The sequence below is a fragment of the Zosterops lateralis genome (assembly GCF_965231275.1).
Source record: "Zosterops lateralis genome assembly, chromosome: Z".
Taxonomy (NCBI): domain Eukaryota; kingdom Metazoa; phylum Chordata; class Aves; order Passeriformes; family Zosteropidae; genus Zosterops; species Zosterops lateralis.
Genome location: NC_139800.1, coordinates 1637426 through 1779766, shown reverse-complemented (window position 1 = coordinate 1779766; position 142341 = coordinate 1637426). Strand labels below are relative to the sequence as shown.

The window sequence follows — 142341 nt, the reverse complement described above, 5'->3', positions numbered from 1 at the left end:
GAGCAGGGTGAGAACATGTCAGAGGAACAACTCTGCAGGCACCAAGCTCAGGCCAAGAGGAGGGGCAGGAGCTGCTCCAGGTGCCAGAGCCCCTGGAGGGCACCAGGGATGCAGAGATGCATCTGCAGCCCCTGGAGGAGCCCACACCAGAGAGAGACTGTGATCCCGTGGGAAGCCCATGCTGGAGCGTGGTCCTGGCAGGGATATACTGATCTATGGAAACAGGAGCCCATGCTGGGGCAGGTGTCCTGATAGGACTTGTGACCCGCCATGGGGGATCCATGCTGGAGCAGCCTGTCCTTGAAGCACTGCACCCCACTGAAGAGTGATACATGTTGCAGCAGTTCCAGAATTGTTGCCCATGGGATGGACTCACACTGGAGAAGTTCATGTAAAACTGTCTCCTGTGGGAGGGACCCCACATTGGAGCAGGGGAAGGACTCTGACTTCTCTCCCTGAGCAGTGACAGGAACATTTTGTTCTGAGCTGATCATAACCCTCATTCCCATCTCCCTGCACCACTGGGGAAGGAGGCAGAGCTGGGAAGGAGGGAGGGGTGAGGGGAAGGTGTTTTTAAGATTTATTTTACTTTTCATTATCCTGCTCTGATTGTGTTGTCAATACATTCAATTAATATTGCAAATTCAAGTCTCTTTTGCCCACGATAGTACTTGCTCAGGGATCTCTCACAGCCCTTATCTCAACTCATGACCCTTTTGCTCTGTTTTGTCTCCTCTGTCCAGCTGTGGAGGAGAGTGAGAGAGCTGCTTTGGTGATTGCCTGGATTCCAGCCAGGGTCAACCCACTGCCATTGGCCCTAATACAAAAAAAAAAAAAAAAAAAAAAAAAGAAGCCAAAAAATAACTTGTTCCTCCCTCCAGAGCAGAGTCAGCTCTCTGGGACTGGTTTGTGCAGCCTGTTCCAGCCTGGAGAGGTTTCAGCACCACTGGAGCCTGCCTTGCACCAGAGCAGAAGCTGCTGGGAGACACAAAGAAGCCACCAGCTTACCTGCCCAGGCACCTGCAATGGGGAGCCATTAGCAGGGCTCATAATTAATTCTGAAAAATGCTTTTGAACTCGTGAGATCCTGGAGGAGCTGTGTTCCTTGGCTGGCATTCACCAGGACCTTGGGAGAAGCTGGTGTTCCCAACCAAGCTGTTTCCAGCTGTGTTGGGTGACTGCTGGCTTAGGACACGAATATTTGGGTTGGCATGGGAGGGATGGGTTGTGAGGCTGTGGCACAGGAGGGTGTCACACTGCAGCAGCCAAGGTCCTTGACATCAGATATGCCATGCCACATGTTGGGGATCACACCCCATGCACCCCAAAATTACTGTTGAGAGGGTCTGCTGCAAGGTCAAGCAGTGATAGGGCAAGGGGGAATGGCTTTAAGCTGAAAGATGGTAGATTTGGGTTGGATGTTAGGAGAAAATCCTTCTCTGTGAGGGTGGGGAGGCCCTGGCACAGGGTGCCCAGAGCAGCTGTGGCTGTCCCATCCCTGGAAGTGTCCCAGGCCAGGTTGGATGGAGCTTGGAGCAACCTGGGATAGTGGAAGGTGTCCCTGATCATGGCAGGCATTGGAACCAGATGGTTTTTAAGGTTCCTTCCAACGCAAACCATTCTGGGATTCTGTGCTACTATGAAATAAGCAGTTGTGACCCCAAGAGTTTCACATGATTTGATGAAATCTCACAAGTCTGTCTGTACTGCCACAGCACTTTAAGGCTGTAACAAAAATGCACTGCAGATGTTTGCAGATGGGTCTTGGCTGTCACCAGCTTTGGGCAACTCTCCTGTGAAGGCAAAGCTTTGTGAGTGACATGGAGCTGGTTTTGGGTGGAGCAGCCTTGGGTGAGATTTGGGCCGGGGCAGCTTTGCAGAGCTGGGCTCAGCTGTGGCTGTGAGCTGCTCCTTCTCCATGGGGATGTCATTTTGGGGCCACCAGCTTCTGAAGGATGCCAGTGTCTGCAGAAACACTCCTCAGTGTTTGTTGGTCAGGCATCTTGCAGGAGTTTACCTGGAGTGAATTTTAAAGGATTTTTTTCATCCTGCATAAAACTGTGCTCCAGTCACTGGCATGAGTATGGTGTAGTCTAAGTCTAGCCAGCCAACCCAGAGCAAATAATGGAATCAGAATCATTCAGGTTGGAAAATACTTCTGGGAGCACCAAATCCAATCATCAATCCAGTACCACCACCATGTTCACTACTAAACCGTGTCCTCAAGTGCCACGTGCACATGCTTTTTGAACACTTCCAGGAGCAGGGACTCCACCACTGCCCTGGGCAGTCTGTGCCAGTGCCTGACAACCCTTTCCATGGAGAACTTTTCCCCAGTACGCAATCCCAACTTTGCCTGATGCAGCCTGGGCCCGTTTCTTCTCATCTTGTCACTTTGTTACCTGGAAGAAGAGTCTGACCCCCCACCCGGCTGCACCCTCCTGTCAGGGAATTGTCAAGAGGGAGAAAGTCCCTTCTGAGCCTCTTTTTCTTCAGGCTAAAACCCTGGTTTGCTTTTAGTGTTGCATTTCCCTGTATTACCCATCCAGAAGCAAATCTCCCTGAGGCTGGAGGACTCCTGGGCGCCGTGTCCAAGTGCAGCGAAGCCAGGGAGCATTTTAATAACATGTCATCAAAAATACCACGTTGTGTGTCTGGGCAAGGGAAGAAAAGGAAGCAGGAAGGGTTGTGGTTGTGCTGTGATTGTCAGCTGGAGGTTAATAACAATGTTTTATGTTTGAGAAGGTGTTTGCTTTGCACAGTGAGAGGAGAGAGGAGTATATGCCTGAACCCACGGGAATTGTATTCCCTTAAATCAGAGCATATCGTTGATCCAAGGGATGTCTCTTCCCAGCCAGACGATCACCTTGGAGGCGTCTTTGATTGTATTTTTCCTTGGCTCAGGAAGCTGGGCTGGGGATCACGAAACTTGCAGCAGTAATTTTTTACAGCAGGAGGTTTTACGGGAGGATGTGGAGGCTCGGGGGGGTGCTTTGGGAAATGATTTCTGTATTTTTCTTGCCACGTGCGTGTTTCATCCTTGGGAGTGAGGAGATGAACCAGGTGAAGTTTTCAGAGTCCTGGCTGTGATGTCTGCAGAGGCCTCTAAATGAGGAGGAAGAGGCCACAGGTGTGGATGAAGGGCTGTGCTGAGGCAGTGGATGGTTTTCTCTCCCAGCTTTTCCCCCTTCTTTTGAGATCAGCAATTTCTCACACTCTGACAGCAGCTCTGCAGTGAAACACACACTTCTGGAAAGCTCTTATGGTGGATGCTGGGTTTTCCATCTCTCCCTGCATCCCTGCTCTGTCCATCCCTGTGCCAGCCAGGCACAGGCAGATGAGTGTGTTTCCTGCCTTTACAGGTGCTCGGGGCAGCATCAGTCTTGGGCAGGACATCACAGCCCTGTGGAGTGGTTGGTTGTCAGCAGAGCCGCAGCCTCCCTCCCTGCCAGGGTGCTTTTAGTGCCAAGATTCACCTCAGGCCACTGGTCCTCCCCCTGCTCCTGCATTTTGGAGCATCCGCAGAGCACACATTGTTTTTTCTCAAAATTGATTCTGAGAAAAGCACTTGCTTCACTCTTTTTTTCTTATATATTTTTGTCACATAGGGTGAAAGATTCATTTATTGACTGCAATCACTTTGAAGCTTCTCCCCTGTTTTTGTGCTTGCCTTTTTTTTCTTTTTATTTTCTTTTTCTTTTCTTTTTCTTTTTTTTTTCTTTTTTTTTTTTTCTTTTTTTTTTCTTTTTTTTTTTTTTTTTCGGTAAACAGAAATGAGGCTTATTCACTCAGACTGACTGTCACTTGCTATTCCTCCAGAACCTTTTTTAACCCAGGGACTAATACCAGCCAAATTTGACAGAGGAGGGCACATCTTGGAGATAAGAACTTACAGGCTGTAAGAAAGAGGGTGTAAAAAGGAAATGTAAATTCCTTCTTGTCTGCCAGGAGAGGCTGCATCAGTCGTGAGCTTAAATAATATCTGTCTGGGTGCAAGCAGGTCGGTTAATTCTTAAGTAAATTACCTGAGTAATTCACTACAATTTATTTAAGGAAATAACCCAAATAATTCTGAACACGGGGAAGGAGGATCTGGCTGTAGGGATGCTGCCAGAGAGGGTGTGTTGGGATGATGTTAGATAGCTTTAAAAGGTCCCTCCCTACCCAAGCCCTTTTCTCTTCTCCTCCTTCCCCTTCCCCTTCACCTCCTCTCTGCCCCTGCCCTTCTTTCTCCCAACACCCTTGTCCCCAGATTTTGTGCTTTTGTGTGACCACCGAACTTGCATCAAAAAGTTGGTGACTGATTTCTCTCCAGACTCTCTTGCCTGTACTGGTATCCTGCAGTTCAAAAGGGTTTTCCAGCCCTGATCTTAGCCCTTCCACATGTCTGCAGGGTTGGATAATCAGGTTATAACACTATGACTGCTCCTGATAGTGATGTTCCATGTGTTATCACCTACAAGCTCAGACAGAGTCCTTGCACACTGAGGTGTGGGTAAATTCTGTCCCCAAAATCTTGTTCAGACACTTCTCAGGCTCGACCAGGTTCCCATCAGGACTGAGGTCAGGGCTGGCAGCATCACCTGGAGAAGATGAGGCAGCACTGCAGTGGCTTTTCAGCATCAGCCATGGTCCATGAACCTGCCTTGGAGCTGGAGCTGCTGTAAAAAGTGATTAGTGAGTCTCCAGTTCCCAGAGGAGCCAGGGCTGCTGCTCTGCCCCTTTCTACTCTTGTTCCCTTTACAGCTGCAGCAGGAGGCTGCCTTTTCTGTCCCTTTCCCTTCTGCTGTCACTACGTGCACTTTGATATTTATATTTTTTTTAACTTTTTTTTTTTTTTTTTTTTTTTTTACACCGGGGATTCTCTTCCTTTTTTGTCATCTCGGAGAACGATTTTCCTTACACTCTTCCCTATTTAGGGCTGTGGGGGAGGAAGTGACTCAGCCTTTCCCCCCCTACTCTGATTTGCACTGTCATCTCTCGCTTGGCTTTGCCAGAGTTTTTCCTTGAGCACCTCCAGTTACGCTGGCTTCATTCAGCAGGAGCATTCCCTCTTCCTGGCTGCACGTTCCAGCAGGGAAGGGCATGGAGGGGAAGGAAGAGCCCTCTCAGCAGGATCTTTCCCTGTGCCAGGAGGAGAGGGAAACAACAAGCAGGCCATGCTGCCAGACCTGTGGCAGCTCCAGGTCTCCTGTCTGCTCCTTGCCCGTGCATCTGTTGAGGAAGGGCCAGCCAAATGAAATTTCGAGGGCTGGCCTGGTCATACTGTAAAAAAACCCAGTGGAATATGATGTCATGGGCTCTCCCAGGAAGAGAAGTGGCTCAGGTTGTGCTGTTGGCACTGCTGGAGGATGCCCTGCTCACCTGGATGATGGTGGGAGAGGTGGGTGTGGGTGATGGATGGATGGTGACACCAGCTCTGTGCCAGCCTGCCTTTCATGGCAGGGCTGAAACAGCTGCTGGATATCAGGGAGGACACCCTGCCTGCTCTGCTCTCCACTCCACAGGGCTTTCAGACACTGCTGCTCAGCAAGGAAGCCAATAAATCATCTGCCACTCTAAGTGGTATCAGGCATTTGGTGTCTCATGTTCTGTGTAAAAAACAAGTGCATTAGTTTTGGGTTAATTATTCTCCTGCCCTGGAAGGCAGCGTAGCTCTGCTTTTCTCTAAAGGAGAAAAGGGTAGATAAAAAGAAGATGAAACTCCCAAGCACCCTAGAATCTTTCCTCTCTGCTCTCAAATCAGGTAATCAAGCCCTAAAAGCAGTTTTGATCTGCTGAGGGAATTCCAACATGCATTGCTTACTGCTTTGCTTAGTGGCACGAGGAAGTTTGGCACCCAAAATGAGTATTTGTGTGGTGGTGAAGGGAGTGCTGGGAAGCACAAAGTTGCTCATCACCTAGAAATACTCCAGTGACCTCTCTTGGGTTTAGACTTGCTTATGTTCATCTTTTTTTCTTCTCTTTTAAGAAATCCAGCCACATTATGAACCTGTTCTGGCAGCTCTGAACAGGCCATATTAGCTGCCTTCTGAATATCTCTATTGATTAAGCATTAGGAGGAATGTCAGCTTGGAAGCAATGGGTTTGATGAGCCAATTATTTTAACAAAGAAAGAGGTGAACTTTGATTAAAAGGACAGAGGGAACTGTAGTCACTGTTTTTTAGTGTGCTGGAAGGGAGGTCAGAGCACATAACCAAATGAGGGCATTGATCAGGATGCTAATGAGGGGAGTTTGGAGCCTGAAGGTCGACACAGAGCATGACATCTTCTGTATGACCTAGGAATATGGAAAATGATTTGTGTGTATTTAATGCTGGGTTTTGGCTAGTGAACTGTAGTGGGTGTAGGAACTTCATGGTTGCATGAAGCACAGAGAAAACAGCTGAGTGTGTAGGATGTTAGTCTTGTGTGAAGGTTGGGTTTAACTTGGGTCAGTCAGTCAGTGGAGTAATTACATCCTGAAGTACTTAACGAATTCAGGGAATCATACAATCCTGGAATGGTTTAGGTGGGAAGGACCTTAATATCATCCAGTTCCACCCCCTGCCATGGGCAGGGACTCCTTCCCAGGTTGTTCCAAGCCCTGTCCAGCCTGGCCTTGGTCACTGCCAGGGATCCAGGGGCAGCCACAGCTGCTCTGGGCACCCTGTGCCAGGGCCTCCCCACCCTCACAGCCACCAATTCCTGCCCCACATCCCATCTGGCCCTGCCCTCTGGCCCTGGGAAGCCACTGCCTGTGTCCTGTCCCTGCAGGCCTTGTCCCCAGTGCCTGTGCAGCTCTCCTGGAGCCCCTTGAGGGCCTGGCAGGGGCTGTGAGCTCTGCCTGGAGCCTTCTCTTGTGCAGGTGAAGAGCCCCAGGTGTCCCAGGCTGGCTCCAGAGCAGAGGGGCTCCAGCCCTGGCAGCATCTCCGTGGCCTCCTCTGGCCTGGCTGCAGCAGCTCCACGTCCTTGTGCTGTTGGGGACTCCAGATCTGGAAGCAGTTCTGCAGGTGAGGACTCTCCTGAGCGGGGCAGAATTTGAATATTTTTCAGCTGGCAGATGGGAGAAGCTTACTGGTATCAACACAGCTGTGGACTGCAAGCAGGAGGCTTTGGAAAACCATCCTGTGCTGTTTGTTGTTGTTTGGGTTGTTCTGAGCATCTCTTGTGGGTTGTAAGGGCAGGTGGGAGTATTGAAGAGGTGTTCAGAAAGAGACAGCTTAGAAAACAGTGTGGAGGCTCCAGTGAGGGAGTGTCTGCCTTCTCTGTTAAGAAAATCTTTTGGAAGGTGGTGGTTTTGATTCAAATCAGTGCCAGGAGAGAGACCAGACAGCCCAAGCAACAGGTGACTGGTTTCAGTGTTCTGGGCTGGAGGTTGGGCCCCAGTAATAGATGGACAAGTCAGAGACAGGCACAGGTGGGGAGGAAGAGCCACAAGAGCAGGTCAGGGCAGGGAGCACATCCTCCTCTTTGGTCTGCCCTTCCTGTTTGTTTGATCTGGGGTCAAACATCTGGATGTGATCTCAGTCCAGCCTGCACTCTGGGCCTGCAGCTGTGGCTATTTCAAGTCCTTGAGCCCCGAGGCTGCCAGCATGGGCAGAGCTGATGGCAAACCATGCAGGAAGGAGGAGATGAGTAATAAAAAGCTTCTGTCTCCCTTTATGCAGGGAAAAGTGTGTGCATACCCCGTTCAGCACTCCCTGCATGGGACCATCCTCTGCCTCCCAGAGGAGGCAGCTTTGCTCAGTGGGATTGTCATGTACTTGAATTTCATGTCAGCCTCTTTCGTCTCCTAAAGGTCAGCCTGATTCCTTGCTGTGTTAAGAAGTTTCTTTTGGTTTTGATTAAGCTTGAAGTACATCTTTCTTGCTTTGTCCTGAACGTCTGGGCTCAGGGAAGGTAAGATCCTGGAGTTATTGTGGATTGAAGCTCTAGAAGTCATTGAGTCCAGCCCTCTGCTCAGTGCAGAGCCAGCTTCTACATCAGACCTGCTCAGGGCCTCCTCCAGCTGAGTCCTGCTGCTGTTTCCAAGCTGCACACCCAGATCTCACACTCGAGTTACACGTTGGCTGCTGAACCACGGCTCAAAGCGAAGCAACTTTCCAGTATCCCATCAGAGCTTCCCAAGCTTCATCCCCAGACCTGGAGCTGAGCAGCTGCAGCTGTTTGCTGCTGGAGAAGGCTTTCTGCTCCTGGTGTTTTCCATGCCCTTGGCATTCTGCTGCTGGGTTTCCCAGCTCCTGGAGGGGTGTCAGCACTCCCTGGGCGAGCATCAGCGTGTGTGTTCCTGTGTGTGTGTGTGTGTGCTGGGGAGGCTTATCGCCAACTGACCTAATTATTGTAATCTCTCAGCTCTTCCCCAGATAGTGCAGGTCTCCTTGGCTCTCAGGAGGCCTCACGGGTTTTTCCAAGCTGTTTCTTTGATTTATTGTCCGTCTCTTAATAATATTATTCTTTCACTCAGGCGAGGTGAAGGGTGGGAATAAAGGGTTGTAGCCAAGGGGGAGTGTAGTTCTTGTGAACTGCCTTTCCTGCTCCAGTGGGCATCCTGCTGGGTTTGGTGGTTCCAGCCTGCCAGACTTTCCAGCAGCCTCCCTGCAGGGATTTCTTTGCAGACATGCTCTTCATCACAGCTCCCTCCAAGTGCATCCTCTTACTGCAGAAATCCTCTGGCTGCCAAAGTTAACAGGTGAAAACTGCACGGTGCCACTTTCTGCCCAGCTCTTGGATGCAGAGTTGTTGCCTATCCCATTTTTTTTCTTTTCTGTCCCTTCTTTTATGTTGCCTATCCCATTTTTATGTCCCTTATCCCCCATTTTGTTTGTATTGTTCTTCCTGATCCCTTTTTTTTTTTCTTTGTTTTTGGTGCCTATCATGATTTTTTATTCTCTATCCCATTTTTTCTTCCTTTTGTCCTCCCCACTGTGGTTTCTCCCTTCTCTACCTGCCCCTTTTCCTGTTTATAATATGTTCATTTGGCTACAGGTATAGGCCAGGTGCATTTTAGAGGTACCAATTTATTTTTCTTCCCAGTAAAACAGGGATTTGCAATATGTTAACAAGGTTTAACATTAAAAAAATAAAGCCTAGGACAGAAAAAAAATTAATCCAGCCCAACAACCAAACATCACAACCTGGGATGAATTTCTCCCACTCATGCACCTAATTTTCTTCGTGAAAGCTGTGGCTGGGTTTTATCCCTGTGCTGTCTAAGAGCTCCATGGTGCTGTTCTGGCAGAGAATAACCCACGTAACACAGTGCCTCCTCACAGGAGCAGGGCTTACTGCTAAGCTTCCCAGTTAAACCACCTGATGGGATCAGCAGAGGTTACCAGCACCGCAGGGGCTGGGTGGCAGAGGGCTTGGAAAACAACAAGTCAGCAGCACTGCCCTGAAAACCTGTTTTGTTTGGGTTTTTTTTTATCCCCTCGCCCTGCGCGGGATCCGGTCGGACCTGAAAGGGAGTGGGAGTGAGGATGGAGCGGGGCATCACACAAGGCTTTTATCTGCACCAGGGTTTCTGCAGCCCTGGGTGTTATCTTGTGCAGTACCTGATAGTCTCTGGAGAGTAAATATTTTCTCCTGCGGCAGCGCAGTGGAGGAGCTGGGAAGGAGCCAAAGCGGAGGCATTGCTGGGAGGTTAAAGCCTGGAAGTGCTGGCGCTGGGCTTGTGCCTGGTGTTCCACCTTGCCAGCAGAATTAGGGCTCTACCAGTGCCCCTTCTTTTCAGGGTAATGTGAGTTCCCATTTTCCTTATTTCCCTCTTCTTTAGAAAAAAAAGATTTGTGTGAACTTCCCTGTGGTTCCTGACTTTCTAACTTTGGAGTGAATTGCAGTAACACTTTAAATTGCATCTTCTTTCCTGAGGCACTGCTGCGTCCTTTGGGTGGGTACCCTAAATTATCCTCAGATTCTCAGTCAATACTCTTCAACACCAGGCAATAAAACAAATAGTTAATGCTACTTCTGTTTTTTTCCCTTAATTAGCCTGTAGAAAAATCATAGTGCTAAGGATAGTTGAGTTGGAATAAATGTGTTTTCAGCTGGGTTCAATGAGAATAGATATTTTTATTTTGTTGAAACAGGAAACAAAATAATGTCAAGTCCCATTTCAATCCAAAATGAAATCTGGCTTAAATTATTTTGCACCATCATGGAGAGTTGTGGTAATTCAGTGCACATCACCACAAAATAAAAGAAAAAAAAATCCTTTGTTTAAAAAACACAAAACTCTACAAAAAAGTGAAACTATTTTTTCAGTGTTTTCCTCTCAGTTGTTTGGCTGCAGTGACTTGACCAAAACTATTTAAAATTCATCAAGCCAAATTTGGGCTGCTGGCAAACAAGTAATTTTAAAAACTGTTATAGTTATTACATGATAGGTTCAGACTTTTACTTTTTCAAGGGTGAATTGACAGAGGAGAAACATGACCCTTGTCCCACACTGGTAGAGGGGACATGGGTGGCTTGAGTACCAGGTGTCACACCTCTGGTTCCTGATGCTGGAAGGCCTTTGGATGTCATGGACATGTGGGAATGCTCACCAGCAGCAGGGTGTTCCCATGGACCAGGGTTCTCAGGAAGCACTGGCACAAAATTTTCCAGAGCAAGTATGGCTGTTCCACCTCTAGAAGTGTCCCAGGCCAGGTTGGGCAGGGCTTGGAGACACCTGGGATAGTGGAAGGTGTCCCTGCCCACAGCAGGGGGTGGCACTGGATGGGCTTTGGGAGTCCCATCCCACCCAAACCATTCCATGGATCTATGAAAGCTCCAGGAGGAGTGGGAAAAGCCTGCCCCAAGCTCCAGTTGTGTGTTTATCTTGGCATTCTTTACATCTTCTTCTGAAGCCTCCAAGTCCTGCATTACCTCAGCACTAGGAAGGAGGTTTATTTTCTTTATCATTCATACTGTATAATTTATTGCAGAAGTGCCTTTTCCAGTCCCGTGTTAAATTCTGCTGCTGAATTGGTGGGTCACAGAGACCCCTCAGATGGACATCCCTACCCAAGTGCTGGGAATGGTGAGGGTCTACCTTCAAGACCCTTTGATGTGAGACACTATCTGGGTCTATATCACTAAGCAGTTTCTTGATTAATCAAATTCTCCCTTACCTCCTCTCTTTCCTTTTTTTTCCCCTTTTTTTTTTCCCTTTTTTTTCCTTTTTTTTTTTCCTTTTTTTTTCCCTTTTTTTCCTTTTTTTTTCTTTTTTTTTCCCCTTTTTTCCCTTTTTTTTTCTTTTTTTTTCTTTTTTTCTTTTTTTCCTTTTTTCCCTTTTTTTCTTTTTTTTTCTTTTTTTTCTTTTTTCCTTTTTTCCTTTTTTTCCTTTTTTTCCTTTTTTTCCTTTTTTCCCTTTTTTTCCCTTTTTTTCCCCTTTTTTTTCCCTTTTTTTTCCCTTTTTTTTCCCTTTTTTTTCCCTTTTTTTCCTTTTTTTCCCTTTTTTTTTCCTTTTTTTTCCTTTTTTTCCTTTTTTTCCTTTTTTTCCTTTTTTTTTCTTTTTTTTCCTTTTTTTTTCTTTTTTTTCCTTTTTTTTCCTTTTTTCTTTTTTTCCTTTTTTTTTCTTTTTTTTCCTTTTTTTCCTTTTTTTTCCTTTTTTTTTTCCTTTTTTTCCCTTTTTTTTTTCCTTTTTTTTTTTTTTTTCTGCAAAGCAATATAGTTTGAGCTCTCTATTTAATCTCTGAAGTCAAAGGTAGATGAATAGCAGGTGTCCTGCTGTGATGTTTCTGCTGAAGCTGCTGATGCTGCCCCCACAGCCCTCCCCCCCCAATCCCATGGCACTGCTCCATCCTTTGGGTGGGTGCCCCAAGTTATCCTCAGGTACTGTGAATTGTCCTCAACAAATAATTACTGCTAACTCTAGCTTTTTTGTCTTAATTAGCCTGTAGAGAAATCATGGTGCCAAGGATAGTGGTGGGGGATAAGAGTATTTTTAGCTGGGTTCAGTGAGAACAGATATTCCGTTGAAACAAGAAACAAATTAATGTCAAGTCCCGTTTCAATCCCAAATGAAATGTCTTAAATTACTTTGCACTACAGTAGAGAACTGTGGAAATTTAGTGTAGCATGAAAGAAAAGAACAGGCTTTGTGTTTTACAAGAGAGGTGTTGGGAAACCAAGACAAGAGGGAAGTGAGGCAGGATGGAGGAGCTGGGGACACCCCAGTCACACCTGTAGTGCATGGCACATTTGTGTTCCATGGTGGATCCAACAACTGGACACACAAAGAGCAGCTCAAGAGTATTTTGGGATGAATTTTATGTTCTTGTCCCCAGTACACCAGCTGCAGCACTGGGACTCAACAAGGCTTTCTTGCATGAAGGGAGCCCACAGGGAAGATGGAGAGAGGGTATAAGATGCAGAGGGATGGCTTCAAACTGACTTAGATTTAGAGTAGATATTCGGGAAAAAAAAGTAGGTGGTGAGGCCCTGGCATAGGTTGCACAGGGAATTTGTGTCTGGCCCATCCCTGGAGTGTCCAAGGCCAGGTTGGATAAGATTTGGAGCAACCTGGGCTAGTGGAAGGTATGGCAGGGGGTGGGGCTGAAAGATTCCTTCCAACACAAAACATTTCTGTGATCTGAGCCCTGGGGTTGGCAGAAGGGAGGCCAAGGACACTGACAGCAGGGAAGATTAGAACAGAGGGTTGATGAATCTCAAAGCTGTCTTGATCAGGGCCAGTCCCAACTGTCCTTGCTGCTGGTGGAGGTAAATAGACACTCCCCAAGTTCATGTTCATTTCAAAACAGTTTACTTGTCATGTCCTGAAAGTACCTGTCTCTCTGTTTGCTTTGTAATAACAAACACCTGCCTGTCCTGCTCCTGCCTGCCGGGGTTCAGCCAGGTCCCCTGGGTGATAAATGTGGCTGTGCAAATGCTTGTAGCATCTTTACACCCTGGGGGTCAGCAGGCTCCTCCTCCCACACCCATTGCTGGCTTCTTGTCATCCCTCACTCACTGCAGTTTAGGGGGTAACAACCACAGATGGGGTGGGGCCACCTGGGAAGGGGATTTTTGGAGATTTGCAACAGCGTTGCTGGTGCTGAGCACCCAACAGAGTGATAGTCTGGGAGTGATTGCAAAAAAATGCACTCCAAGCCTCAAAAAGGAGGCTGGTGGCTGGCCAGTAGCTCCCAAAAATTCCTGTCTGGGGAGGTGCTTGGTATTTTTGGGCTGGTTCCCTAAGGCAGGCGTTTTCCTGGTGAATCGATTCAAGCTGCCTCATCAGCTGCTGGAAGGAGCTAAAAGCTGGGGATGGATTTGAGAGGAGGGTTGAGCTCGTGGGCTTGGTTCATGCTGGTTGTACAAAGCAAAACTTGGAGGGTCTGGTTTCCCCCTGTCCTAGGCTGGGCATTCCTGCTGCTGTGGCTTTTGTCAGTGTGGTGGGTTCACAGGGAGTCCATCCCTGCTACACGTCAGCATTCCTGGGCTTGGTGAGACCTTTGGTGCCTGTACTGCATCATTTTCCTTCCTGGGGCACCTGCTGGGAGCCCAGTGCAATACCTGAGTCCATCTGAGTATCACATTTGTTTTCCTGTGTGTAATGGGAAATTATGTGGGACAACATGGCATGAGATCCTTGTAGGGTGAAAAGTGGATTTAGGGTCTGCAAGTGCATTAGGAAGAAACTCTTTTCTGGAGAAATTCTTCCCTGTCATGGTAGGGAGGCCCTGCCAGAGAGTGGCTGCCACATCCCTGGAAGTGTCCAAGGCCAGGTTGGATGGGGCTTGGAGCACCCTGGGATAGTGGGAGATGTCCCTGCCCACGGCAGGAGGTGCAGTTTAAGATGAACTTAAACTGAGATGAAGTTCAAGGTCCCTTCCAACCCAAACAAATCTGTGATCCTGTGATCTTCTCAAGCTGTGAGAGCTGCCTTATTGATGCTCTTTGCCCACAGCAGTCACAGGGATCTCAGTTGAATTCAGGCGATCCCTCTGATTGAAGTGGGAGTCATTTTTCCACAATGCAGTCACTTTGCTGGATGTAAGGTGGCTGTCTTGACCACATCCAGTCCATGACACCAGGAGCAGGAGCTAAGGAGGGCACAGTGTCCATCCCCAGGTGAAGGTAAAGCTTTGGTGACTGGCTCAGTCTGGGGTCAGAAATAAGAGAGTCAAATATCTTGCTGGGGTGTCTGTCAGGCTGTGCCTTTCTCTGCCAAGCAGAGGCTTCCAAAAGTTGGGAAGAGGATGGGCAATGCTGGCTGTGACCCCTTTTGTCTGGTTCATGTGGTGTTGGAGACCCCCACAGGATTCCCTTTCTCTGTGTGCTCTTCCAGGCCTTTTGTTTGGTTTCCTATTCATTTATTGCTATTATTATTGTTATTATTATTAGCAGAACCAGTGTAAGAAAACATCTGCTTTTCCTTCTGCACATAGAGAATTGCAGAAGGAACTGTACTTTCCCCAAATTCTGTTCTTTTCCACTAGACTATTTAGAGTATCTCATCTCATGGCTACTGCCAGCATGGGAACTCCTCTAAGGTCAGTGAGTGATGGTCCCAGGGTGGCTGTGGTGTAAAAACCAATCTGCTGCTTCTTTTTAAACTTAAAAATTAGAATGTGGTGGAGTGGTGGGGGTCCAGAGGCAGGTTTGGGAAATTTTATTTGTTTGTGGGTGTAGTTGAGTGGGATTTTTTTAGGGTTTTTTGGGGTTTTTTTTAGAACTGAAGGTAATTAAAGATTCAGAAAATCTCTGAATATACTCATTTGTGCATGGAATTTTTCAGCTGAGCTTAACTAGCTCAGAGAGGACTTGGCGAGTTATTTTCCACTTTCCTCTGCATTGTGACACAGGTTTACTTGATGATTTCTCTTTTCAGTTCCAGCTGAGCAACTCATTTAGGTAGAACGCAGAGATCCCTGTGAGTGAGCCAGCCATGGGTCAGAGGGAATTGTCCCTCCTTCAAATATTCCTGATGTAACCCCATCCCAACCTGCAGCATCACCCAAGGCTGGGGAGGATTGTTCCCTTTGGTTTTAGCAGCAGGAGCCCACAGAAAATTTGCTTTTAATGGTGCAGAAGGTGACTGATGTTGCAAAAAGCTTCCTCATTCCTATCTCATTCTCCAGAAATGTTGAATTTGTGATGCACCAGAGGCTTTCCTGTCCCTACCCTTGCTGCACAGAAGAGCTTCATTTCCAAAAAAGGGGAAAGCTGTGATGGAGGGAAGCAGTTGGTGGGGGTGGAGGTGAGAATCCTTAAGGATGGGAACTTCCTGAGGTTTAGCAAGGCCAAGTACTGCAGCACCTGTGTCAGGGCAACCCTGGGATCAATCCAGGCTGGGGATGAGCAGAGGGAGAAGGACCTGGGGCTGCTGTGGGTGAGAGCTGGACCTGCCCCAGCCTGAACCCCCCGTGCCCTGGGCTGATCCCCAGCGTGGGCAGCAGGACAGGAGGGGGACTGTGCCCCTGTGCCCCTGTGCTCAGGTCAGAGCCCACCTGCAGAGCTGCCCCAGCCCTGCCTCCAACAGCACAAGGACGTGGAGCTGCTGCAGCCAGGCCAGAGGAGGCCACGGAGATGCTGCCAGGGCTGGAGCCCCTCTGCTCTGGAGCCAGCCTGGGACACCTGGGGCTCTTCACCTGCACAAGAGAAGGCTCCAGGCAGAGCTCACAGCCCCTGCCAGGGCCTCAAGGGCCTCCAGGAGAGCTGCACAGGCACTGGGGACAAGGCCTGCAGGGACAGGACACAGGCAGTGGCTTCCCAGGGCCAGAGGGCAGGGCCAGATGGGATGTGGGGCAGGAATTGGTGGCTGTGAGGGTGGGGAGGCCCTGGCACAGGGTGCCCAGAGCAGCTGTGGCTGCCCCTGGATCCCTGGCAGTGTTCATGGCAGGGGCTTGGACTGGATGACCTTTAAAGGTTTGTTCCAACCCAGACTGCTCGGTGATCCTACGATTCCCAGGAGGAGAGGACCAGCTGGTTCTTCCTAGCATAAAATCCATCTGGGAGTGGCAGCTCCAGCGTTTTGGCTGGTGGCCAAGATATGTTCCCTGAGTGCTGCTACAAGCTGGTTTGCAGGCACAAAAAATGCTTTTTGCCAGTGAGCCACGGGCACGATTTAATAGGGATTAAGCACCATCCACGCCTGCCCTGCTCCAGGCCGGGGTCTGCTGCTCCCGCCCCGTCCCTCCCATCAGCAGCCACCAGCACGATGGATTACTTCAGCAGGTTGACATCTCAACTTAGAGTTGGATGTGTCTTTTAGGATTACGGAGCTTTTCACAGCCCAAGTGCCCATTATGTTTGCCTGGGTGCCTGGAAAGAAAAGATTGCATCCCAACAATGGTTTCCCTTTGGTTATTTACAGAGGGTGATGCACGGCGGGGCTGGCACGTGTATGGATGAGCTGGTGGTTGTGGTGCTTTTATTTAGGTTGTGGGCTGTGCTCTCACTGCCTGCACAGGGAGTTTTGCACCCTGGCTGCTGCTTCCATGGGATTGTGGCTCATCCCTTGGGGTGCCAGAAAACTGGTGTTGGTTGCCTGAGGTGAATTGTAGAGGGGCACACACAGGTGCGTGATGCACCTGTGCAAGCTCACCTGGCAGGAAAATATCCTTGGTTCATGTCTTCCAGCAGGATCCCTGCAGCCATCACGTCCTGCCCAGCTGACCAGAGTGATGCTGTGGTGCTCTCCAAGGAGAAACAGTGCAGCAGAGGAGAGGAGAGTCTGTGTGAAATGCTGTTTCTTCAGATATTCATAATAGTTGTTCGATATCTTTACCTGGCAACATTTTCCTTGTAAAGGTGAAAAATAACAAGGGTAGGATGTAACATGGGCTCTCGTTCCGTTAGCTTATAGTAGAAGTAGGGGAATGTGGAAATTGATTATGTCTGGCTTAAGTCACAGTTTATAGCATGAACCAGTGTAAAACAGGTTATAAAACTCAGGCTGTTCACAATTCAGGGATTGGTGGTTGGGCGCTTTTTATGGCCTGTTTCAGATTTTATATCTAGAGATGCTGGTGCATTTGCATGTATTGAATTTGTATCAAAATCTGTCAGCATTCCTTGGTGTTGCTGCTGCAGCCAGAGTGATGCTGCAGCAGTCTCCGTGCCCTGACATCCCCTGCAGTGGAGCATCCTGCCACAGGTGAGCCCATAAACCCACCTCCACTCACCTGATCTTCAGAGAGTAGTCTTCTTAGTTGTGTACTGGTTTTTCCTTTCCTTTTTTGATAATATCTGTCACAAGCCAAAGATAATGTCTTCCCCCAGGCAAAGAAGCCCATCTGGTGGAAAACCACACCAAGCTCATGCACAGATTTGACACACTAAAAGACTTTATGTTTCTAAAGGTGATGTGGCTTTGGTTTTCTTTTAGGAGAAGAAAAGAAAAAAGATTCACTTTCCGATCACAAAGAGCTGCTTATTGCAGGGAAGCAAGCTACATAATAAATTATTGTCTGGGTGAGAATGATTTCTGGCTTTCTGGTTACTCCTCTCCCTTCCTTGCTGGATCGAGCTGGCTGTTTTGGGTTGAATTCTGCAGCACTTGTCTGTCGCTCTCTTTCCCCCCCCCCCATTTATTTCTGTGTTTGTTTTGATGGCTCTGTTTCAATGCACCGTGCTGTCTGCCTGCTGTGTTCCTTGCCAGGCTGGTGAGTGGCACTGCAACGTGGCAGCTGGTGGGCTCCTGTCCTGTCACTGGGGCTTTTCTGCATCACCAGGTACCACAAAACAGACATGAGACTGGATGATGAAATACGTTAAATGCTCAGCCAGCTGTGGGTGCATCAGTATCTGAAAAGCCCAAGGCTGGCTCCAGCAGTAAACACTCATGTGGTTTTCGAAGGTGTTTACATTTTAATTAGAAAAGAGTCAGATCTGGGCTATAATAATTTACATTTCTGTGCTTGATGTTTTGACGTCTGGAAAGGCAGCGGTTTTGGAGCAGCAAATACAAGAAAGACACATGATGTTTGTGGAGATGCAGCAGTACCTGGGTACAGGGAGTCATAGTTCACCTCTGTTGCTTTTATTTTCCATAGTAACTGTTCCTGCAGGGGGGCTGGGTAAGAGGAGCTGCCTGCCAGCAATAAACTGCTCGTCTCGTTCTCTGAGATGCTCTCACCGCTTGAGAAAGACACGTTGCTAATTACTTGTTGTTGGAAATGGGCTGGATGAGGAGAGGGAAAATATTGCTGCAGAAGGGGCTCATTAAAAGGAGGTGCTGGGAATGGAGCAGTGCTGATGGGCAGGAGTTCCAGCCCCAAGCACAGACAGTCCAAGGTCCTTGTGGCTGTGCTGCTGTCAGAGCGTGAGCTGGGGGGGTTGTTTGCAGAGTCGGGACACACAGAGGGTTTCACCTGACCCAAAGGTGCTGATAAGAGGCAGGTAAGAAGTAGAAGGTTTGTCCTGCACTATCTGCTCTCCCCTGGTCTGTGTGGTCAAAGCATCTCTCTTGTCTGGGGCTGCAGGGGCTTCCTCCTTCTGCATGTGCTTCAGCAGCAGCTTTGGGAAGCCTGGCTTGGTGTCTCAGAGAGCAGGAAATGTGAGGGAGGTGATGATGGAGGGTTTGACCATGAGCTGTTCCCTCCCTGCCCAGCCCCAGAGAGGCACTGAGCAGAAGAGGGTGTCACCTCAGCCTGGATATCCATTTCCACCTGCACAAGGTGATGTCTGTAGAGAGCAGAGATGGGAAAACAATGGGATGAGTTTTGGAGCCTGCACAAGGGATGTGAAGATTTTTGGTTGCTCATGAGAGAGGATGTGATGTTTGGGACTGAGCTGGGGCTTTTCCCTCTGTCTCCCTGGGGATCAATTTGGTTTGGTTTTACCATCATCCCATTGAGGCACAGACAAATCTGGGCTGCTGAGCTGTTCCTCAGTTCATGTCCCAGGTGTCTCAGAGCAGAAGGGACCTGCTGGATCACAGTGTTTTATAAACAGCCGAAGGAGAACAAACACAAGAGGGATGCTGGGTGTCCTATCACAGAACATTCTGGAAGCAGGTGACTGCATTGGTACGTGAAGAATTTGCACTGCAGCTGCCTTTTATAGGAAGCATCTCTTGTTCCTAGAAAACTCTGGGATGATAAATCCCATGTGGCAAGACAAAGGCTTTCAGGGATCTCTCAGGATAGCTCTGTAGCCTGTCACAGCCTGTCTCTGCAGCAGCTGGCCTGTGATGGCATTTCTGAGAAATAAATATTCTATGTGTAAAGGATGCTCTGCATTCCTCCTCACTTCACTGTGGAGTCACAGAGGAATGGAGGATTGGCCTGGGATTTTCTCAGTGTTCAACTGAAGGATAAGTAAGGGAGAGACATGAGTTTTCCAATTAAATGCCGTAAGTCAGTCAGTCAAGCCTAAACAGCTGAGGCCATGTTGTTGGGAAGATGGGCTGGGCACTTGTTCTTTATTGGGCTTTGGTGGTGATTACACTTTTCAATAATTGAATTTCAGTTCAGGTGAGAAGAAGCCCAATGCATGAAGTAGTTCTGCCTGAACTCTGTATTTTAGAGATCTTTTCTAATAACCTCACCTAAGCACTGGCATTGGGTATTAGCTCCTGGCTGTGTAGCTGTCAGGGAAATCCACTTCCAACTTTCACCATTTTGGCTGTGTGTGAGAGTGTGGTGTTCCTGTTTCTCTGGCCTTTGGAAGGCACAGCCTTCAAAGAAACTCAACATGTGTGCAAAAGCATTTTAAACTCTCAGCATCCATCCAGCAGAAGCAAAACACTGGGAAAAGCAATCTATTTTCTTTCCTTTGCTGGTGCTCAATCATATTAGACCTTGCAGAGGAGCAAGGTATGCTGTTGTTGTCCTAGTAGCAGGTCAGGATGTTTGTCTGGATGAATTGGAGCAAAAACTGGCTTGCTCTTGGATCATCCTAGTCTCCTAAAGCTCTAGTCTGGTGCAGAGGGGCTGGAAAGTTGGGAAAGGCCCTGGGGATGCTGATGCTGAGGCACCTCCAGTGCTGGGGACAGCTCTGGGCTCAGAGGAGGGGCAGGTTGGAAACTGGGGAGAATTCCTTCATGGAAAGGCTTATCCAGCCCTTGCAGAACTTCCCAGAGCAGTGGTGGAGTCCCCATACCTGGGGGATTTAAAAGCCACGTGGATGTGGCACCTGAGACATGGGTCAGTGGTGGTCTTGACTGTGCCAAGGGAATGGTTGGACTTGATGGTCTTGGAGAGCTTTCCAATCTAAACAATTCCACATTTCAGTGATTCTGTAAGAATTGTTTTAGGAGGATCTCTCTATGGGTAGCAGTTTTGGTGTAATGTTGCTGTGCCAACGTGTTTCTGCCCAGAAGCTTCTTTTGAGGGCTGGAGTCCCTTGATGTGGCTGGGACACAGGTGGATGTTATCCTGGGGGACAACCTGTGTGAAGTTGCCCTGCTGTATTGTTTTTGCACTGCCAGGCTGCTGCTGCAGTCCAGATTTTGGAAAGCTTTTGGTGTGGAGGGGAATGGCTGGAGCCTCCTCCATGGGGGAGGACGTGTGTGGGGTCCTCTCACCCAGCCCCCAGTGGGCTGATGGAAATGCATCACTGTCCTGTGGTCTTCTCATCACAGACTCACCACTTCTTAAATCATTTTGGTTGCAAGTTCCACTCTCCTGTTGCCTCTCCCAACCCAAAGTGGGTGTTTTCTGCATTACTGTTCTTTCTCTATCAAACTCACCACTTGTTCCCACAAGTTCAACAAGCCTGGAGCACCTTTGGGAGAAAGGGATTGAGCCTACAAGTGTCATAAAAAAATGCTTGTTCTTATTATTTGCTGATGAAGGATAGAACTGTATAATTGCCAAAAAAACCTGTGTAATCTTGCTAGAGCAAGAACCCCATTTATAGCACCCTTAATAATAGCTATTAATAATAATTATACATTTACAGTGATGTTGATAATTACTAAGTTATAATTAGCAGTTTGTACATCTATTGACTTTTTCTGCTGATGATTCCTTCTTTAATGGTCACAGAAATGAGCACAACAAGGGCTCTGTAAAATCACAGGATTCTACAATGATTTAAGTCAGAAGAGACCTTCAAGGTCCTCTAGTTCCATCCCCTTGCCATGGGCAGGGACATCTTCCACTGCACCAGGTTTCTCCAGGTCTCATCCAACCTGGCCTTGAACATTTTCAGAGATAAAATATTTGGAAGGCAGTTTTCAGACCCCCAAAACTTACAGACTTTGTGCTTTGACAAAGTAGAGGGGAGGGAAGGGAGAGGTGGGAAAAAAAAATACAAATTTGAGATTGATTTCTATTTGTTATAATTAAGGAATGTACCTGGGGTCTGGGAATCCTTTGTGGTAGGTGCTGAGCCAACGTAGAGCAGAGGGATCACTGACTGCTTCATCAAAAGTTCTCACCAACATTTGTTGGTTCAGTGTGGGAAGACATAAATGCTTTGATGCTCAAGTGTGGGTTTGGGTTTTTCTTTGAAAAGCTTTTTTTTGTACATGTTTTGAGGGCAAGGTGAGGTGAGAAACCAGCTCCAGGCACAGATCACCAGGAAGAGCAGGAGTTTTCTTCCTGTTGAGTGATGGTTTCCTTCAGAGAGAGGTGAAGGTACCAAGAGATGAATTGGTTTTAGAGTTTCTCACTAGAGAAACACAAATATCTCAGATATGTGGTTTGTGTTTGTTTGCTGGACCTGGTGACTCCTGACAAACTTGTTTCCTTTCAGTTTGCCATCTCTCCTGTCGCTGCTTGACAAAATGCTGGTTGTGCACTGTGGAGAGCCCCCCAAAAGTGAGGCATGGAGTGGTTCTTCCTCTACTTCACATTTTATCTTGAGTATTGAAGGGAGAGCATCCCCAGGGCAGTGCCTGGGTTTGATTTCCTCCAGTGCCACCCTCAAAAAACCCCAAAACAGGAAAAAAAAAATCATTGGGCTTGGATAATGTGTAGCCCAATGAGATGGAGGATAAACTCTGACCCTGCTCACTCCATCCTGATGATGCCACCTGTATCATTTGTCCCCTGCCTCGTGCCATCTGTCCATGCCATCACACCCCTCCCGGGCTCCTGGGAGCATCCTATCCTCCCAACTCTTTCTTTAGCACTTCCTGTTTGATAATTGGTGCATTCCGTTTGGTAATTGGCACTAATTAGTGAAAAGAGGAGAAGGATGCCCTCCTCCACCACTCTACACTTCGAGGCTCCTTCTTTTTTCTTTCTTGACATTCTTTTTTTTTTTTTTTTGCTTTGTCCTTTTTACTGCGGTATATGATTTTTGTTCAGGAGTTAGTGTGTGATATTAGTCTACATAATGAGCCTTTTTGACAGTCTGAGCACATTTGGGAATAATTCCTTGAGCAGATGAAGTCCTTAGGCCAGAACTGCTCATTCTCGGCAATTTCCAAATGAAGCCACAATTGTTCAGAAGTGACAGAGGAGAAAATAGTTCAGGAGCTGGAAACTACATGAGCTGGGAACGGATATTTTCCCCCTTCCCTTCTGGATGACATGTGACTCACTCCGAATTTGCTTAGCAATTTTATACTTGTCTCAAAGCAGACTGTAAATCCCCATTCCTGGTGAAGGAGAGGGTGAGGGGTGAAGCTGTTGTGTCCTGCAGTGTGCTGGCAGCTCCCATGTCCTCTCCCTCCCAGCTGCAGGGAGGGAGGAATATGAGATTTACCACAAGACACTGGGCCAAGGCCTAGTTCTTTCTAAACATGGAATTATAAAATATCCTGAGCTGGAAGGGACCCACCAGGATCATCCAGTCCAGCCCCTGGCCCTGCACAGACCCCCCAACAATCCCAGCCTGGGCACCCCTGGCAGAGCTGTCCAAACTCTCCTGGAGCTCTGGCAGCCTCGGGGCCGTGCCCATTCCCTGGGGAGCCTGGGCAGTGCCTGAACCCTCTGGGGGAAGAACTTTTCCCTAATATCCAACCTAAACCTCCCTGGCACAGCTCCAGCTGTTCTCTGGGTGCTGTCCCTGTCACAGGGAGCAGAGTTCAGTGCCATGCCCAGCCCAGATCCAGGGGCTGGTGGTTTCCTTCCTTTATGGTGTTACTGGCATTGAGCCCTGGAGAAGTAAAAAGGAGAAGAGAATTATAAATCCTGTGTGTCTTCTATAGAGGCAATTTTCTGCAGCAAGAGGTTTTGAAAGTGAATTCTGTTGTGATCTCTCTTTCACCTCCTCACTGGACTGTTTACAGTCGCGCCATTAGCTCAGCATTATTTACTGCCACTGCTCTAAAGAAGCTTTTCAGTTATCATCCTCTTCCTCACCCTTGTCCATTACCCCCACGTTCTCACCCATATCCAGCACAACTAGTGCTTCATATTTATTGAATTAAGCATTTTAGTGTGAGATTTTTTTTCTCTTGTGGATGTGTCCAGAGGTTTTCAATAGTTTGGGTTTCAAGCAAGAGGCCGGGAAATAATGTCTGTTGTCCTTAAATGCTGGAATATTACAGAACTGCCACTGCCCTAGAAAAGCTTTTCAGTTGTCATCCTCTTCCTCACCCTTGTCCATTACCTCCAGCTTCTCACCCACATCCAGCACAACTAGTGTTTTGGATTTATTAGATTAAGCATTTTAGCGTGAGATTTTTTTCTCTTGTACATGTGTCCGGACGTTTTCAGTAAGTTTGGGTTTCAAGCAAGAGGCCGGGAAATAATATCTGTTGTCCTTAAATGCAGGAATACTACAGAAATTGAACACTTCTTGCATGCCTGGAAGCCCTAAATGCAACAACCTAGGATTATCACAAATTGTAGTGGAAATGCAGAGGTACAGCAAAAAAAACATCCTGCGTGCAGCAACTGATAGGCTTTGTCTGCTAGGGTTTTTTTTTTTAAATCTGGGAAATAACTCCTCTCTGTGTTTTTTGCCCCACATCCTCAGGCCCCCCCGTGTTCCTGGCTTGTCCCCTGAAGGGATGGAGAGCTCCTCAGTGGCATCAGCCTCCTCGGAGGCGGGGAGCAGCCGCTCCCAGGAGATCGAGGAGCTGGAGCGGTTCATCGACAGCTACGTGCTGGAGTACCAGGTGCAGGGGCTGCTCACTGACAAGACCGAGGGCGACGGCGAGAGCGAGAAGACTCAGTCCCATGTCTCACAGGTGGGTGAAAGGCTCACTGTAGGGCAGGAGAGCATGCTGGTGGGTTGTAGGTTGGGTCAGGGGTGTGTGTTCTCAGCTGAAGGAGGTTTTTTAGGGTTTGGGGCAGCGCACTGGTTCGGGGATGTGTTTGAGGTCTCCTTGCTTGTAGCAAGGTAGCAGTCTTGTAGCTTGCTGGTAGCAGTCTGCTGGTGCTGGGTTTGGTTTTTTTATGGTCTCAAGGTACAGCACTAAGAGTGTTCCAGGCCAGGTTGGATGTGGCTTGGAGCAATCTGGGATAGTGGAAGGTGTCCCTGTCCACGGCAGGGGGATGGAATGAGATGGGGTTTAAGGTCCCTTCCAACCCAAACCATTCCATGATGTGAAGGATCCCATCTTTGTCTGGTATCAGCAGTGTTTGATCTGATCTCTGAGGTCTTTGATTTGATCTGAGCTCTGCAGGTTTGCTGGAGCTGAGGATCTGACCCAGAGCTCTAAACCTCTTTTATATAATCTCAATGTAAAGAAATTACCAAACAAAAGAACCTTTTTAAGAGCAGATTTTGGTGAAGAGGTCTTTCACAATTTGAGGATCAAAGCCCTTAGAAGTGGGAGAAAATATATTTAAAAATCTAGTGATACAAAGTGTATTTTTTTAACCCCAGGCTGGAAGATGTCTGCGTTTGAAGTGGTGCTTTGGAGAGGCTTCAGGTCAAACAGACAAGTTCTGCTTATTAATGTGTCAAGTTCAAAAGTAGTATTGAATTAGAAATAAATTAATAGACTAAGTTTTACAACCTCTCCCAGCCTGTTCACAGCTCTGCCAGTAAGCCCAGGCTCCCTCTGCATCTTAAGGACAAAAATTTCTAATTCTTGTGGCAGCCCTGTCAATTTTTTGCACCAAGATCCTTGATTGCAACAATCAAATCCATCTTCCAGTTTTGGAAACGGCATTGTAGCTTTCCTCCTTGGCCTGCCCTGGAAGAGAGAAGCTGCTGGGTTTTTAATGTCAGTTCTTAGAGTGTTCTCTTTCAAGATGCCTGGGTTTTATTTTTTAAAAGAAAAAATCATAGTAATGAAAGATCTGAACATTGAATCTTTTAATTAAACCACTTTTAGAGGCACATCAAATGAAGCAGCTAAATGAGGTTGTACCCGAGACCATTGATGCAGAAGTTTAATTAGGATTTGTTGTGAAACTCCACCAAAATGCATCATTTTGTATTTCTAGGGCTCTGTATTGGACAAAAAGTGAGGATGGGCTATTACTCTAGGTCAGTTGCATTTACAAAGCCATATCTTAATGAATGCACTAAGAAGGAATTATCTCTTATCTCACATAGGATTTTTTTTTTCATTTTTCCACCTTTAAGAAATAATCAGGAATTTTTATTTCTGATTTTCTCTTCCTGATCAGTTCTAAGCAAAGCAAGGAATAAACAGGCACATATCCTGCAGCTGACTGGAGTAATCCTGGGGGAAGCCAGCCTGATGGAAGGTGGCACATTCCCTCTTAATGTGAGCTGGAGGGAGAAAGATGGATATAAGGGAAAGGCATTCAGCTGAGACCAAGTAAATTTTTTTAACTGCAAGGTTCTGCCAGCAACTAAATCTTTAATGTTGGGCAAGTTACTTAATCTCTCTGCAGTTTGTTTCTTTATGGCTGTGTTGTTTTCCCTACCTGAGAGTGGATAAATCCATTCACCCATGTGTGAGTTGCTTGGATGGTACCACATCCCTGGACAATTGATCTCCTTGCTGGGGGAAGGAAGGAAAGGGAAGCTGAATCCATCACCACTTCAGAGAATCCCAAAATGTGGATGTTCCCATGATGGGGATGTCCCCAGCCTTGCTCCCCCCATGAAAAAAAGAGGGAAAATGGCAATTTTATTTTGCTGTGGAGATAATAGTGAGTGAGCTCGTACCTTGAAAGACCTTTCCAGGTGTATGGTTGTACTCAAAATTGTTAAAGGAGATAAGGATACATCTGGTAAAAGGCTCTCAAGAGTGATGTCATCATGAGCCTGTCCAGGGGGGGTCAGCAGAAGTGGCAGGAGAGTGATGGGCAGCTCTTTAATGAGGGGAGACTGGGATTCCCCCATCTGTGAGCTAAAACAGGCTCCTTGACAAGGGCAGAGATCATGGGCAGTTGTAGTCAAGACTCTTATTTTGTGGCCTCATCTATACCTGTCAGGGAGCCCCTCAGGTGGCTGTTTGTATGGAAATGACTTTTCTTTTTCTTGGCACATCATCCTTGGTGATGGTATCAAGCACTGAGTGACTCTGGAGCAACCAAGTGCTTCCAGCATGAAAAACCTCAGAAGTGGAGCTGGTCAGTGTCCACTTTGTTGAAGGAATGACAAAATGACTTCAGAATTAAGCAGCATCTTTCATGTTTGTCTAGTAAAAATTGTTGGGGTTTTTTGTGTGGGGTTTTTTTTTTCCACCAATATGATGCAGCCATACATTTCTTTAAGGGAAAAAAGAAAAAGGCAACAAATGTCACCAAATTTAGTTATTTTGGTGGAGGCACCTTGCTGCCCAACTTTGGGGCAAGGTGGCCTAAGAATCTGCTGATCCCCTATGGCCACATCTGGCAATGGTCACACCTACAGCCCCATGTTCATTTTCTGTTTTGTTTAAAATGGAAACATGGGATGTTGCTCTTTCAGGACACGTGTCTGTCCTTGAAGCAAACAGAGTTGGGAAAAGCAGAAATTTTTCCAACTTTCCATGGAAGAATTCCATAGATAAAGTCAAATCACCCTGGTGTGTATCGTCGCAAGAGGACACAAAAAGAATTTACACTCAGAAATCAGGATGTGAGATGAGAAAGAAGGGATGTTTATTTGAGGATCTTGACTTACATAGTCTTTAAAATTTGGTCAAAGATTGGGAGACGAAAGTAACACCTTTCTGGCCCTAGTGGTCAACTCAGAACTCCATCAATTTGTCTTTCCTCCTGGAAAAAAATGCATGTTTACAGAATATCAGTCTTTTTTTTTTTTTTTTTTTTTTTTTTTTTGTTACAATGTGTAAGAACTCTCCAGTCAACTCAGCAGTCCATCAATTTGTCTTTCCTCCTGAAAAAAAATGCATGTATACAAAATATCAGTCTTTGTTTTTGTTACAATGTGTTAGAACTCTCCAGTCCCAAGAATAAAAACATCAGAAGGCTGAAAAAATCAGCGCAACAGTGTATTACACACCTGTGATTCCAAACACTGTCAGAGTCAGCAAGGAGGCTTTGGTGCTGGATTTTATTGCAAAGCACCCTATCAAGTGCTTTCCTACAGCTGTTCCTGCACCTTCCCTCTACCCACTGTCAGCGGGTGGAGCATTTCCAAGCCAAATCCTTTGGGATCATCCTCAGAAAGGAGGGAGTGCCGCACACGTTCAGCGATGCCCGCGGCCGGACGGTGTTTTCTGTGCGCTCCAGACTGACGCAGCAGTTTTGCCCAGCCCAGCTATTATTTTACACAATCCCTTTTTTTAATCCCTTTTTTTTTTTTTTTTTTTTTTTTTTTTTTTTTTTTTTTTTTTGCAGTGGACGGCGGATTGTAGCGAGCAGCTTGATGGCAGCTGTTCCCCATCCCGAGGGAAGGGCTCGTCATCTCATGAACACAACCAGGTAGGGTTTGTGTTTAGTTCCTCCTGCCCAGAGCTTTGCCTTTGTTTCTTGCATTTCCTCTCCTGGGAGGCAGCTTTCCCTCTTGTGCAAGAGGAGGCCTGTCCCTTTGCTTGGCATCTGAAAGCTCATTCCTGCCCAAACCATGGGAGGTGGGCAACATCCTGATGTGTGTTTGGATGCTTTTCACCACGAGCTTAAAGGGGAAAAAATAAGGAGTGTCACATTTATTCCAGGAGACTTATTGCCACCTGTGCGAGGAAGCTGTTAGGAGCCTCAGAGCTGACTTGGAAGCATGAGATGTAGCTGGAGTGAGGGATCTTTGTGTGGCTGGGCTTCTCTGTTGTGTGTTGCAGCACAAGGATGGTGTTATAAGGAAAAACATTGAACAGCTGAGAGCGTGAGTTGTCAGAAGAAGTCAGAAAACTGCACGTGCTGAGAGCCTGTATTGGTCATGCAGTGACAGGAACCAGGTGTGAGTCAGTTTTGGTGCTTGGATGTGGTGTGAGCACAAGGGAGGAGTGTTTACCAAGCACAGCTGGAGGTGGCTGTCCCTCCTCATGTGAGTACCCCCACAGAAGAGGTTTGGGTAGGGTGGGGGCTTGTGTTTGATAATTGTCATCTGCTTGACAAGCTGCTGTGTCACCGTGAGACCATCAGCTCTGTGAGAGCAGCACTTGCCTGAGGAGATGTGAAACTGTGGCCTCTGAGGGAAGGGGAAACAGCATTTCCAGTTGCTGTGGCTGGTGGGTGTCTCACCCAGAGAAGTGGCCTCAAGTTGGTGGCTTTCATGCTGTTGCTCTGCTTGATGTCCTCCAGATTCAATCTCATATGTGGGGGTCCATGAGGGGGAATTTGGGAGCCCCTTGCAGGGTGTACAAAAGGCTGTGCCAGTCTGAGCAGGGCGTGTTGTCACAGCTCTGATTTTGGGCACAGCCTTCTCCCACATGGAGCCCTGCTGGAACTTCTTGGCTCAGGGGTGGGGGCTCATCCCCTCCCTGCCATGTCCCCAGGATGCTGGTACCACCTCTAGCATCACCTGCACCCAGCAAAGGCAGAGTGTTGTTGTGTAGGAGGGTGTGTGCTGCACAGAGGCACCGCTTTGGATGAACTCCTGGAGGTGCCAGACGGAACTGTGGATTTAATTTATTGCACCTTTGATCTGCTTCAAAATATTCAGCAGCAAAACCTCATCCAGGCTCACTCCCAGCTGCTGGATGTTCAGCTGGGAGGCTGGCCATTTCTTTGGGCTTTCCCTGGGGAAGAAGATCCCTGGCTCTTCACCCAAGGGCTCTGCTGACGTGGCAGTGGCTGGTGGGGACCACAGGAGGAAGCAGGAGTCATGCATAGGTGTTATTTCCTGACATCCTCCATCTGCCTGGTGCCATGCACTCTTTTATTTCAGCTTACATGAGGGTTTTTTTTGTTTTGTTTTCTTGCTGGCTTTTGTTGTTTTGTTTTTTTTTCTCTGGAAGTTAAATGTATTTGATCTCCTCCTACAGGGAGCTCCTTTCCTAAACACAAACACCATTCGCTGATGCCCAAGCTGCTTACCCTGTGTTTGGGCTCTCTCCCAGCCTGCAGCAGAGCTAGTAATTATCTCTCTCCATGTTTGGCTTCCTTTAGCTGTGACTAACAAATTTTCCTTGGCACCAAAGAGGAGCTGCAAGCTATTGTTCCTCTGTCCAGGCAAGCATTTCTCTCACTGTCACTGCTATATGAGTGAAATGCTCCTGGTGGGGACCAAGGACAGTTTATTACCATTTCTGGTTGTTTTCACTGTAATCTTTCAATATTTAAAAAAAAAAAAATCATAAATAAGATGTTTGTCTTGAATTAAAATTATCAATCACTTTTCAAACCTGCTAAGGAAGAAGCCAGCTAATTATTTCTCAATGAAGGAATGTGTTTGGTTTTAGGGGTGTCTTTTTTGGTTTGTTTGGGGTTTGTTTGGTTTCATTTGGTTTCTGGATTTTTGTTTTGGTTTGGTTTTTTTTTGGTTTGGTGGTTTTTTTTAATGAGTTTTTTTTTTTTGTTGCAGTTTTTTATGTATTTGAGGGGTTTGAGCAGAAAATGGAATTCCTAATTTTCCTATTGTGTTTCCAGCTGAGATCTCTGCATTGCCAGTCTTAGTTGAAAAATACTTGGATGTGAGATTTCTACTGGCTTCAGCTAATGTGAAAATGTGGGTTATGTATCAGTGACCATGGTATGCCTCACGTGGTTCTAACCTGGCCATCAGAAAGGGCATTTATATGGAAATCTAGGTTAGTGCTGGAAATGTATTCAGCATGTGGTTCATTTTCTGTTAAGAAGGAGCAGTTCAGGCTTGCTTTTTCAGATGTAATTGGCTTCCTAAAGGTTATAGGGAGGCCTAGAGAGAAGACTTTCCTATGCCTGAAAACCCCTCTATGCATCCTTGAGTACTTGATGCCTTTGAAATTCTGGGCTGTACAATCCAGCAAGGTCAAGAAAAATAAAAGAAAGATTTTGTGTGTGTGTTATGCATTTATATATATTATGTGTGTGTATAAGCATCTACTGGTTTTGTACAAATGTGGGGCTGAGAGGAATTTCTGAATAAAATACAATGTCAGGGTAAAAAATGAACTGTCTTGATGCAACCTGCAGTCCAGGATATTCCTAAATTTCTGGTTTCTGATGTTGCTGGCTGTCTCTGGAAAAGAGCACCCCATACTTGTCCTGCTCTTGCACTGCTTGGTGAGACGTGTATTAGCAGCTGTGTGAGGCTTAGATGGAGGTCAGTTCCCATAGGCTGGCAGATAAGAATCTTGTACAAAGCAGTGACTTAAAAACAGAGAAAATTCCCTCTGAAACCTCCTGGTCCTTCCAGTTCTGTGGGAGGGTGGCTGTAAGAAGATGGTCTGCTCATGGGGGAATCTCCTGAGATACATTTTGTGAAGTCATGTGCTGAGAAAATCCTGGTCTCAGCTCATCTGTAATTCTTACTTCCTCCTGAGATCTCTCTGTTTGGTGCATGGCATGGCCATGTTCCACTAAACCCCCTCCAGGAAGTTTGCCAGGTCTCACCACATGTGAGCCTCTGGAGCAAAGACCAGGTACTCAAAATACTATTTGAGCACCTTACTGCCTCTAAAAGATGAGGAAGGTATAGATAATGAAATAATTTTAAACCCTTTTATGTTTGGATTTTTTTTCCTTCCCCAAAAAGAGCCAGTGGGAAGTTTTTATATAATACTTTATTTGCATTCCCCTTGTGAGGCTGTGGCGAGTAGGAAGCTCTTTGATATATTTCTGAGAGCAATTCATTAAGTAAAATAATTCTGGTATGGTACATATTGAGGGAGCCAGCAGAGCTCTTGGTACATGAAAGGCCTGACAGGAACTCCATCCCAGGCTCCCCTTATGTAAAGGGCATTAACAAAAACCAGAACAACTCTGTGGGTTTGTGCCATTTCTCCAGGTGATGGGAGAGGGAGAGCTGAAAATCCTCCTTTCTGGCCAAGCCCCTCCCTTCCCTTATGGTGGCTGGCTGTCACCCATCCTCACCAACCAAAACCCTGTGTTGTTGGCAGTAAATAGGTCTTGCTTTCTTTCCACTGCTTGTGTCCATGCCCCTCCAGGTGCAGCAGGAACTTGGTGCAGGGTTTGGGACCTCAGAGGCTTCTGCAGCTGATAGACATATTGCTGATCTACTGAGCAGTGAAGGAGCAGGCAGGGGGTGTAGATCACACCTGATGATCCCCACACCTTGCTTGTAGCACCTTTGTCCTGCCCTCCCTGAGGAGCTGGTGGTAAAGGAGATGACTTGGTTTGCCCTCCTGTTAAATCAGCAGAAACAGCAGCTCATGTTGACAGGGTAGGTTTGCACTCTTGGGCTTTGGCTGGAGATCATAGTGCCTGGAGTAAAGAGCATCCCTAGCTGGCCTAATGGAACAGCTCTGACAAGGGCCTGGAGTGATAAGGGAGAATGGCTTCCCACTGGGAAGGACAGGGTTAGATGGGATATTAGGAAAGAAGTCCTGGCTGTGAGGGTGGGGAGGCCCTGGCACAGGGTGCCCAGAGCAGCTGTGGCTGCCCCTGGATCCCTAGAAGTGTTCCAGGCGAGGTTGGACAAGGCTTGGAGCAACCTGGGATAGAAGAAGGTGTCCCTGCCCATGGCAGGGGATGGAATGAGATGAGCTTTAAGGTCTTGTCATTCCATGTCCATGTCCTGTGGCCATGGCTGGAAAAGCTGCTATGTTGCCAAAGCAAAGGCAATAGAAGGTGTGGGGTAATGTGTGAAGGCTCTCTTGGGTAACAGCAGATTTCAACACATGGAGGAACTCAGTTTTAATGGAGAGTAAAAAAAAAATTAAATTATCTGTTGCATTTCCAGAAAATATTTCTTTGCAGGCATAGTGCTGCTTGACTTCCTGGGATCAACCACCAGGAGATCCTCCCTGGTGGCTGCTGCAGAAGCAAGTGGGAAAGGACAGGGGCATGTCACTGGGTTCAGATAACTGAAGTTAGCAGTGAAATTGTCCTGCTGGCTTAAGTCCAGTGGCATCAGCAGGCAGCATGTAATGCCCCAAATTCTTGGCTTAACCAGATAGGGCTGCAGAGACAGTGGATTGCAGGATCTCTTGACTAAATTCGTAATTCATTTTCCCTGTTCTGCTGGACAGCCTGTGTCTCACTTGAGTTGCCCATCCTTGGGTCCAGATGTGAAAGAAAACAAGAGGGATAGCTCTGGAAGGACTTTTAGAAATTACAGAATCTTAAGGGGTGGAATGGATCACCACCTTAAGCTTCTATAATCACCCACCTGCCATAGGCAGGGACACCTTCCACTAGAACAGGTTACTCTGGGCCTTATGTGCCATAAGGACTGCCAAGGCTGGGGCATCCACATCCCCCCTGGGCAACCTGGGCCAGTGCCTCACCACCCTCCCAGTACAAACATCCTTCCAAATATCCAGTCTAAATTTCTCCTCTTTCAATTTGTACCCATTACTCCCTGTCCTGTCACTATAGTTCTTGATGCAGAGTCCCTCTCCATCTTTTCTTTAGGCTCCTTTCAGATACTGGAAGGTGCTCTAAGGTCTCTTTCTCAGCCTGTCTTCACAGGTGCTCCAGTCCTTTTATCAACCCCATGGCCTCCTCTGGACTTGCTCCAACAGTTCCATGTTTGGGGAATATGTTTGGGGCTCCCCATCTCATTGTCCTGCTCGTGTTGTAGCCCAGGGTCAGTTTGTACACTGAATTTGGCTGAGGTTGTCCACCATGCTGAGGGTCTGTTGGGGCAGATGGGTGCTGGCTGATGCTGCAGACACTTTTTGTGTTTCCAAAAGAGAAAGAGAAAGCAAGAGACAGACTCTGGCTTTGCCAGTGGGTACATGTTGATGTGTGCCTGCCTGGCAGAGGAAGAAAGTAGAATTTTAAGTGGGGTGACCTGCCCATGACCAAAGAGCAGCTCTGAGAAAACCAGTCACTTTTCTACCTGTAATTACTGGATGTAAATGCTTCCTCATTTAGTGAATGCAGCCCTGCTCAGTTATGGTTGGAGAGGACTGCTGAGAAGGAAATCAAGTCCTTTAGCCAATGTACAGGTGTAACTTTCTCTGGGACTTCTGTTTGGGCTCGGCCTCATGAAGCAGCAGTGCCTCTTGTGGAGCAGACACCTGCTTGGGTGTCAGGAGGTCTGGGAGGGAGATGCTGCCCTGCTTTGCTGCCTGCTTTGGACAACTGTTGCTGCTTATTGAAAGTGGGGGAAGTGTTTTCTAGGCCTGGTGTCACCAGTGACTCACGTGAGAGGTCGCCTTGTCACCCTCATTTTCTATTTGGGTAGAGAACAGGTGATGCCTGTCTGCCCACTGCAGAGCTTCCCACACTCTCATTTTTGTGAGACTTGATTTGCTTTTGAGGTCTCCATCTTTCTGTGTTTGGATGAATAGGTCAGTCAGTGCTGAATCTCCAGGCAGGGATGACATGAGCCATATCCTCTGAGCCTGGGACAGGGCCTTGCTGTTGTGTTTCCATAACATGTCTGGACTTCTCAGGGGCTTTCTGAGTGCCCTCAGTGTCTCTCCTCTTCATCGTTGTGTGTAACAAGCTCCCTAGCACATCCTTGGCTAGCATGACTGTTGTACTGTTGTGCAAAAACCACAACCTTCACAGGCTTGGTCCTTTCCCAGGTAGTCCAGAAAGATCTTGTAAGTTTCCTTCTTCCAAGTCCATCAGGTGCTTTGCTCCTGTATTATGACACAAATGTTGATAAAACCTTACTTTCCCTGGTGGAAGAAGAGCTCAGAGTGATATTTGGTATCCCTTCTGCAGATTGGAGAGGGCTGGGGAAGCTGGACATAGACCTGGGAAGGGAAGGAACAGAGCCAAAGGGGTTGGGGTTTCTGCATGACATTTTTATAGCAGTTTCTGATGTTCTTGCAGCTTTATGTAATACTTTGAAGAAGAAGAAGCTAGAATGTTCACCCTCCTAAGATATTTAGAGTAATCTGATGGTTGGGTTTTTGTTAGGCTTTTTTTAAAGGTGTATTTTGAGTTGTTAAAATAATTAAGCCTTTGGTTTTCCTTATTAAAATTGGAGTGGTTTTTCTGGAATAGGTCTAGGGAGATACTTGGAGTGCACTGCAAAAATCCTGCGTAACAGGAAGATTTGGCAGCAGCACAAATTGGGTGTGTGAAAACCTCCACTGCAGAAAAAAGGGCCTTTTACACAATAGCTGATTTTTATTCTGACCAGGAATAAGATGCAAGTTGACAAATGATTTGAAGGGCATCCCACAACTTGATACAGGGATCTCCTGGGTGCAGATGTGAGACCCTTGTTATGCTGGGGAATATCTCAGAGGTTTTGGAGGGGCTGAGAAATCTGCCAGATTCCTGTTGTTCTTCCTCTGGCCCACCTATGAATGCTGTACATTGAATATTGAAACTTTTACATGTGATTGGGCATGAATCCCATCCAGAATCCAATGATATCTTCAGGACACTTAAAACTTGTGCTGCTGCCAGGGTTGATCTACATCTCTACCAGCACAGCCCACTTCACCCATACTTATCTTCACTGAGAGCAGCCACGTAAGTGATCACTGTGTTTCCATTTATGGCTTCTGCACTGGGGAAACTTATCCTCTTTTTTCTGCAAATAGGATTTTCAAACTTGCACTGAAGCAGCAGAAAATATTAACTCTTTGAGCTGGCAAAGGCAGCAGGATTAATTAGTTCATGCCTCAAAGAGCTCGCTGCAAAAGGTGAAAATTGCAGTGTAAGTGAAACATACGATTATTGCTAATTAAAATGCAAATGTTAGATTTGACATCTAGTTTCTGAAGGAGGGCTGCTGGCAGTGGTAATGTGCATGAGCCTGGCTGTTCCTGAGAAGGTGCAGAGCTTGGCCAGAAGGATTGGCATGGGTTTGAGCAGCTTCTGGGAATCAGCCTCTGGAGGGATGACGTTTTCCCTCCCAGTTTCAAAGTGTGGCTCAGAGGTCCCATCTCCTGCTGGTGAGACCACAAATGGTAGTTGGAGGAGCCCAAATAAGATCTGTGAGCAAGAGTTTAAGGTCTGTTCGGGGAATTGGGAGAAACTGGGAGATCCTTGGTTTTTTGAGGGGATGGCAGAGTAATAGGGCCAGGTGATGGGGAATCAGAGCAGCAAGAGGCAAGGGGCAGAGAACTTGTTTCTTCAGTGTTTGTCAGCTTTGGCAGTCAGTTCTGTTCCTGCAGCAGGGCGGGTTTGTTTAGCAGGAGCTGTGTGTGGTGCAGGATGGAGGAAGAGCAGTGCCACATCTCACCAGTGCCAAGCCGTGGCTTTCTGCTGGATTCCAGCTGCCTCTGGAGTCTGGGAATGGGATTTTATGGGCTTTGCAGTGATGCTGGTGAAGGAGTTTTGCTGCTTGTGTGTTTTTTAAGGAACAATCATTACCTGCATGCTCTCACTCACTCCTGGAGCATCACCCATGAGGTTGGTGTGAGCAGCCCAGCTCCCACAGGTCTGCAGAGAGCATCCATTTTAGCATGAAACAGCTTTATTACAGGACACAAATCCACCAGAAATGTCTGGGATTGTTCCTGGAGGTCGTATTTTTTTTCTGGAGATTTCAATCCCCCTCAGTAAGGTACCAATAAATAGTTGTTCATCTATTAGTCAGAAATTTGTGGAATACTAAGCTTGGCTGTGGTGGTGGGTTTAAATGTGAGTGTATTCAAGCCACACTCAGTTTGGACTGTTTGCATCTTCAACAGACATTTCAACAGTTTTTAGCGTAGCAATTTTATTTTAAAAACTATTTGATTTTCAATATTAGTATCAGTGCTTGATAAAGGTAAGCAAGGTCAACAGGCCAGGAGTTAGAGCCAGAAGACAAGCTGGTTTATTAAAATCACCTGTGATTGTGATCTGAGTGGTTTGTGCTGTATTCAGTGGCTTTTCTTGATGGACTTTGATTCATGGTGATACCAATATTCTCGTTTCTCAAAACAGTTTTGTTGTGGCCAGCTGCATTTCTGGAATTTGCAACATCTCAGATTGTCTGCAGAAAACCACACCTAAAAGATAGGTCTACTGAATATAAGTGAATATAAGTGAAGAGTTTTTATTTTCAGCGTGTCTTTTGAAGCAAAGGGTGCATGTGCTGACCTGGTCCCACTGGAGCATTTGGCACAGAAATTTTGTGTGTGAGTGTGGACAAGATATTCAGTGTATAGGACACAATTAATCCTTCAAACATCAAGCAGTGAAGGTACATTTCTTCAGCCACCTTTTCAGCTGGTGCACATTTCCCAAGTCAAAGGAGATATTTTTCACATCTCAGGATGCCTACAAGGGTGGCTCTTCCCCAGGGCTTCCTAAAGTGGCCTTTAGGAAAACATCCACCACGTTTTTTTTCCCCTTCATGCCAATTGGACAACTCCTTGTTCCATTTGGTATTTCTCAGCCATTGGGAGAGTTGGGTCAAGGTGTGATAAGAAGGGAAGAAGGTGCTTTAACTCTTAGTGGGAATAACCACAACCTTCCCAATTTCATTTATATACAACTTGAAAATCAGAAAAATCACCTCCTTTGAAGTCAATGCCACAATGTATTTGAACGTGCCTGAAACTTACTAAGTTGTAGAGTGGAGAATGTCCTGCTGGAGCAATGCAGAAACCAGCACTGGAGTGTTTTGCTTCCAATTCCTTGTGTTGGGTGAATACTTCCATGTTTCGTGTGCATCAGGGACAGTGCTGGACAGGGTAGCATGACCTTAGGTGGTTTAGGTTCTGCTGAGCAGTTGTCTTCCTGCCTCATCCAAGTCAGGTGGCAGTGGTGGAGCTGGGACCTGGTCTGTGTCCTGAAATTGGCAGCCTGGATTTGTCTGTTGTGTTCAAAAGCATTTTGGGTGGTGAATCCTTTTAGTTTTGAAGGCTGAGGTGGCCCTGCCCCTGCCTTAGCCCATGGCAGTGTCTGCAGAACCTCATGTAGCCCCATGAGAACACCTGAGACATGAGAAACCCTCTTGAAGTTGCCAGTTCTCATACCAGTCCTAAAACATAGATTTCCTTTTGTATTTCCCAGATTTTCAGAGTACTTGGAAGAGTTGAATATTCTACACTTTGTGATATCATGGGGTTTTAATCATTTTAGGTCACTTCAAAAGCCTTTCCCAAGGCTCTGAACAAAGCTTTTGGTGCAATTACCTTGACAATATCCACATTTCTCCCCAAGAACCTTGTGGGGTTTGGGTATAACTGGTCAGGTGTGTTATTCTGGTTTTCAGATGAGTCATCATGCCTTGAGGGCTGAACAAGAAACCTGCAGTTTGCTTGACAGCACAACAAGTGAGAGAATAAAGGAGAACATCAGGCACAGCTCCTTAAAAGACAAAAGTAGTTATTTGTGTAATGTGTCTCCTGGTGAATTACAAGAGTCCTCAGCCAAGTGAATAACTGGGCTCCAACAGTGGGGCTGAGCAGTGGGGAAACTGAGTGAGGAGTTTATTTGGGCCTGGGAGGGGAATGGAATGGAATGGAATGGAATGGAATGGAATGGAATGGAATGGAATGGAATGGAATGGAATGGAATGGAATGGAATGGAATGGAATGGAATGGAATGGAATGGAATGGAATGGAATGGAATATTTCAGCTGGAAGGTACCAACCATCATCCAGTCCAACTGCCTGCTCGACTCAGGGCTGACTAAAAGTTAAAGCATGTTATTAAGGGCATTGTCCAAATACCCTTCAACAGCTTTAGAGGATGTGGGGTTGATGAATATGCATAATTAATCCTCATGAAGCTAGGGAAGGTAAGTATTATTTTTCCCCATGCATACACTAGAGCACTAGGGCCAAATCTTATCTTCATCAGAGCCTCCCACAGTGTCATCCCTTTGCAGTGTGTAAATAGAACATGTTAAAGGACTCAGAGGAAGCCCCACAATCAGGATGCTGGTCATGGGCATGGTTTTGTAGGTGCAGGCATGAGTGGCCTGGAAGTGGAGCTCTCCTGTTCCAGTTTTGGAATGTGTGGGACAGAGTTGCCCTTGACTAAAGGAATCTGTTTGTTATTTCCAGGAAAAGTGGGATCGCAGCAGCAGTGGGAGCACAGGATCCCAGCCAGGGTTAGGCTCCAGGCAGGGGTCTGGATCCAGGTCTGGCACCCACAGGAGAAGCAGCCAGTTCAGGCAATTAGCCAAGGTATACCTGGTAGTGACCTGCTGAGGTTGTGTCCTGTGCTTGCTGCTTCCCCCCTCACGACATGTTTGTGGTGTGTGTCACACAGGTGTGGGTGCAGGTCAGCTGTGAAGGACACTGCAAAGACCTGTTTAATTCACTCATGATGTGTGACCTGCTGGGGTGTGCTGAATGCCTTAGCATTGGGAAAAAAATTCCTAGTCAGCTGGTCAAGTGCAAAGGAAATTGCAAGGAAATCAGGGTTTTTTTCTGTATTTGAAGTCTCGGAGTATTTCAGTTTTGGGAAATCAGGAGATGTCTGTAATTGTTCAGTGGCAGGTCTTCATTAGAAGTTGAAAGTTGAGTGAACAGCCCATAGATGGTGTTAAATAGTGACCTTGAGTCCAGCTGCTTTCTGTGTGAGCTGTCTCCAGGGCTAGATGGAGAGTTACCTTCATTCCCTGCAAAAGACTGTAAGAATTCACTTTTTGTGGGTTTACATTCATCCTTGAGCTCAGACTAAGGACCACTCCTTTTAGTTTCAGTCAGTCTGTGTCCTCCTGTCTTCTCTTGGAGTCACTCTCCTTTATGCACACGTGAACACCAGTTGTGCCAGAAGTGGATGGCAGACTCTGAGGTTTGGAACCAGTGGTCAAAGTCCTGGTCCATTCATCCATTTAATCCTCCTGAAGATCTTGAGGAAATAGCTTTTCCTTCTGTGCCCTGCTATGGTGGGAGAGGACCCACAGAACCAGGCTGTATTTAGAAAGTGATGGTCCTTTCTGGTGGGAATGAGATTCAACATACCCTTTCCTCTTTAAGCAGGGATAATAGTGTCTTCCTCAAAATTTTTATATTTTTATCTGTATTTTTCATATGAAAACTTGCAGTTTTTAAGAAGGAAGCACTGAATTGGAGCCTTTTCAGAGAGTTCAGTATCTATCTCATTTTTATTTTCTACCAAAGTGCAGCCAGGGGTTGTAGGCAGCTGAGAAGGAGGAAAAGTGGGGGAAGCTCCTCAAGCTCAGAACTGAAAAATGCTTAAAGTAATACATGGCACAGAGTGATCCCTTAATTTATAGCAGGGACCCAGGTGGCCACTTTATGTTGTTCTGTATGCAGTGATGATTTAACCTGGTTGCAGTTGTGCAACAAAGGGCATGATTTCATATTTGTTTTCTGGAGGATGGCAGTGAGGAGGGGCAAGAGGTGGACGCTGAGCTGGGCTTTGGAAAGCTGCTGCCTGCATGCAAATGCTGACTTTGTGGGGAATTCGCTGAAGCTGCATGCGTAGTAAACAGCCAGAATCCACGTGGGGCTGTCCCTGTTTGTGTGGGCAGCCCCAGGGGCTGGGCAGCAGTGGATGGAGGTCATTTGTGCTCACAGGGGCAGGAGGACAGAGGTTGTGGATGTGCATTTAAACCACACCGTTTGCAGGATCTGTTTTTACTGGATGTCTCATTTCTCAGAGCTACTCATGGTACTCTTGAAAGCGTCTCTCTCTCAATTATCATTCCGAGTGAATTAATTAATTTTCAGCAGTCCTAGCTCCTTCTCAGTGAAAAAGATTATCTAAAGCTGAGGGTTGGGTCACTGGGAGCTTCATGTTAAAATTGCTGATGGTTATAATTGCAGTCCTAGGAGGACTGACAGCAAGTCACTGCTTTTCTTAAATACATGCAATTTTTAATCTTTTTTTTTGTACCTGGATTTGAGAACTGGCTTTTTGAAGTCTTATTATTAAGTCCTGGCACCGTGCTGTGAGCATTTCAGTAAGCTCCCTGCAGCACAGGGCTGCAAGGCTGCTCCCTGTCCTGTGAGCTGACACAGAGTCTGGTTCTAAAGACAGGTCACAGAAGACCAAAAGGGTGTTTTGAAATAACAGTGACTCACGATTTAATGACAAGATGTGTTATCACTGGGTCCTGGTGACATCCTTGTGGAATCTGGCTGATGCTTGGAGTGTCTCCAAGAGGTTATGGGCACATCTTACAGGAGGACCAGGTTTGGGTGAGAGCATCCAGCTGCTGTCTTGGACCTGCCTGACCTCCTCTCCAGCTGGAATGAATTTGTCTGCAGGAAGAGGTTTCTCCTCTTTGTGTGGCAGCTGTGATAACCTGCACGTGTGTACTTCCATTATGCTGCATTTGGATGCTTGTAAGGATTTAAAAAAATAACTAATTCCTGTCCTCGGTGGGAGAAAATCGTGCTTACATTTGCCTAAAATAAAAACCATCTTTTGTAACTTATCACGGGAGTTATTATATATTTCTGGTAGTTTGTTTCTGAGTAGAGACCTGTCAACTTGCAGATCCCCAGGGGTTAAGATCATAATCCATAAACTCCTTGGAGGAGACTAAAAAGGCAGCAGTGTGCCTGTGTTTGGAGTTTCTGGTGTCTAAATTGGTTGTGCTGGAAATGACTGCAAAGTGTAACCATCTGTTTGCTGAGGACATGTGTCCCTGACATTGGTTGGGAAAGTGTTGCTCACTTTGTGAGCAGATTGAGCTCTGTGACTTCATTAAGAAATGGTCACATTTTTAATGAGTTTCTAATGTCTTGGTTAATATTAATAATCTCGAAAATGACAGAAGTTATTTGACAGGGAAGAGATGGAATCCACCTTCTCTAGCATGTGTTTTGCCAGAGTGGGACCATTTGGACTGAGATGCTTAAATAATCTGAATATGTGCAAGATTATGAGTAATCTGAATAAGAAATGTTGAGGGGAAAGTTGTTTAATATGGGACGCCCTATGTGCAGTGCATTCAATCCATCCAGACTGAGTCAAGTCTGATTTCTTGAATGGCAAAATCCAACCTGTTTTACTTCACCTGTAAAGGAGTGGAGAGGGCAGCTCTCTTTGTGCAGGGAGGACATGTGAGGGCTGATGACTGTGAAGGGGCTTTAAATAACATATGTGAGATCTTTCATTTAGATGCTCGTGCTTTGGTTGTCCATTTTGACAATAACACTGCACAGGAAAATTCAAGGTGTTTCACAGTTCACTGGAGGTTTCTTATAATGGCAGTGGGGACAGGCCATGGGGTGCTGGTGGCAGCAGCTGGACATGAGCCCAGGTGTGTCCAGGTGGGCAGTGGCCCCTGGGCTGTCCCAGCCATGGTGTGACACAGCCCCAGGGCAGGGCCTGTCCCCTGGGCTGGCACTGCTGAGTCACCTCCAGTGCTGGGGACAGCTCTGGGCCCCTCAGGACAGGAGAGACACCGAGGGGCTGGAGCGTGTCCACGACAGGGAACAGAGCTGGGGAAGGGTCTGGAGCCCCAGGAGAGGCTGAGGGAGCTGGGGAAGGGTCTGGAGCCCCAGGAGAGGCTGAGGGAGCTGGGGAAGGGTCTGGAGCCCCAGGAGAGGCTGCGGGAGCTGGGGAAGGGTCTGGAGCCCCAGGAGAGGCTGAGGGAGCTGGAAAGGGGCTGAGCCTGGAGAAAAGGAGGCTCAGGGGGGACCTTGTGGCTCTGCACAAGTCCCTGAGAGGAGGGGACAGCCGGGGGGGTCGGGCTGTGCTCCCAGGGAACAGGGACAGGAGGAGAGGGAACAGCCTCTGGCTGGGCCAGGGGAGGTTCAGATTGGACATCAGGAGGAATTTTGTCATGGAAAGGATTTTTAAGCATTGGAACAGGCTGCCCAGGGCGTTGGTGGAGTCCCCATCCTTGGAAGTGTTCAAGGAATGCTGGGATGTGGCATTCAGTGCTTGGGGCTGGGTGACAAAGGGGGATCATGCACAGGTTTGAGTCAATCTTGGAGATCTTTCTCAACCAAATGATTCTATGATTCTGTGAATCTCAGGCTGTCCCCCCTTCATGGGTCGAGGACATGGGGCAGGAGGACAGGTCTGGAGCTGAGCTTGTGCATTTTCTGCTCTGTGTTGTGCACAGCTCTGTGTCCCCAAGGCTGAAACTGTCATTCCTTGCCTTCACGGTGCACATTTGCAGCAGGTGAGAGGTCTCTGTATTGCATGGATTCACACAGGAGCACAGGATCCCTTGTGCAGAGCCAAGACACCTCCATGGCTGGAGGGAGAGGCTGTGCCCTGGTCAGGATAGCTCCATTGCTAGTAACCACCTTTCCATCTCTCCTAGAATGGCAACAAGGAGAGCAACCTTGACATGCTGGGCACAGACATCTGGGCTGCCAACACCTTTGACTCCTTCAGGTAAGCTGGCTTTAAAATATTTTGAGAGACAGAGGGATTCTTAAAATGGACTGTGCTTTGTCTTAGCCCCTGCCAGTGTGTCCATCCTGCTGGTATCCAGAGAGTATCCTGGTAGTACTGACATCACTGCTCCTCCTCCTCCCCATTCCCATTTAGCCAGTGGCACCAAGCACAATCTATTTAAAGCATCCTGTGTGCTTTGGAGAGGCCACTGGATGGGTTTGCAGTCCAAACACCTGAAACCAGTACCCAGTACAATTATTTGTAGTCACCCCAGAGCTGCACAGGCAAGGCTTGAGTCAGCTCTGAGCTGCTGCTCTGGGATTTTACTCTCCCATTAGTTGGCTTCTTAGCTGCTGGGAAGAACTCTTCAGCTGCTGTCTCAGAGTGGGGAAAGCAGTGAAATATCCTTTCTGTCCGGTTTTATGCATAATCTGCAGGTGTTGAGTCACTGGAGCAGACAGGTTGTGCAGGGCCAGAGAGAACATCATTTCATGGACCTGTTGCAATGCCCTCTTGGTACAGAGAGCAAGTATATCTTGCAGGGTGTCTTCTGTATCAAAATTAGAGGCTTAGATCAAGCTGCAAGAGCTCAGCATACCCAAAAAACAAGAATAAATGAAAAGAGATGCATCAGTGTGAAGGTTGGAGGCTCACATCCTCATGCTCTGCAGCAGGGAGTGGGGAGTGGAGCTCCAAGAAATGCCAGCTTTCCTTGTCTGCAGGCTCCCATGTGCCCTCTGGTCTTCAGTTCCGTGGTGTTTAATTAGCAGTGGACTTCCTTTCTCTGTTTTTTCCCTGTTTTTCTCTCCTAGTGGTGCAACGTGGGACTTGCAGCCTGAAAAACTAGATTTCACCCAGTTTCACAGAAAGCTGCGAAACACCTCCAAACACCCCTTGCCTCACATAGACAGAGAAGGGTGAGTGCTGTCTCTACCATTGTGTGATCTCCACGGAGGTTTCTAAATTCTCCCTTGCTCTAGGAACTCTGGCTTGGTGGCCACCTCACGTAGAGGACATGGGAAGAAGCACTGGACTATTTACAGAGTTTGAGAATGCCACGTTCAGTCTGTCTGGCTCCTCTGTCATCCAGTTCTGGGCTGGAGCAGAGTTGTTCTCTGTATTTTTGCATTGCCTGATAGGTCTCAGTGTTCAAATAACTCTGGATCTGAGTTTCCTAGATCCCAGTGTTCTAAATTTAAACATCTTTGGATACTGGAGGAGGAAAGATTCTGGCTTAGTCCTGACCTGGTTACAGATCCTGTGAATGACAGGGCTTCCACTGTTCTTCCCAGCAAGAGTTCAGGGAAGGAGAGAACATCAATGTGTTTTGTGAAACTGTGAAAACATTCTACAGCTCCTTTTGGTTGTGACGGCCTCCACAGGCTTCCCTGGTATTTCTGGATTCCTTACTGGCTGTTGGTTGGTCAAACCAAATAAATTTGAGCAAGTGGCTCACCAGTGTTGCTTAAATGGCTATCACCATTTCCCTGCAGATGGAGAAGCAATCACTCCCTGGCAGGAGGGTGCAGCCAGGTAGGGATCAGGCTCTTCTCCCCTCTAACAAATGACAGGATAAGGTGTAAAGGCCTCACATTGCATTAGGGGAGGGGTAGATTGGATATTAGGAACAGTTTCTTCACAGAAAGGGCTGTCCAGCCCTGGCAGAGCTGCCCAGGGTAGGGGCAGAGTCCCCATTCCTGGAGACATTAAAAAAACATGTGGATGTGACACTTGGGGACATGGGTCAGTGGTAACCTTGACAGGGATAGGGAAATGCTTGAACTTGATCATCTTAGAGTCTTTTCCAACCATAACAATTCCATGATTCTGTGGATTGGGTTTTCCTCATGGTATCACTCAGAGCATAGAGGAAGTAAAAAATCAGGTCTAAAAGATGGGGTTGCAGCTGATGTTCCATCACTGCCATGTTGTTTGCAGGGATGGATAAGTTCTCTTTGAGACACTTTTTCTGCTGATAATTTCGTTTTGGCAAAGTACTGGCCAGTGCCATATGCCTGGTCTGCACGTCTTTTTTAGAAGGCAAGTTTAGAATTGTTATTAGAACAGTTCATTGGAAACAATTAGAAACATGCAGCCAGGCCAGAAATCCCATACCAGCCAGGCTCAGCATCTGCAGTAGGCTCCTGTACCAGACAGGGACAGGAAGACTCAGACTGCATTTTTTTATTTTTTTTTCTGCTCTACAAGTAAGGTACACAGCAAGTTTATAAAGAGCAATTTTCAGAACATTTGGAACAGTGTAACACTAAATTTCTAAGTCACTAACTCTCTTAGTCAAGTTCAATCCCATTTTTTCAGATGATTTTGAAAAATGAGATGAAGAGACCCTCTGTAAAATAAGATACAATGTTCTTCCTGTCCTTAAAATAAGACATAATGTGCTCTATGGTTGATGGTATATGCCAGGTGATCCTGTCAGTGACTCCTGCTATGTGCAGGGAGGATGGAGCAGGGTTGGTGTTGTGGTTTTCCTCTGGTTCCTGCTGTATTGTGAATGCCCACATTGCAAACAGGTAAAGGAGGCAGCGTGGAGGTGAGATATTTAATCACTCCTAAATATTACAGCCAGAAAAGTGGAGTAAGATTTAGTGTATCTGCAAGAAAGTTTAAGGATTTGCTGTCAAAACAGTGGATGTCCCAAAATGCATGCCATGTAAGTAATCTGGCAGGAACAGTGGAAGCACAAAGAAAGACAAAATTGTTCTTATTTTTTAGCTTCTAAAGCTGACTGTGTTGTGCATTCATCAGCTCTCCGTGGTGAATCTGTGCTGAGATTCAGCTTGCTGAGCCTCCATGAATCTCCACCTGCTAGCTAGGCATTTTCCCCTCTTGCTTGAATGGGAAGCTTTTTTTAACAATCTAGCTGTGGAGTAAAAAAAAAAAAAAAAAAAAAAAAAAAAAAAGAAGAGTGTGCTGTTCAGTGTTGTGTTTTCAACACTAAAGGAACCATTTTATTCCTTAGTCTGATCAGTTGCCCAAGGCTGGCCATGTAGTTGCATCCAGTTGTGTGACCTCAAGTGACTTTTGGTTGGGTGAAGCTTTTCCTCCAGGAAGACATCTGCTTTTATTGGAAGATGGTGTTTGGTGGCATGCTGAATAATCAAAAGTGGAGCATTTAAGAAAAAGCAGGGAACTGTACCATGTTTCTGACCTGAATTCATCTGGCTTTTAATTTCCAGTGCTAGCTCTTGCTCTGCTTGTACTCTTCCAGATCAAACATCTTTTTGTAGCTGGTATTTTCTCTTTATTCCAGGTATCTCCCAAGCACATGTATCACTTGAGTTTTTTCAGGTACTCTAAGGAATTTCTCTACCACCTCTGAAATGCAGCTGCTGGCGCTGCCTGTGGTTCTGTAGCTGATGCTCAGCCATTCTGTCTCTAGAGGAAAGCTGCCTTCATCCCCCTAATCCCTGCCTCCTCTTCATCCCCTGCCTTTTTGCCACAGTTGAGAATTTCAGAATTTCAGAAATTCAGCCTGGGATGGTTCCCACCCTTTTCAGATGACCTTTTCCTTCAGTACATTTGTGTTCTGCACCTGCAGCTGGCATTATTTGTCCCCAGATATGTGACATGATTTTTTCTCATCTATATAAATACATATATGTAAATATATTTTCAGATGTGTGTTTCTGTACTTGTATACATACATACATATATACACATATATATATATATGCATACATACATATAGTGTGTATGTATATGCACACTATATTTTTACCTTGGTAAGTCAAAGTCAGAATTTCATCTGTGATGGAAAGTCAGTTGTTAAACACCTCTGATTTCCAGTAAATACAGAATCACAGAATGGTTTGGGTTGGAAGGAATATTCAAGGTCACCTACTCCAACCCCCCTGCCATGGGCAGGGACACCTTTTACTAAACCAGAGTGCTCAAGTTGATTAAGGTTAATTAAATTGCTTCCCTTCAGCTTGCTGGTTTTTGAGCCTGGTACTTTAGCACATGGCATTTTTCTCAATTTTTTCCTTCCATTTCCTTTAATTCCAAGATCTATTTTTCTCTGACTTCTAGGCACTGATTACCTGCATCTACTGCTACCAAAGTCTCTACTGCATCTTATTTAACAATATCTTACTTCTAACTGAGAAAAAAAAATACTTTATCATTCTTGCGTAATAAGAAAGATCATCTTTTGTTTAAGAACGTAGAATGATGATATTTATTGACCATTCTTTTCTTTTTCTGTATCATCACAAACTCTTTGTATCCAGCTAGTAATTATCTTTGGATTGGTTTTTCCCTTTCTTGTTCCAAGAAAGTCCTTCAGCTGCCAGTTCTGTGTATAGTGTGTGAGTGCCTGACTTCTCATCCCAATTTCTTTGTCTTTCAAATTGTCTGTTTATATTTATATCTATTGCTGCTTCCTGTCTGAGATGTGTTTACGCTGATTTTCTGCACCTTTCTCAGCAGGGGAGCTGGAGCTCCCCTGGAGGCCAGCAAATGAGCAGTGCTTCAAAGGAAACGTTTTTCATTATTGTTCTTGCACTCTCATTTCTGCTGTCCAGGTGGGCTCTGCTTTTTTCACTTGGTCTGGAAATCCAGTAACCCTGGGCTCAGGGCTGCCTTTTGGTTCTCTCACTGCTGCTACTACCAAAAGTGTTTGCAAGCTGTGGCAGATGGTGCAGGTGGAGAGGACTGAGCAAAGCATTTAATTTTGTATTAACAGCTTTACGCCCGCGTGGGAGTGTTTTGGAGGCACAGCACACTTGCTCCAGAGAGAGCCTCTTTGTTTCTATGAGAGGCCTTTGCAGCAGCAACTGATATTCCCCTTGTGCCATAATAGAAAATTAAATGTGTCTCCAGCAAGTTTTCACATGGTTTTGTTTTGTTTTGCTCTTGCCACAGGCTTGGAAAGGGGAAATACGAGGATGGTGACAGCATCAACTTGAACGACATAGAGAAAGTCCTTCCAGTGTGGCAGGTAGGTGATGAGGACTTCTGCCCCTGCCACAGTGGGGACCAGGAACAGCACCTTCCCTGCCTTGTGTTCCCTTAGGAAACCTCCTCAGGAGAGGGAAAGCTGCTGGGCTGTGGTCCTGTGGGGGCTGGGATGGAGATTTGTGCCTGTGGTTTCAGGTGTTGGTGCTGGGCAGGGGCAGTTACCACACAGGCTTTGCTGGGAGGTGATACACTGAGGGCAGTATATACCTATATATGTATGTATATATGTGGATGTACACAGGGCTCCTGTCTTGAAGAAAAGGAGATTCTGAAAAGCATCAACCCCTCCTGGCAGCTCCAGAATAAATTGCTGTCAGGAAGGCAGCAGTGCCTGTGTGTTGACCCAGGTATTGCCTGTTTGGGGTGGTGCCCACATTTATGCAGTGGTAATCCACGTGTGTGTTTTCTCCAGCCTGCTCTTTCCCCACATCTCTCTTTACAGTTTTGTCAGTTCTAGCTAAATGACCTCTGATGTTGGGGAGTCGCAGGATGAGACCCCACAGTTCAGAAGCCAGGTTGAATAAATCAATTTGTCAGCATCATGTAGTTCTCCATTTTACAGAGCCCTAACCCTCAAAGGAGCTGAATTCCCTGAGCTAGGCAAGTTTCTGAGGATGCTCAGTGTGTTTTTGCTGAAACCTCTTTGCCTCCAGAGGCAAGGATGAAAACATCTCATGTGCTGTGTTAGTGTTACCCTTTTCTGTGCTGAGCCAAGAGCTCACTGGGCTCCTTGCTCACACATCATGTGAGGAAAAGCTTTGCTCATCCTGCAGACCATGTGACAATCTGCCTTACTGTTTCTTTTGGGTGAGCTATTTGGCACTGAACACATGAAGGAGTGGGGAAGGGCAGCTGACTTTGGCAGGGAGGAGCACTGCCTGCAGCTGCTTCCTGCTCAGTCTCTTCCATGTTTGGTATGTCTGGACTTTAGGTCACAAGGAAAAAAAACATCAGGTTCAGCTGATGCAAACCCCATTAACTCTGCAAAATAAGGTTAGTTTGCCTGGGGAATAATTGGAAATGAAGAATCAAGCCATCTCTGGTGTGAGGAGCTGATTACCTTCAAGAGGGTTTTAATCAACAGCTGTTAAATAAGCCAGGTCCTCCTGGTCTGGTTATCATTTCATCAGGTCCTCAGACTGCATTGAATACCATGAATTAATTCCAATATATACATTAATATCTGGCTTAATTGTCAGTGTGACATCTCTAAGATGGAAGACCTAGTGGGAATGCTGGATGTGATGTTTTGTTTGTGCCTCGGGGCAGACTCGTGCAGTGCTGCATTAATTTGCAGACGTGCTTACCTTGGCATGTACAGCCAGTCAATATGTGTCTGTGGGAGCTAGGACCCAGGTGGCTCTGGGTGAGGGTTTATCTTGTTCAACATGGACAAGTGAAATACTTGCAGACAGCTGGTTTAATCCTGACATATCATTGTTAACTGGATTTGAATGCCACCGTGCAATGCTGACAGTGATTTTACTGCTCTTTATCCCACGTTTTAAATGGCTCTGTGGAGCAGTTGGGAGGGTGGGGGGGGCATAAGGGAAGTTATTCCCTTGTGTGAGCCTGGGAAAGGAAAATCCCTCACCCCATGGGGTTGTCCCACTCTGTTATGTTCGTGTTGCACCCTAAAGAAGAGGCTTTTCAGGTTGGTGATATATGAACTCCTGATCTGTCTGTTTTTGAGAGCTCATGGGTTGCTTACAACAGGTATGCAAAAAATGGAGGGGCCAATCTGATCATCCTCTGGCCCCACTGGGGTGATCTGACCATCCTCCAGTGTGACTGAACCAGTCCAAGCATCCTCCAGCACGACTGGGATGGTCCAAACATCCTCCAGCACAGCTCAGATGGAAATATTTCCCTGCTGGATGTGCTTCAGCAGCTATGGAAAGGTTAAAAGCACCACATTTGAGACAGGTAGGGCATCTTGCTTGCAGGCTCCTTGGAGATTTGAGTGCCTTTGGTGTTAAGGTGTGACAGACACAGGACATGAATCTAGAACCAATCCCCAGCATACATCCAGGTCTGTGCCAGTATCTACAGACAGATGCAGAGATGTCCCTAATTAGGCAGAATATTCTGGTAGTCTGTGGGTTGAGCAGACTGTTCTGGGTATCTGGGTGTTAATATCCCTATACTTGAGGTTTTTTGCTGGCATCTATTAATAGTATTTTAACAAAATATTGCAAGGAAAGCCTGTGACTATTTGGCAATTAAACGGCGGAAAAATAAACAAAACAAAATAAGCCCAAGTGACCTTTCCCCAGATCCTCTTTTGTTTGGAATTCCTGCATCCCAGTCCTTGGGGATGCTCTCACAGCACGGTGTGCTCTGCCATCTCGTGGACATGCACGGGCTTCACAACTCCTTCACCACAACTCGTATTTTGAAGCTTTCTCTTGCCCCGTCCTTTCAAAATCCATCTGAGGTGATTGTTTTTACTGGTGAATAGGTTTTTATTTTTGAAAGCTTCGTGGCTAGGAGCTCATGAGGTCGTTGCCTTGGCTCAGCTCATGAGCCATACATAACCTCTTCATCTCTCCTTACTCATGAGAGTCTGCAGCAGGATTTGGGCACTAATTCACCAAAGTGCTGCCAAAAATTACTCTTTTGAAGGTGAGTGCTCTCCATTCATAAGATCTGCTTTTTACTGCACACCAGGGAGCATCTGCTGCATAGGGAGGCACAGCTCAGGTACAGAAAGAGTCTTTATCATCCTCTCCATGTTCACATCAGCTGTTCTGTTGAAGGAGACCACATAACCACCTTGGCGTCATGAGGACGTCACAGGGAGGGCTGAGTCAGTGCCTTTTGCTTTTGCTCCCTTTGGCAAAGGCTTGGGAAGTCTCTCTCAGGCTTGGATGTGTCACATCCAAGTACTCTGGTCCCAGATTTAGTCTCCAGAGTCCTTGGCAAGCGAGCCCTTGGCAAAATCTACAGTTACCAGAGAAAATAACCCAAGAGGTCATGTTCTGCAAGATCACAGGATCATGGAATGGCTTGGGTTGGAAGAGACCTTAAGGCTGATCCCCTTCCAACCTCCTTCCATGGGCAGGGACACTTTCCACTATCCCAGGTTGCTCCAACCTGGCCTTGGACACTTTCCAGGAACAAGGCAGCCACAGTTTTTCTGGGCAAGATCCACCCTGCTCCTTCCTGTGGAACTGCTGTAATTCACAAAGGACACAGGAGGCTACATGTCACAGGGGTGTACTGTGAATGCTGCTAGACACAAACAGAGAGTTTTGGGATGCGTCCCAAGTGGTTTCTGGGCTTGTGTATTGCAGAGTTTGGCTTTCACTTTGCTGGACTTGTGCCTTTGGGATGGGTTTGTCCTCTATCAATGCTGGGAATGTGCCTTGTCTTGTGCTCCTGCTCCTTGTCTTGTGTTTTTAGGGGGTAGAAATGTGGCACTTCTGAAAGGCACATTGGGCTTTATTGTCGTAATGAGATAAACTTGGAAGATAGCATTGATATCATTTGGTTTGGCATCTTACTGCCTTCAGCTCATCTCCTTCCGTTTCCTTACTGATTCTTGACCCTTTTTGTCATATGCTTGCGGTTACAATAAACTGCTTGTTTCTCTTCTGGCTGCAGTCGTCATCCAGCTTCCTTGTTGGAAGAGAAACAAGGGAGAAGCTCCTTAGGAGAAAGGCAGACTCTCTAAGTTGCACACATTCCTCTTAGCACCACTTTGTTCCTGATTTTGTCCAAACAGGATTAGAAGCACCAGGATTCCTGATCTGGTTATAATTTAGCCTATAGGTACTTAGGCAAATAGATCTGTTATTTAAACTCTCTTCTTTTTTACACATGCCTGTGTTTGAAAGCAGAAGCAAGCAAGCTGCAGATTATTTTTTCAGCCTTGATGTTATACTGCTTTTCTTCTGGTGCTGGAGGACCACCTGAATGGAGGCACCTACAGACAGCTTTGCCCATTTTCCTTGGGACCCTTCCTCACTGAATTTTTAAGTCAGACCTTACAGTTCAGTGTGAATGAAGGTGGGACCTGTGCATGGGCTGGTCATTTGGAGTTTCTGCCCCAGCTGAGGTATGGACACACTGGGACATGGTTTGTTGCATCTCAGTGTAGAGAGCTAGGAGGGGCTGGATGATTCCCATCTGAGAATACCCTTGTCCTTTCCCTGTCAGCTCTGTAGGGTGCAGAGATGGACCAGTTAACGTGTGGATTTGGTCAGATATGGAAGGTTCCTGAAGAGAGATGAGCCAACCTCGGTTTCCAGGGGGAGAGGATAGATGATGGGTGAGCAACCACTCTGCTCTCACTCTCGAGGCAAGAGGGGAGATTGGTGGCTAGCACTGGTATGAGGGCTTGTTCCTGGACCCTGCAGATCCCTGATCCTTCCAGGGAGGTGGTAGCAGGAGAACAGGTCTCTTTGGAGCTCACAGACAGCTCTTTGGTGGTGTGAGGTTATTTACTATCACCATATGGTATTGTCACCTTGCCAGCTCCTCTCTTGGCTGCTCTTTCTACACTGCAAGGCTGGGCAGTCCTCATTTTACCCAGCACATTAGGCAGTCCTCCTCTTTCACAGCCTTGGCCATAGCAATGACCAATGACCCTCTCCTAGCAGGCTGGTGGATCTGGGGTGGGCTGATCCCTCTGCCTGGCATCCCCTCCCACTGGGAGTGGCCTGGTCGATGTGGTGTGTGCCCCCTGTGCTCTGTGTCACTGCTGTCACTCACGGGGTCTAACCCTGATGTCCTTTATGTGTCCACCACTTATGAAAAAGTTGGAGTGCCTCCCTAGGAGCCCCAAAATGAGGGGATTACTTCTTCCTGCCCCCACTTCGGGCTGGAGTCTGCCCAGAGTGTGTAGGCACAGCACTGCCTTCAGAGAAGGTTTCTTGCCTGACAAGCCCCATATCCCAAGGGTCTTTCCAATACAGTAACAGCTAAAACCACTGTGGAAAGTCCCTGTCAAAGAGCCAAGATTTACTTGGGTATAGATCACAACGTATTGGTAGTCAGAGCTCTGCTCCTGGGTAAAAAGCTTTTGGTTTGCCATGGCTGTTAGTGAAACACAGAGTTTCTGTGGCCCTTTTTTTGTTGCACTTATGCCAACTGACAGTGACCATCACTTGGGGCAGAGAGGGCAAACTGCTGTGGTCACCTGTAGCCCCTCCAGCATCACTCCCATGCCAGAGTTAAGGCCACCATTGCCAAGGAAGGTGGATAAGGCCATGGAGATCTCCAGAGCACTGGAGAGGTCTGGACCAAGACTGTCCCATGCAGGTCATCACCTCACAGGTTCCCATGGGCCTGGGCTCTGGTGGCAGAACAATCCCTGTGATCCCTGGAGGTTAAAAACCCCTGGGGGTATTATCAGATGTGCAGGAAAGGGAAGATCTTCTAGTGGGTTTTTCAGGTTGTGATGGTCTTTCATACCACAGAATCAGAGAAATTCTGTAGGTGGAAAAGACCCATAAGATCACTGAGTCCAGTCATTCCCCCAGCACTGCCAAGGCCACCACTAACCCATGCTCTCATCCACGTGGCATTTAAATGTGGATGTGCCACACCCAGATGGCATTTGAATCCCTCCAGGGATGGGAATTCCACTGCTGCCCTGGGCAGCCTGTGCCTGACAGGGTCTGACAGCCCTTTTCATTAAGAAATTTTTCCTAATATCCAATTTCCTAATACCATATGATAGCCCTATTCAGTGCATAAACGAAACACTGGAGATATGGCCAGGAACTTTGATGTTTCCATTATTGTATTTTTATTATCATTATTATTTTATCACTATCATAATTATCATTATTAAAACTGTTATTGTTGTTGTTATTATTACCATTATTATGGTTATTGTTGTTGTTGTTGTTATCATTATTATGGCTCAGAGCAGGTTTCTGATTGTGGAAAATGAGATGGGCTCTCCCTTCTCAGCGCTGGTGTTACTCTTTTGGCTGTCAGGCAGACGTTGCAATGCTGACTCATAATTCCTGGGGGTGTCTTCCCAAACTGGTGGGCTCAGAGATCCTGTTTCGTAGTGGCTCCTGGTGCTGCTGCTGATCAGCTGCTCAGAATGAGGGCCAGGCTGCTGTGCCTGCCAGGAGGCACTGGGATGTTCTCACACCCCAGCTGGATTGACTGGTCAGGGGTTCAGGTTTGGGATGAGCAGGGAGGGAAGGTGGAAGGGACAAGGGTGGTCTGTGCTGCAGCTCTGAAGTTTGCCAGTGTGTGGTGGCCGAGGGGACAGGGCTGGTGGCAGAGAGAGAAGCCTTGCAGCACTAGAGGGCACTGCGGCCTCACTGCATGGCCCTGGAACACGGCTCTGGGCGGAGGAAATGAGGCTTTTCCAAAGGCTTTTTCCAAGCAGAAACCCCGCTCTGCCGTGTCTCTCACCCTCCCGTGCCAGGTCAAGCAGCTCTCCATCCAGATGTGTCCACCCTGGGCTCAGAGTGTGTGTCCAGCATGGGGAAACCTGCAGGTGTTTCTCTGTTCCTGGGGCTGAACTTGGGTGTGAGCTGCATTTTGGCTCTGAGCAGAATGAGATTAAAACTGAAGGTGTCTGTGACCCCCTCAGTAACCAAAACCCTGAGAGGGGCTGGTTCTTAGGGGTTAGACATGTCCCATCTCACGACTCCCTGGAAATCCCACCTTTACCCCCAAAATCCTCAACTTCACATGTTTCCCACGGGATGGTCCAGCAGGGCTCAGTCTGGCACGATGCTCCTCGCACCAGAGCAGTTCCAGATGTGCTGAGGGGTTCTCCCTTCCTCTGGAGGTGCTGCTGCCCTGTCAGGGGTAGGATGTTCTCCTGAACCACTCACATTTCCACCTGTCCATGTCCCCCACCTACCTTGTTGTACCCACTCCAAGTTAAGGACATGCTGGTCTCAGGAGGAGGGAGATGGGCACCGTGGGTTGCCCACTGCTGGACCATCTCTGTTCCATAGACCCCAGTTTGCCAGACATAGGTTTGTACCAGAAAATAAGATTAATATTGGGATGTGGGTGGCTTTGCAGCTTTTCCTCAGGCAGGGATGACAAAGGGGGTGGACACAAAGAGATGTTGGGTCTAGGCTGGGTGTGCCAATAGGAGGTGTTGGGTTTTGGGTTCATGACCAGGGACCACAAAGAAATAGGAGTATGGGAGAGCTGTTCCTGGGAAGATGATGAAGAAAGATGCTCTCTCTGTTTTACTTTTAAGGAGTCCACAAGAAGTTTTAGTCCTGTGAGCTGCAGTTTTCTGGGTAATTAACTGGTTTGGGTAAGGGGAATTGTGCTGGGGTATAAATAACAGCTCAATAGGCATTTCAGGCTCAAAAATGTCACCACATTATGCTCTGGCTTAAACACACCAGGGAGCTACTTGGATTTTTCCCAGCTTTACAGCTGACTTCCCTTTCAGAAAGGTTTGCTTTTATTCAGCTATATAATATCCAAAACAAACCTGTTTTGGTTTTTCCTAGTCATTTCTATAGACTCCAAAACACACCCCTTAAATCCTGCCTGAATTTTAACTTCTCAATAATGTTACATTTTCTTCTCCCTTGTTTTCTCAGGGGATTCATTAGAAAACTGAGAGGGGTTTTGCTGCACTCCCTTGAATTTGCCCAATATTTTTCTGCGATGTGGAAGTAATATGGAGGAATTATTAAATTTTTAAAACATTATTAAAAGTAGCCGAGGAAAAAACAATCCAGATTTCCAAAGATCCCAAGTAAAAAAACTCAACATCGCTTTGGTCAAGGAGCTATTTCTGCTGGCTTGGCTATTTCCACATCCCCTTCCCCGCTCTCTGTAAATGAGATGAATTTTTAATAAAATGAATGGAAGGAAGGAATTTTCTCTCAAAAAAAAAGAAGTAGGCATACCACAGGACCAGAGAAGGGAGACGTGCATACATCCCCGTTGTTGGAGGGACCTGGAGAGCCTAGAAACACCTCGCTCTCTAAAAATCCTGCTAATGGGGGATGTCCTCGTCCTTGGTCCGACAAAATAGAAGGTTAATGTTTCCTGTCACATTTATAAATTTCTTCTTAACCACAAGATGCTCCCCCACCCTTTTCTTCTGCCTTTCCTCTGATGTGGTGGGAATAGAAAGTAATACAATAAATGAGACCAGAAGTTCTTAAAATGCGAATTTCCTGCCCGGAGGCAGCAGGTAAGTGAATCCCATTCAGGAGAGATGTATATATAGCTATGGATGTAAATATAGGTATTTAGTGGCAGAGTAAGTGTTTATTGCAATGCAGGGTGGTTTGGCCAAAGATTGTCATTTAAGTGGGAAATTTATTGCTGCACACGACGCCTGGATGTCTCTTCCATGGGCAAAATAAAGACTGTTTATGAAGGGATTAAATGATGTCCTCACTATGGTAGCAGACCAAGCTCTGTAACCCAGAGATCCTTTTAGTCCTACATTTGTATGATCCCTCTTTTTATGACTTTAAAAGTACTTTCGGGGGTTGGTTTTTTTTCAAGATCGTGAAATGGTTTGGGTTGGAAGGGACCTTAAAGATTGTATTGTTCCAACTCCTCTGCCATGGGCAGAGTCAACTTCCACTAGACCAGAGACCCATCCAGCTTGACCTTGGGACACTTCCAGAGATTAACTTTTCTGCTGGCTCTGGAAATGGCTCACATGTACACATGCTGGCATGGTCAGTGAAAGAAAACTCTGTGGCCTCCTCAAAAGGCCTTTGCTGGATGGTGGGCTTGAATGATTTCATTTGGGCTAAAAGGAAGAACGAGCAGAATGTGGTCTCCACACCTTTGGCCACACAACTGGCTGCCCCTGTGTCCATGTCTCCCAGAGTTATTCCTGTTTATCCTTCTCTTGTTCCTCCCGTTGTGGAGAAACTCCTCATTGTTGGCTTGCTTTCTTTTTCATTCTATTTTTTTTTAATAATTCTTGTAATGTATGAGCAGAGAAACCACTGGAGAATGATAAAGCTTCATTTCTTCCTGCTTTTGTGACCCGCTTCATTATTTCGTTTCTCATTGTATATTCTTCTGAGGCGCCCTGTCCAAACGGAAAGAAAATATGTGTGGTTATAGGAGCTGTTTGTTTCCCTTTGGCTGGGAAAAATAAGACCCTTTGACTGGGCAAAATAAGCAGATATCACAGAAGATGTGAATTGCTTCTGCTGGTTAGTTCTGGGGAAGGGACTGCTGATATTTGCTCCATCATGCATCTGTGAGCAACATTATTTCCTGAAACTGTTGGGCTGTATGTGTCTTCAGCTTGCCAGCCTTCCTCTGCACAAATAAAATATAAAAATACATATTCCTTAAATTTAAGTTGTTTCACATTTTCTAGATGAGAATGAGAAGATGTGGGGTCAGTAGCTACATGCGCATGATTTGGAGGAGCGGCAGGAGAGATGAGACACCCTGTCTTGTTGCTCCATGATTGTTCCACAACAATAATCCAGACCAAAGGCAGTTTTTAAGATTCAGGTGTGCAACACAGGTTTGCCAGTGTAATTCAAAAGAAAACATGAGTTCAGGATGATCTCCAGGTTTCCATCCTGATGGCACCATCTCACTGCTGCTGCTGGACACCCTGAGCACACCAGAGAATGACCACAGTGGCTGCTCTGCTCCAGGCATTGGGCCTGTGGTTAATGAAAATTCAATTTTCCAAAGTTTTCTTCTTGTTTGGGTTGTTCCTGTCCCTCTTGGCCATGGAGCTTGTTCAACCCTGTGTGCAAGATCTTAGAGCTGCTTGACAGGAGGGTGTTGCAGGGGAGAGTCAGTCTGCTCTCCCAAGCAACAGAACAAGAGGAAACAGCCTCAAGTTGCACCAAGAGAGGTTTAGTTGGATATTAGGGAAAAAAAATTCTTCATGGAAGGGGTTTTAAACATGGAAACGGGTTGACCAGTGCAGTGCTAGAGTCCCGATCCCTGGAGGGATTTAAAAGCCATGTGGATGTGGCACTTGGGGACATGAGTGATGGGCTGAACAGTGCTGGGGGAATGGTTGGGCTTGATGATCTTAGGGAGGTCTTTTCTGTCATTCTATGAGTCTGTCTCTGGTGTGGACAGTACTGGGAGATATCAGGGATGAAGAAGCTTCAGGATTGCCTGTGCTTGTAACAAGCAACTCAGCCTTAAGGTTATGGAGAACATAGGCAGTAGGCAGGTGGCTGTGGATGGTGGCTGGTCTCCTAGGCGCAACCAAAACTGCTAAAAAAATCATCTCCTTACATGCAGATTTCAATCTGGAAGCTCAGTGGTGTGTTTTGATACCTGGATTGTTGTGACAAGGTTTCCACTTGTGCTTTATTTTGCTGTCAGAGCAGAGCCAGCCCCATGTGCCTCAAGGCTTGGAGAGGCAGTGCAGTCCCTGCGCTCCCTGACCCAGCCGTGTCCCGGCACAACAGGTCACCACCCCGATAAGCACAAAGGCAAGGAGTCAGGCTCACACTGAAATGCTATTTCAGCCAGAAAGAGCAAAGGGGGTAAAAAAAGTATCCTGACCATCAGTATGTGAGTGGCCACCTTCGTGTTGTTGCGATCGCAATATCGTTTTTCTGTTTTATTTTTTTTTTATGATTGGCTTAACAATTAAAAGGCTACACTGCGCTTTGGTTTTTCCAGTCTGCTGCATCGTGTGACCCCAGTGACTCCGAGCTAAGCCTCGTTATATAATGGCGGGGTGTTTTTTTGGAAAACCTCCATTTAATCCTTTCAGAGCAGAATTTGCTGTTTTTGTTTTCTTTCATATCGTCGTCTTGTTTCCCCCCTCCGCCTACCCCTTCCCCGGCAGGCACACACTGGAGGCGTCAGTCTGGGAGCAGGGTCCTTTCTTCCCTTCTTTTTTTTTTTTTTTTTTCCTTTTTTTTTTTTTTTCAAATCTGCAGAGAAAGGAAAAAAAAAAAAAAAAAGGTTTATTTTCGTTTGCTTGGGTTATAGCGCCTTTCCCCACTGTCGGGGGGAAGGACTACGTGATGTGCAGCAGGTATTTTGTGAATGGAGCACAACCCTGTGACTCCCCGTCGCTTGACCGAAGGGGGAGGCAGGGGAAGGAGAAAAAAAAAAAAAAATAATAAAAACCACCACCCAGTGACTCCATCTGACTCGTTTTGGCTGGAAAACTTTTTCAGCGCCATGGTTCTTAAGCCAGGAGGAAGCTTTCTTCTGGCCCAAGAACAATAAAGGGGTCAGCAGCCTGATCCTCCCTCCTACACCCTCTTCCTTCCATTGTGAGGGGTCTGTGCAAATATCCCAGGCTGCTTCTGCTGGGGCCTGAGGGACCTGAGCCACACATGTGACATTAAAGAGAGACTCCGCGAACTCAGTAATCCTGCGAAAAGGGGAAAAAAAAAAAGAAGAAAGAGAAAACAAAATGAAGTCTCAGAGGAGCTCTATTTCTGGTGTAGTGTTATGCCTGGAGAAGTTACCAGTGGGTGTTTCTCATGGTGGGGGGAAATCCGTCCCCTCACCCTGCCTAGGTGCTCCAGCCCCAGCAGCATCTTCCCCACTTGCTCAACAAGTTCATCCCCAGATGAACACCCAGGGAAGGTGAACCTCATCTTCCACCAGCCCTGCACCTCCTCCATTTCTTGGTTTGTCCAAGAGGGGGGAATTTCTGCTGCTTCCATAGTGCAGGTGCAAAGCAGGTGCTGCAGGTGTGCAGTCTCCAGCAAGGATGGGGTTGAAGGAGACCTGTCTGTTTGACATGTTATGCTTGTTCCAGGGATTCACCACCACCTGGCAGCACTCGGTTTTTCCATCCAGCATTTTTAACAAGACTTACTCCTCATATGTATATCACAAACCATGAAGGTCTGAGCCATTAATCCCTAGGGTAAAAGGTCTTCAGGAGGTGCTGTGGGACCACTGCAATGTGCCCACCAGGTCTGTCATGGAAGCCAGCTGCATCTTCCAGGGAAGGAGGTCACACGCTGGTCAGAGGGCTGCTGTGGTTTCTATGATATGTCTTGTGAATCCAGAGGAGTCACAAAACTTGAAGCCCAGACTAGGTTCTGCCACCATGAGTGGTGATTCATTTTCCAGGTGATATCTGCCAAGCTAGATGGTATCTCCTCCCAAACAAGAAGGTGGGACCTGTGACCAGCAAAGTCGAAGTCGAGCTCAACTCAGGAAGCCACGTCATACACTGAAAACATGATGCATTTGCCAGAGGGAGAGCGAATCACTCTCATCAAGTCGTAAGAACCCACCTTTTGCTGGGTGGGTTTTCTTTGACACAATTAACCATGTAACACCATGTGTGACCTCTCCTGGCCACATCCCAGCTCGCTGGCCCTTGGCACCACGCTGGCCGTGGTGGCGATGTCACCGTAAGGCAGTTCCTGCCGTTATTATCTCCTCGCCGCGTCGATAACGCTTCACTGGCCATGGCCAGGATTTCCTCACACCGCAGCAGAGCTTTCCTGAGGATCAGCCCTGCGGAGGAAGCGGCCGCTGCGAGATCGTTCCCGGCTGCCGAGGGCGCCGTGGCCGACTTCAAACGTACGTGCGACCTGACATGATCCGAGGAGCGCCGCGCTGGCTCCCCTTTCCCCTCACCGGGGCGGGCGGGTGGAAACTCCTCTTCTCCTACAAGGGCTCCAAGAGCTGAAGCGACACCAAATATGGTTGTGAAAAGTCTGTCAGAGATGGGGGAGAGTTGTCCTATGTCTTGCCTGGAATTTTGAGGGAATGGTGAGGACGCCAGGTTGGCATTCAGGGTCCCACCTCCACCCCTCGCAGTGCAACAGAGTTGGGACTAGACATGCCACACACTTTCCTTCAGTTGAAGGGAAGGCCACTTGTAGTTCCATTTTTAAGTGCTTAGGCAAACAGATTTGTTATTTAAACTCTTGTCTTTTATTATGAATGCCCATGTTTGAAGGTAAAAGCTAGAAAGGTTCAGGTTCTTCTTTCAGCCTTTTCTCCTGATGCTGGAGTAGCTCTCTGATATCAGCACACAGAGTCTAGCTCCAGGATTTTGCTGGTGCTTCCAAGTGATAATTACATTGACTTTGTTGACCTTGGTGGAGGGCAGGTGAAGGGTGACAGAATTCTAAGATACAGTTCCTTTCCTTATATTCTGGAGAACCAGTGCCCAGCTGCCCATGGCCAGTGAGGCCACAAAATTAGAGTTAAAGTAGCTCCAAGGGTTGCAAGTGTACCTAAGGCTGGAAACCTGCTGAGTTAGAGGTGGAGTTCTGGGACTACTTGACCATCCTGACATTCCTGTCTGAAGGAGAAGAAAAACTGCTTTGTTTGGCTTCTACTTTGCTGCATCTTTTCCTGCCATGATTTGCATACAAGGCAGAACTTGAATTTATTCTACAAGTCCTCAACTTCTGAGAGTTGTTGGTTCAGGAAGGGCAAGGTTGTAGTGGAGCAGCTGGTGGCTGTGCTCTTCTGGGAGATCTAAGGTTAAGGTAATTTTCCTGACACAAGGTTGAATTAAAAGACAAAGTCTTTTAACAGCACAGAAGTCTTTGTGCATATGAAAAGTATTGATTTAATGGTCACCTGGAGTGATTTGCTGTTTGTATGGAGGAATCCAGGCATTGTTGACAGGCATCTTGCCTACCCAAAGGCTATTTGGTGCCTTTGCTGTGTTTAGCACAGGTAAATCAGAAGTTAAAGCCCTTGGTGGGAAGGACTGACTGTTCAGGAGCAGAGTAATGCAGCAGAGCATGGTTAGAAGTGAATTGTAGGGGGACAGGTAAAGGATGAGAGTGGAACTTGATGGTGGTCCCTTAGTCCACTGTCAAGTCCAGGCAAGTTGGTGCTCCTCAATGAGAGCAGTCCTGTTTGTGAAGAAATCCACAGAAAATCTCCATCTTCTCTGTCCAGGTTTCAAATCTTCTGCTTTTCTGTTCTGCCAAAGACTTGCCTGTGACACCTGCTTGGAGTGGCTGCCTGTTTACCAAGAGGGCTTTTCACTCTGCCAGACCCTCCCACCTACCCACAGCCACTGAGGTCCTCCCACGGCTAGATGAAAATGAAACAAAGTTTAAAAGTTCGTATAAAAGGGCCTTGAATGACAAAACATACCCCAGTCCTACAAGTGACCTCCAGCCCTTTGGGACCTATTTGGCATCTTGAAAAATGTCTTCACTGGGTGCTGACAGCTTGCTTTGGGATGACTTCATGGATTTTGTGTTGCCACATCCCTGCTCTTCCGCTGTGCGGTCACCAAATAGCTTTTGAGATCTTAACTCGTGCAGGAAGACACGTCCAGGGGACAGGTTCAGGGAGTATCCTGTCCTGGGAGGTGAGGGCTGAGGTAGCAGGGAGTTTCTGCTGGAGCTTTAAGGAGTCTCCCTGTGCTGGGAGCTGTGTACAGTAGGAGCAGTCATCAGCCTCATCTTACGTGCGCCTCGTCTCACTGGTTAGGATCACTTCCCCCGTGGAAACCATCAAGAATTTCCGTTATTTCCTTTCCTCAGGCTTTGTTTGGGTGGGGATTTCTGGAAGGTATTTCACAGGCAGGTATAATTAAAGAAAGACATGCTTGCCTGGAGGCTTGACAAGGTTTCTTTAAAGCCAGGCCGTTAGTGTGGTGGCAAAACAGAAACCGTTTGTTTCCCGGTCCAGTGGAGGGGAGGCTGGGGAAAAGGGGGAGCTAATCAGCTGGGAATCATCCCAGTTAAATGCTGCACACCAGGGTTAAGGCCCTTATCCAGCAAATCCTTGAAATATGTGCTTAATTTTAAGTCCCTCTGACTTCAATCTGTTTACTCTTGTGCTTAAGTTTAAGCATGTGCCTAAGTGCTCCTCTGGCTGCAGGCCAAGGCAAATAGTAGACTTAGGAGCAGAATCGCATAAAGTAAGTGCTTTGCTGGACTGAAGTTCCATGGGACAGCGGGTTCCCTGCAGGTCTGGGATGCTGGAAGGGGACAGTGCTGTGGATCCCAGCTCCACTAAGTTACTCCGTGTTGGGTACCAGAGACCTGAGGCTGTGCTCACCTTGCAGGGAGCATCCAAACAGTGTGGCTTCTAAACAGGTACCTGAATTTCAGCATCTGTTTCTCTGTTCTGAAGGCATCAGTCTCACCTGTAGCCTTCTGTATATCACAGTCTTGGAAAAGTATATAATTTATTTCCTCTCTGTTGAGAGAAAGGAGCATGTTAGTGGAGGAAAATATTCTTGATTTTATCATCAAAGAAGGAAGGAGAGTAGATTCTATGACCTGACTAATAAATCTTCATAGGAATTTGTGTGGCTGCATTAACACAACAAAAAGGACTCCTGTATTAGCGCAAGCTTTTATAATGGCTTTATCTTCTTCTTTCCTGTTCCAAGCTAATTCCTGAAAGCCTTCTTCTAATCCCCCGTTTTGCTCATCCAGCCTGGACTTCTTAGAATGGCAACGGTGGTTTTTTCCCTTCAGTTTTAATCTACAAATGACAGCACTTAAAGCTAATAACTGTAGCCGTGGCACGCACAAAAATGAAAAACCGCCATCAAGAAAACAAGATGTGTGTTTTCTGAAAACACCACTACCAGGGGTTAAGGGAAATCTGCAGCTGGAACAAATACAGCACTCGTCCAACTTCCTCAATAACTCTGCCGGGGGAGCGGGCAGTTGCCAGACTGAGGAAGCGTGGTTAGCCATCGAGTCTTTGAATGCAGCTCCGTTTCCCCCTCAAACCCATGGAATTTATATTAACCTCCAGCTTTTCTTAGCTGGTGGGAATTTTTTTTTTTTTTAATTTGCCTGAGTAAGAGCCTCACTTTTGTTGCGTTGGTTCACAGGAGGAGCGGCGGAGATGGTTCAGCTCCTCGCACCGCACTCTTGCTGGCGGAAAGCCAGGGATGTTAAATGAATAATTTCTGGCAGTGATAAGGAGAGAAAGGTTGAGGCTGCCAAGCACAGAGTCACAGATGTCTGATGACTTGGTTTTGGGAAGGGCAGGCTTGAGAGATCCTGGCTCGCTGGGTTGTCTCCAATCCCAGCAGAGATGCAGGCAGGAGGAAGGACCTCGTGTGCCTTTAGCATCTTGTACACAGGTGTAAATGAAGTGGGCAAAGAGCAGTATTACAGAATCATAGAATGGGTTGGATGGTAAGGGACTTTAGACACCTTCTCATTCCACCCCCTGCCATAGACAGGGGCACCTTCCACTAGCCCAGGTTGCTCCAAGTCCCATCGAACCTGACCTGGAACTCTTCCAGGGATGGGGCAGCCACAGCTTGTCTGGGCAAGCTGTGCCAGGGCCTCACCACCCAAACAAAGGAAGAAATCCTTCCTAATATCTTACCTAAGTCCACTCTTCTTTTAGCTCTGTGTGAATGCCAGTCAGACTGTCTAAAACCATGTTCATTGAGATACTTGTCTACCTAATTTAAGGCCACAGGAGGTTTCTTCAGGTGAGCATGGAGTGTAGCTTGGGAGACCTCGTGTTGCATCCTAGGGCTCCTTTGGGGTCCCTCTGTGATTTCAGAGCCAGTTTGGAGGCAGAGCATTTGTAGGATGCTTGTGGCTGTGGTGGTGATGGTGGTGGGCAGAAGTCCTGTGGGCAGAGAAAGGGAGCTGGCTGAATGGACATGGGGGATATGCTGGTCACCAAAATCACCATCTCTCTGGTGGCAAGCAGTTTGATGTCTCCTTTCAACTTTGTAATTACTAAGTGCATCTACAGTTTTCCTGTCATGCCCCATTCTGCCCATTGCCCATTCCAATCTTGGAGGCCACTATCTCAGACCCTTTCCAGCTTCTGGAGCTGAGCCCATCAAAAGCCCAATTCTGCCTGCTGTGAGGGCATCAAGGAGATTAGAAAGCAGCTAGAAAAACTGTAGTGAGGATGGGCAACATGACCCACAACATCTCAGTAAGCAGTGTCTTCTATTGGTTGGTCACTTGACATATAAAAACATCCAGGAGTTATGTGGCTACTTGAGTTTTGGTGCTGATTCTTACAGAATCATAGAATAGTTTAGGTTGGAAAAAACTCCTAAGATCATTGAGTCTAACCATTCCCCCAGCACTGCCAAGGCCATCACTGATCCATGTTCCCAAGTGCCACATCCACACAGCTTTTAAACCCCTCCAAGCATGAGGGATCCACCACTGACCTTGGCAACTCACTTCCATGTTTGACAACCCTTTCTTTCCATGAAGAAATTTTCCCTAATATTCAACCTCAGTCTAATGTTTTTTTCCCCACTTATCTAATGGTTTTTTCCCCACTTGGACCTGATGAAACACTTGAAGGTATGTCCTTGTGACCAATATGAAATTAACTGAAGAGGCTTCACCCAGCACTTGGTAGGCATCACAAAAGCAGCTGTAAGTTACACTTTCTCTAGCAGGAATGCTGATGTGTGAATGATGCCACATTCTTTGGAGATGTCATGTTTGAGATTTGGACTTTGCAAGACTCACAAGAATGAACATGGCCATCCTGCTGCCTGTCCTCTATCAACTTTGGATAGAAAATCATTTTTGAGGATTCTTTCCTTGGTGGAGATGCCAGATCCATTTCCAGTGTCACATTTGGACACTGCTGTAAAGCAGCTGCAAATGTGCTTTTCTTGCTCATCTCTGTTTTGCTGTTCAAAGTAGCCTGTGGCTCACAGAGCTCTGCAGAACATCCATGAAAAACCACCAGTGTAATTAAGACATGATGTGATATTAATGATACTCTGTGGCAAGTGCATCCATCATGTTTTCTGAGCTTTTCCCTGCATTAAAGCCCATTACAGCAGGAGGAGTCCTAGATCCTCAATGCATAACAGGAAAATCCTGGGAGAGATCAGACAGATGCTCAAGGAGCAGTTTCTTCTCCCCAGGTACAAACTGCCAGTAAACTGGCAAGGAGCAAGTCAGACCCTTGTGTTGCATAGCCCACACTCCCTGAAAGACTGGGACTTTTCAAGAGGAAGAGTAGGGCTTTTATAGGATTAAATTGTCATGGCACAGTGGTGCTGAGGTGTCTTTTTCTGCCTCGGCTAGCCCTGACACCTCAACAGTAAAGGGGGCATGGCTCGGTAACAGGGTGAACCTCACCGACCCCTGTGAGTTCTTGCTTGGTTGAAGGAGTGAAGCAACGACAGCAGGAAAAAAGAGGAGGCTGTTCTGGGTTAACTGCTGGCTTTATTCATCAGGGGATCTGCCCCAGCAGACACCCCTCAGCAGAAGCAGCAGGGGAAAAACGAGAGAAAAGGATCTCTCTGAACCCCCCCAATGCAACACCTTTTATTGGGGGGAGGAACTCAGGGATGGGTCTAACTGGGGACAAATCAGGGGCCAAAGCGGCACGGCTCTCTGGATAAATGACACACATAGTAACAAATGAATAACTCAGGTGGGGAGACAGCTGAAGTCTTGTCCAATCACTTGGGGTTTTTCATGGAACTTTCCAGACTTTTGGGAGAGACCCCAAAGTGACAGACAAGACCCAGGGGCTGGATAACTTCTGACTGACATATAACTGGGGTTGGGATGAAACCAATGATGGTGGAACATGGGTGACATGGGGCAAACCATTATAACTTACAAAAATGAACTTAATACAAGGAACAGATACATACATAAACTGATAAAAGCAAACCCACACCACTACACAGTGGGATATTTTCCAAGCAAGGGGACTGAGATGTGGGATCCTCACATGATCTCTGTAGGCTGAACTAGACTAAGCAGCAACTTCAGAGAGGAGAAGAGACATCTCTTGGTGGCACGGTCCTGAGGAAGGTGCATTGGCTCTGTCTTCAGCCACCTGCAGACAGGAACATCTGTTTTGTGAGAATGTTTCCAGCACAACACAAGGGACTTGGGAAAGGACCATGCTTCAGCCATGAAAGTCTGTGAGAAATGTCCACTGAGGGTCCAAGAGAGGCTGCCACCACCACAACCATATTCAAGTTGATGTCAAAATTCCCTTTTGCTTTGATAGTGCAGTATGTGTATCACAGGGATATGGATCATATTTAAAAACAAACAAACAAACAAAAACCCAACTTGTTGAATTCTAAACTATTGCTTGTCGGTGTTGAAAAACTTCATGCACTTGGAAAGTGTCCAGTGGGAAGTGCCAAGGACTGAGCACTGAGAAAGTTCTCCTGTTGCCTCTGGATCTACTCAAAGTGAAAGAAAAAAGAAGCCACCTGTTGTGTGTAAGGCTGTGAAGTGGCCACTTTGTATGTAAGGGGTTTCATAACTGTTGCACTGTCCCAAATCTTGAAGCTCCTTCATGCTGAAGCCCTGGTCTGTCCAAAAGAAGATGAGTGGAGGCCTGCTTCTGAGGGATTGCAGATGGACATGGAAAATACATCTTTTTTTAATAGTTATGGTGAAATGAAAATATTCTTGGATGTTGCCCTTATCACTTGGGAGCAGAACTGAGGTTCAAGCATACCTGGCCAGAGGAGGCTGTACCAACACTGGGCATAGCCCAGAAAGGTTCCAGCTTAGAGGTTGCTAAGCTCCCTGAGGCCTTACCAGGTGTGTTTATAAGTCACCTTAAGAATTTATTCCATTTCTGCCTGTAGGTCTCCCCCTTGTGACACCACCCACCACACTGGAACAGTGGAGAAGTGTTGAGGGACCTCCTGCCATCCCACCTCACTTCATCCCAGATGGAGAGCAGCATGCTGAGCTGCACAAATGGGAGTGGTGGGCTTTGAAGAGCACAAGGGACAGGAAAAACCAGACTAGGGAACATGACAAATATAGAGGAATATATATTTTAAAGAAAAGTGAGGTCCCAGAGGCACTGAAATAAATTATAAATATTCCAATAGCAACTTCATAACACTCTTAAGGCCCAGGTAAAGCTGTTCCTCCCTCATCCCTAAGCTGGTGCAAGCCCAAGAAAATGTAAGAAAAGCTTTTCAGGGTAGTGCAGCCCTTTCTCAGGAGGAGCATGAGCTACCTGGACAGACTGCAAACCAAACAGCATGTGTGGTGCCTCCTGGTCACAAGTGATGTGGGCAGTATTTATTCCCAGTATTAGCTGAAAAAGGCTTCTTTTTCCAGGGAAAAGCAAACCCAGGTCATCAGTGCAATTTATTTTAGTGATTCTTTAAATAATCTGCATTTAAGGACTCCAAGCAATGGCGTGGTTGTAACTATACTTACTGGATAAATGTATTTATTTATGGATGGGATGCTTTACTGCTGACAGCACAGTTTGTTTTTAATCCTGACCAGGGTAGAGGAAATACATACAAATAAACAATAAACCTAAACAACACTAAAATAACATCAGTTAAAACAATTAGAGTTACTTCCACTCGCAAAGTATTGTTCCCATTTTGCTACAACATGGGAAAAAGCTCCATTTCCTAAGTCAGCTTGTAACCGATTTGGGATTTGCGGATTCTGGTAACAAAAGGGGATTTCTTTTGTCTGTTATTTATACTCTTCCTATGGCACCGTGTGTCCGTGTCGGCGTGTCTGGAGCACCCTGTCTCAGTGCAAAGTGTCTCCAGCCTGTCCCCATCTCTCTGCCTGCCTGCGCTTCTCCTCCAGCTCATCCTGCTCGTGCTGCCCTGAACTTGTGTGTTTGCAGAGGCAGGTCCTCCTAGGAGACTTTGTCCCGGTTTTTAAAGTTTTATTATCTCTGAATTATGTGTAGTTCAGGAGCTCAGGGGCCAAGAGTTAAAAATAGACCCCGGAAAACGTGCTGTCAGTAATCAGCAGAAGGCGTCAAGGAAGGTTCAGGCCATGTTTTAATTGGGATGCTTTGCCTAATTATTCTAATGCTTTAATTGCATTTGCATCCTTCACCCCCCACAGGGAGTTTCGTGGTGGGTTGTTCTGCCGTTCTCTGTGTGTTTTGTGCCATCCCAGATTTGGCTGCAGAGGTGGGACAGCTGAGCTGCCACCAAGTATTTTGTGCCACCAAGTATTTTCAGTGCTGTCTTGCCTCTAGCTCTGTGTGTCTGCTCTCTGTCAGGAGCCAATAACAAACATCAAGGAGAGGTGATGGGAAAATAAGTGTCTGAATGACACTTCTTTGAGACTAGGACTGCATGTGTAGAGTCTGTGGTTCATGAAACACCCATCATCCCATGAGAAGTGCACACCAGAGCATTCACACTCAGCAAGTGGGAATCCAGGTGTTTGTGTGCTTCTGAATGACACTTCTTTGGGTCTAGGACTGTGTATGTAGGGTCTGTGGTTCATGAAAACATCCATTATTCTGTGAGAAGTGCACACCAGAGTATTCACACTCAGCAGGTGGGAATCCAGGTGTTTGTGTCTTTCTGAATGACACTTCTTTGGGTCTGAATGATACTTCTTTGGGTCTAGGACTGCATGTGTAGAGTCTGTGGTTCATGAAAACATCCATTATTCTGTGAGAAGTGCACACCAGAGCATTCACACTCACCAAGTGGAAATCCAGGAGTTTGTGTCCTTGTACCCCTACAAGGGAATACTGGAGGTGCTTTTAGTGGTAACTCAAGAGTGATGTTTAGCTGTTGCAGTTCTGATCACAGCCACAGCCATCTCACTCTTTTCTTTGGAAAAAGTCTCCTCCAGAGTGCTCATCACTGAGGCATGTGTGCTGCAGCCACACATTCAGCCTTTGCTGGCAATCTGTGGTTTATGGTGTACACCCCAAAGATGCAGTTAAACCAGGAAATCCTCCAGACTGGGACATCACTCATAGAATTACTTAGAATCACAGAACCACAGAATGACCTGAGTTGGAGGGGACTCAGAAACATCATTGAAGTCCAGCTCCTGTCCCTGCGCAGGACAAGTCTAAGAATCCCACCCTGTGTCTGACAAAGTTATCCAAATAATTCCTGGATCCCTCTCTGGGGCATGTTGCACTATGCCATGATTTATCAGGCCAGTACATCCTACTGGCAAGGTCCCACAGAGCATCTCTTCTCCATGACAGAACTTCTTAGATCAGTGGTGGCAAAACCCAGAGAGTTTTGCTCCTTTTTTGGCTCCTGGATGGCTGGAAATTAATTTCTTTGTCAGTCCTGTAGTTTAATTTAGACTTGGCTCCAGTCACTGAGGTTGAAGGTGTCCTTGGAGTGTGCTGTGTTGTGGGTGAGGAAGGATGGTAGAGCCACAACCATCAAGTATTTAGGGAGTATTTTGCAAAATTGTTGCACTTTCCATTCCTTAGATGTTGAACACCTACTGCTTGCTTAGTCAGAAGCAGCTCTTATTGTAAGCACCTTACAGGAAAATATGAATAGCTTGCAATTTAAAGGAACAGATTTATCACTTACATTTTAACAGAGAGGAAATAATTTCAGTGTGGCTTCCTGACAATGTTTGGTGTCCTTCCACGGCCTCTAGATCAGGTCAAGGCTTTGGTTTGTGCCTCAGGTCTCTCCTTCCAAGATGTAAAAAATTCCCCTTGTGGGTGGCAGACCAGAGCCATGGGAATTCCTGGAAGAGGAAGAGACAAGTGGCCTCTGAGGAGAGAGCTCTGCTGGAAATGCCCACAGGACTTACAGATATTCATGTATCACTGAATCATGGAGCCACAGGAGGATTTGGATTGGCAGGGACTATAAAGCTCATCTCATTCCAACCCCTGCCTTGGGCTGGGGCACCTTCCATTAAAATCCTCTCCAGCAGAAATGCCAGCCTTGGGTGGATAAAGGTCGTGGGAGTGCTACCTGTGCCACTTTTGTCATGTTTTCCACGTGCAAGAGGCTGGCTGGGATGGTTGTACTGAACATATATTGACACATTCAACCCTACAGGCACCATGATTATGTGACTGGCACAATAAAAGTTAAATATATCTGCAGCTCTGTGCTGTCCTGGACTTCCCTGCCTTGGACAATCCATCCTATAGGTAGATGAAAGTGCCTTGTTGCAGAGTGTTGCAATTCACTGGGTGGGTTTCTGCTGATAATTTCTGCAACCACAACATATTTATCTTTTCTGGCTCCCTCCAGCCTCGGTATTTCTGTTGTTCCCTTTGCACGGGCAGCTGGGGCGTCCTCGGTGATCCCAGCCCCACCTCACCCTTCCCACTCCCCCAGAAAATAAATCCCACCCTGAACTTTGGGTGCAATAAAACCCAGCGAAACTCCCAGCTCCTACCTCAGGCCTAATAACCTGTTTGTTCAGTTCAGGCCTTCTGCAACCATTTGTTTAAGATAAGCAAGGGCGGATGTTTCTTGGGGGCACAAAAGGCTCTTGAGATAAAGCTGTGGCTGGATCCTTTCCTTCTCTCATCCCCTGAGCCTTGTTTTTTTCCATCAGTCCAGTGCTTTTCTCAGCCTTCTGTTCACACTCAGGGTTTCAGTGTTGCTGTTTCCTATTCAGGTGTCTTCACCTGCTTGAGGCTGGGGTTGTTCCTGCTGCGTGGGGAACATCCATAAAAGAGGCTGAATAAGTTATGAGTGAAGGCAGTTGCTTTGTGGGCTGAGGTTTCACATCTGAAAGTCAGGCTCTAAAACCACATGGATGAGGCAATGATGCCAAACCCCTAGAAACCCCTCAAATCTTTGTGAAACACCCACCTCAGGCAACAGCTGCACTTGGGAATGCAGCAGTGGAGGAGAAGGAGGAAAAGGGAGGGTGCAGGTTGGTCCCAGATAGGACTATCCCTTTTGTAAGGCTGTTGTTTTCAGATGCCAAAGGAGTTGCTGTGATTTGCTGCCTCAGGGTGGTCATGGAAGAATCAGTGGCACTAAAAAGCTTTGCCTCATTCCTGCTTATTAAATTGTGACTTGGGAGCATTCATGGAAGAGAGGCTGGACCTGCCCCAGCCTGAACCCCCCCGTGCCCTGGGCTGATCCCCAGTGTGGGCAGCAGGACAGGAGGGGGATTGTGCCCCTGTGCCCCTGTGCTCAGGTCAGAGCCCACCTGCAGAGCTGCCCCAGCCCTGCCTCCAACAGCACAAGGACGTGGAGCTGCTGCAGCCAGGCCAGAGGAGGCCACGGAGATGCTGCCAGGGCTGGAGCCCCTCTGCTCTGGAGCCAGCCTGGGACACCTGGGGCTCTTCACCTGCACAAGAGAAGGCTCCAGGCAGAGCTCACAGCCCCTGCCAGGGCCTCAAGGGCCTCCAGGAGAGCTGCACAGGCACTGGGGACAAGGCCTGCAGGGACAGGACACAGGCAGTGGCTTCCCAGGGCCAGAGGGCAGGGCCAGATGGGATGTGGGGCAGGAATTGGTGGCTGTGAGGGCGGGGAGGCCCTGGCACAGGGTGCCCAGAGCAGCTGTGGCTGCCCCTGGGTCCCTGGCAGATGGGCGGAACTAGATGGTCTTTAAGGTCCCTTCCAACCCAAACCATTTTCAGATAATACTAATTTACCGTCCCAGTCAAACAGGCAAAGCTGGTGCCCTCCTCCAGCTTCTTAAGGTGATCCTGCTGCAAAAGAGGCATGAGAAAAATCATGGCAAAGTGTTTTTTGTAGCAGAGTAGCACTAAACCAAATAATTTCTGTCCTCTGTTACTGCCCCTCGTCCTCGTGTCCATCCCAAGCCAGTATCCTGCAGATTACTGGGCTGGGGTGTGGGGTGGGATCAGCAGAGGGATATTGCTGGGGAGGGGCAGGTATCAATGGGAAAAGAGGGGGACTTTCTTGAGTTGCTGCAGAATACCAGCAAGATATTGAAAGCTTTTTATTAGTTCCTTCATTAAGCTTTGATGTAAATGTGTCTGGGGAGCAGCATTTTGGGTTCCCACAGGCAGGTGGATAGGGATGAAGCTTGGACAGACACCTTCATTGGGAAGGTAAAGCACAAAAAGAGATCATGAGGCCTTCAAACATGCTGCCTGTGACCTCTGTTTGCAGGAATTCCAGCAGATGACAGATTTCCCTAGCTGGCCATACAACAGTCACCTGAGCTTGACAGACATCACCTTCTCCAAGAGCTGTTTTCCTCAAAAAATCTAAAAATGTCTATGCATGTCACAACACAGCTGATCTCTTGGGGACTGGCCCAGAGGGCAGACCATTCCTGAGCAACTCTTCATTTCCAGAGCTTTTGGCTCTTCTTGTTTAGTGCATGTATGTTTATGATTTAAATTGGAACATATGTGCATTAGAAGTCACATGGGCGTCTCAGGTTCTGCTCCAAGCTTCCCACCATGCAAACCACAGAGTGTTTAGCTCCAAAACTGAAAATTACCCCTATTAGCAATCCTTCCTGTGACCATGGGCTCCTTGTGCCTTGCTTTTTCCACACCCATCGCTTTCAGAACCAGCAGCACTGAAATACTGGTTTGTTACCTTCTCCAGCCACCTGTGAATAAATATCAAGATAAAATCCATGTGAGAAAAAACCAAATGTGATTTTTTGCTGCCCACCAAGGAGTTGCAAACCTGCCTATGAAAACCATGAGCACCTGAGATGGCGTGTCTGGCCAAAGCAGGAGAAAAACCCATCCCTCTTGTAGACCCACTGCAGAGCAGAGGGTGGGTCTTCTGCCTTGAGAGACGAGATCCTTTGGCTCTGTTCAGGGACTTTGACTTCAGAAGGAGTGTGTCTGCTGAAAGATGGAAGAGCAGCATTTCAGATCCACATTGTCCCCAGTGAGCTGGCCCTGCTGCAGGCACTTCATGGCTGTCCTACATGACCCATGGTGGGCAGCAGCCTCGAGACAGGAGGTGTGTTATCAAAACTCTGACCATGCCCTTGGGATTCTGTCCCCACCCACCCATCACCTTTGGTCTTCCCCAGCCTCTCCGCCCTACTTGCAATTTGCTGATATTTCATTTTACATCAGCTCTCTGCACAAAAAAAAAAAAAAAAAAAAAAAAAAAAAAAAAGGTCAACTTTTTTCCCTTCCAAATTTAGCTTTGTTTAGGCACCAAAATAGACAAGAGTAGGGATCGGTGACTGTTTTTTTCCAAAACATTGTCTCATGACGAGGACTGAGTAAGGGAACTGCTCAGCTGGAGAAAGGAGATGTTTGATTTTCATAAATGGGGACATGAAGTTCTCCTCTCTTCAAGCACAGGCAGTGTCCAGAAGTGCTCCTTGGATTAGGCACTTATTCCCATGTAATTAATTCACCTCTCGTCCTGTTGACGTCAGCTGCTGGTGGGTAGAGGTCTGAGGAAGCACAGGGATTCTCTGCAAGGAGGACATGCAAGAATGCACCACTGGACATATGATTTCTGGCTGGAAAGAGCAGAAAGGCAGCTCCTGAGGCTTTAATGAGGTCTTCACTAGAGGAAATTGGTCCTTGTGTGGAGCGGAGATAGTTTCATTTTTCCAAGGTAATTGTATTTGCACATGTGTCTGCAATGCAGCTTAAGTTCTTAAAAACACCCCAAGCAGCAGCCTGCTGTGGTAGTACAACATTTAGAAACAGCCTCACTAATTATTGTACTGTTTTTAGCCTCATTTCTTAAACTAGCTCTGCTGGTGGGATTGGACTGTGTGTCTCCTCCTTCCTCACCTTTTCTTATCCAGTTTGGTGTCTTTTGGCCAATTGCAAGTAATTTTCAAAGGAGCAGACTTTTCAGAGATATCAAGCTCCTCCTGTGCATTCAGTGAAAATAAGTGGTTGGGAAAGTGAGTGATGGGGAACACTCAAACCACAGCCCTCAGCTGTGAAGAAGTTTCAGTATGGGCACCCTGGTCTGGGGGAAGGTCCCTGCCTGGGGCAGGTGAGTTGGAACTGGATGATCTTTAAGGTTCCTTCCAACCCCAACCATTCTGGGTTTCTGTGATTCTAAGCTGTTACAGAATCATGGAATTCTAGAATATTCTGAGTTGGAAGCAGTCACCAGGATCATCCAGTCCAGCCCCTGGCCCTGCACAGACACCGCAACAATCCCAGCCTGGGCACCCCTGGCAGAGCTGTCCAAGCTCTCCTGGAGCTCTGGCAGCTTCGGGGCCGTGCCCATTCCCTGGGGAGCCTGGGCAGTGCCTGAACCCTCTGGGGGAAGAGCCTTTCCCTGATATCCAACCTAACCCTCCCTGGCACAACTCCAGCTGTTCCCTGGATGCTGTCCCTGTCACAGGGAGCAGAGATTGGAGCTGTCCCTTGGGAGGAGCTGCAGATCCCAGTGGGGTCTGGCCTCAGTCTCCTCTTCTTGAGGCTGAACAAGCACAGTGACCTCAGACACTTTCTCCGGACCCCTCACCATCAATGTAGCTCTCCTTTGGACCTTTGCTAATAGATTTATATTTTGGCTCAGTGAATTCCTTATGGCTTGCAGTCTGGAGGAGCAAAGCTCTCCGAATAGGAAGGCTCCAGCTGTCCTGGGAGCTGTGGGGTTGCTGCTGCAGCAGTTTCTCCAGGCTTTTTGCAGTGATCAGGATTGATGGTCGCAATAAACCCAGTCTGTCCTCAACTTGGTGGTGTCTTCTCTGGCCTAAATTCATCATCATCCCCAGGACCCTTTCTCCTTTATTACATTTTCCACCAGAGAAGCTCAAAATACTGTTACCTCCGTGACTGCTACTGAAATCAACTGCCACTTCCAAAGTCTCTTCACGCAAAGAGAGAAGGATTTTTTTCTGAAGTCAGTGTGTTAAGTTGTCATGCCAGTGTCACAAAGCTGCTGCTGGATGAGGCACATCCCCACCCAGCCCTTGCCTGTGCCCAGGCTGCTCCCTCATGGCCCCTCTCACATGGTGATTCCCAGAAGTAGCTGGAGCTCCAGGCTGAGATAGATGGTGATGGAAATAAAAGGAGCAACTTTTACAGGGCTTTTATTGCCAGCTAGGGAAGGACAATACTGCATAAATAAAATTCATTATGGTTATGACAGCTCCGTGGTCCCTGGAAAATAAATAATACTTTGCACTTACGTAGGGCCTTTCATCCAGGAACCTCAGAGCTCTGTGTGAGCTTTAACAAAGCCTCATCATGCCCATAGTAGGATGGTAAATACTGCAGCCCCCTTATCAGATGAACAGACCACGTCAGAGTCAGCACCTTCAGTGGAAAGAGGACACTGGAGAGGCAGCAGCTGGAGTTACACACAGCTCTGCCACTGCCCTGTCTTGGAATCATTGAATCCTTGATTGGTTTGGGTTGGAAGGGACTTCAAGATCATCTCATTCCAACCCCCTGGCACGGGCAGGGACACCTTCCACTGTCCCAGGTGACTCCAAGCCCTGTCCAGCCTGGCCTTGAATTCTTCCAGGGATCCAGGGGCAGCCACAGCTGCTCTGAGAAACCTGTGCCAGGGCCTCTCCACCCTCACAGTAAAGACTTTCTGCCTAATTACTAGTAAAAGTTTCTTCCTAGTATCTCATCTAAATCTACCCTCCTTCATCTTGGGCTTGGGCACATGATTTACCATCCTCGTCACCTCAGTTTGCTGTGAGGTGGATCCCACCTGTCCTTGCTGCAGGGCTGACTCATTTGTGGTGGGCAGGCTCAGTGAGGTGCTCCTGATGCGGTTGTTCCCTTCCTACTGGGGTGAGGACACAGCCCCTGCAGACCTACCAGCTGTGGCCCCTGTTGGTTTCCCCAAGCATCCTCAAAATGGTGCTGAGCATCTTTCTTTACAGACATTTTTTCAGCTGGGTTTTGGATAAATACACAAGGGAAGCAGCCCAGGGAAATTGGATGGCTTAGGTACACCAGTGTGTCAAGGGTGTAAAGTGGGTGAATTCTTTGTCTGTTGTGTGATTGGGATTTATACATACATGATCCAGCCCTGTGTGGTTTCTTCCATACAGAAATTGCAGATAACTTCATTCCCTGCTCCTTACAACAGCCCTGAGAGGGCACAACATATCTGTGGATTATCAGACCTGCTCTTGTAGGGTCTGGGATGTTGTGAGGATGTTTGGGGGGAAGCTGTTTCTTTTACCATGCTCATGTGCTGGGTGTACAGCTCTATGTCTCTCTCATTCTTTCCCTGTTGGTGCCTCCTGGAGCTGATGGCTGCTTTTCCCTCTGTTTTTCAGGGTTACCATCCGTTGCCTCATGAAGCTGAAATCGCACACACCAAAAAACTGTTCAGAAGGAGGAGAAACGACCGGAGGTAGGTGAAACCTCTTCAATGTTTGGGGTTTTTTTTAAATCTTCTCTTCTTCGTTGCACATCTTCCTCAACTGCCTCTTGGTGAGTCTTTGGACAGTGCTGCTGTTCAGCAGTGTTAATGCATAAACTCTTATTTCAGCACTAACACCCTGAAAATATTCTGAGATGTGTCCTGCATTGACCCAGGAGTACCTTAAGGACCTTCTCTTCCCCTTGTACTTATTCCTGCACAGTCAGATCCCCCTGCTTGTATTCGAAGAGACAGCTGGCAAGCTGTTGTCTGTAAAAGCTCGAGTCCTTGGGATTTGCTTCCTTTTTTTCTATTGAAAAGCAAAATTTGCTGAGTTTCAGGGTTGCCTGGAAAAGCGGGTACGGTTTGGTTAAGAGGGGGTCACAGCCAGCCTCAGGTGTCTGTGGGAAGGAGGGGATGTGCTGTGCAGGCAGCTGAATTCCTGTGGCATTGGTGATTTCAATCCATTGAGTTAATTTAATCAAGTCAATTGGATATTTAATTGTGTAAAATGCATATTCAATTATATGAGGGCATCTAAAGTCCTTGATGGGAATCGTGACTATGGTTAAATGTGAAAAGAAGTGAGGAATAAGGGAATTAGTTGTACATGCAGCTTTATTTCTGCTGACTTGTTCTGCTCCAGCTGAGACAACACACCCAGGGCAATAAAGCAGTTCTAAAACCATGACTTTTAAAGATTATTGAACAGGAGAAAAAGTGGCCAGTGCTTTCTCCTGGAATAAAGTGTACTCTGTGCCTGAGCTGTCATGGGGGGCATTTTTGGTGAAGTCCTGCAGATACCTTTGTGTCCTTCAAATCTTGCCATTGCTTCTTGTCTCATGAACACCTATGATGTAGTCAACTCTGCATGGTTTGATTTTCCTAAGCTTCACCAAGGGGGCAAAAAAAGAGCTAAAAAGAGTTTCCTCAAGCAACCTAGAAACATTCTGTGGCAGCAAACTCTCATTTCCTCTCCTTTTGGGGACTCCCTCCTTTTTAGCTGTACACAATTCAAAACCCAGTTTAGTCTTGTGATTTGGGGTGGGTGGCAAAAAGTCTTATTTCAGCTGGGTTGCACCCCTGTGGTCACCAAAACATGGTTATAACCAGGTCTGCTGTGTTGCAAGACTCAGCTGGGTGGGCTTAATTTGAGCCCTGGGCTGGCTCCTATGAATGGAGTTTAGGGAGTTCTGCTCCCATCTCTGGTTTTCCTCTGCCATACAAAGAGTGCTTGATGCTTTAGGAGAGGACACTCTGAGGGCCAAGAGGTCTCCTGCCTGAAGCCCCATGCCCAAGGCTGTGGTGAACCATGGAGGTGTGTGTTGGCTCTTCCCTCTCATCCGACAAAACCTGCCAGTTGGAAGGATGGGAGGGAACACACCAGATGTGCATTTCTGTTTCTTTTTTCTTTCTGGTCCCTTCAGATAAGCCATCAGCAGACAGAAGCATTCAGCCCCCCAGGGCATCCCTGCCTCCTGCACAGATGGCAAGGGGAGATAGCAAAACAAACTGCCTTGGGCTGGGGTTGGGAGATCAAGGGGTGAGATACAGCCCTGGCCAAGGAGCACTGGGATAATGTCCTAGGAGAAGAGAAAAAAGCCTTAAAATCCAATTGATCCAGCATCATTCCGGAGGAGACATGGGGTCATTTAAGCCCTAAGCAGTCACAAATGAAATAAAATGGAAAGAGCAGAGGGAATGCACTTCTGCCCAAGTCCTCCACAGTGCTGTCAAAGCTTAGCCAGAAAATCACATTTATTTCAATTTCAAAAAGCTAAGAAGCCTGAGCAGAGTGAGCTGGACTGAAAAACACAGTTTTTTAAGTAATTATTTAAAAGGAAAAGGCATGGTTCCCATCCCCTTCCTTCACCTTGAAACCTCATCAGCCCCTGTCTCCCCATGGCACTTGTTTTGCTGCTGGAGGTTTTCAGCATCCCCTTGTCTCTGTGGTGCATTTGGGACTAGGAGGGGAGGTTTAGTCCTTTTAGTGTCACTTGAGTTGCTCCAAGAGAGCACTTGTTCTTTAAAATTGATTTCTAGCAGTGAGTTAGCTCTCAGAATGTTTATTTTATGCAGAAAGCATGACAGAAGTAGGGGAAGAAAAGGGCAGGAATGGGGGGGGGCTGGAAAAAGGGAATAGGAAAAAGACCCAGATTGTATCAGAACACAGACTACAAAGCTGTTTACACTTTATTGCAGTGCTATTATCTTAATGTCCCAGGCATCATTCTGGGGCAGAAAAGCTCCATTCCGGAGCTGGTGGAGCCACACAGGTGATATAAAAATTCCTCAGGGTGGGGTTTTACATTAGGCAAAACAGCTGGGAGTAATGAGCTTTTTGTTTAAAACCTCATCTGGATACGGAGAGAGTCAAAATTGCAAGAGTGTGGATGGGACATCAGAGGCAGTGAGGTTTAGGAGAAGCCTGGCAGGACCATTTGGGGATGCAAGGATTGGGAAGGGGCTGGAAAGCAGTTCTGGATGCCTGGACCCAAGGAAGGAAGGTCTGGTTTCCTAGAAAGGGATTGGCAGCAGCCAAGGATGGGAGTAGGGCTGGCATGCAGCGGGTTTGCAAGGAGAGAAGTTGTCCTGGTAAGTTGGTTGGAAGCAGAAGAGGCCCCAAAGTCCTGGGCACACCTGGGCCTGGTTTTCATGGGGTAGCTTTTCCTCTTCTGAAGTCGATGGGTCCTGAAGCAGCACCCTGGGCCCCACAGTAATGCCTGTGTGAGGTGCAGGGGTTCTCCCTGCCCAGCACTTGCCTCATCCAAGACTGGCAAATCTCTGGTGACCATGGTGGCATCCTCCTGCCACGTGCAGGAGTCACCCTCACAAGTGGCCATCCAGTTTGGGTCGAGGTGTCAACCCTCAGTTTGACCTCTGCTCAGTGCACAGGTCTAGCTGGCCCTGCCTGGTTGTAGGTGACCTTTGGGTTGGCTGAAGCTTTATATAACACAGCTATTACCAAAAAAAAAAAAGCTGAAAAGCACATTGATACCCAGGAAATCTGCCTTTTTCTTTTTCCAGCTGGTCTTACAAGTGGTACTGATTCCCTCCCAGAGGGTGTGTGGGCTTCTGTGGCCTCCCTGACAGTGACATTCCGATGGGGACACGTGTTGGGCTAGTGAGGCACCTTTTGTCTCACATGCAGAACGACCCTGGTGTCCAGCCCTGCTATAAATAGCGCCTGTCCCTGCTTCCTTCCCGTCACCTTTCCTCGGGAAATGCTGTCCCTGTGTTCTGGAGCAGCACAGCTCACCTACCCTGAGGTCTCTGCCACACACCTTACACTCCCTTCAGGAGAAGCTATCCCAAGGGAGTGACCCACAGCTCTCTCCTGGCATATTGTGCCATGTTTTTTGTGTTCACCAAGTCTTTTCCGTTTTTGTGGATGCCTGATCCTTCAAAGTGTTCAAGGCAAGGTTGGATCAGGCTCTGAATAACCTGGCCTAGTGGAAGATGTCCCTTCTTCTGGAGCTGAATGGTTCTCAAAGTCCCTTCCAAACCAAATCATTCAGGGATCCTATGATTTTCCATGGATGCATGCTTCATTTGTTGCATAAGATAGGTATGAAGGGCAAATTAGATGTCACTAAAAAAACTGAGCACATTTTCCATTAACAGCAGTCATCATCAGAGCCACATCTGCTGGAGGATTTGGTTGCACGGGTTGCTGTAAAAGCTCACAGGAGTGGTGAGGTCCTTCCAGCAAAGAACTTGTGATCAGAGCAGCAGAGATACCAACCTCCCCACCTCTCCTGGCAGAAATCCTGCAGTTGGTGTCTTCTCTGCTGGCTTAGAGTCAGGAGGTGTGACTGCCACCTCCTGATGGGGATGGTGGAAGGCATCACTGTTGCTAGGGTGATGGAAGGAGAGCAGCACAGGCAGCTGTTTTCACGCCATGTCCAAAGGCACCAAAGCCTCCTTAGTTTGACCTCCCAAAAGCAACTTTTTCCAGGGAAGGAGGAAGTTTTCTTGGGTGGTGGCAGGACCTCTCCTGCAAGAAAAAAAATACTGTGGGATGTGGAGCACAAAAGACTCATTTCTCAAGCCCTCTCCTCTGACCTTTCCCATCCCAGTGCCCCTCTGCTAGTAGAGCACAGGCTGTGCTGGGATGCGATCTCCTTGGGCACGGGGACTCTGAGTTTGGCCCCTTGTTTTCAGAAAGTCCCCAAAACCCCTATTTTTTGAAGCATTGCAGGCTGACTTCATGTTGCACAGGGTTTCTCCAATTCCCGTGGCCTCCTGGTGTGATGAGTTTGGGATGGAGAGTCCATTGGCCTGGAAATGTGTGTAAATACATGGACAGAGGCTTGCCCCAGCCTTGTAGGAATGATAAAAAACATTGCATGTTCAGATAGGCTTTAGAGAGGATATATGGAGTTGCAATATATGGAGTTGCAATAACACAGGTAGGGTTGTATCTGCTTCTTGGTCTTCTGGTTAACAGTACTGAGATGGTTCTGTGTCACTTGAGGAAGGGGACAGTTTTCCTGATGACCAGGAAAGGGTTGCTGGGGAAGTCTTTAAAGGTTTGTACCATCAAAATCACATTGATCCAGCATCTTGTTGGATTCAAAAGACAAATCAGGCTGAATACCCTACCAAAAGCAAATCCTTGGGTGTGCACAGATGCTGGCTGGTACCTCATGGCTCTTCTGGTGGTCCTTGTCTGGGGACAAGAGCAGGAAAGGATGGCAGAGGGAAGAGCAGCCCCATGTCCTGGAGAGGATGGAGTAAAAGCCTAAGACTTAATCAATCCCCTTTTGCAAAAGGCCTCTGAATCCCTCTTTTCAGGAGAAAAAGTGGGAATCTCTTGTGCTTCTTCAGTGCAGCTGGTGTGTCTTCAGGCTTTAAGGTGACCAAAGCTGTGAGGGGCTGCCCTGCCTGTCCCAGCCAGGATTGTAAGGGATCACAGCCAGCCTCAGGTGAAAGACAGTCACCTTAAGCTGTGACTGAGCTTTGTGTCACCTCTCCCTTCTCCTGTTGGATGAGATTTTAAGAGGGGTGTTTCTGCACCTGGGAAGTCCATCCTATAAAAAGCCCTTGTGTGGGGAGCTGCAGCAGAAGGTCCTCCTGGCTCATATGTGGAGGGAAGGGTTGGGAGCTAAGAGGCTCAGGAGCCCTCCCCATCTCCTTTAGCACGCCCCAAATACCTAAAGATTTTACAAACAGAATTACAGAAATGTCCTCAAGTTTTCTCCAGCATTGTCTGACTATTTACTTCCTAGCATTAACTTGGCTTTGCACTTAATGATCAGGAAAAAACAGTCTGGATTATTTTTTATGTGTGTTGTGTGCGTTTTCTGGACTTAATTAGATTCAGAGCTGGGGCAGGCAGAAATATCCTCCTTCCCTGGAGAGCCCTGGGTGGCTGTCAGGGACGGTTTCCTCTTCCTGAAGCAGGAGGGTTGTGTAAGCACCACTGACCCTCCCGCTGGCACCCACGCCGCGCCCTGGGTTAACTGGGGTGAGGGCACAGAGTGGGCATCCCTGTCCCAACTCCTCAGTCAGAGCCTACGATGCTGAGAAACCTCCTGGGGCTCATCCCAGCCCAGCCATGTGGGCCTTTCAAGGAGGTGGTTCTGCCTAGGGACAGCCCAAAGGATGGTCAGGGTGGGCTCAGGGCCAGGCAGGGAGCGTCCCATATCCGCTGGCGGCTCCACTGAGGAGCGTAGGCAAGCTGTGATATATTTCTTTTCCCATTATATTTAATTTTACAGACCCTCGGGGACACTCAACCACCTACAGTGATTAGTTCGACTGATTAAGCTGCTTTTCCTCTTGTGACAAACTCCTTTTGTGAAGGGTTTTCAATAGCCACGCTGCTCGGGACATTGTTCCTGTACAATTTCCTTTCAAAACACCATAAAGGGCACTCTACCGCTTCACCCTGTCATAAAACACCACAGGAATCAGCTTGGCCCAGCTTGCTCCTTCAAGGGCAAGATCTCCTCATTCAGGGACAAGATACAGGGTCAGGTGGGAGTTGCAGGACCCTGTCATGCTGGAATGAGATGGAGCCATGAGCAAGAGGATTTTAAGATGAGATAAGATGGAAAGCAAAAGTTTTCTGCCCTTTTTTTTTTTTCCTTCTGTTTGTTAATAAGAGTAGCCAGGGTCACCCAGGGAAGTGAAGGATAAATAAACTTGAGAGCACAGAGAAGGAAATGCTTCTTCACACATGTCAGCTGGTTCAGCTTTCCCTAGCAGAGGCTGGGGGCAGATGCAGGTGCTCTTGAGATACCTAGGGGTAAAAGAGGAGAAGGGCAGGTTCTGCTGAATAAACACACTGCTGTGAACAGCAAGAGGTTAAAACTGGCCATTTAATTAATACTGGAAGTCAGAGGAAGGTCTGATTGACACCAAGGGAGTAACAGATAAAGGGAACTGGAGGGAATTACAGTGGCACAAAGTCATTCCTCCCTGTGTTTGTAGTTACTCCCATGCCTTCTCACGAGGCTGTTGGGTAGGACCTGTTGTCATTTGGATCTGGTTGGCCCAGCAGCTGCTCTCTAGGCAAGGTGATGGTGGAGCTGGGCAGAGATGAAGGGAAGGAAAAGGTCAAGCAGGAGCCCTTTTGACCTGCACAGCTGTGCTGGCCAGACACGGTGGCATCACCCTGTCCCACTGCCTTTTTCCTTTCAGGAGCTGAGGAGAAGGCTCTGACAGGGGTCACAGCACAGAGGCTCCACTCCTGGGAGAGGAGGTTGTTGAGAACAAAGCCTGTGCCAGGCTCCCCATTGAAGGAGCAGTCCTCAAATGATCTAAAAAGTCACCTCCTGACACCCAATGGACATGCAGCTAGTGTGACTCAGCCATGGGTGGAGCTGCTGGGCAGCACTGCAGCTTCTTGTCAGGAGGCAGCACTTGGAAGTGAGGTCTGGAGGTTCTTTGGCTCCATCAACACCTTTTGCTGCCTTTCACCATGGCTCAGTGAGCAGGACACAGCATGGCAAAGAAGAGTGATTTTAAACTGCCACAGGGGAGGATCAGATTAGGTATTGAGAAGGAGTTATTGACTCTGAGGGTGGAGAGGCCCTGGCACAGGGTGCCCAGAGCAGCTGTGGCTGCCCCTGGATCCCTGGCAGTGTCCAAGGCCAGGCTGGACAGGGCTTGGAGCAGCCTGGGACAGTGGAAGGTGTCTCTGCCCATGGCAGAGGTGGAGCAGGATGAGCTTTAAGGCCCCTTCCAACTGGACCCATTATACGATTCTGCGATATGCCTGTGCAGTAATCTGAGCCTACAGGGCACAGATGATTCAACAGCTCTGCAGAAGCCACCTGAAGTTCAGCCAAAATCATATCTAGCATCAGCCCTGGGCCAGCTTATCTAAGAGCAAGTCACCGGCCCCAGCACCATCCCTTGAGCTGCACACGTGGGGTCCTCCCATCATCCTGTGAAAACCGGGAGCAGTGAGGTGGAGCAGCTGGTGTTTAGCATCCATAGGAGAATTTGTTTTGCCTGTCACCCTTGTCTCAAGCTGTGGCAGGCTGAGTAGGGGTTCTCCACCCAGCTGCTCTTATTTCTGGTGTTGTGGGCAGCCCTGAGGCCTCACATGCCTGGGGGTGTCAGTGGAAATATGCCCAGCCAAGGGCAGGTGGTGTGGCCACGGTCCTGCTGGCAGAGCACCCCACACCATGCTCACACATCCTTTCCTGATGCTGGCAACAGTAAAAAGGAGTCTGCATTTTATGCATGTGCAAGGATAAAGGACTTCTGTAAAAGTTGGAGAGCTCTGTGGGCTCAATGCAAGAGGAAGATAAACCTTTGTGGGTTCAACAGGACGTGGTCCTCATGAGCAGGACGTCAGGGGATGTGTGTCCATTGCTGTTCTCCATATCTGCTCCATCCTCCTTGTGTGCCTAGCTAAAGACCCACGCAGAAGGGCTGAAAGATACTCATCTAAGCAAATTTAATCCTTTCCTTTCATTGTTCCTTTTTTTTCTAATGCCAGGAGGCAGTGGCAGGGGCAGACCGGGTGCATTTCCCAGCTGCAGGGTTGCCACCTCTCAATTGAGAGTGGCTTTGTCATTACATAAAAACTCTAAAACACAAGACCTTTTATATCCTTTTTTTTCTGCACAGTCTTAGTGACTGAAGTGACCCCTGTCCTGCAGATTAAATTTAACCCAAATAGCCAAGCCACCAGTAGACTTTATAGCATCAGGAGGCTTTTGCAGGTTGTTTTTGTTCATCTTTGCCACTGATTGAAAGACTTTATGTACCATCAGCAAAGCATGTTACTATTATGAAACCTCAATAGAAATGTATGGCCTGATGGATAGGCTCAGGCTCTTATGATGTCACTTCGCCAAAAGCAAAATAAATGCTCCAGCAAAAAAAAAAAAAAAAAAAAAAAAATCCAGAACTTCAGCATGTGGCTGTTCTGGGGGCTATGGTAGAGGTGGTTTTTAAGAAAACTCAGTATTTTCTGGGTATCTTTTTACTGTGTGGTATCAGGGGCTGGTGTGAAGGTCAGTGAGTTGTTGTCACTGGTGGCTCTTCATGAGTGTTCCAGGCCAGGCTTGGAGACCCTGGTCTGGTGGAAGGTGTTCTTGCCCAAGGCAGGGGTGGAAGAATGGGATCTTGAAAGTCCCTTCCAACCCAAACCACTATTGGTGATTCTGTAATTTTTGTGGGCATTTTGGCACAGCAGCTCATGGTGGCTCTACAGCTGTGGGGCGGGTTAGGAGAGCAGCCACTCTTTAAGTCCAAGGTTTTGAGGGGAACATGAGAGAACTCATTGAGTTCTCACCTTTATCAGGGACTGCTGGGCTTCACCTTCATGGTCACAGGGGCTGTTTCAGGTGCCTTAGGTTGTCTCAAACTCCATGCAAGGAGCTGTCAGACACCAGACCTTATGATACCAGCGCCCAAAATGTCTGGAAGCCAAACAAGATGCTGTAAGGCATCTCCAGTGTCACTCCCCTCTGGATCCCAGTGTCCATAACTACATTGACCAGATGTGAACTGGAGGCCCAACTTTCCATTATGCCCAGAGTGGATGTGTTCAGTGAAGTTTGGAGGATGCTTCACCCCCACGTAAGAAAAGTTAGCCTGTTCATCTTACAGAGAACAGATTTCCTTGCTTTATTTTGCCTTCCCATGTTGACCAGAACCAAGGAAGTCTGAAAAACAAAGAGATGTGGGAGGAGTTGAGCCAAAACACCTCACACTGGAGGGAGTGCTGGGACAAGGATTTCTTTCTGGGCTCTCTTCAGCAAGAGCAGACACTTCAGACTGGGCAGCCCAGTCTCAGTTGGGATTGAGACTTTCATTAGAAGGGCATGTAGTGGTAGAACAAAGAGGAATGAGTTCACATTGGCAGAGGGCAGGGTTGGATGGGCTTTTGGGAGGGAGTTGTTTCCAGTGAGGGTGTTGAGCTCCTGGTAAAGGCTGCTATTCCTGTCCAAGGCCAGGTTGGATGGGGCTTGGAGCACCCTGGGATAGTGGAAGGTGTCCCTGCACATGGTGGGGGGTGGAATGAGATGATCTATAAGATCCCTTCCAACCCAAGCCCTAAGGTAAAGTACCTGCACCTTTGTTCTTTTTCTTTCCTCTTTTGAAACCAAATATAACTCAACACATCAATCACAAATCATACAGTGAATTAAAAAGAGGTGAGATAGGAGAGGAGCAACGGTGACACTTCTGAGGTCCACCAGGCAAAGTGGTTTGGTGCTGCTGACAAACAGGATTCAACACCAGTCACTGGTCTCTCAGCAGCCTGTGTGAGGTGTGTGTTGGCCTTTTATTGCCCTTGTTTTTTTCATAAACAGGTGCCAGCAGAACTGTTGCCATCACAGGTGGAAGGATTTAGCCCTGAGCCCCTTAAAGGCTACAACCCATAGCTCATTGTCACATCAATTGCCAATTTGCATCTTCTTCCAGAACTTTTCTTCAGGTAGAGGTCTGATGGGTGGATGTCCAATTGATTCATCTGATGTCTTAAGGTATAAACAGGCTTAACTGGAGGAGTCTGAGGAGACCCCTGGAGTGGTTATCAGGAGTGCATGGCTGGGGTGCTTTTTGCACATTTCAGCAGAATGTGAGTCTACCCAAGCCTTTGGAGTTGAGTGGGGTTTGGGGAAATTGGTTGATGATCTGTGTCTAAGCTGTGTTGTGCATGTTTATGTGTTCCCTTACATTTGGACCTAAGTGTAAGGACAAAATAAATGTGTGTTCTGACATGTGTTATGGATACGTGAAATCATGGGAGGGTTGGTAACTGGCCCTCAAGCAGTGTGATTTGTAGTCCTATTTAAAGGACTTATTTTAAAGCTATTTTTCTAGCTGGTGTTTGAAGGACATTATTAATTTATTTTATGTGTAAACCTACTCCTCTGCATCCATTATTACCTAATTCTGTGTTCTCAGGCATCATCTTCTTTTCTGCTGTTTCATTTCTTGTAAAAAATGGCTTTCCCTTTTTTTCCTTTCCTTAATCTTGCACTGAGTGTTTAAAGATACACATAGCCAAGCTGTCCCAGCATTTTGTCTCACAAGACTTTTGTTCTCAATGGATCTTCACCAAAAGAAATCTCCTGGCTTCTTCCCACAAACATCCCATTGGCAAGTCAAGAGTTTGGGATGCATCCTCTTCAGGCCAGGTAGTTCTTGTACTGGAAGTTTTAAAGGACTCCCAGCCATCACTCAGGAGTGTGACATGCAAGGTATTTGTTTGAAAACTCTTCACAGTCAGCTGACAGCTCATATCCATGCAGTTTTCATGCTGTCTTGAAGGGGTTGCACTATTTCCAGAGCCAATCCATTCATGGCCAGCACTAAGGCTCCTCTCACAAATAAAAATAGTCAGAGGAGTGGCTCTCACCCTGGGTTTGGAGATTGCAAGTTATATTTATTGGGTGAAGGCAAAGGTGAATATGTTTTACGGCGGGCACGAATGTGTCAGCTTTAAGGCTGTGAAATTTTGGAAGAGCCTTAGAAACCCATTCCCAGAGGTCAGCAGGACAAAGCTCTCCTGCTGAGCGAGTGAATAGAAATGAGTTCATAATTACAGAGTATAGTAGCTTTTTCACCGTTTTAATTGAGGTTTTTCAGAAAGGAAGAGAACTTAAAACAATACAGAAATGTCTTTTGTTCTTTCAGGGCCATTTGCTGAGGGCTTTTCAGTGAGAGGAGAGGATGTTTATTAAAAACAACAATATCAAGATGTTATTTTAGGGCCGAAGGGCCATTCCTAGCTGGGACAAAATGAAATGTTTGAGATGGACTAGGCACTCACTGAAAATTAGCACTGAGCTAAATGGTTTGCAGCACATTGCTGAACTTCTGTTGGAACAGAGGAGAGAGGAAGGGAAGGACTTGAAGAAGTCGAAACACTCCTTTTCTTCTCAGTAGGATTTCCAAATCAAATTAATTAGATTTAACAGCACATGGGTCTGAACCCTTGAAAGCAGCATCTGGAAGTCAGGGGTTTATCCTCATCCTTATGCTCCTGTCTTCTCCATGCCATCCTGGGAGCTGATGAGGCTTACTGGAGAGGATTTTGGGGGTGCGGAGGGAACACCCAAACCCAGCAGAGGTATCACAGCCATCCTTGCTGAGCAGGCTGTGGGGAAGTTGAGCCAGCATAGTGGTGGCTGTGAAAAACTGCCTCTTCTCCAAGAGAAACAAATGCAGGACCTATATATATTTTTTTTCTTTTTTCTTCTTAAGGAAAAAAGTGAGTCTGCTGGTGTACTTGCCTGCAGTGCAAAATAGCAATACTAGCATCTCAATAAATCACAGTGTTTAGAACGTAACGACGCAAGAAACCCTTCTAAGCAGCTGAAAGCACCTAAGCAGAGATGTTAAAATAATAGGTGCAGTTCTGCTTAATATTTAAAAACTTTGAACCAGTGATGAAGGACAGGTCATGTTTTCAGGAACAGCTGCAATAAGGGTGCATCTCCAAAAGGAATTGTAGAATAGTTTGGGTTGGAAGGAATCTTGATAATCACCTCATTCCAACCTCCTGCCATGTGCAGGGACACCTTCCACTATCCCAGGTTGCTCCAAGCCCCATCCAACCTGGCCTTGGGCACTTCCAGGGTTGGAGCAGCCACAGCTGCTCTGGGCATCCTGTGCCAGGGCCTTGTAGGGTCATATTTACAGGAAAATGGACACATATTAAATGAACCAGCCTAATCTTCTGGAACTAACGAACAAAGTCATCTTTGTAAATAAAAAAGCTGATTTTTTTAGAAGAAAGAAGAAGTAGCAAAGTTGCTGACAGACATAGGGATGTCAACCTGAGTAAAATGATGGTTAGAGTATCAACCAATTAGATTAAGAAGATGCATGCTTGCCTCATGGACAAGGTAGAGCTACCAATCAAATAATGCATGACTGTGTAAACCAAGATAAGAAGTAAATATAAACAACATTTAGAAGCACAATAAACAGCTTTTGCTAGATTCATATTGAATCATGCAGAGTCCTTTGTCTTCTTTCCTCACAGTCTCACAGTCAATAATTTCTTCCTGATATCTAATTTAAAATCTTCTCCTTGAGTTTAAAACCATTCCTCCTTGTCCTAATCATAGAATATGTTAAAGTGGAAGGACCCCATCAGGGTCATCAAGTCCAACTCCCTGCTTATCAGGGTCCTACCTAAAACTAAACCACATGACTAAGAAATCTGTGCCACCTGAAGCTGAGCCTCCTCGAGAACATGATGAAGAGGTCCTTATTGCAGTGCTGGTCCTTCATGATGAGACTTCTCAAGGACTGAAGTGTTCATAGTCAAGGCAGTCCCAGTTCACCCCAAGGCAGTGGGTGCTTGCCCTGCCTGCCCGAGCAGAGCTGGTGTTGGCAGAAGGCAGTTTAGAGACACATCATCATTTTGGTTGGATTTTCAGCAAAATCACTGGGAGTTGCTACACTGAATTAATTCTCCAGGCTACAGGTCCCCAGAGGACAAGACCAACCCAGCAGTTTGTTCCTAGCAGGGCTCAGCTGGGTGATTGTGTTAGCACAGGCTGATGAATTACAGCGTGTGAGTGGGGCGGGCAAAACTGTCCCCGTGTGCCACTGGCTGTGCCTGCCACCCTCTCTCAGCTGGAGCATCACTCTCCTTATCTTGTGGTTGCCATGCCACCCTGCATCAGCAGAGTTTGTAACTTGCAGTTAGATGGGCTGGTGGTGTGCTGGAGCTGGAGTGGAAGGCCATAAGAGCAAGAGGAGAGAGAGGTGTGATGAGTCATATAAGGCCACCTTGCTTGATGACCACCCATGGGCAGCAGGAGGAGGGTGAGAGGAGCAGTGTATGCATACAATGCTGCTTCTCAGCAGTCCTCTCCCCTTCTTAATTGTTGGACTAGATGATCTTAAGGTTTCTTTCTCCTCTAAGTACTGAAAGGCTGCAATAAAGTCTCTGCAGAGCCTTCCCCAGGCTGAACAACAACTCTCTCAGCTTTTCCTCATAGGAGAGATGCTTCAGACCCCTCTAAGCAATTTTTGGTCCTCCTCCTGGGACACCTTGGTCATCTTCACAGAATCCTAGAATGTTTTGGTTTGGGAGGGACTTAAAAGATCATCCTGTTCCACCCCACTACCATGGGCAGGCACACCTTCCACTATCCCAGGTTGCTCCAAGCTCCATCCAGCCTAGGCCTGGACACTTCCAGGGATCCAGGGGCAGCCACAGCTTCTCTGGACAACCTGTGCCAGGGCCTCCCCATCCTCACAGGAAGAACTTCTTTCTAATATCTAATCTAAACCTCCCCTTTTCAAGTTTAAAACCATTCCTCCTTGTCCCATCCCTACCTGCCTGTATAAATGTCACTCTCTCTTGTTTTTATAAGCACTCTTAAGTACTGGAAGGCAGCAGTGAGGTCTCCCAGGAGCCTCTTTTCTACAGGTGAACATCCCCAGTTTCCTCAACCTGTCTTCAGAGCAGGGGGCTCCAGCCCTCAGAGCATCTCCATGGCCTCTTCTGGACTCAGTCCAGCAGGTCCATGTCTTTGGTATTGCTTGTATTGGTGTTGCTTTGGTAGCTGATGATTTATTTATTTTTAATCTTCATTGTGTGTGCAGGCGTGGGGTGCTGTTGGGTCAGTGGGGTGTAGGATGGGTCACAAGAAAAGAAGGCAAGGGCCATCCCCAGGGCAGGCAGCCAGAGAAAAGCCAGAACAACAAAACACCTCATCAGTGTTTCACCAGCCTCAGGGTGCCTTTTGGCAGAGGACTGCTCTCAGCATCTCCCCTTTAGCTGTGAGGAGACTGAGGAGGAAAGGAGGAAAAAATCTGTGACTGGACCTGCCACCCATGAGCCTGCCCTGCAGGGCTTCTCTCTCAGTGTCACACAGTGCAAAACAGGGCTGACTACGTGATGCTATTTCAGCCAGCCAGAATTGAGGGAAGGAAATATAGCAGCAGGTTCCTCTGCACTAGGAAACCGATCTGTTATTGAAATGGCTTTCTCTTTGGTGGAGTGTTTCCGGCATGGCTCCTCAGCACTGGAAATGGCTTTATCCATCTACACCTTGTTTTCCAGCATGACTTCATGGAGGTGTTGCCAGCAGTTGGTTGCTGGAGTGAATGTGAAGTGAAATAACCTGTTTCTTTCTGGTGCTTTCTGTCCTCAGATATAAATGTGCTGCTGCTTTGGAGTGGGAGCCCAGGGTTTCCTGCTGCCAAACTATCTGGCAGCTGAGCTCAGAGATAAGGGCAAGCACAGGTTGATATTTTCAATGAGTGTAAATAAAAGGCCTCATGGCACCTGCTGTCTCATATGATGCCATTCAATGAAACTTGCCCATTTGAAGAAGCCCAGCAGCACTTGAGTGGTGTGGTTGCATGGTTTGGGTGGTGACTTCCAGTTTTTGGCCATGGCAAGTAGCCACCCTCTCAGCAAAAGAGCATCTTCCACCCACTCCTTCTCCCTGCAAGCCCAAGCTGGGGACGTTGGCCCCAGGGACCTGGGAGGGAGCAACAAGCTGAAGCTCTGCAGGGCCTCCTGGCATGGTTAGTGTGTGAAGAAGTTGCCAGCTTAAGTTGTTTGGGCTCTTGTTGCAGAAACAATATTTCTGTCTGACCCCAGTTAGCAACTGATGTTTGCAAAATAAAGAAGTCAAGGCACTGGAAATACTTTCCATTCCAGCTCTTGTCTCAGCCCAAAATATTAGTATTAAAAATATTGCATCTATTATATGCAGCTAATATCTCTGCTGGCACATAAATCACCCAGGGATTTTTCATCTCCGTATTAAAAAAAAAAAAAAAAAAAAAAAAAAAGTTAACTGTGCTCTATTTTTGGGTATTTGTTAACTGTTTTGTTTCCATTTATTCCTACTACAGCCACAGCAGTCTGTCTCCAAGGGACCATCTGTGGGAAAGAAAGTTCCTAGATTGATTCAGGAGGTGTCGGGGTCATTGACAGGCATGAAGGCGCTGAGTCTCTGCTCTTTCTCTGATAATGTCTTTATTTAGCGTGACAGCCTCCAGGGCACGAGTGGACAACAGGCCTCTTTCTTTCCTTTAAACTAACATTGCTCCAGCCATTCCCGGCATTGTGCAGATGCTATGGATCTTCCTGATTTCCTGATTAAAGCTGGGGGTGTGGGTCCCCAAGCAGCCAGGGCCAAACAGCTATGTGACATCAGAGCTGCTGAAGGTGGCCCAGATCTGTGCCTCCCCCCCAGGCAGTGTGTTCCCATCCAAACTGACAAGTGAAAGCTCATCCAAGAGAAATTAAATTTTGGGAGTGAATCAGACCCTGGCACAGCTTAGCAATTCTGTGGGAGTGTTAGGGGTAACATGAAAGAGGAGGCAGGAGTGGGGGCAGGAGCAGAGAACTCCTCTTGTTGAAGGTGACCCTGCTCATTGCAGAGGGGCTTGGCTTAAATGACCTGTAAAAGGCCCCTTCCAACCCAAACCATCTATAATTCTATGAACTCTTCTGTTGACAGTGGGACAGAGTTAAGTAAACATTCAGGAAACAGTTTAGGATTGTCACTGGGTTGCAATAAATCAATTTCCAGATCAATCCTGGCTCCCAGATCTCTACATTAAATGCTATAGGCTGCTGCATCTTGTTTAAATAATTCAGTTTAATGTGTTTGATAAAGGATTCTGGCACACCTAAGCCCAAAGCATCTCTGCAGCTTGGGTTGATGTTTTACTGGATCCCTGTGTCGGAAGTAATTGCTTGCCATTGAGTTTGGGTCATCTCATATGTCTGGACAGCTGTCAGGAGATCCTGTCAAATCTTGCCTTAGCTCCTACAGGAAAGACATTTATTTCTTCACTAGAAAGCACTGGTATAAATAGGATATGGAAAAAAAAAAAAAAAAACACCCTAGGATGTCTCCTTGCTGCAGGTCAAAGAGGCACAGGGGTCTAAAGGAAGACAGCTGAACACAAAGGCAGCAGGTGGGGGCTCATTGTACTATTTAGGATGTGTCTTGGGGCACAGGACCACAGAGGGATGGTGGTGGGCTGTGTCTGTGCATCTTGGCATGGGTTTAAAGTTTATATCTCTTGGAGGATTATCAGATCTCGGGTTAACTGATCAGCCTGGGTGTATTTTTAAAGGAGGCAGCCTGGAGTCTGAAGTATAAGCTCTTTTATTGCAAAGTAGTAAAAGTTGATTCCATATTCATTCAAGCCACATTCTTACCAGTAGTCCAGGATCCGTTTGTGTTTGGGAAACATTGTGTACTGTGGTCGTGTCTTAATTTAAACTGTTTTGTCTAAACTGGACTCAGTTCCTTGTCACTGTGTTTTCCGATGGTTTTTATGTAATTCTTGCAATCTTGTTTACAGTATGCTGAGAATCCAACAACGTAATTCCAAGTAACGTAGTTTACAAAGAGAACCATTTCCAAAGAATTTCTACATGAAATCACAGCAGTGATTTCTACATCAGTCCAGGCAGTCAGCCTTGAGGTCCAGGAGGTGCCTTCCTTGCCTGTTGCCTGCTCTGTGCAACAAGGGCCTCTATCTCAACATCCCTCATGATTTGTGGCAGATCCAGCAAAGCATTAAAAGAGCTGTTTCGGAGCTATCTCACATGCCATCTGTACTTGGGATGTCTTTCCCAAGCTGGTGTTGCAAAACAGCTCCTTAAATTCCTCCTGAAGATTCATTTCCATGAAGCTTGGAAGAAAATAGCTGACTCAGGCAGCCTGTGCGGCCAAGCATTGCAGAGTGTGAGGGCTGTCCCTGGGCTCCAGCAGTACTGAGGTTTGCTTTTTTGGTGCTTTTCAGTCCATCCCAAGGGGTGTTGTGCCATGTCCCTTCAGCCCAGCTGTGCTGTCTCTGCTCCTGCAGACCAGTCTGTGCTGGTGATCCTGTGAATGGGGTTGGGAGAGGTTCATCATCCATCCATTTGCTTGTGAGTCAGTGGGAGTGTTGGATGTAAAGATACAAAATCACACTAACACAATAGTTCAGGTTCAAAGAGACCTTGAAAGCTCATCCAGTCCCATCCCCTGATATGGTTAGGGGCATCTTGCACTAGACCATGGTTGCTCAGAGCCCTATCTAACCTGGCCTTGAATGTTTCTTGGAGTAGGGCATCCAACACCTCTCTGAGCAACCTGTGCTGGTGTTTTACAACCATCACTGTGAAAATCAGTGCTGCCATGTTGGTTTATAGTGAGTCTCGTTGTGCTCTAGAGGACCAAACAAAATCATCTCTAGCAAACAAAGGCAAATGTGGTGTCCAGACCCAAAGGAAGAGTTGTCAGCAGTGATTGTACCTCAGGTGGTGACAAAGAACATTGTGCCCATGTAGGCAACTGACATGAGGGTTTCATAATGCTTTTCCCAGCAGCCAGAGACTCTGAGCCTCATCACAAACATCTCTCCCCTCACAGAGTTGTTTTGGTTGGCTGTGCTTGTCTTCTGGCGTTCACTGTGTGTTTGTAAAGATGCATACATGTAAGACTTAAAGCATGCACTTCATCTCAGCTGTTCAAAGATGGTTTTAAATCTTGATCACCACCATTTTGACAGGTGGACTTTCAAGATGCCATGTCTGTCCAGATGACGTGGGCTCAGTCTAGCAGTTGGGGTGGTCTCTACCCCTGGTGACAGAAAGGCATGAAAGAAGTGTGAATAATTTCATTTTTGTTTTCAGGAGTGAACATGACATCTTGTTCCCTTCTCATCTGAGAAAAATGCAAACAAAAATGAAACTGGAGCCAAGTGAAACCAGTTTGAGAGAGGAAGCCAAAGGGAAAACACAACACAAATCCTGTGTTCTTCATCCTTGGAGCTGGTGGTTATTGCTTTCTGTGGGGTTTTGAGGTTTTTTGATTAAATTGTGTGGAACTGTCAAGCTTATTTGAGTGTTTCCCATTCTCAGCCATAGCAAGGATAGAAAATGACCAGAGCTGGGCTGTGATGCTGCCTGCATCAAAGCAGTACTGAGTTATCATCATCCATGCATGTGCAGCATCAGAGTGTCTTTGATGGAAGTAGTCTTGCTGAAGAACACCTCTGGGTGAAGTTAGGCTACTAGAATAGAAATTCAGATCTTCTTCCTCGTTATATTAGTAACAATATTCCCCAGACATCTTGGGACCAGTTTTAGATGCTGTAAAATTCCACCAGGTTCTAACTGGGATCCTTAAGTCCCTCCAGTTTAGACCATAACATCTTTTAAATGCTCAGAGGCAGTGATGATGGGTTTTTTGGACCACAGCAGTACTGCCATGCCCAAACTCCTCCAGCAGTACCTGCTTCAGGGTACCAGTCCAGTTGTTTGTGTTCTGGCTGGAATATGCTTACTTGAGAAAGACAGGGCCTGGAGACATGAGTTTGTTCAGGGGATGTTTCAGAGGATTTGCTTCTTCCTGCCATTTCCCTCTTCAGGCTGACTTTCCTGGGCAGCTAGTTAGTGCAGCCAGGAAAAACCGACATGTTAAATTGAGAATTTTACTCTTTTGGTGATGACTCTAAGAGGGTTCCTTCTTAACTTCCCTCCCTCAATGGAAAGTTGTGTTGAGATTTTCAGAAAGAAGGTGAGAGAGGTGTCCTGACATCCCACAGAGTGAGCCCCACCAGTCTACTTGCAAGAGCAGCTGCTGAGTTCTGTGGGGATGCTCTGCTTCCCCAGCCCTGAGGGGTGTCATGAACAGGAGACATCTGGGGTTATCATGGAAATGGAAGGTCCCACAGAGTCCATTCCTACAGCAGATCCTGGGAGTGTCCCAGGCCAGGTTGTATGGGACTTGGAGCACCCTGATGTAGTGGAAGGTGTCCCTGCCCATGGCAGGGAGGTGGAACTGAATGATCTTTAAGGTCCCTTCCGAAACAAACCGTTCTGTGATTCTGTGATCTTAATCCGTCCCTTGCAACAACAGTTACTAATTAGTTGCAGACATGTTAATAGCAAAGCTGATGATGAGATACTCCCTAGACTTAGCTTTATATTCCTGATCCTCACACAGAGATCAGACCCTGCCCAAGCAAACAAAAGGGTGTAGAGAAACTTACTCTGTCAAATGCAGTGAGAAATTCATTCATGCACTAGAAGGATGCAAGAGATGGAGAAGGTTTGACCTTGGTTCTTCATTCTCAACCTCTTGCCTGAGTGTCCGCAAGTCCATATTAGTTGTTAAGTTACTGGGTAGCCCTGGCAATGCCCACCAGGTATTCTGCTCTGCACAAAAGCAGGACTAAATCAGAATTTCTGATTTGCAAGGAGCTTATGGTATCTTGGAGGGTTTGTGCCGTAGGGAAGTTGGCTGAGATTGAGGGCAGGTATCCAGTCAGGTTCTCCAAAGGCAGGAACCAGCATGTGCAGAGGTCTGGTCTCTCAGTCTCAGGATGGGATTTCAGTCTGTTTGGCCATACAAGGTGCTCTGCATCATGGGGTAATTGTCTTAAGTGCCACTTTAAATGTATACAATCTGAGAATTGTTTAGGTGGGGAAAGACCTCTTAGACCTTCGAGTCTAACCTTTCTCCCAGCACTGCCAAGATGGCCACTGAGCCATGTCCCCAGATGCCACAAATCTCTCCAGGGATGGGGACTCCACTGCTGCCCTGAGCAGCTGTGCCAGGGCAAGACATCCCTTTCAATTAAGGAATTTTCCCAATATCCAATCTAAGCCTCACGTGGCACAGCTGGAGGTCATTTCCTTTATCGTGTCCCTTGTTCCCTGAGAAAAGAGCCCGACACCTACCTGGCTGCATCCTCCTGTCAGAGCCAGTAGGTCCCTTCTGAGCCTCCTTTGGTTCAGGCTGAGCCCCTTTCCCAGCTCCCTCAGCTTCCCCTCATGGCACCAGTGCTCTGATGTAACTCCTCACCTCTCAGTGTTTGTAGGAATTGCTCACCCAGATTTCTGTGCAGCCACCAGGAGAATACAGCCCTGCATTGTCCTCCAGCTCCCCACATACCAGACAAATGGTGGGGGCTCTCAAAAGACTCATCTGGCTGGTGGGGATATGGGCAAGGCTGACAGGACAGAGCAACTGTGTTTTAGACCACAGCTGTCCACGTGTCTAGAGTTATTTTCCCCAGACTTGTGCCTTCCTGCTCCTTTCCTTGGGAGCAAGCGATGTAGTAAAAACTTGCAGGAATCATGTACTTCTAAGCACGTAGGCTGGTAATCACCAAGACAGCTGAAGCCTTAGATTTGTTTGCGTAGGCTTCTCCAACAGAACAGACATTTGTCAGATCTAAATTCTGTTGAAAGGTATCTCATTTAGTTAATTAAATAAAAAAAAATGGGTGGAGAAACAATAGCAGAAGCAATACCATCCTATTTCCAGCTTGGCAACCCAGACTGTCTCCCCTTGGTTTTTTAGTACTTTTGCAATTTCTTTGTGACTCTTAATGTCTCTTTAATTTCCATGTTGTCTGATGGCCAAATCCCACTGAAGTCAGGGGGAGTTTTGAACGGAATTGGAATTTGGCCTTTGAAGTGAAAATAGTTATTTAATGTTAAATGGAGTCAAGAGATAAGAAACCATTGTACTGTCCAGATGCTTTTTCTTGTAGCTGAATTACAGTTCCCTGCAAGGCACTGCATCCTTATGGCTAAGGATGAGCAGAGGGGGACAGAGGAGGATTTCCCAGTAACTTTTTCCCAGCAGCATTTTTCTGGGGTGAATTCTTGCTGTTCTTTGAGGTGTCACTGTGTGAGTCAAGCTTCAGCTGTGCTTCCCTTCAGCATCCCAACCCTAAAAGCCTGGGTTGGGATGTGCATTTGGGTGCTTCCCCAGCCTGGTTCCCTGGGCTTGGCATGTCACCCCAAGGCACCATCTTGGGACATCACCTTAAGCTGCCATCTGAGCACCTTCAGTGCTGCCCTTGAACAAGCACAAAGTTGTTTCTAACAACCCACAGTGGGAGTGTTGAAGGACATCCAGTTCCCCATTTTTGTCCTTTCCTGGGGCTCTCTGCGTCCCAGCACCTTCCTTGGTCACACCTAAGATCAAACGTGGATCGTCCCAACCTCCCAGGCTTTGAGATGCTGTGCAGTCAAGAAAGTTTTAAGATCTGAGCCCTGTTCTCCCTGCTTTGGCTCTTCTTCCCTGCAGATCCTATTTCTTCTTGGCTTTTCTTCTTCGCTGGGGTGTTGGGAAGATAAAAGCACACAACGAGTCTTTGCCTGAATGCTGGATGATTGTCTAGACCCCTGACTGCTGCCAAGTCACAGACATTGCTCCTTGTTTGCCATTCCCCTTCCTTTGCCTTTTATTTCTTGCGATTTTTTTCCCCAAAAACTTTTTTAACTCTGGAGTTTTCCACCCTTTGGCTAGTGACTGCAGAGCTTTGGTCTGTGTTTGCTCTGCCCCTTGCCATGGGGACATCATCTTGTAGCTGTGTTGTGGAGGGGCAGGGCTGCCTGTTCTCTCCCCATCCTGTTGCAACAGCCTCAAAATGAACAATCTTGCACATTCCACATTGGCTTAACTAGGTGGTTTTTTAGTCTTAAACCTTTTTTCATTCATAGCCCTTAAACACAAAGAGTTTGCTTTATAATATCATCACCTCTTTAGAAAAAAACTGTCCCTGCATGCATTTCTTCCAGGAATTTATGGCCAAGTTTGGTTCCCTGTTCATTTCTAGGCATTTTCCCTTGCTTCTGAAATTATAGCCGTGTCTTTGTGCAACTGCTGTAATTCCTGTGCAATATTTACAAATTAAATAAAGTAGCAGGCTGGCTTATAAGCCAAGACTTGAAGTGCAACCAAACAGTTAAACTCGGATGTCTGAGAGAAGAGCAAAACCACAGAAAGTAAAACTCTTGTACACTTGGGCCTGTGAGGGCTTAGAACCAGATAAGGTTTTTAACTAACTTTTATTTTGACATTCCCCTTTTAATAAGCATTGCTTTTTACAAAGCGGTTTGTGTGATTGCATTACTGAGAGGAAACAAAGAAATGCCAGGAAAACTTGATGTGGAGAATCTGTACTCATAAAATGCTTGTAGGCTCCAACAAACAGGAAAGCTTTTCCCATCTCCTTTTTCTTTTTTTTTTTTTTTTTTAATTCCCTGCCATTCAGTTTGCAAGGGGAAAAAAAAAAAGAAAAAAAAAAAAAACACCACACACTGAATATCTCAGAAAAACGGATCTGGTGGTCTGAGAGTAAACAGAAATTCCTTCCAGTGCTGTGAACAAGCCTCTTCGTCCCACGTTTGTTAAACATGAGTCCTCACTCTTTATGGTTAAAAGCCAGTTGGCCTCAGAAAATAGGTTTTGACTCCTGGGAATGCCAAGGAATACAGATTCTGTGGCAGATGGCTTTGGCAGGCAGGGTTGGAGGCTGCTGACCATTGAAATGTATTTGTGAATGGCTGCTTCCTTCGTCCCAGCGCCCTTAGCTGAGCAGTGCCAGTGATGAAAATAAAACTAATTGCTGTGGGATGGGTTTAAAGTAAACACTGCCATTTATCCAGATTGGGGTGGGGGTTTGGGATGAGGGATGAGGCTGACCAGGGGTTTTATCATGACTACAAAACCAGTATGGAGGCAAACCACTGTGGTCATCACAGCGCTCAGAGTTGTGTCCTTGTTTTTGGGGGGTGATACTGGGGACGTGTCCTCTGTCACCCTCCAGCACTGCTCCCAGCAGCCTTGTAAAAGAGCTGGGCATTAAAACATCCCACGGGCTCTCAGAGCCAAGACTAGTATCAAAGAGGCAGCAGGCAGGGGATGCCAGCATGCTTAGGGTAACCCTGGTGAAGAGCCAGCCCTGGTGAAGGCAGCCAGTGCCAGGACCATCTCCATCTTAGGTGCATACTGGATGATGGCATTCCAGCTCTGCCTTCCCTGCTGGGGACAGCCACGCTGCAGCCTGTTTGGAAATCTGAGATGCCTGAGACTGCCAAAGCATTTCTTCCATTCAACTCTTGTTTTTTTGGGGATTTGCCATCTCGACTACCGGTTATGGCCAGCACTCAGGGGCTTGCTCACTCTTTCTGAGAAGTTGTAGTCTCTTGAGAAAACCCTTTGGGGGCAATTCCTCCTCTTTGTGGCTGTTGGATTTCCACATTATCCCTTTGGAGCTCTGTGCTCATAGGCCTCTCCCTGGAGGTTGTGGTCCTGGATGCCGTGCCCTCCATGCTGCCAGAGCCAAGTATGGTCCTCTTTTCATCTGTGTGTCCTATCCAGTGCTGCAGGAAATGTCTAAAATAAGACCAAACGAAACCATTTGGTGTGGGCAGATGACCAGTTTACTTAGTGTCTTGCTTTTTAGTTAATTTTTTTCCACTTAGAAATTCCTGGTACACTTAAAATCGCTCACTGCAAACCCATGCAGCAGTGTGCCATGTCAGCAGGCAAGAGGAGAAAGTGATGCTGTAGGTCAGGTGTATCAGGAGCTCTAAAGCCTTCAGAAAAAAAAAAAAATCTCCTGGTATTTCTTGCCTACCTGGCTTGCTGCTGCTGTTTTTCCTGGTTAGTGTGGAAGTAACACAGAAACCTTGGAGAATTTAACCCAGAAACCTGGAAGAATTTTTCCTGGGAACCAAAGTCAGGTTGTCAAACTTCACAAAAACTTTCAGCTGCAATATGACTGTCACTGAAAGAAATTTAGAGGCATGAGTTGTTAGATGGCAATAAAATTCCCTCCCTTTTTGTGGTCCCCTGCCAAGGGCCAAGCTGTTTGGTGGGATAAATATGTTGACCCAACAGAACCACGAAGGCAGCCTCATCTTTTCCTGCTGCACTCATTTAAACAAGAAAATGCAAAATGATGGTGGGAAGTGGCTTTGGTGGTTCCTGGGAGCAGAGGAACTACAGGACACTTGAGGAGTGAGGAATGAGGCTTGAGAATTAGTTCAGGTCCCTGTCCTACAGCTTCCCAGGCCTGATACTGATGCAGAACTTTCTTCGATTCTCTTCCACTTCTTTTTTTTAATTCCCTGCCATTCAATTCGCAAAATAAAAAAACAAACAAACAAACCAAAAAACCTGTTTGGTTTCCACCCAATAGGAGTTAAAACCTATTTTTTGAGGCTGATTATCCTTTCAGCGAATTTTCCTTTACTTTTCCAGGCGACAGCAGAGGCTTCCCAGCGGGAACAAGTCTCAGCAGCACACGGATCATCAGCAGGGTGGCACCAAGCATAACAGGGACCACCAGAAACTCTACCAAGGGGGCCAAGCCCCTCACTCCTCGGGCAGGACGGGCCACCACGGCTACAGCCAGAACCGGCGATGGCACCACAACCAGAAGCACTCTCCCAACGACAAGGAGACGCACAGGAACGCCAAAGAGACTGAGAACCTGAAAATCGAGGACAGCTCGGCGTGCACGGCGCACGTTCCCCCCGAGGCGCCGCGCGGCCCCGAGGCCCCCGAGAAGCCGTGCCAGCAGTACGGCCCCGAGCCCGAGACCAAGAGGAAAGACAGCACCCACGACAGGCCCAAGATCAACTTGCTTCAGTCTTCTAAAGACAGGCTGAGGAGGAGGCTAAAAGAAAAGGTATCATTTCTGGAGTTGCTCTTTTTCTGGTAGACTGGCCGTCGGTTGTTCTCTATGCAAAGGGTGGGGTGGGCTCAAGGGATCTTTCCATCAGTGCTCCCAACTTGCCTTAATCCCCCAGTGTCAGCTCTTCTCTTAAGGTGTTTTTATGCTTCTTCAAGAGGCCTTTTATTGAAAGGATTGAGGCTCTGAGCTTGACCTCTTGGTTGAGGTTGCTACCAGCTTGAGTTCTCCAAAACTCTCCCCTTTTCCATGGGAGAAGGCTGAGCTCCCTCCTGGTCTGAACAGATGAGCTTCCTCCTGGTCTGAAGAGCTCAGTCACTTTGCAAAAAAAAAATATCTAAAAAAGGCAATTTGTCTCTGCAACTACAGAGCTAAATCCCAAACTTTGACTCTTGACTGCTGAATAGTTGGACTCCGCTGCTTTAAAGCTGATATCCATTTATCTCTGCAATGAATTGAAATGCCCTTATCTTCCCCCTTCCTTCCAACAACCCAACAATAACAAAAGTATTGCATGCAAGTGACGGAGGAGAAATCCTTTTTGGAAACAATATTCAGCCACAGATTTCTGAGGAATTTGGAGATTATATCTCCATTTGCCCCCTGTGAAACTCAGATTCTTTCTCTTGAGATTCTTTTGTCAGACTGTGAAAAGCATCCATGGGGTTATCTCTAATGAGATTTCCAAAATACAGAGCAAAAATAACCTGAACATATACAATTCCATGGGAGTGCATGTTGGAAATGTATACCTTTGAATGCATGAGCATTTACTATTTCTGGATGTGGCATGAGGGGGAGTAAGAGATTTTGTTAGTTATTTTTATGTTCTTTAAAGCAATGGGAGTATAGTAGAGACTTTCAGGGTATTCATTTTAAAGTACTTCTCAGAAATTTAGAGTCTTGTAAGAATGAAAATCTCATCAGCACCCACTCTTGGGTGGGTGTTGTCAATGCAACCTGATGGGAGGTTTGGACAACTCCCTTGGGGATTGGGTTTGTCCAGAAAATTGCTAGAGGGTTGTAATGTATAAGATTGAGCTGGAGGGGTAGAGGAGAGCAGATCAGAACCAGCAGGATGCATGCCTGACACTGGGGAAAAAGGAACAAATGCTCAATAAAATGTTGAAAAGAAGCAATAATTTCTGTGGTAATGGTGGGAAGCGAAAAATGTAACAGCCAAGAGATGGAAAAGTCTTTAGAATGCTGGGATCATGTGACATCTTTGATCTCAATTTACGTCATTCAGTATGTATTAAAAATATATTTATAATCATATATATATTATATGTGTTTATATTTATGTATTTTATATTGAAATATATATAAAATATATTTTGTGGGATTGTTGTCGGAAGATTTTGCAAACATCAGGACACTTTCTAAAGAGAAGCAAAAAAATGTCCATTATCATGATGTCACAGACACCAGAAACTGGCCCAAGATGCCAAAGGTGGTCAGACTTTGGCATCCTGGCTCAGGACCCTCAAGGACATCTCCTCCTTGAGCTGGGGGATAGGACTTTGGGATTGAGTGGTGTGGGAATGGAGAAAGGGGACATTTTTGGGGTAGCATGCATGTGCTTGTGCTTTCTAATGCTGAGATTATATCACTGTGCCACTAAAAGATGCTTTGTCTTTTCTCTCTCTCTGTTTGTCCTCCCAATCCCCTTCCCCCTTTGCTCTTTGTGCAAGGACATGGGCTGATATATCTGTTTTTTCCTTGTGTAACAGACGCCTTGTCTTTCCCTTTTCACGGACCAGGACGAAGTCACGGTGGAAACCACCGACCCTGAAAAGAATAAAATGGACAAATTAATTGAAATTCTCAACAGCATGAGGAACAACAGCAGTGACGTTGACTCCAAGCTCACCACCTTCATGGAGGAGGCCCAGAACTCCACCAACTCTGAGGAGATGCTGGGGGAGATAGTCAAGACTATCTACCAGAAAGCGGTGACAGACCGCAGCTTTGCTTCCACAGCAGCCAAGCTCTGTGACAAAATGGCCCTCTTCATGGTGGAAGGAACCAAATTCCGGAGTCTGCTCCTCAACATGTTGCAGGTAATGAGATGAAGTCAGTTGTTCAGGCGCCTGTAGCATCATCTCAGCTGGTCTTACCATTTCTTTGGAGCTGAGCTGTTACCAAATTCCTTTTGAACCCCATCAATGAGTTCAGGTTGCATCTGTTGCTTTGCCTGTACACATCTTTAATGGTTACTATAGATAATGTGACACTGAGGGCATTTTCAAGGTACTCCTCATGTTCATTTCATGAACTCTACATGGAATTGTGGCATCTCACACTAGGGCCTGTCTGAGTAATGAGTTCAGTTGCTTGAGGCAGCATCTCCATGGCACAAAAAGAAATGAACTGAGAGGGTCTCTGAGTGAAAGCTGTTAGAGTGGAGGGTCCATCTCAGCACCAGCAACACCAAGACAAGTCCCTGATGGTCTTAGACACCAGGATGGTCCCTGAGTGGGCTTTTGCTTGCATCAGCTGGCTGAAGGGCTTGATTCTGGTTTCTGATTGCAAACAAAACTGAAATAATTGCATATTTCCTCACTACTCTGGGTGACTTGTTTATTGGTATGTGGAGAACTGGTTGGTTGTTCTGCTCCAAAACCATCAGTGTCAGCAAAGTTGCAGAGGGGAAGAAAAGGCAGTGGCTCTGATAACTAGTCTGTGAGGTTAATGGTTGGACTTGCTGGTCTTGGAGATCTTTTCCAGCCTGGATGATTTTATAATAATGTTGGATGATGAGAAAAAAGGGCTCTACTCAATGGCTCATGGTCTGCTGAGAGGAGTGTGTTTTACTGCAGTGCCACCATCAGAGGCTGTTTTCTGGGAGGGTGTCACGTGCACCTCCAATTTTCTGCCTCTAGAGATGGAGTTGAGACCACAAATTTCCATCCTTAATTTAAGGTGCATTTCCGTGTGGCTGTTCCCTCACACACACATCTCATCTGTGGGACATACAGAGTTCACATTTTGTTTCTCTGCTCTCCACGCAAGTCTGTTGCTCAGCATCACTCCAGTTTTTGACTCATCTTCTTGTTCTTCTTGTTGGAGGTGCTCTCTTGGATGCTGTGCCTGGCTGCCCGTATTTTTAGCTGGCTTTGGGACAACAGAGCAAGCAGGGAAATAAAGAGTAAAATAAAACAGTGAAAATCAATATCAGATAATTCTGCACAGTGACTGGTCCAACCTTGTTTCTCTCATTGCTGTATGTGGATGTCAAACACAACATCTCTCCCCGTGCCCACTCCCCCCTGCAAAGCTCTTGGTCAGCATACACATCTGCCCATTACCTGTGCCAGGTGATGGGTTTTTTTCCAGATGAGTATTTCCAAAGGGATTATCAATCAGAATGAGGGAAATTGCAGACAGAATCAGTCCCAGAATTAGCAGCAAGGGGCTGGAGGGAGCTCTAAACCTGCTGCACATCCCATTCTTCCCATACCGGATCACTCTTGGATCTTTCCCTGTTAGGCTGAACAATCTAAGAATAAAGTCCAGGGATGATGGCCAGGGAGCAGCAGGGTGTTAGCCCAAAATTGATGGCAGTCCTGGGAGGAACTCTTCCAGTTTGCTTTATTCTCTTCCCCCAGCAGCTCCACCCATGCGAACAGACCCAGTAAACTGATTTATACTGCAGCATCCTGTGCAAGACTGAGTGGCTTCCCATTCAGCTCTTCACAGCATGAATGTAGGATAAATAATATATCTCCTATCTCCAGAGAGACTCAAAGTGCTTCCCAGGAACATGCAGCCAGACACAGTGTGATGGGAGGGTTGTGGAGAGCTGGGGAGGAATGAAGTGCAGAGAGGGAGCGGGGTGTGCCGATGACCGAGTTCATGTGCTGAGGCACAGAGAAATATGCAAAAGGGATTTTTGTTCAGCCCCTAACTGCACATCTTTTATAAATGTCTTGATGGGGCAGAAGGTAACAGATCACTAGAGGTCAGAAGCAAAGTGCTGTGTGAAATTAAATAATTTAACATTTCCTTTCTGGTAGTAAATGGTTTTGACGTTCTCCGAGCACTGTTTCGTTTTCTAAACAAAACAATCAGATGCACTCAAACTGATTCATAAATACTTTGGTCAAGCCCTAAACCAGGAATATTTTGAGGTATTTGGGTCTGATAGCCCTGGCTGGAGACAGAGCCAGGTATGAGGCACCAAAGAGCCACTGCAGCTGCCTTGGTGTGAAATAAAGAGGTTGATTATCAATATCAGTATGGTATGTTGGAACTGATACAATATATTATCAGTATTAATAAGGCATCTGGATATTATGTCATGTTACAGAGTAATATGAAAATCCTATTGACGTATGATATATTAATACATTGATATCAATTATTGTAACAGACACCATATGTATACATATATATATACACACACATATATGTATCCATATAAATCCATGTATTATAATCGTATTTTTATATGACTGATGATAGAACATTTACCAGCTACAGTCCTGGCCTTTCCACCATCAGATACTTTCCACCAGCCATTTTTAGATAATTTCCCGTTAATTAAAAAAGAAAAAAAACAAACCTTTAATAAAACGCTTGCTGCAGAGCAGGATTTGTGTCTCTCTAGCACCTTTCAGACTAATCTGATCCCCGGGCATAAGGAGCTCGGCTTGCTGGGCCCCGGCGAGCTGGGGAATTACTGTGCCGGGGTGTGATAAATCGGGATCAGCGTGATCCCTCCCTGTGCTGCTGGCGCCTAGGGCTGCTCCACTCACCCCACATCTGCTCCCGGCAGATGCTCCTGTTTTGTAGGGCCTTGTTTGTCCCTTTCCCTCAGCACTGCAATGTCCCTGTCCCTCAGCAACAGCTCACCCCCACCAGGGGAGTTCAGGAATTGGTGCATGAACCTGTTGAGGTGCCCTCTCAGCGTGGTTGTACCTATAGACAGCATCCCTTTACCTGTAGACAGCATCCTTTAAGGTCCTGCTGGACCTTAAAACAAGCAGCAAGGGTTTGTTGGGGTTTTTTTCTCCCTGGAAAACAGGCAGTAAACTGTCTTTTTAATCTGGCTCCTCTTCTATTTTCAGCTGTTGACAAGGTGCTCATGCTCAAGGGTTGCATATGTTCACAGCTTATCTTAGGGCACTTGGTTTGATCCCAAAAGAGATGCCAGTGCTGCAGCATGAGGGTGTTGTCACATCATCCCCCTCCCTGCCAGCAGCTCCTCTGAAGATCTTCCCTACAGCCAGCATGGTCCACTTCATCCTCTAAGAGGATCCATCAAGAAAACTTTGGTGTGAATTTATCCTTTACTCTGTGTTTTGGTCTAGAACCTTGGCTAAGTCTTGAATTTGGGTGCTGCCTACCTCTCAGGAAAAGAGATGTGAAAAGGGGAGCCACAGGGTGGACAGCTGATAGAGCTGCCCTGTGGGAGCTTGGCACTGGAGGGATCATTTGACATCTGGGTTGTCCAGCCCTGGCACAGGCTGCCCAAACAAGTTGTGGAGGCACCACTCCTGCGGGGATTTAAAATCTGCTTGGATGTGGCACCAGGGAACATGAGTCAGTGGTGGCCTTGGCAGTGCTGAGGGAATAGGTGGACTTGATGGATCTTAGAAGGCTTTTCCAACCTAAACAAGTCTGTAGTTCTGTATTCGAGTTTGATTTTCTCACTGAGTTTGGTTTGGTGTTTTGGTAGCAAGAGTGATTTTGAGCTGTGTGAGCCCTTGGATTCGGCCTAGGTGAGCTGTGCCTGGAGAGCTTGGATGGCTGGGGACATGAAAGAACATCATAGTGGACATATAGACAATTTCTTCATGCCTCTAGAAATACCTTCTTAATTAATACTTTGAAAGTAATTCTCCTGCAAGAGGTTTTTGCTTGTCATAGTCATAGTTTCACTCACTGGCATGTCCAGGCTATTTTTTTTTTTTTTTTTTTTTTTCCCCCTGGTTTTGGTTTGTTGTTTTTTTTTTTCCTTTTTCCAGTCAGGGAGTGTTAAGCAATATGCCACAAACCCTTCACATGTAACATAAGTTGGAGTACTCCTCTGCTGGAACAACCGTGCTCTTTATAGCAGAGCTGTGTCTGCATCTGAGCTATGCAGAGCCAAGTGTATTATTAGAGTGGACATCACTGGGGCTGTAATTGTACACTGCTCCCCTTGGCAACCACAGCCAACAGCACATCAAACAGAAGGCTGATAGCTTCTTTTAATAATAATAATAATAAAAAAAAACCCTCAAAAATCACGCAATGAACATCCCGACACAGAGCAGCAGAGCCCGCTGGCCTGCAGCCAGAGCCAGTGCCTGGTGCATCCCTGCAACATGGAACTGCCTTGGTGCCAGAGGAGAAGGGCTGGTTCTGCTGGATGCCCTGTGGCTTACCCTGCTGTGTGCTCCTTTGGATACCCTGTGGCATACCCTAATGTATACCCCATTTCACACCCTAATGCGTACCCTAAGGCACATTGCGTTGGATGCCTCATAGGATACTCTGTGGCAAACCCTATAGCACACCCTGATGGATCCCAAAATTTATACCCTAATGCATACTTAGTGGTGTGCCCTAGTGCATATCCTGTTGGATTGCCCGTGGCATTCCCTGATCTTGTGGTCAGCCTAATGAACTTCCCATGGCGTATCCTATGGTACATCCTAATGTATGCCCTGTTGCATACCCTAATGCACTTCCCATAGCATATTTTACAGTATATCCTAATGCACACACTATTCCATACCCTAATGCACTTCCCATGGCATATCCTATGGTATATCTTAGTGCATACCCTATGGTATGTGCTAAAGCATTCCTCATGGTGTATCCTAATGCACATCCTATTGCACACCCTGTGGCATACCCTAATGAATACCCTGTTGCACATCCTAATGCCTCCCCTTTTGCACACCCAAATGCATACCCTATGGCTTGCCTTATTGCCTACCCTATTGCACCCCTATTGCACGCCCTGTTGCACATCCTGATACATTCCCAATGGCAAATGAAGTTGCACACCCACATGTTGGAAGAAACCCAATCAGGGTTTCTTCATCATCTTACTGCAACCTCTTGATGCCCCAGAAATGGCCCTTCCTTGGTTCAGTGCTGTGTTTGGCTCTGGGTGTAGAAACTTCATAGAAACACAGAACATCCTGAGCTGGAAGGGAGCCACAAGGATCATGAAATCCAAGCCCTGACCCTGCACAGACACCCCAACAAAAGAGGATTGTCCAAATGCTCCTGGAGCTCTGGCAGCTTTGGGGCCGTGCCCCAGCACCCTCTGGGGGAAGAGCCTTTTCCTGATATCCATCCTAACCCTCCCTGGCACAGTTCCAGCCATTCCCTGGGTTCTGTCCCTGGGTCACACAGAGCAGAGATCAGTGCCTGACTGACCCTTCTTTACACATTACAAGGAAGTTGTAACTATGATTAATCTCCCCTCAATCTCTTCTCGAGGCTGAACAAACCAAGTGCCCTCATCCCTTCCTTGTATGGCTTCCCCTCCAGACCCTTCCCCTCCAGACCCTTGAGATCAATAGTGTGGGTTTTGGCAGAGGTTTCACTTCAGTCTCAGTGGCCTTGCTTGAGTCTGAGAGGATTGGTGTGACCATTTATAGAGGGGCTCAACCAGAAAGGTGGCCAAAAATCCATTGCTGTCATCCCAGGTGGGGGATGGAAGAGAAGGACTTAGGTTGACACATTTCTTGGGATGTAGACATTGTGGTGTGAGATACTGAAGAACTGGTTGATTCCCTTTAGTAAATGTGAGTGCAGTGTGAAGTCTTTGCTAAGCTGAGTGTGAAGATTTGGAATTAATGTTCTTCCTCTGAAGTTCTTGCTCTCCTGTAGCCTTTTTAGTCTGAGGAAACAACCTCCCAGTGATAACAGCTCTTTCAGCATTGTAGGACTCTAAGTTGTAATGATAGACACTGGGTGGATACTGTTGGGAAATGGGACATGGAAGTTGTTTGGACTCAATGATCTGAGAAGTCTTTCCCAACCCTAAGGATTCTGTGATGTTCTGTGTTATTCTAAGTAATACATTCATGGTTAATACTGAAAGGGAGATTTTTTTTTCCCCTTCTCAACATGATTATTAGTGAGGAACAGTTTGTGGTTTGGCAGAAGTGGAGGCAGGAGGATCCAAGTGTGGCTGGAGAGTATCTGACCTGTACACCATGTCCAGGACTGACTGCAAAAACCCATCAGTCCTCTTTCTGGGGCTGTTTTTAATACAGTTTAATTACAGATGGTCCCATCTGTGCACATAAAACAGAGTGGTACCACTTGTCTCTGAAAGGGCATTGCCCAGCAGACATCAGAGAGGTTGCTTCACTGAGAGGTGGGGGAAAAAAATGGTCCCAGTGCCCCTGCAGTAGATCCTAGAGCCATACAAGTGTGTCACAGTGGTGAGCTCAGCTCCACAGAGCAGCACTACATCCATCTTTAAGCATGAGTCAATACAGATGTACTTTGGTTTCTCCTCCAGAGGAGCTGGATGAGCTCTCCCCCAGTGAGGTGGAGATTCAATGGGGAAAGAGCTCAGTTGGCTTGAGCTCTCCATGGCTGTATGTGTAGATGAGGAACATCTTGGTGGTGAACCTCAGAATGGCTGCCAGCTCCTCAAGAGCCCAACACAAGGCCAGAAAAAATAGCGAATGATGCTGCCCTTGTGTAGACATCCTCATTTAGGGGTTTGCAAAAACTTGTGGAACTTGGAAACATTTCTTCCCTTACATTTCTGATATTGATAAACATCAAACCTGCTTTTGTAAATCACTGAGGGACTCCCCCAGCAAAAACTTTGTGTAGCTTTGAAGAGATTTATTTTCTATACGCCCAGGCAATTCAAAGGCAACTCTAAATTCATGCACACTCGTATATCTATGTAGTGCTTGAAGGGGCACGGGGAATGCAGCCCTGTGGGTGGCTCCAAGGAGCATCTCCAGCTGCTGCATCCTCCTGCTCCCAAGCATGGAGAAAAATAGTGAAAAGGAGACACATTCCCTGGTTTTTTGCCTGCACTTGTGCCTCTGGAGATATTCTCCAATTTTTTTACAGTGTATTTATTATTTTACTTTTATTATTTCTTACCGTATTATTTTTACCTTTTGATTCTTGTATTCGGTTACTTCTTATTTTGCTCACGTGTTAATATATATACTTATTGCATGTGTTAATTATACATATATATAATATTTATATATATATATAGATTTGCTAATGACATGTATTATCATTATATAAATATTATAATATTATATATAATACATATAATATATTGTATTACATATCATATATAATGCATTATATTATATATCATATATATAATATATGTGTGATTTATAATAATATATATAATATATAAGTATTAACATGTTAGTAATTTTTTTAAAATTCTTACTATGGGGTTGGTTCTTTTTCCCCCTTCTTTTGCATAGTCATCTGGGGCCAAACACACCCCGTGCAAGTGTCGGCAGCGGGCAGGAGAGGGAGCCCGGGGAGCAGGCTGGCAGCCTGCCTGCACCAGCAGGTGAAGGGCAGGGCTGGGCATCAATTCGAGCTGGCCCAGCTCTTCCCCGAGCCCGGCCAAGCCGTGTCTGCCTGCCCAGAGTGTAACAACGCTGGGCTTGGCCACGGGAGGCTCCAGGAGCCCCGTGCGGGGCTGGGAGGTACTGGAGGGACCTGGATTAAATGTCCGGCTGCCTGCCTTGAACTTGCCACTTCTCCCAAACAGAACGGTGGCTGTAGGAACCACCCGGCTCCTCTGCAGCCCTCCCGTGGCCAGGGAATGTGGTGGGGGCCAGGCAGCACCTCCCTGGAGGGTGGTGGTAAGGTGAGGGAGGGATTAACAGAGCCCAGGATGTCAGGTTGTAACAGAGAGTGGAAAAAGGGCAGTTTTGCAGATAGGAAGGAGTAGATGGGGGCCGGAGCTGTGCCACACAAGCACTAGGAGCTGGGAATAGTTAAGCCTAAATTAAAGAAGCAGTGGGTTTGCACTGCACATCACTCCTCAGTCTAAACCCAGGGATGGGTTTTGGGGATCATGTTGAGCTGCAGCTGGAGGTGGCCACAGGGCATCACAGGGGATGCCAAGGGGATTGTCCCCACTGCTGTGCAGGTCTCTGGGGTCTGGGGTCTGCCCAATGCAGCCACACTCATGGCTCTGCAGAGGAAAGGTGTTTTGTTTAGACTAGCAGTGCATGGTGCAGTGGAGAGTTTGATGGGAAGCAGGACTAATTTTCTAGAAAAAAATCCCTTCCAGTTTAAAGATTGACATATTTGATTTTAATTCTATGTGCTGGTGAGGTTTTATACATTATACTTTGCAATGCTCATATGTGTTGTGCAAAAATAGCCATTGCCTTTAGTCCATAAATTTATGTGTGGTTTCTTCTGGCTTCTTTTCCCCTTGGAGGGGCTGAGATTTCAAAGCCACAGTGGGGACCAGCCCTTGCTCCAGCACATGGTGGCACCACAGGGATGGTACTTGGTGTCTCATTGTCTCTCCAGGCAGTGGATGCCCTGGGCATCTCCCAGTGATGGTGGGACCCAGCAGAGGCTCCATCCTCTTCTTGTGCATGTTGGTGGTGAAGAGTGTCAGGAGCACCCCTGGCCAAGCCGCTGCTGCCTGCTAAAAACACAGCTGAGTTCAGAGCAGGGAGTTGGAGTGGTGGGACACCCTGTGCATGGGCTCAAGCAGGGAGCAGAGGCTGTTCTGGGCTCTAGGTGGAGACTGCAGACTGCTCAGCCTGCCTGCATCCTACTTGCATCCTGCAGGATGCCCTGTGTGCTCCTGGGACAGAGCCAGGCAGCAGCCTCCTGCTGGGGTGGGCCCCTGGCTGCCCCCAGCCATTGCTGGTGGGTAAGGATGCTGGGGGTCCCGGTAGAAAAAGCAGAAATAAATTTTAAAAAAGCCTCAAAACCCATTTATCCATTGATGAGAGGTGATGAAAGGCAGGGGGACACTTTAGTGTTGAGACCTCTCCAGATCGGGCTGAACCAGCACCAGCTCCTCTCTTGTGTGCTGCGAAAGGCTCAAACCCACAGGATGTGGGAGTATGTTCCTGTCAGCCCAGGGGCTCAGCTGGCTCAAGGCACCCTGCTCACAGACCATCTGCTCCTGCCTCCTCCAGCCCAAATCCAGCTCAGGCTGCTGCAGCTACCCCAAGGTGGGGAATTTGGGATGCTGCGGGGTTGGACGATCCCTGTTCCCCAAACCCGCAGACACCCTGCTGTGCCCAGCCCTCCTCTCAGCTGGTGCCCTTCGCCTCACCTTGAGACAGGAGTTTTGGAGGCTCACTGGGACCCTGTGTTGCATCACCCTGCCAGGGACTCATCCCACAAACCCCACACTCCCCAGTCATTTTGTCAGGGAATGAAGCTGACACAGGACAGCTGTGAATCCTGCTGTGAATCCTGCTGACACAGGAGCACCCTGGAGAAGCAAATGCCAGGAACATCACCTCCTGTGCCAAGGCCAGGGCAGATGGATGTGCCAGCATTAGCCCAAAGATGGGATTTGGGTAGAAGGATGTTGGAGAGGGAAACATCTCTGTTTCTCCCTGGGAAAGGGGGAAAATGAGGTAACACGTGCTTTGCCCATCCCTGGCTTTACTTGGGCACAGGCCCATAGCATACAGAGGATGTTCTTGTGCTCACCAGCAGGAAATACCTTGTTTTAAAGTTTTCTAGCTGAGTCACAAGTTTCTGTACCAGGTTCAGATTCCAGCAGAGTGAACCTGACTGCTGTGGTGGCACCCAGAGGGATGGTCCTGTGGGACCAACAGTTTGGGCACCCTCAGCATCCCCCATTCATGCTTAGGCTCAGGGTTTTTTCATTGCTGAGTATTTTGGTGTATAGCTATCTGTCAGAAGCTGGATTTGGAGAATGAATGCTTCCAACAAAGTCCACCTCTCCTTTGCCTCCTCTGTGGTGTTTGTTTTGTACAGCCTCATCTTTTCCTGCTGCATACGTTTAGACAAGAAAATGTAAAATGATGATGGGAAGTGGTTTTGGTGGTTCCTGGGAGCAGAGGAACTACAGGACACTTGAGGGGTGAGGAATGAGGCTTGAGAATTATTTCAGGTCCCTGTCCTACAGCTCACCAGGCCTGATACTGATGCAAAACACTGCATCCAAGTCTTGGGGACAGCAGCAAGCAATGCTTGGCTGGAAGATGTTGCCCTACTTTGACACATCCTCTGGTCTCATCAGCAGTGCTGCCAACCATGGGGTGTTCCCCCATGCTCCTCCCCTCATTGAGCATCCCAAAATAGTGCTTCCTTTTCCTCTCCCAGTGATAAGTTCCTCCACTTCTCTTGCTTCCTTTTTTTAAAATTACTGTTGCTCTAAATATTAATTTTTTATTAAACGTGATAAAACAAGCATCTCTGGCCATGCTGGGAATCCAAACTCAGTGATAAAGCCAGGCTGGACAGGGTTTGGAGCAGCCTGGTCTAGTGGAAGGTGTCTCTGGCCATGGCAGGGAGATTGGACAAGATGGTCTTAAGGGTCCTTTCCAAACCAAACTATTCTGTGATAACACTTCCAGTCCAGGAGCAGCAGGAACTGAAAGTGAGGACAGCAAGAGCAACGTGTCTTCCATCTAAGGAGACAGTTTCAGGCTGGAGAAACAAAACTTTACAATTTCTGCTCTGTTCATGAGAATAAGGTGTGTTTCCTTCCTCTAATATTCCAGCCCATGCCATCCAGTGGTCTTATACAATGATGCTCAAAGTCTGCCAACATGTGGCAAAATACATCATGGTAATCATGGGCATCCCTTTAGAGATACAAAGGTTGGAGGAATTGAGGGCTTTTGCAAGTTGATGTTGTTTTCTGCATCACTTTTCTGTAATCTTAGTTTTCCCAGCTTGGATAGGCAAATTCAGAGGTGTTCTAAGGTGCTCCATACCTGTATGCTTCATGGGATTAACAAAAAATATTAATGCATCTTTCACATCCATTAAAAAATATATAAAAACCAGCCAAATACAACATTTCTTACAGCAAAAGCTCCCTGGCTACATAGAATTTGTAAATATTAGCCTCTGAAAAAGATTTTCTGAGCTCCTTTGTGTAAATAGCATTTTTTTTTTTAGTAGACTGGCACTTCACCTCCAGGTCTCGATTTTCAAGTGGCCTCTTCTCCCCCCATCCCAGAGCTGCATTTCCAGCAGGGAGATCCAGCACTTGGCACACGCTGCCTGTGGGGTGCCTGGTGGTGGGAGAGACATGGGGAAAAGCAGACAGAGTAGATAAGAGGGGTGACAGCCCCTTTGCTCTCCAGCCTGTTTGCTCAGCAATGCCGAGTGCTGGGCCAGAGCCACCACCTCCCTGCAGACTAAACAGTTGCAGTGTTTTCTCTCCCATGACCAAAAGAATTTAGTAAAGGGTCCCGGTATGAAACTTTACACGAACTCTGGGTGCCACGAATATCTCTGGCTGGGAGTCTGTTAACTCCTCCAGTTCCTTGATCACCCATGCAGTTCAGTCCCAGGGCAGATGAAAGGAAGACCCATCCCACGATGGATCTGGGCCAGCTGCCCGCAGGACCCCCCGTGCTCACCCACCCACCAAGTTTTTCTGCCTCCATCTTTCTGGGGTGGTTGTTTTTTTACTTTCTTTTAAAGGAGAGAGCCAAGAACTCTGGCCATAATGGAGCTCTGAGTCCTCCAGTTCAGGAAAGAAATGGACCTGTTCGAGCAGGTCAGAGGGAGGATTCTCACAGGGCTGGAGCCCCTCTGCTCTGGAGCCAGCCTGGGACACCTGGGGCTCTTCACCTGCACAAGAGAAGGCTCCAGGCAGAGCTCAGAGCCCCTGCCAGGGCCTCAAGGGGCTCCAGGAGAGCTGCACAGGCACTGGGGACAAGGCCTGCAGGGACAGGACACAGGCAGTGGCTTCCCAGGGCCAGAGGGCAGGGCCAGATGGGATGTGGGGCAGGAATTGGTGGCTGTGAGGGTGGGGAGGCCCTGGCACAGGGTGCCCAGAGCAGCTGTGGCTGCCCCTGGATCCCTGGCAGTATTCCAGGCCAGGTTGGACAGGGCTTGGAACAACCTGGGATAGTAGAAGGTGGCAGGTGGGTTGGAACTAGATTACCTTTAAAAGTCCTTTCTAGCCCTGATTCTATAATATCTCATGCCTCTTGGACCTCTTTGGAGCCACCTGTGTTAACCAATGTCCATCCAAAGGTTGTCCACTTCCTATGCTACCCAGCTCAGGGACTTCCACTTCAGGGAGAGGTTTTGGGAATGGGAGAATCCCCTGAGGCCTCATTCATCCTGTGGTCCAGGCTTGCAGAGAAGCAGAGGCCAAGCCTCAGTGTCTTGCCCAGCTCAGTAGATGGGTGGCCCCAATCCCACCTCATAGTGAACATCCCCAAGAGGGCACTTCCTTAGGAGAGTCTTAGCATCCCACAGGAGAACATCCTGCTGCCAGGATGAAAATCCCTCTGTGGAGTGAACTGATGTGAGCCAGGAGTGCCTGTGCAGTAAAGCTCCTGATGTCAAACAGGATTAGCTGCCTGCCTTTCCCTGCCCAGTTTCATTCATTCACGGGGAAGCTGGCCTTTCAATGGATGCAGCTTCATTTCCAGTGCAAGTGGAATTCCTCCAGCCCTGGTGCCTGGACAAAGGAGCACCTTCCTCCACAGTCAGTTTTCCTCATCTTATATCCCTCTTTCTAAATTTGGCCTGTCCCCATAAATCCCTCGTCACCTCCACCTTATAAAGACGACACACTGCACGTGCAGAATTTGAAACAGGAATGCATCCTGCTGGCAAAATCCAGCTGGTCCCTGCTGTATCCTCCTGGGCTGCAAGGCTGGACATCTCCAGACATGGCATTTGCAATCAGGATCCATCTATCAGCCCCAGTTGGGGTTCCAGTCGTCACCTCAGCCTGGTGTCGGGAGCAGGATGAGCATTTTCTCAGGTGCAGAAATGGCCTCTGAGCAGATTTGGGGATGGTGCTGGGGCTCAGACCCTGCTGTATTGTAGAGAAGGGTTAGCAAACTGCCCACCATACAATCCCCACCCATATGAAGTAGCCCAAAAATAGGATTTTGTGAGATTTCTTGAAACCATTCTGCTTTTACACTGAGCTTGTGCTATGGGAAATGCAGCCCAGGGGTGGGAGATTTATACTGATAAGTTTTTCCATGATGTGGGGTTATCAGCACTGCTGTGGGTGAGCAGGGATTCACTGTGATTGATCCTCTCTCTTCCAACCACCTCCATTCCCAAGGAGGGAATTGCTGGCCTAGGAGTGGGGTGCTCCAGACGACATGGATTCTTTGTCTCCATTTCAGGGGGAGGACTCTCAGTGTCTCCTAAATTCCCAAGGTAGCCCAATATTTCCTGTGCACATTCACAAAGGCAAAGGGCACATCGCTGCCTCAAGATTCCCACAGTGCTGGGACATGCAGGAATAAAATGAATATAACAGGGAACTCCTGCACTGCTGCAGAAGAGCAAGGCTGCCGAGGGGGAACTGTTTCCTCTGGGCATTTCATGGGGTTCATGCAGGGCTGGGACAAACAGGGGTCCCAGCTGCTCTGACAGCAACACAGCAGGGAAATTAATTTCTGTTTCTTTGTGGCCCCTTGTCTCCATTCCAGTCCCTCTCTGTGGGGCTGAGAGATTGGCTTGTGATTCTCAGACAGGTGATTCATTCCCCTTGTCTGTGTGTCCTGCAGATGGCAGGTCTGTCCCTTGCTTGCTCCAAGGTCTGGCCGAGGCTGGTAGTGATGTTTTTCTCTGTCTGGGTTTGTGGGATAACAGGTCTTGAAGATGATGATAAACTGCTGTTACCCAGCTGAGCTGACACCCTGGCACGTGTTTGGGAACCCAGAAAGGTGTGAGATAGGAAAGACAGCAATAAAAATTAAGTGATGAGGAAGACAACTCTGTCACCTGAGTAGTGCTGGCAGAGGCACTGGCAAACATCCAGGACAATATGGGGGTTGCTGTTGTTTGCCTGCAAACCAGGCTACTGAATTCACCCTCCTGGTCATCCCAGAGTTTCCACCCAGACAGTGCACCAAGATCTCCAGCAACTACGAGGCTGACAGCAAAACTTTTGTTTGCACTTCCATCATTATGCTCCCACCAGGGTGATTTCAAGCTCAGCTAAATCAATAATTAACTGTTCACACCTCTGCAGCCCCTCAAGGACCTCGCAGACATCACTGGCTGAAACTATGGGACACCCACGTTGGGTGGGTAATTGCTGCTGATGCCAGATTTGGAGCCAGACTGAGAGGTCAGGGTGAGACCAGGGGGCAGGAGGTTCAAGTGACCACTTGCCTGGTCACCTCCAGGTGTTTGTAGTCAGGAGAAATATCCACAGCTACTCTTGGCTCTGGTAATCACCTGTCTCAGTTACCCAAACCTGGGAATATAAAATTGGTTATGTTTCTTCTCCTGGGAGTTTGCCTAGTCTCTGCTTTAGAAACACCAGTTTTCTGACCTTATTTTCCCCTTCATGCCCAAATTCTTCTGATTGGCATAAGCACTGTGTGTCTGCCTGATAGCTGGAGAATCTTTGAGTTGTTCTTCCTGAATTGGAAGAATTCCATATCCCTGGAATTGTTCAAGGCAGATTGGACAGGGCTAGGAGCAACCTAGCCTAGTGGAAGGTGTCTTTACAAACAGGTGTTTGTGAAGAGATGACTTGTAAAGCCTCTTCCAAACCAAAACATCCTGTGATTATGTCAATTGGTCAGTGACATCTAATGCAAACTACAAATAATCCAGATTTGGTCAGATGATGTGTGGTGGTGTCTGTAGGGTGGTGGTCACTGTCCTGGACCTTCACCATGTGGTGCATTTCAGAGCCCTCTGTGATTAAAACCACAGAGCTGTGGCCATCATGAAGTCAGGTCCACACTGAAGGTCACTGGTAGGATTTCCTGCTTTTCCCAAAATGCCCAGGACATCCTGAGAAGATGTTGAAATGGTGCATGTTCAAATGGTGCAGATCCAGCCTGGAGGAAGCGACGTGATGAAAGCCTGTGGGAGTGAAATGCCTCATGGCTGGGTGAAGCCAGGACCTCTGCGAGTCTGGGCACAAGGTGTCATCTGTAATTTAAAAGCTTTATCTGCTTTAAATGTCAATAGCTCCTTTGTTGGAGTCATAATAATTGCCATGATTCGCATGTCTCAGTCACACACCCCAAAGCGCTTCGCAAAGGAAGATGAGCAAATCATTCCCGTTTGTTGCCGGATGGGAAATCAGGGTACAAAGGTGATTGTAGCCCACACACGGCTGGAAATAAACCTCAATCTCCTGTGCTGCTGTTCTCCAGGTTTCTGCATGGAAGCTGTAGGCTCAAAGCAGGTTTTCTGTCATCACCTCTGCTCTGTCTTGTCTCCGTGCTGGCAGTAGCGTGGGCAGAGATGGTGTGAGGGGATCTCAGTGAGGTTCTGTCCTTGGGTGCAGGCAGAAAGGCCAGGAGTGGGTGGCTGGAGGAAGAGCGGAGTCCGTAGAAGAGCTGATGATCCCATTTCATGTCCCACCACCTCCAGCAGAGGAGATTTTGTAGTGGTGTCCATGAAGTGAGACTTTGCCAATGAAGCTGTGGGTGGTACAGAGGATCTCAGTGAGACCCCACAAATCCATGGGCAGAGGTGTTTGATCACTCCCTGGTGCTGTCACAGGATTCTACAGCTCCTTCCAAATGCCAGTGCTCCAAACCACTCATCTCAGTGGTTTATACTCCTCAGGAAGCAGAGCTGCACACCAGAATCTCCTCCAAGCCAGGACCTAAACACACACAGTATTTAAATTCTAAGCAGGGAATAATGCAGTGATGTTAATTGTGCAAAATGTAATTTATGGAGCCCTTTCTAGGAAGGTCTGGGAAGGGAGCAGGCAGAGGCTGTGCATCTCCAGGACAGCAATAAGGGACAGAAACTATCTAACCTCTATCACCAGTTCCCTCCTCCAACTTATTGGATTTGTCTCAGCCCTTTCCAAAGAGCCATTTTAGGGCTCCAGCATTTTGCAGAGCATTGCCAGTAAGATCAACTATTTAGCACAGCCTATCTCAGCTTTTTATATAGCTCTTAGCACGGATATCTAAGCATCATATATTTCTTTTTGTGCAGTATTTCTGATTCAGTATTTCCTGCCTCCTTGACAATGACTGAGTAAACAGCCTGAGCTGCCAAAGGAAGAGCCCTGTGTTTACAGAGCAACAAGCCCAAATGTGCTTTATTTTTTTTTTCCATCAGAAAGTGGCAATGCTTAAATTAACCCTCATTTTTATCCCTCACTAAACTTTTGCCCTCTTAAGTTGCTGCTGCCAGAGTCAGCCATGGGTTGGTGGGCCCAGATCTGGGGAAAAGTTATTTGGAACGTATCTTTAAGAAAGTGTGGCAAACTCCCAAGGGAAGAATTTTCGGCTGCAGCTGTCTGAGCTGGAGTGAGGGCATAGATCTGATGGCAAAATGCTGCTTCTCATCCTACCTGGCTCTGCTGCCCACCAAAAATGTTAGAGGATGGATTAGCCTCCTCTCCCAGAGTGTGGGTCATTCCTCTAGGCTCTTCTAGCTTGGTCCTACTCTTGGGAAGGTCCCATGTCCACTGTCACAAGCCAGTGTTGCATGAACTGGATCTCTACTGGGATGAGGAGTGGGCTTTCATTTGGCTGCAAGAGTGAATGTCTCCAGGAAAAAGGCACTTTGAATTTCCATTGCTGGCAGGAGCCTCAGCCAAGCTTACAAAGGATCCAGCCGGGGATGTCAGAGGTTTTGCTGAGCCCTGGGCCACCTCTCTGATGTGTGTGAGCACAGGCCACCCTGACCTACCCATGGAGAGGCCCAACAGGATGAGCATGCTTAGCCTTCAGATTTATGCCCCAAACTTGTCCTGTATGAGAGCTCTTTAGAGGTCCCTTTGGCATCCCCCCACTTGCCACATGGTTTCCCAGTGAATTCTTCTCCCAAACCAGGCAGAGAAGGAAGGCCAAACCTACCTGGTATAAATACATTTTATTTTAAACTATAGGCACTAAAGGAAGGTCATCCAGTAAACACACCCAGATTATCTACAGGCCAGAGCACCCCCAAATTAGTAATACAATTTGTGTTTAAAAATACAGCCAAACTGATGAAAGATAATTTGCTTACTGCCCTGACATCACCACCTAAGCATGGGGCAAGCCAATCCACAGGTTATTTTTATATAACTCCGTGAGGCATTTCCAGAGCAAATAAAGTTCAATGGGCAGGGCAGTGACCCGGCTGTCTGGTTCCAGAGCTTTTCAGCCCCCTCAAGGCTCATAATCAGCGTGTGGAGGTCTGTGGATCAGGGCACGGCTCCATCGGATGTGCCCCAGGCACACAGGACGTGGGGTTTGTTCTCTGCCGGCCAGTTCCTCACCTCTCCCACGTCTGGCTCATCCCTTGGGGTTGCACAGCCTTTGGACCTGCTCTCAAAGGGTCACAGGGCCTGCTGTGGGCATGGCTGACTTGCAGCAGGTGAGTCACACGTGTAACTGCATTAATCAAACAGCCTCAGTGACAGCAGTGGTCTCCTCAGACACCCCAAGGCAGATGGGACACCTCTGCATGGATGACACTCACCATGGTACAGGTAAAACCTGCTGTCTGAAGGCCAAATTTAAGGACAGAGCTCCCTGCTGCATGCTGAGACACTGGAGTAACACCACCCTGAGGCAGATGGGTTTCTCAGGATGCTTCAGGATACTCCTGGCACTGCAAGTCCAGCTGCCGTGGAGGCTCCTGCCAAGCCCAACTCTGGCCTGCAGGCAAGTGTGGTCCAAAAAAATGCCTCCCACTGGCAAGATGCTCTTCCTACTTTGTCAGAGGAATCAGTATCACTCGCCTGTTTTTGCAGGATATGTGCAAATCACCTCCTCTTACAAAGTTTGGCCCAGCCTGAGTCTGCAAATGGAGCAAAATTATTCCCACCGTGGCATCACATTCTGGGTGGAAATGTTCACAGAGCCTTCTGCATCCATTCCACGTTCCATCTCCCTCTCCCATCCTTCATGGGGGTCCCTCAAAGTCTGCACAAGATTTTCTGTGCTTGGAGGAGGGGGGACCACAGACCCTTTTCTTTTACAAGGATCTTGTTCAGCTGCAAAGGTGGGGCATTGTGGCACCACTGGGTGCCACAGGATGAAAAAAGGAGGGTGATGTGTGGTGGAATCCTTTCCTCCCCAGCTCCTATCCCAGGCCTGATTAGTTTGGTTTACTGGTTGATTTATGGAATTTCCAGAGGGTTGATGGTTTGGGGTTTTTGACAGAAAATATAATTCTTAAAAGAAAGTTGAAGAGTCAGTTTTCTTTCTCGCAAAGATGCAGAGCAGGGCATAACTGCAGCAGCAGGAGCAGGAGCGAGCAGAGATTCCTGCAGTGGTTTTTTTATTCTTTCCCAGTAATCTGGGACTGCAGAGCCCGTGCAGTTATCCCAAGCTGCTAGGAATTTCACAGCATGCCCCAGGGATCCCAAAATACAGCACAGCTCCCCAGGTACATGAGTGTGGAGCCTCCAGGCCCAAGCAGGACAGGAGGTGCTGGAGGGCATCCAGGCTCAGGGAGGTAGGATGGGTTGGGGGCTGGAACTGGCTGGGATGCTGCGTGAGATGCAGGAGACAGTGCCAGGGCATGGAGAGGAATCAAGGAAAAGCTCCTTGAAGGAAACTTTTTTTGCACTATATGGGTGGAGGGGCAGATGAGGGGTATGGGATATTCTTGACTGGCTTTTTAATTTCTCATTAATCAAGATATCATGTCTCTTTGACTTTTTTTTTTCCTTTTTTTTTTTGCATTAAAATTCAATTGAAAACTCCAGAACAAGTAATTGGGTAACCTTGGGGTGATAACCTGAGCTGGCAAATAACTCCTCCATCACTGCCCAGAGACGGGCTGGTTAATGAAAGGATGAACTCTGCAAACTCCCCCGGAGAGTCTGGGGAGACCCAACAGGATTTGGCTGCAGGTTGACTTAGAAGTCACAGACACAGTTGGGCAACTGACTTATGGAAATGGGTGTAGAGAGGAATTAGTCATCACTGTTTGGTTAATAAGTGCCTCGGCTATTTTACAAGTCTTTTTTTCCTGCTTATGCAAATACATATTTTATTTTCCCTTTTGTAATGAAACATATAAATAGCTCCTGCCTTGGATCTTCTGTGCATACAGTTGTGTCATGAAAATAATCATCATGCTTTTGCCTGGCTTTCTTTAGCAGCTGCTTCACTTAGCTTTGTTCTAAAAGGAAGATCTCCTGTGTGTTGTCCAGGGCATGAGAGAGCAAACTTTGGTGTGGTGGCTTTTATATCTCCCCAGCTTTGCAGAGAGCAGCTGCAAGTATTTGCAGCAGCAAAGCCCTTTGTCTCAGGCAGTAGGAATAAACTGAGATGAAAAAGATAGAAGGTAATTTATTTAGTTGCTGGATTTCAAAGGTTGTGCAACCTGCGCTGGAAGCACGTGGTGTGGAGAACGAACTTGTCCTCTTCTTCAGTATTTCCCTGCTTAGTGTCTACTAAATTTTAGTACCAAGGAAAGGTCACTATGGAGACAGACAAGCAAAGTCGCGTGAGATGTCATGCAAGAACCTCTGCAGCATCTCTTAGAGCCCAGGAAAACCTTCTTGACTCTGAGCACGATGCACTCCCTTGTGCCATCCTCTAGAAGGGTTTTTATTTGCTTTTCTGTGTTGCCTTGTGCTCTTTGCCATGTGTTTCCAGCACACACATCCCTTTTCATACCCTGCCTTTGGACAAACCCCTTCCTTCTCCCTGGCTGGAGGTCTGATGGAGAGGCAGCTATCTCCCAGTGCCCTTCCTCCTGATGCTGATCCATAAATCACGTCACTTGGATAATCCTTAGTCATAGCAACCATCGGCTCAGGCGCAGGGTGACCTTTTAATGCCAAGCCCAGGCTGCCCTGATCTTCTGGTCAGGCGTGGAGCCAGTCTCTGCCATTATTTTGTGAGACACCAGAGAGCAGCCAGACCATTAGGATACTCCTGGCCAGACACTGGGTCTGCTGAAGATACTGGAATGAATGGGCTGGGTAGGTCAGCCTGGACCACCGAGCCCAGCATGGGCACCAGCATTTCCCCTGCATTTTATTTAACCACTCTGTTGCTCTTTTTATTCAGTCCTGGTGGTGGTGATGGCTTCTTCCCTCCTCACTAAAAAATCAAGCCATCCAAACTCAGCACAGGACAGGATATGGAAAAGTGACCCCATGTCTGTCGAGGGGGGACAGTGGGGTGCACAGGACAGGCACCACCTCTGGTGCAAGCTGTGGCAGTTATTGCAGGACATGGTGATATTTCCTCAGTACCTGCTTTCTGGTGGCTGCGCTCTGTTGAAATTGCAGCCACTCCGAGCGCATTGAGTAATCTCCCCGCTGTTACTAAAGAGTCAGTCTGTCTGTCTGTCCTCCCCCCACCCTGAGTTTCAATTTCCCCCTAATTCCCTCTCCAGACAGCCGTTGCCTCTGCTGTGGCAGTGTTGCTGATGCAGCCTCTTGTCTCTCTCTCTGTGTCCCTTTGCAGAAGGATTTCTCCATGCGGGAGGAGCTGCAGCAGCGGGACGTGGAGCGCTGGCTGGGGTTCATCACCTTCCTCTGCGAGGTCTTCGGCACCATGAGGAGCAGCACCGGGGAGCCCTTCCGAGTCCTCGTCTGCCCCATCTACACCTGCCTCAGGGAGGTAAATACCTTCCCACTTTGTCCTTCCCCAGCAGTGGGAGAAGCTGTGGAGATGCTGTGTGGAGATGCCCATGGTTCATGGTCCGTGGAAAGGCTCTGCTGCCCCATTCCTGGAAGCACCCAAGGCCAGGCTGGACAGAGTTTGGAGCAACCTGGGATAGTGGAAGGTGTCCCTGCCCATGACAGAGTGTCAGGACTAGATTTAAGGCCCTTCCACCCCAGACCACTCTGGGATTCCACTTTTGCTTTATAATTCCCAGAGGTTTGCTCTGCCACCACTTCACACTTCAATAGTACCTACATACTCTCTTCCTGCATATTATCTTTCTGCTCATTAAAGCACTAAAGTAACTAAAACATGCACTCCTTCTGTCCACAGCTTAGAAAGGACCAGCACTTGGAATGGCAAATCAAGCACTGGAGTTTGCAAATCCCAATGTTGTGAAAATCCCCACCTAAGGAGCTAAAACAGCTTCTTAAAAGCAGGTGAAGCCACCTGAATAGATGAGACAGACTGAGAGGAGGAAGGATGGACAGAAAGGAAGTCCCTAATGTCCTCAGACCCAATCCAGTGAAGCAGAAACCCAGGCCTGTCACCAGGGTTGGGGATTTTTCAGAACCTTATCTCCTGGTGAGCTCATTATCCAGCTCCCCATGGCTCAGAGTGGTGGCAGAAACCTCAGTGAGTACATACAGAAAAGACAGCTCAAGTGTTAATGTTCCATAGAGGAGGAGAGAGGGCTTCCCTCCATCCTGTTTTAAGGGTGATTTTGTCTCCTGCTGGTGCCTGTAGAAGACTTTCTCAGAAAAACCCGCCTCATTGCCCAGGGTTGGAGCTGTGAATCTCAAATTGTCAGTGGTGCTTCTGTCAGGCCATAAATAACTCGCTGTAAAATAAGTTCTCCGCTAGACCTCAGGCAAGGAAAGGATAAAGAAAGTGCTGGTGATGACTTTTTTTTACGTGCATGGGAAGTTTCCCCTGAATGCAAACACACCATAAACATTTTGTCTGGTTGGTACTACTGTGGGCAGAGCTCGCAGATGGTGACTGGAGCAGTGGGGAGTGCAGGCCTCATGATGAGGCAGACATATCCAGAGGAGGAGCTGGGAGAGGAGACACTAAGAATAGCCAAACTTCCCCAAAATCTCTGCCCACGGAGGTATGTGTCACCTTCTGGGGAAGATCTTGGTGTCTAGCAAAGCCCCCGTGCCCATCCGCTTCCCATCGTAATCGTGATACAACACAGCCCTGATTCTGCCAGAATTCTTCCCTGCCCACTCCTGTCTGCCCTCACCGTGCTGTCTCTGTCCCTCCTGTCACCTCTCTGCTCTGTGGGGACATGGTGGTGAGCTAGAGGTGTGCGGAAGGACGTGGAATTTTCATATATCAAGGATATTTTTTGCTACAGGGCAGCTCCATAAAAAGATTTACTAATTATATCAAGATGTCATGCGTAAATTTGCTCTTAAAAATACATCTCTGTTCCTTAGCAGGACAGGTCTGTCCCTGTGGTGTTGTTTGTCACAGATGACTTTACTATATGATCTTTAATAGCGAGATGATCTTTAGGTGCCCTCCAGCCCAAGCCAGTCTGTGATTCTAAGAAGATTCTTAGCTTAGCTGGACATGGGTGAGCCTGACTCTTCTGGCTCCCCTGCCTCAAAATGGTCTGTGATTGTTCTCTCTGCAGAGCTCTGACCTTGATTCATGCCATCCCCCTTCCACAGAAGGGTTTTCTGGAATGGGTTTTCATTCTGCTGCCTTCTTTTGCCATTGCCAGCTAATCCTGCTGCACAGGGCCAACCCAGGGGACAAGACTACCTGTTTTTTAGCAGTGCCAGGCTCTGAGATGGTTGCCAGGGCCAAAGGCAGGCTGCAGACACAGCTGAGGAGGTGGTGGTGTGCTCTTCCAGCCGCACCCAGGAGAGGACAGAGACATATGCACAGGCTGACCCTGCTGGGTGATCTGTGGGAGTGTGGAAAGTCCCTGGCTGTGCAGAGTGCTCATCCCTTGGTGTTCCCCCATGAACTACATGGGCTGATGTCCCAGCAGAGGAGAGGGTATCTCCATGGCCTTTAAAGTCTGGGACTCCTACATGCCTCAGGACAGATTCACAAGATGTAGTGATCATGTTTTTTTCCCCTTCTGCTGATCAGAACATAAATCTGCAAGGAGAGTCTCAGCCCCTCACCCCTAACTCCTTTCATGTTGGGTATTCCCCAGCAATCTCCCTCTGTGCTGCCCACAGACCTGCATAGTTCCCTCTGCCTCCATCCACCCATCCTTTGACCATAAATCATTAGCAGAGGCAAGATAACATCTTTCCCTCTGCCTGTCCTTTCAGCTCCTCTTGCTTTTTAGTTTCTCTTTTTTTTTTTTTTTTTTCCCTTTTTCCCTTTTCCTTTATAGCTCTGTCAGACTCAGCCAAAGGTCAGCGATGAGTGAGCAAGAGGAAGGGGAAAATTGCCTGATGACTGAGGCAGGAATGTCTCTTCCCTTCCCCCTGCAAAGCTTCCTCTCTCCAGCTCCTTTCCCCTCACCAAATAAAAGCTTTTTCACACCATCATTAGCTGGGTGGGAAGGAGTGAGGGTGGCCATCAGTGCTGGGTGGGGAGGAGCTGGGGACCTGTCTGGGGCATTGGGTGACAGTGCCAGCTCTATTTATCGATCAGTGTGGATGGGTTGGTTTTATGGGCTGGGGAAAAAAAAAAAAAATAAAAGACAAGTTCATTTCAGGTGAGGCTGGAGTGATAAATGCTGGGGTTTAGTGGCTGATCGACCCAGCACCCATCACTGTCCTGCATGTCAGACCCAGCAGAGGGTGTTTAACCATGGCAAGGGAAATTTGGGTCAGGGCTGCCAGCTCGCCCAGGCAGTGTTTTGGGAGCCAGAGGAGTTGCTGTGCCCCTTGGTACAAGCACAGTCCATACCAAATCTCCATCCCAGAGGGCTCTGCTGCATCCTCCTGCATCACTTGAGCTTGAGATGGGGAGAAAAGGAAGGGTCTGCCTCAAATCCAACACTGTGACAGCATCAGCCAGGAGCAGAATCCCTACCAAGTGAAAAAGTTTCTTTTCCACAACTGTTCTGAGGGTTTTGGGGTGAGGTTTGTGCAGGCCAAGTGTGTGTCCTCACAGCAAGGTCTGGTGAGGTCAGCACTGGGATTTTAGGCAAAGAGAGGGTTTGCCAAGGGAAGTAAAAGGTGGGTCCAGCTCTCATAAAAATGGAGCACACTGTGTTTGGATGGTGGTTTGGACCAGAACATGTTTTTCTGCTTAGAACAGTGCATATTTTAGGTTGGAGAAGGTCAATGGATACCCAAATCAGCCCAAAGATCAGACCCGAAGACAACTGGGGAAAAGAGGAGAGCACTTTACAGATGAGAACGAAAGAAGTATTGCAGCCCTCAAATGTGGGAAGCCTGGGAAAAGAATAACAAAGCAGAGATGTTAAATAGAAATAAAAGCACTTTCCTCCTATTCTTCCCTCAGAGCTTCGGGGAATCGAGGGCAAGCTGGAAGAGGGCATTGTTCCTGGGATAAAGGCTTTCCCCAGGGATGGTTGTGCTGCAGCCAGGCCACTGTGGGTTTGACCCTTGCCTGCTTCCAGACCTGACTATTCTCACTTGGAACCAGTGGTGGCATCTTGCAGGACCATGTTCTTGCAGGAGGAGCCTTTTATCTGGTGAAAACACTTTTAGCAGTATTAGCAAGTTGTCCTTTCTCCTGTGCATGATGTTCTTAAGCAAGAGTGATGTCCCCCTACTCTCTCCTTCCAACCCTATAGCCCTCTTGACTCCGGCCTCACTTCATTTCACAAAACCACTCTAAATTTGTCCCTGAACATCTCCTTCCAGAATGGTGAGAAGTGAACAGGCTGACATCTTTTCCCCTCCAAAGCTTTTGCCCCATGTCCAAACACCAAGGACCATGCTGAGCCAAGCTCCAACAATGCTTCATATTACATGTCCCCCAAAACCAACTAAAACCAGGAGAATAACCAAGGGACTTTGGTTCTTGCAGCCTGGCCATATTTCTTCTTTTTTTGTGGCCTTCAGAAGAGTCAGCAAAATGGAGAAAATGGGTGGTTAAGTCTAGGGAGCAGCAAATGTCATTTCAACCATCAGAGAGCCCTGTGTGCGATGCAAGAAGTGCCCCGTGGCTACTGAAGATGTGGAGATAATAAATAATATTATTTGCCATCTATTGTTCACTGATTGTCACCACTTTTGCCTTCCCTAGCTCTTCCCTAAGCACGGTTGGAGCTGACTGTCCCTCATCCAGCTCTGTGCTCCCACGTCTGTGTGTGAGTCAGCAGGGTGGCCATGGGCCACCCCAGTTCAGTGCCCTCCCAGTTTCTTCCCCTGGTGCTGCTGGGGAGGGGGAATGTTAGGACTGGATGCTGAAGGGCCCAGCCCAGTTCTAGGTGACATCTGAGGTCTGCAGGGAAGGAAGGATCACAGCCAGTGTGGCTGTTGAGTGCTCTTGGTAGGTTTGTCTCCTCTGGTGTCTCATCCTCAGTGGATGTTGCTGGGGCACCAACCCAGGAGGTGCCACTGGGGCTGGGAGCTGCCACCACCCTGCCAGCCCCCTGCCAGCCACTTCCAGCCCTGGTGGTTGGTGCCAAGTGCTGCTTTGGATGCATTTGTTGGTTCTTACAATGCCATTTAGCAGCCAGGTAACCTGAGCAGTTGCCTATGGCAGCAGAGCAGGGAAATGGAAAAACTGGCTCAAGGGACTCAGGCTCAAGGTGATGCCATGTGGCAATAATGCCACTGTGGTCCCTCAAGGCACCTCACCAGCTGGTGTCCCACAGGGGCAGGCAACACAGGAAGCAGAGCCCCCTCTCACACCTCATAATAACTATCCCACCCCTTACCCATGTCACTCTGCTCTTCTGCACAGGGCTGGTCTTTTGTTGAAAGTTTTAAGCTTTCTCGACATTTTGCTTCACCCCACTGAGGTCCCTCTCATTGGCAGCTCCTTGAATACATTTCAGTACATCCCAAACTTGCTGTCAACTTCCAAACTTAAGGAGATTGTGCTCTCACCTCCTCCAGGTCACAGATAAGGATGCTGAATAGGGCAGATCCTGGGATAACAGCTTGGTGGTTGTTCATCATCCCTGGCCTTCAGGCAGAGTTAAGTCGGAACCCAATGGCTACCATCCTCTAACCCCAACCATCCAACCTAGTTTTTTACCCACCTGGTTGTCCTGGCTTGGATACAAAGGGACTGGATATCAGGGGTAACAGGGAGCTGCCTTGGCACCATCCTACTCTGAGCCTCGGACAGAGCAGCTCATCACAGAAAGGCTTAATTAAACTGCAAAACTCCTTCGTGCAGGAGGCTGCAGGACCAATTCATGGAGATCCCTCCAGCTTGAAGGGGGTTATTGCTTCTGAGACTGGGTGTGTACCCCAAGGGTATCCCCTTAAGAGGTGTGTGGGCATTGGCCTGACCCACGACAGATGATTTAGGGTCTTAATACCAACCCTGGGGACTGAGGGCAGCTCCCAGGCGCTGTGAATCAGCAGGGATCAGACCCAGCAGGCTGGCAGCAGGCAGGACAGTTGCTTCTCTGCAGGAGTTGTCTCCTACCTCCAGTCTGGTTGGCAGAGGCAGTCCCATTTCAGCATCGTTTAAAATCTTGGCACGCTCCCATCGCTTCCCTGCCTTGGTACACGCTGCTAACTGAAAGCCTCGGGGTGGTGGTGCAGGGAGGATAAATACTCCCTGTCTAATTGCCTTCCCCCCACGTCTGAGTCTGCGGTGCAGCGAGTAGACGGGTATCCACTCCCCTCCCTTCTCTTAGTGCCTGTTATCTCCTGGGGCCATGCTGCGTAATTTAGCAAAATATTCTAACACGGTAATTAACGTCTGAACTTCAAGAGGGCACTGCCTTTTCACTGTCTCCTTCAGAGGAAGAAAAAGGAAAACCTTCCCGGCTGCAGTCGGATGAGCAAGGAGGGTGGTGCTCTTTGGAAAAGAAAATTGTATCTTTTAACGTGGGTTGTGTTGGGTTTTGTTAATCACTCTCACTTTTTAAAAGGCATCAGCCTTTTGAGTCGAAAAAAGGGTCTTTGACAGTATAATGAGATGCTAGGATTTTTAATATTATTCTGCAAGTCAGCGAATGAAACAGAATTTTTGCTTTATCAAGTGAGCAAAGGCACCAAGAGGGTTGGATCTTGACCCCACAATGCACTTCCACTCAGGAAGCTCCATGAGGCCAGATCTGAACAGAGAAAATATGTCCTTTATGAAGAAGGGGACTTACATCCTCACAGTCCCCTTCTGGTCCTCCTGTCTGGTTTTGCAAAAAATCAAAGGCTTGGTCTCCAGCCTGGTGGGACTGGGACAAACTTGGAAAGTGTTTTGTCTGGGGGAAGGACAGAGGAGCAATGAGGGCTGTGGGCATGGGAGGGAAGGGATTTCAGAGAAGGAGTGAAAAAGAGTGAATGGGCATCAGGGACACCAGGAGGAAGGAGAAATGAGGAGAAAAAGTGGAGATTTGTCTTGTGAGTCCGGGATATTGGGTTGAAGACATGGAAGATCTGGAATGAAGGTCTGGGATTTGGAGCAAGTGAGGTGTGTGGGTATAAAGGGGATATGGACTTCCAGAGCCATGACAGGAGGCAGAGTGCAGGAGCAGAGTCTGCAAAGAGCAAGGGTGGATGCCTGTCTGTAGGACAGGCAGGGCAGGGGTGGATATCCCTGTAACCTCTGTGCCTGCCATACATAAAAATTAATTAGCCATGCAGAAAGGTCCCACGCCCCCAGACCCCCATAGCTGTGCTGGCAGAAACACTCCCATAAATGCAGCTTGTTTGGGAAACAAGAGATTTCCTTTAATCCTGGTCATTTTGATCAAAGGGCATAGTTAAGGTGGAGGAGGTCAGGTGTTATTTGGGAGCAGATGAGGACAGGCCAAACCGAGGAGGGCTGCCCAGTGCCTGTAAGCCCATCTGCCCTGTTGAGTATTTTATGTGCAGGAACATTTTCTTGGAAAGCCACAGGACTCGTTTAGTCCCAGCACTAAAACTGTGATGTTGTGTCTTAAATACAGTATTTAAGGGGAGGGAAAATGCCACTCTCCTTTCTCTGGGACCCTCAGAGAAGGCAGAGGAAGCAATTTGTGCAGATAAAGAAGTGAAGTCAGATACCATCTCACAGGATGGTCCCTCCTCCTCGCGTGGCTTTGTTTTTCTCCCTCGCCCTCCATACCAGGCATTGTTAGTTCCCAAAAACCCTTTCAATGGGATGTAAACACAACTATTTGCGTCTGCCTCTGCCTCGCTCTCTGCCTCTGCAGAGCCAGGAAAGCGCAGAGCCTCCGGCCAGCCAGGGTGGAGCCCGCTGCAATCAAGCACCATGGTCTCGCCACTGTTTCTTTCCATGTTTTGTGTTTCCCCGGGACCCTTGGGATGAGATCACATCCTCCTCTCCCAGGGTTATTATGTCTTCGGACGGACAGGATGAAGCCAGTCGTCTGGGTGGCTTGAACTCCCCGTGCACCCAGACCGGGTGGCTCTGGTCGTCTGCCCCGCTCACCTTCGGATCTTGGAGGTCCACCTCCAGCCAGGGGATGTGTAACCACCAGGCTACTGTTGGATTGCAGCGTCTGGGTTGATGAGTGACCAAATTTTCTTCATCATTGTCTCCAGTAATTGCCTCTTAATGGTTTCCATCTTCGCAGGAATTTCTTCTGGCGTTCCAGATCCGGGGAGAGAGAGTGTAGTGTTTCATGGTTTCCCTTGTCTACAGTGGAAAGGAGTAAGAGGAGTTTCCCACGACTGGGTACAGGATTTTGTTCCTCTGGCCTTAATTCAATTTGCTGTTAAGTATCTCTGAGTTCCTCAGGAGCCTGACAAGGAGGATAACCAACATTTTGGTTTACTCAATGCAATAAACAAACTAATCTCTTCTTACCATCCTCCCAGGGAGCCCTGGTTGTGTAATAGGAGAAGTCTCCTCCTGAGCTGAGAGGAGCACATCAGTGTAAAAGGAGTTGGTGCCACCAAAACTCATTTAGGTTGTCCAAAGTATATTAGAGAAGGTGTCTGCTATGGGCATGGCTCTGATGCAGGGACAAGCAGTTCAGCACAGAGCTCCTTGCCCCCTGTGCCACTTCATCTGGGCAGCTGCTTGTGGGATCAGCAGTGATCTGTGGAGACACTGTCAGACATTCTCACCCAGGCTGAGACCACAACATCTCTGTCAGGCAACTGGGAACAGGGTTCCCTGCAGGAGACACACAATCTGGTGGCACCTTGCGCATCTTCTGTAGCCTTGAAGACTTCCCAGATCCCCAGAGAGGTGTGAGCAGAAGGGAATGGGGAGAGAAGCACCATTGCTAGTGGAAAGCAGCTGGACACAGACTGCCTATCCCAGCTCAGCTGTGTTTTTAAATCCCAACAAATCACATTTTGGAGTATGGCAGAGCCTTGTGCAGAGATCATCACAGGCAGCTCCATAAGGGAAAGGTTTTCCCCAAAACTTCGTGTTTGGGCAACTTCAGCATTAAACAAGTGAGCAAAAAAGATTTCATTTATGCCTGTGAGCCTCTAGAAGTCTGTTTCCATGTGCTCACTTGTTTCTTCTCCAGAGAAAGTCAGTCTCACCTGACTTCCCTCACTCCCAGAGAGGGATTGGGTACTCCTCTAGAGAGGGTGGTGCAGACACAGCTTGTTGGTGGGCACAGGATGAGCTCAGCTGACTTTCTGATGTCCTGGGTCAAGGAGCTGATACATCTGATGGTAGCAAATGGTAAAAATCCTGAAACTGGCCGTGTGATAGAGCATTTTGCAATCACTCATCCCCACAACCTTGTTTGTACTTTGCGTTTTCCCAAGTCCTGGCTGCTTTCACCACCCTGTGCCCTGTGACAAGAGGAAAAGTGGAGCTGTACCATTGCCTGTGTCTCAGAGAAGTGCATTACTCTCCCCATGCAGAGCCATCCAGTTCCATGGATCTTATCTCAGGCATCTTCCTTAAAGATTTGTGACAGTAGGTCAATAAGGGGCTACTGGAAAGGCAGAAAATTGCTATTGATAGATGTCTGCAGAGCCCATGAAGCAGAATTGGCCTGTAGCTCCCAGGAGGACCCACTTAGCAGACTGTGGGGGTTCCAGGAGGTTTTGGCTGCAGGGGTTCCCCCCATCTGTGGTCCATTAGAGTACCAAGACTGCCTGCAGAGCTGTGTTAGCATCTGAACTGCACTGTCAGATGTAGGAGATGATCACAGAACTATAGGATGCTTTGGGGTGGAAGGGACCTTTAAAGCTCCACCCCCTACCATGGGCAGGGACACCTTCCATTATTCCAGGTTGTTCCAAGCCCATCCAACTGGGCCTTAGACACTTCCAGGGATGGGGCAGCCACAGCTTCTCTGGGAAACCTGTGCCAGGGTCTGACCACCCTCATTGTAAACAAATTCTTCCATCTATTTAATCTGAATCTCTCTTTTTTAGATAAAAACTACCACCCTTTATCCTGTTGCTACAGCCCCTACTAAAAACTTAGTCCTTACCTTTCTTATAAGCTCCCTTCATAAGGGGCTCTCTGTGATGATCCCTACCACAGAGCTGGAGCAGATCCATCTGTCAGAGGACAAGCCCATCATGACCCATCCTAAAGCCCTTTCTGGTTAAAAGCAGGACTGGGAAACACCATCTCTCCCACACTTCCAGTACAGCATGTCTACTCTGCTTAAGCTCCAAGTGGCACAAATAACCCAATTTTCCACTTCCTCAGGGAAATGTGTCCCCATTTTCCCCCGTGGCCTCGCTCCGCACCAGCAATCCGGTGTCTGCGGCTGGGCTGTGCATTTGCAGCACATTGGTTCCCCTGAGGTCATGCTCCACAGTCCCTGGGAAGGGGGAATACTGGGAGGCACCTCCTGGTGACCCAGGTGTGGATGAGAAGCATACCTGTGGGCAGCCTCAGCCCAAGTCTGCCTGGGTGTCCGTGCATGTTGCCACGGGACGCGTGAACCTGGGATGCCCGTTGGGGAGCTGGGGCGAGCGGCGCGTGGGCTGTGGTCACCCCAGCTTTCCTCGGGTCTCACCCCAGCCTCTCCATGGCTCTGGGTGGATATTTTCCAAGTTTCTCACCCTTTCACGCTGGAGTCATCACCAAAGCATTGTAGGACACTGCATGCTAAGGGGTAGTTAGTGGCCAGCGTTGCTTATGTGTCATTTTGCAAGCGATATCATACGCCGTAATTAGCACTGTGCCTTGCAGAAGTATCTTTGCATCTGGAAAGGGTAATGTGTGCGTTGGGCTGCTCCCACCCCATCTCCTGGGGAGAATTGCTGAAGAACACAATTAAACCTGCGTGGTTTGGTGATAAGGGGCAGTGGGGCGGGTTCTCCTGCGCTCCTCATGGTGTGGGTACCCTTGAGAATAGCAAGTAAGCACTTCAGCTCCTCAACAGGCCAGGTGATCTCAGAAAGTAGATAATAAACCCAAATATTTGAGGTGACTCCTACTGTCTTTGCTTTTTTGTTTTTGCTCTGGATGGTCTGCACCCCATACACATGCATCCATTGCTGTTCAGGAGGACCAAACTGGCTGTCTGTGGTGAGGCACAGATGAAGTTTTAGGGTTCCTTTGGTCCTTCAGCCATGGCTGCATGTCCACCCCATGTGCCTTACGATGCTTATCTCTGCAAAGATGTGAAGAGAAGGTTCTAGGGCCTTGGAGGCCAGGGGAGATGGATCTCAATAGCATGCCATGGAAACCAAGAGCCAACCTGCAAGCCACAGCACTTCCAGGAGCAGACCTGCTTTGGGTTGCTTATGCAAATATCTGGTACCCAAAGCCCACCTGGGTACACTGGCTCTGCAGAGGACCTTGCCTAGTGCTCATCTCTTGGAGTGACACAGAAATTTGAACGAGAAGGCTCCTGATATATCTTGCACCCAAGTCTGCAAGGCAGCGAGTCCAGCACCAGAAACAAAAGTGAGAAGCCTTTCGCAACTGAGGCTGGGTATTATATGACTGGCCGGGCAGATTCTGGCATGCAGCCTCCTCTCTTAGGAAATCAGGCAGACTCTTTGTCTGCTTTCCAGCAGGAACTGCTGCTTTCGTTGCCCGGCTTCGCCCGATACAGGGGAAACCGGCTGGAGAGCAAAGGGAAGTTTTTCTCGCAGACAGCCCCAGCCTCCGGGGGATGATTACAGGTTAAACCGAGGAGCGCGTGAGTCCCAGCTCACCTGCCCTGTCGTCTGCCTCATGCTCCTCTTTCAGATCCCTCGTCCACATCCACCAGTTGGTTTGAACCCTGTGGGAACCTGGTGGACAGGAGGGATGGGATGGTGCCCGTAGTGGGAGTTGGGCAGAGGCAAACAAGCAGGGAGGAGCGGCTATAAATAGTTAAATAAATAATAATTCCAATGTGGGAGTGCTAATTTAATGGGTATAGAGTGTTTACCTTAAAATATTTTAAGTAAATATGAATTAGATTGCAAACAGTGAATGCAATTGGCTGGGTGGTCCCACACGAGTGCTGAGACTTTAGGGCTGTGATTTTCCTGGAGCTCTCAAAACATTTTCATTATTTTTTTTCTTGCAGCCCTGGTCAGGTCTGACTCAGGGGTCACAGAGCTTTGGGAAGCACTGTGCTCCAGTTAAAGGAGCCACCCCAGTGAGGCACCATCAGTGGGGATGAAATACCCTTTGGGAAATACATGCAAGTTGTTATTGTTGGGTGAGGACATCCATGGTGGGACCCCAGGCAACACAGACTCTTGCAGTAAACAAGGTTCAGTGCCCATGCCAGGTTCCCTGATCTGTCATGCAGGGGTCAGAAGCAGTTAGTGCCTACACCCCAGCACTCTACAAATGTGATCAGCAACATGCAGAGAAACAGTGACATCATTTTGATCCTCCAGGCTTCAGTCTGATGCACTGATGCAAGTGGCTAGCAGCCATCTGTGGCCATGGATTTGGACTCTGATTCTCCAGGATCTCACTGCTGGGCTGTTCCCTCACACTCAGGGGTGTGCCTAGGCTTGGTGGGCACACTGTGGGCCTCCTCAGCCTACATGTCTCAGGTAGAGGTTCACCTGTGGTGCCTCAGACTGGTATTTCTTGGTACTCTGATGAAGCAGTGGAGAATGTGGTACTTGAGAGGACAAGGTGGGGCACACGGTGCCTTGGATGGATTGTGGAGCTCATGGTGCCTCTGGAGCAATGGATCTGATGGATCCTGGATGCAGTGCATGATAGCTGGATGGACAAGGTGGATCACATGGCACTCTGATGGAGACATTGGAGCACAGAGTCTCCTTGTTCAGCCAAGTCACATCCAATGGTGTCCATGAGGGCAGCGTGAAGTTGGAGGGTGCCTGCCCAGGGCTGGGGGTGGGATGTGTTCTCTGTTTCATCATAGGTAGGTGAGACTGTTCCTCATTAGCCAAGCGTCTGAGCACTTGACAGAGACATGTTCATCCTCACAAACACCTTTTGAGTAGGGAAGCATGTCCTAACCCTGTGTGTGGGAAGCTGGAGCTAGTGAAATTGCAGCTTTTCTATGACCACATATCCTGGGCAGGGTCAAGGAGGAGACCATGGCAGAGGAAGAGCTGGAGTCAGTCCTAACTCTACTTTAATGCTTTAGTTTTCATGTTATATTTTTTACTAAAGAATACCAAAAATAAGAAAGGTGTTGTTAAAAGGTATTGTCTGTTACTTTATTTGCAGCCCTGCTTCGTGCCATGCTTATGAGCAAAATACCCCAGGAGGGAATATCTGGTCTACTGCCTGTTTATATTTTTCCCTAACTGATATTTTTTTTTTTCGTTGTTGGTGTTGGGTTTAAAATAATCTCATGTTTTCTTGTGAAGAATCTGAACTGTTTGTGAGAACTTATCTCAGAGCACGTGGCTTGGGCTTAACTAACATTTTCCAAACAACTTAGCAGAAAGATAAACTGGGGAGGGGGGAGAAAAAAAACCCGTTGCATGATTTGAAAACCCTGGCTGAAGCTTTGGCTAATGAGAGATAAAACCACTGGACAACATGCTCGTTGAGATGCTGTGAACACCATTTTCAAAGCAAACAATCTCCTGTCTGCCAAAAACAGAAGACAGTGAAGATAAAACTCTGAGAGCAGTGGCAATTCCTTGCATTACCTCTTCTTTCCCATGTCTATTTTCCAACTAGTGTGGAGCTGGTAAACAAACAGACATTTATTTGTAGAGGAAAAGAAACATGGAAAAAAACAAGAGCGTGAAGGAGAGATGATAAGGTCTAGAGTCATAATTCTGATTTTAGCTAAAGGATGTGACTTTGGAGTAACGTTTAATTACACTGAGCAATTTTTATATGGGCAGTTTTAATCAGTTCAACTGCTTTTTAAAAGTCCTCTTCTCTCTAACGAATTTCAGATAATAGTGAAGCAAATTTTGCCCTTTTTTTCTCCTTTTGTGGTCACTGCACACAGGGCTTAGCTCAGGGCCATCAGGGCTTGTTCATCCCAAAGTGATGGGGTGGAAGTGGCTATACCTTCAAGTTTGCCAGTACCTGTAAATGCCATAAAGATGAGAACAAAGGAAAATACGTATTTTTGGTCCTGTTTTGAGGGTCCTTGTTCATGGTTTCAGTGTTTGTGGGGTGAGACATGCTGAGCTCCTACACTTTGCCATTCTCAGGTGGAGCTGTTGACCCTTGTTGCACATCCTGAATCTGAACTAAGAGAGATGAGCATCTTCCTGCACCATCCCATGCCATGCCCAGCAACATTTTGGGTCTTTCCTGAAAGCTGTTCCTGCTTGCCAAGCTGGTGTTTGTAGCCCAGAGTTCATAGAGAGCAGAGCAGGGTTGGAGTTGGTGCACCTCTGACTCTGTAGTTTCATTGGCACCCCTTGCCCTTGCACCACTGTGTAATCAGCCTAGAAGGAGCCATATAAATTACAGTGAATTGGATGTAACTCAAGCAGTTTTGTGGCTGTCAGACCACGGGGATGGAGAGGTTCAGGGGTGGGTTGGCAGAATCCTTCCTTTCCAAACAGCCACTCCTAGGTCTGTGCTGCTCCAAAGTTGTTGACTGATGGCTGCATTTATTCCCTGTGTGTTTGAAATGAGTGTTTTCTCCCTGCCTGCCATGGGATAAAAAAAGCAGTGTAACTTAAACAAAATTTATTATGAAAGTTGTTAATCTAAATTTTACCCCATATTTTGTCGCTGCTTACTTTAAATTTTTGTGTAGACAGTCTGTTTTCTCCCCTCCTTCTGATTTTGTGTGCTTTCCTCCCACAAGTGTCAAAAGCCAAACTGGACAAAGACAAAGAAGGAAAGTCATAAGGAAGGAGGAGGAAGATCATGCATTTCTCACTGCTTGTCTCTTCTCTCTTTTGCAGTTGTTGCAATCTCAGGATGTGAAGGAAGATGCTGTGCTTTGCTGCTCCATGGAGGTAGGGAAGCACCTCTATATCTGCCTGCCCTGATCCTCATTGCTTTGCCCCTTCCATCCTTGCCCGTGCGCATATCAAGCAGCTGTTGGATGTTTCCAGACTCAACAGCTGTGTGGCCTTTGTGCATTTGGGAATGGTGAAATGTTTTGGGTGGGAAGGGACCTTTCAAGGTCATTTAGTCCAACACCCATTTACAATGATCATGAACACCTTCCACTGTCCCAGGTTGATCCAAGCCTTGTCCAACCTGGCCTTGGACACTGCCAGGGATCCAGGGGCAGCCACAGCTGCTCTGGGCACCCTGTGCCAGGGCCTCCCCACCCTCACAGCCACCAATTCCTGCCCCACATCCCATCTGGCCCTGCCCTCTGGCCCTGAGAAGCCACTGCCTGTGTCCTGTCCCTGCAGGCCTTGTCCCCAGTGCCTGTGCAGCTCTCCTGGAGCCCCTTGAGGCCCTGGCAGGGGCTGTGAGCTCTGCCTGGAGCCTTCTCTTGTGCAGGTGAAGAGCCCCAGGTGTCCCAGGCTGGCTCCAGAGCAGAGGGGCTTCAAACCTTGGAGTATCTCCATGGTCTCCTTTGGCCTCACTCCAGCCAGGTCAATGTCCTTCCTGTTCTGACCCCAGAGCTGGATTCAGGACCCCAGGTGGGGTTGGGTCTCACAAGAACAGTGTGTGTGGGTAGAAGACCACTGTGAGATAAGAGATGGCCCTTGAGATGGTCACTGGGCTCCTGATGCACGTAAATGGATGCAGGAAGTTTGGTAATTGGGTCCCATCACAAAATTATATGACCCTGGTGCCTTCAAATTTCATCCTCCATTAAGTTTCTAAGCACAGAAACAGTTGTGTTGGACCAAAAGCTGCCCCATGACTCGCTGTGCTCAGCAGCAGTTTTGCAGAGAAACAAATGACTGGACATGGCACTCAGTGCTCTGGTCTGGTTGACAAGGTGCTGATCAGGCACCAGTTGGACTCAATGACTTTGGAGGTCTCTTCCAACCTAATTGTTTCTACGATTCTGTGAAATATAGCAGAGTTTTTTATTGGTTCCTTTTTTTGGGGAAGTGATGGGCCCATGGGGACAGATGCTTTTCTTGCAGAGAGCAGTTGAAGTTGCAGCCTGAATAGTTTAAAATTCAGCAAAGGAGGTGAGGAGGCGGATTTGATTTTTAAGGTGAAGAGTTTGGGGAGGTCTGCTTTGGGGAGCCTCCCATGGACTCAACCTGTCCACCCCAAGCTTGAACCTTCTCTTGGAACCACCTAGGCATTGTGCTACTCGATGGAGGCTCTCCAAGGAGTAATTGTTTTAGAAAAAGCCCTTGGCTCTCTTCAGTAAAGCAGCACGACAGGTATAAATGCAGATCTCGGCAGGGCAGGATTTGTTATGCACACAGGAGCATTCTGCTTATTCCAGCTAATGACTGGGAGTCACTGGGAGCTCTGAATCAGCGAGTAAATGAAGGGCCAGGTAGAAGGCAGGAATACCACATCACAGCCTGCACTTTGTTTTGACAATAGCGTGATTTTTACGTGGGATTTTTTTTTTTTTTTTTTTTCAAAAGCAATCCGTCGCTGCTGCCTTTGAAGTCAGTGGGAGCTGAACCATTCACTCCTCCAGCAGCCTGGTGCAGATGCTTTTGAAAACCTCGCCCTTCGTGTTCAGCTCTTGGAGCCTGCTGCTGGGTGGTTTTGGTTTTTCAAAAAGCCACGACGTGTTTAACCTCGCCTGCACCAGGCACGGCAGAACCGAAGGGGACGGGAGGTGTCCGTAAAAAGCCAGAGGGGTGTTTAAACATCACAGAGTGATAGAATCCTAGACTGTCTCAGGCTAGAAGGGACCCACAAGGATCAGTAATCCATGGTTGACCCCTTCTTCTCCCGACAGCTGCAGAGCACCGGCCGGCTGCTGGAGGAGCAGCTGCCCGAGATGATGACGGAGCTGCTGGCGATAGCGCGCGACAAGATGCTGTGTCCCTCCGAGTCCATGCTGACCAGGTCCCTGCTGCTGGAGGTCATCGAGCTGCACGCCAACAACTGGAACCCCCTGACGCCCACGATCACGCAGTACTACAACAAGACCATCCAAAAACTGACGGCTTGAGGGGCAGGGGCAAAGGTGGGGTGGTAAGGGACGAGAAGAAGACGTGCGCCTTTGAGAGGACCCGGCAAGAGCTTTTCTGATTTAAATTCCCCCCAGCAGACACCAAACCCAGCATGCTCGAGAATATGTTCGTGGGGTGGGGAGGGAGCAGCATGTTTCTTTTTCAGCCGCGTCGCCAAGTGCCACCCCTCCTCCCTGCCGTGGTTTTGTTTTAGGGGTTTCTTTTTCTGAACTCATTGCTCAAGCAGCAGCAGCGCATCCCGCCGGGTTATTGTTTGGCTTTCGAAAGAAGACAGAGAATTTGGAAAAGGAGGGAAGAAAAAAAAATAATCTAAGTGGGGGCTAGTATTGTTTTCACGCCGTCCTCCTGCCTTGCCCTGGCCAACTGGCAGGAGACAGCAGGCAGCAGATGTCTCGGGAGGACAAAGCCAGGCACACACTACACCAGACGCTCGTAATTGATGGCTTTTGTCGAGCGGGGCTTGCGTTAGGTCCCCCCCCTCCTTCTCTTGTTTTCGACTTTCTGTGTGTTCCCCCACCTACCCGCCACCCCTCCAGAGGCAGATTGGAGAGCGGGACGACTTTCTTATTTGCACTGGGTTTTCTTCTTCTCGAGCATCCGTAATTTCTTCTTATCTTACTGTGTTGTTGGACAGACAGTTGTGAGCAGCTCGGGGACGGGGAGAGCAGCGCCTTCCCTCGAGCTGGGTCACGGTTTACGTGGAGATGCAGAAGCAGAAGGAGCGTTTCAAAGAAGTCCTGAAGCCACCACAGAAGTTACGTAGCCACTGTCATCTTGCCAGTAACCTCCTCGGTGGATTGAGAAATGTGTCCTTTGAGCTGGGGGCTCTAAAAATAGGGGATTCTGTGGCTCTTGCTGTTCAAGTCGCCGTTATTTCTCAGCCACTATAATCATTTAGCTTTTTTTTTTTTTTTTTTTAATAATATTTTTTTTTTCCATTGAAGGAGTGCTTTATTGTTATTACTGTCATGGTTGTAATTATACATTTAAATCCAGGCCTGTTATAGTTGGGCCTAATAATGTACAGGGCAAGGGAGAAATGAAGGTTTGATGTTTTTTTGGAGACTGGTAAAGAGAAGACAAGCAGCGTATAGCGAAAAAAAAAAAAAAAAAAGAGGAAAAATGAAGAGGGAAAAATAGAAAAAGCCAAAAATAGAAGTTTTGAGCCTGGCTTCTAACTAGCTGAGTTTGCTATCCAGCGTTCCTAGGTGTGCAGTGTGCAGGAGCAGCTCTGTCCAATGCTCAGTGTAAGTGGCACAGTGCCATGGAGGGATGGGGGACATCTTCAGAGGGCCAGGGCGTGCTGGGGGATCCCCAGGTTGCTCCAGGATCCCTTCATGGCTCCGTGCTGGAGCATCCTGAGGAAGAGGACATCTGTGGGGGATGGTGGGGAGGTGCCACCCAGCACCTGAGTCACAAAGAAGACGTGGTGTGCTCCTTGTTTGCTGATCTAAGCAACACTTCGATTTAGGAAACCCCTCCAGCTGCTTTTTCTAGTGAAGCCTGGCGAGGGTGCAGGCTGCCCCATCCTGCCTGCAGGAGCTGAGGAAGGCACAATGCTGTCAGCCCACCCTGGTTTCTCCTCTCAGTTCAATTTATTCCTTTTACAATAAGAGAATTTGTGCCACGAGGACGGCGCACACGGACTCCGGACCAGGCAGGCTGGGCCTGAACTCAGCAGCTCAAACCCATTTTTCCAAGCAAAACGTTGCATTTCTGGTGGCTTGCAGAGAAGAGGGATTTCACCCCAACCTCCTTGGATGTGCAGTATGTTCTTGGGTGCCTTATGAATGTGTTGGTCTGTCTGCGATGGGGAGGAAGCTTTTGCCACAAAATTTAAAGGGCAGAAATTTTCAGCAGAGAACGCATTGCAGGGGGGTGAGAGTCGTGATGCTGCAGTTCAATATTATCTGAATTTTCGTCTAGTTGCCTGCTGATCCAGTTTTCATTCCACACTTGGAG

General features: G+C 47.5%; 1 protein-coding gene across 2 annotated transcripts; it reads left to right on the top strand.

Annotated features, from left to right (window-relative positions):
* The first annotated feature begins 23788 nt into the window (after positions 1-23788).
* Positions 23789-141524, top strand: CTIF (cap binding complex dependent translation initiation factor). Of its 2 annotated transcripts, none has more exons than XM_083883288.1 (11): positions 23789-24002; positions 27526-27609; positions 42339-42412; positions 43228-43332; positions 47303-47378; positions 76168-76244; positions 100721-101150; positions 102917-103216; positions 123683-123838; positions 138205-138258; positions 140142-141524. In XM_083883288.1, the coding sequence occupies exons 1-11, from the start codon at positions 23823-23825 to the stop codon at positions 140355-140357; spliced, it is 1752 nt and encodes a 583-aa protein (XP_083739414.1). In that variant the 5' UTR covers positions 23789-23822; the 3' UTR covers positions 140358-141524. The 2 variants fall into 2 exon arrangements, with proteins under 2 accessions (XP_083739414.1, XP_083739413.1); XM_083883287.1 differs by having other exon boundaries at positions 102887-103216.
* The last annotated feature ends 817 nt before the right edge of the window (positions 141525-142341 follow it).

What these genes read in the sequence shown, in the direction of transcription:
- CTIF (XM_083883287.1), top strand. Translation starts at nt 23,823, where the DNA reads ATGGAGAGCTCCTCAGTGGCATCAGCCTCCTCGGAGGCGGGGAGCAGC. An exon ending in CTCAGTCCCATGTCTCACAG is followed by an intron (nt 24,003 to 27,525) that starts GTGGGTGAAAGG and finishes TTTTTTTTGCAG; the next exon opens with TGGACGGCGGATTGTAGCGA. An exon ending in CATCTCATGAACACAACCAG is followed by an intron (nt 27,610 to 42,338) that starts GTAGGGTTTGTG and finishes CATCTCTCCTAG; the next exon opens with AATGGCAACAAGGAGAGCAA.